Source organism: Rhinolophus sinicus, linkage group LG02 (genome assembly GCF_036562045.2).
Source record: "Rhinolophus sinicus isolate RSC01 linkage group LG02, ASM3656204v1, whole genome shotgun sequence".
NCBI lineage: Eukaryota > Metazoa > Chordata > Mammalia > Chiroptera > Rhinolophidae > Rhinolophus > Rhinolophus sinicus.
This window is the reverse complement of record NC_133752.1, coordinates 44021944-44166122: the sequence shown is the minus strand read 5'-3', so window position 1 is coordinate 44166122 and position 144179 is coordinate 44021944. Positions and strand designations below refer to the sequence as shown.

Below are 144179 nucleotides of genomic sequence, written 5' to 3'. Positions count from 1 at the left end.
GTAAACTTTTCTAATGATGTAATACTCAACCTTAGATGGAGTTAAAGCTTAAAAGAGACTGTCATGTTTTGCTCTTTCTCTGTAATGTTAAAGTTTTATTCCTTTTATGATTAAAAAAAAATAGAGTTCAAAGAAGTCAGGTATAGGTGAAAGCAATGCCCTAAGTGATTTTTCCACCATTGCATAGATTTTGTACATATCAGGGAAGTGGTGTTTGTAAACATTGCCACATATGCTAAATAATTATGTGTATTTATCCCTTATCCTAAACATTGTTGCATTTAGAAATTCTCAATATTAATATAAGGAATTGCACATACTTGAGAAAAAAACATAAAAGGATGCTATAATATTTTCCAATGTAATGCTAAATACAGTGAATTCAAATATAATTCAATTAATGGCTTGATTGTGTCTATACCAACACAGCAGCAGAATGAACTATTAAGCAGTTCTTCATCTCTAATTCTTGTGTATGCTATTCTCTTTAAGCCTGATTCATACCATGAAGGTTCATGGTGACATACCCACTCATGCAGAGAGCTATTCTAGTGTGCAGCCAAGAGAAAGGAAAAGAAATTTGAGTAATTGTTTTTGTAGAAGTGAGTAGTATACATATATTATTCGAGTGGCAACCTTAAGTCAGCTAGTGGAAAAAGAGGTTTCATTGTAACATCAGTGCTTATAGTTGCAGCATTAAAAATAAATGTCGTATATCCTGTTCTCCTTAAATAAATGCAAATGACTTCTGGTGGGGAAAACATTCATATCCTGTACCTCCGCATCACTTTGCATGCTAATTTTAATTTTAGCATGGTTCGGATGAGTCACACCTAACATTTATAAAGACTTTTAGTTTACAATATGCATGACCATTTTTATGTTTTCTCAACTAAATTCCCTTGGTATATTATCTAGAAAAATACTATCTGTATTTTCATATCATTATGTTGATTATAAATACTTCCATTGAATAAAACAGTAAAATAGTAGGATGTATTTCTAGGATGTTCTTTGCCAACCTTTTCAATATTTCTCTTCCCACTTTGCTATACTGCTTCCCCCTTCTCTACCTTTAACTCAGGTTTGCTACTGCATTAAGGTTCCCATCACAATGCTCCATGAAAACCAGCCCTTCCTTATCATGGCTTAATGTTTCTTCCAACAAAATTGAATTTTCCCATGTCTTATACCTTTACAATGTTGGTTTCAGCTAGTTTTCTATTGGGAAGTAATGGGGTAAAACATTGGTGGTAACAAAAAGTCTTTTTTTGAGATGTTTATATCTAGATGTAACCATAGGAAAGAAAAACGAAGGCAAAGTTATAGAAAGAGAAGCCAGCTAAAGACGGAAAGCCTTTTGAGGGGGGATCCCCAGGGCCCTTTAAGACACATTACCCAAAAGCCCATTTTGGCCCTAATTTATGTTTCAAATTAAGTATTAAAATTAGTACATCCAAGGTGTTTTATTTGTAAATGTTGAATTTGCCCATTCATTATATTCCAACAAATGGGGGGCGTATGCTATTAGCTACAGAATTATTATTGTCCTATAGTGGCTAAGACTCGACATACACCTCTCAAACACATTTGTGTCACAGAGCAGCAACAGAAAATTGACACCAGACGTCCTAAGTTCAGTTGTGCTCAAGCTTGTTTCCAGGATTTCAGGGTATTTTTGCCAAAAGATGATTTCTTAAAGTACAGCATGAGGGATTTTGTGATATTATTAGTACTAAGACTCACAAGGATTGTTCATAAAAAAGCCATCTCTATAACAGGCTATAGATAGAAATGTAGCAACCCCAGAGTTAGAAGAGAAAAGAATAGACATCCAGGAGACTTAGATATCAAGGAGTTCTCTTCCAGACTATACACAGATTTGTGTGATAAAACCAGTCTGGGTCTGGGACGCTGAGTGATTTTTACAGGCTCTGTCAATAACTAGCTGTATGTTGCCCCAGTCACTTAACTGCGTTGGGCTTCCTTATACCATTTGTGGAATTATGGAGAATTAATAGTTAAATTTATAATGTTTCCCCCAGCTGCACTGCTGTATGAATTGAGGTTCTCCTCCTCACCACTGACTTTTTAAAATTAAACTTTTTGTTTGAGGTAGTTGTGGATCATATGCAGTCCTAAGAAGTAACACAGAGACATCTCATGTCCTCTTTACCCAGTTTCCTCCAAAGGTAACATTTTATAAAAAATATAGTACAATATTACAACCAGAATATTTACAATGATTCAATCATGATACAGAACAGGTCACTATAGATTTGATTCCCTAAATTAGTTAAAGGGAGTAAACATTTTTGAGGGCTTATTGTGTGGTATGCTTTATCTGCTTTGTTTCATTTAAATTTAATTATAGTCTATTTTAGAAATGAGGCCCAGCTAAAAGAGGAAAAGTCAGGTTCAAGGTCTGTCTGATGTCACAGCCATCATTCCTCCTCTCACAGCATGCAGCCCCTGGAAAAAAAAAAAAATCTCAGAGGTCTTTATTGTTGCTTCATGTGGCACTAAGTTGCACCATGAGTATAGCTGGGAATGTATGTGCATTAGTTTCCATCAGGAAACTTGCTTACGCAGCTTTACAGAGCCACAGACCTAGGAAGATTTAAAACATACCCAGGTCTAGGTCACCCTACCCATCAGCCAGGATTTGCAGTGGCTGTCTTCTGGACTCCTTCCTTTCTTTTTCACCTTTTGTACCGTAGTTTCATTCTGTGAATGATAAACGACGGCAGAGCACAGCAGAGAATGAAAAGGGCATTTTGAAAGGAGTCATTTGTATGTTCCAAGGGAAGAAAAGTAATTCCACTGTAAAATTTACCCAGATGAGTTACTTAGTGATGTAAAAAAAAAACAAAAAAAAAACAACAACAAAAAAAAACCCATATACTTTATTATGAAAATATAAATGCAAAACTTGGACAGTCTTCTACCATCACCCTTCCAATCTCCCAGGGCAGGAAAAACCAAAGTCTTTCTGAGCCTGGAGTCAGACCACTGATGCCTGAGGCCCTTAGAAGTACAATACTGGAGTAACAATTTATGTACACAACTATGTATTGAAAGCCTACAAAGTGTAGGAATTAGAACACTAGGGACATATAAGTGGACCAGAGAGAAATCTCCTGTCCCCTTTGGTTGGGTATAATTGTAATTATATGAAGAGATACATACTCATATTCCATATGCATTATGGAGGGAATTCACAAGGCATTACGACAATTTATAAAACGGCAATTTAATCGAGTCTGGGGGTTCAGAGAAAAGCTTCTTGAGGAGGTAACATTTAATTTGAGAACTAAAGGATGAAAGGATCGGTTTCCTGCTCAGAAAGAAGCCTTGTGACCTGGGGACTAGTGTCATCTGATGCCCATTCACTGACCAGTCACTCCTGTCTTCTGCATCCTTAACTGGGGTTATCAGCTGGAACACTTACAAGTGGTTTTTCCTTGTGGCCTGGGCTTCCTCGCAACATGGTGACTGGGTTTCAGGGAGGAAAAAAGAGAGGGGGAGGGAGTTAACATGTGATAAAATCTACTTGCAAATCTGCCCCTTATTCACTTAATTCCTAGAGATCTAAATACCAGGGGTGCCAAAAAAATGTATTCATCTTTTGTTATCAGTATATATTGAGTATTACAATTTCAATACAGTTTTTTTTCCCTTTCTTATAATGTGTATACATTTTTTGGCACCCTCCATATAATTGATATTTGACATATAGTTAAGTAAGTAAATGGAAATCAATATGTGAAAGAATACATGCTAAATGTTTTATTTTTTTACTAAATATAAAATCTAGAATTATACATTTAGATTTATATCTGTGGTACCAAAATGGAATTGTAGCTTTTTACAACTTGGCTAAAAGCATTCAAGGTGACAGCTGAAGTGTGCTTTATTTTATAGGTTTGAACCATGAGAATTAATTCTTCCAGTTTCTGCCCCTCAGGAAAAAAAAAATATATATCTATGTATCTATATCTATATATCTCTATCTCTATCTATCTATCTATCTATCTATCTATCTATCTATCTATCTATCTATCTATCTTCTATCTATTTATATATTTGCCTTCTAAATGAATTGACTTCATTCACAGTAACCAGTGTTACCTTCTTTCTATTTTGGTTACCTCTATCTTGCATGTTTCTTATTCCTGGGTGAGCAAACATAATATTATGACTGTAACAAATAATATTCAGCTGTCCTCTATAGAGAGATTCTCAAGGGAAGATGGAAATACACAAACTGAAAGAACAATGTAGTTAGAGATTGAGCACACAGGCTCTGAAGTCAACCACCTGGGTTTGCAATCAAGTTCCACAATTTTCCCTTTGTATGACTTATTTACTTAACGTCTTTGTACCTTGATTTCCTTTCTGTGACATAAGGTTAACAACAGGACCAAACAAATCATGTCATCTAAGTATAGAACGAGATAAAGTTTATAAAATACAGCCCGGTGCTTGGTATATTTTAAGTCCTCAGGAAATGTTAGCTCTTAAGCCATAATTATTTTTATTAAAAAGAAAAATAACATCCAGTTCGTCTTTTCAATGAGGGTCAGCACAAAGGGAAATGGGGCCTGTGAGTGTTACCATGTGCTGTATCCTAAGGCATGTAGGTTTCTAGTACAATAGGCTTTCCGTAGACGCGGGAGAAGAGCTTAGTATCATTGGGAATATAGCATGCGCACGAGTGACATGGCCTCTCTTTGTACCTAGACCTCTCCTAGTTCCCCAAGAATCTGACTGGGTTAGCCAAATTATTACCCACCGGGGCCTCTTCATTTTCACCTCAGCACAGATCCTTTGGCTCAGTGTCCAGTCAGTTGAGGTTTGTTAATTTTCGTCACACTGGTTCAAGACAATCACTTGTGCTTAAAAGGGAACTGTGGGCCGGGCAGGCTTCCAGAGTCTCATAAATTCTCTCTGAAAATTGGCATATTTAGGCAAAAAGAATACACAGCTGATTTCCTCCATCTTAGAGAGATGAAGGATCAATCTCTCCTTCCACTGCCTTTGTCACCATTATGTCATTGGGCACTTAAAAATCACTCTATTGTGTGCAGCATTCCATTCTGGTGATAACAAAGTCCTGAGTTGACTGAATTAGATAGGATTCTCCAGAGAAACAGAACCTCCTATAGGATACACACACACACACACACACACACACACACACACATATGTGTCATGTCCTGCACTACGAGGGTTGTGGGGAGAGAGGAGGGCAGCGCAGGGTTAAGAAAAGAGAGTAGCCATGAATAGAGTGAAGCAGGGCCAAGGGACCTCCAGCCTCAAGGACTGAATGAGCTGAGTGAATCGGCCCTATGCATTAGCTTTGATTAGTTAGGTGGGGAAGTAAAAGAGATAAAGCTTGTCAGTCTCAAGATCTATGAGTTCCACACATCATAATAGGAAGCTGATTCAAGCCAATCACCCTTGCCTGCAGGTAGCTGAACCATAAGTTTCAGGATGTCTGTACTTCCCCAAGGGATAAAACCTATATGCATATGAATAGATGGAGAGCACACCATGGAATCTCTTCCCCTGCAAGTTGTGGGAAGGAATGCAGCCACAGAGGCACAGGCTCTCCTTAGCCAGGGTACTGTGGGGGGCTGTATGAACCTTGTGGATTCTCCTGTTGGCCCCACTTGACTGCGCCTGGCTTGAATTGTCTGCCCCCCCCCCCCATTGTCGTCATTGGTAGACCAGCCATCTTTCTGGGCCCAAACAGGGAGACATAAGGTGCAAGCACAAAGGTGAAGCAAAGTCCCTGAAAGGATCCATCTCACAAACTTTCCTTTCTTTAGGGGCAGGTGTGAGGAGACAGACGGGTAGGCTGCTGCGTGGCAATATATATATATATATATATATATATATATATATATATATATATATATATATATATGGGAGAGAGAGAATAATAGGAGATTTGTCATAGTAATTTGGCTTGGGTGGTTATGGAGGCTGAGAAGTCCCACCGTCTGCTATCTGCACACTGGAGGAAAGCCAGTGCTGTCATTCAGTCTGAGCCCACTGAGCCCATGCACATGAGAACCAGGGTCTCCAGTGGTGTATTTCCCTGTTCCATCTGAGGCTGGAGACCCGAGAACCAGGAGGCCGCTGGTGTAAGTCCTGGGGTCTAAAGGCCGGAGAACACGGAAGTTTGATATCTGAGGACAGGAGAAAATGGACATCCCATCTCAAGAAGAGGGAGCAAGAATTTGCCCTTTCTTTGCCTTTTTGTATTTTATTCAGGCCCTCAAGGATGAATGATATTCTCCACTTTGGTGAGGACATACTTTCTTTACTCTATCTACTGATTCAAATGTTAACCTCTTCCAGAAACACCCTCATAGACACCCCCAAATAGTGTTTTACCAGTTACCTGGGCATCTCGCAGCCTAGTCAAGTTGACACATGAAATTCACCATCACATTGACCAAATGCCTATCGTTCACCATCGTGGGCTTTTCTTTGGGACCTAAGGTCAGTCTGCCTCAGATCCTTATTTTTACCAGCCATCACTCAAACGTAGACTCTTGGACTAAGTGGTGTTTTGTCTTATTCTCATATCAATACCACTTTATGGTTCTGTTTCCTGTGCTATCTTCTCTCTCTTCTATTCTTCCTAAACTTCTTTCCAGTTCCACCATTCCATTATTAATGGATTCCATTATTAATGGATTTTGAAACTCTTTACAGAATATTTTCTACATGTAGGATTTAAATGAAATCTTGTTTTTCCCTAGAGTACCTTGATGAATCTTTTCTTTTTTCAAGTACAGCTGCATATCCTCTTTTTTCTTCTCTCTCAGGGTTGAGAGTCACTTTCAGACTGTTATTACTCTTCTGCCTTCTTACAAAAGTTTCATGCCCCTTAATAGCTCATGCCAATCTGCTATAAAAATCTTCATCTATGTTAGGGCTCAGGAACAACCCAGAAGTAGGTTTTAAAATGGTGTTTATTCTTTGCCGTGGATTACATGGTCTTGCTCCAGAACCCTCAGGATTTATGCTGTGAAATTCCTACTGGGGATTGCCAAAAATCCCATATATATCTTTCCACCCCAAATGACAAGCCACATTTTTAAGTTTGAATCACTGAAGGATCTGTGATGTTACTCTACTGCAAGTTAACAAGTTAGTTGTCTTTTTTTTACATCTATCATCTATGTATGTATGTATGTATGTATGTATGTATGTATGTATGTATGTATGTATCTATCTATCTATCTATCTATCTATCTATCTATCTATCAATCATCTATCTTATTAACAGAAACGGCAGACCTCTGGATGAGAACAGACTGTTTATTCACAGAGCATCTTAGCAGTGCCCTAAGTCCCTTTGGGGAAATGCAGTGAGGGCCAGATGTCACTTGTGCATGCAAAGGTTACGCTATAAATGAGGAACCCTGAAGTAATAACAGCTAAAGCTTATAGAGTGGCTGACACATCTGATCTCTCCAGAGAGAGGCTTTTGCTCTGGAATATAAACACATTTTTCTCCAGGGAGGAGAAGAAAAAGTCTCTAGTTTGTTTTTTTGTGTTTGTTTTTCCCCTCCAGTGTTTTGGAATATAAACCCATGACTCCAGGGGAGATTTATCTTTGGGTTGCTGTTCAATCATCTTTTACTCAGAAAGGCTGGATCATGCAGAAATGTGAGAATGTTAGTAGTTTCCTAAGACTGTGGCCCGAGTGGTAGAACTGCTTTCATAGCAGCCTGGAGCTGCTGCAGGACATTTTCCTGTCCTGGATCGCACTCAAGTTTGGCAGCCTTTCTGGCCATTCACTAAAGGTCAGACCACTATTCCCACCAGCAGCATATGCTGCCACAGACCCAAAGATGCTTTCTTCTTGGATTTCCTCACACCTAAGTCCTTTTTTGTGTAAGATGTAATAATTTTGTAGGAGACATTTCAACAGGGCCTAGACCATTGGGACCTTCAAAACTTTATCAATGTAGGGGTCCCTGATTCTTCATCGAGTTCATCTCCCATCCTCTGAAGTTCATGCATTTAACCAAACCCTCTAACATAGTTGTGACTTCTTGCTCATTGGGTTTTCTTTACATGATTTTATCCACAGAGTGTATTAATGTGGTGTTCTGTAAATGTTCAGACAGTCCATATCTCTTCCAAATAAATTATGAAGGATGGCAGGAGATTTAACATAGCCCTTGGGTAAGACCATAAATGTATACTGCTGTCTGTGCCAAATGACTACAACTTTTAAAAATTCTCCTTCTTAATAGGGATAGAAATAAAAGCATTTTTTAGATCATTGACCACACACCATGTATCTGAGCTCATGATAATTATCCTCATCTCACACAGCAAAGAGACTAAACTATTTTTTTTTCATTTTTATATCCTTTGCTTTATTGAATCTATAACATACCCAAGAATTGAAACCATTACACCAAGAAAGACAAAAAAATAATCACTTAAAGATAATGCAGGCTCTTGAAGCCAAATATAGTATTTAGATTAGGATTATGGAGATCGGGTCTATAATATGCTGCCTACAACAAACTGGAAAAACAATTAACGGTGACACCTGAGCAATCCATAGGTCTTAACTAGTTAATTAATTTGGGATATAATGGGAATCATCACTCCTGCACCCTTTAAGTCTTCGTAGGTGGGACTAATCTCAGCCATTCCCTCCAACATGCAATATTGTTTTTGATTTACTAACTTGTCCAGTGGGGGTGAGGTGCGATGGTGACAGTTTCAGAGGCTTCCATTTGGCCTTCTCCACTATAATATCTACTCAAGAGAAGAAACTTATGTGGGGATTCTAAGACTAGCCAAGTATATCCGTACCAATTATATGTTCCGCATCGGGTACCAGAGACATGATCATTGGGTGGTTCTGGGAACCCAGTGAACAGACTGTGAGCCAACCCAGGACAGCATTACTTTTATTATATGCTTCACATTCCTGAGCATCAAGTTAACTCGGAACCAGTGTCCAACATTCTTTGAAATAGTTTTGTATTCCCCCCTTCTTAGTATATAGTTACTTGAGTAAACGGCTTGTAAGACGCTTTGCTGAGGGACTGAGGGGATCATTTTTCTACATACTTTCCCATTGTCACGGTCTTGCAGGAACCTTTCTGCTGAGGACTTCAGTCAGTGTGTTTCAGATCTGCAAAATGGCTCAGGTCTGGAAACTGAGCAAGAGTTTGAGATACTTTTTTTCAATCTGGCTCCCTCAGCCTCCTTTCTTGATTTAAGTATAGGCATTGAGTAATAATCTTGCTGGTTACCTATCTCAGGGGAACTATGTTTTATTAACCATTTCCATGGTGTCCGATGGTTTAAGTCCCCCACCTGCCATCCCAATCTTGCAGCTCATAGAGTTCATTGTAACAGCTTGACATTGAATTTATTGTAACTTCTGACAGGTAAGTGCTACCACTTGGCCTCTGTTATTTTGGGATTCTGCCCTTCCCGATTTTATTATTGAGCCCAGTTGTACAGAATATCCTGCGGTTTTCTATCACTTACAGTAGAAGCAAACTCACCACTGAGCTTTTTAACGATACTGGTGCCCCTCTCACATTCCTCAGCATGTCACTTTGGTAGAAAAAGTGCCTTCCAATTCCATCTATGGAACATGGTCAGCTGGTAGATTTTCTAACTTATATAGATACCCATTCCAGCATGCCTATTTCCATTATCTGCTACTGTAGCTATTCCACTTCTATTTTGCTTACTATGAGCCAATGCCCTCTCCAAACTTCTAAGTGCCATCCAAATTAGAATTAGAACCATCAATTAGTATATTAAGAACTAGCATGTTAGCACCATCTTCTGATGTCCTTCCCAAATTATTAGATCCTCTATTATGGGAGAATACTACCATGTCAATAAAACTCTTCATTATCCAGCCTTCTGTCCCATTCACGCACCCACCCAACTCCACAGTCTAGCACCCTCAGGATTCTGTCCCATACCACCTTTCTAGGTGGGAACATGTTGGCTAAATCATGCAGCTTTGCGGGGGCAGATATAGTCCAATTCTTCTCTTCCAGCCTCAACACTTCACTGACCATGCTCTATTATGGTTTGATGCTACTTCTTGTTCTGGTAACTAGGAGGGGAAGTGGGGTTAGAGTCTATGGTGGGGTGGGTGTTCAACCTAGGGGCTGCTGCATTGTCTTTAAGCAAGGGAAACGTGGGAACTTTTGATCCCTCCTCTAACAGGGAGGTGTGGAACCTTCCTGTATAGCGGGTTCAACGGGATCCGAAGCTTCAATATTTCCTATCCATGTGGCCCCATCCCATGTATCAGAGGGTCACTGCTATCCAACCAGAGCTTTGACCTGATGTAGTTGAGACATCAACCTTCTTTGGAGATCCACTACTGGCCAAGATCATTTGTCTTTTTTTGTTCTAGGCTGTAAAAGGTAAGAGTTGCTTTATATGCTGCCAGGGAGGGTCTCTAGCTTTCATGTTTTTCTTTGGATTTGTGATTACCCTCAGCCTTTCAGTGTCTTTCTCCAGTGCATCAATTACAGTCAGCAAAGCCGTCTGATTCCGTTGTCCTTATAATTAGCCCTTCCACTGAACCTTCCAAAAGCCTGAGGTCTTGTACCAGCTTGTGCAGTTTCTTTTTTTGGTGTTTCATCCATTTCAGCTGGGGAAAGTTTAATAATGATCACTTACATCAAACTTCATTCTATCTTCTTGTTTGATACTTTTCTTTTGTACTAAGCAAAATTCAGACTGAGTTGTAAGCCCCTTTCTTCAGTGTCTGGCATGCACAATTATATGATTTATTAAATATGTAAGTATTAGATTTCTTTTAGGGCTTGTGCAATGACTTTCACTAAGTCCAATAACTTATTCCTTTTTACTATAGTGCAAATAGAATAAGGGTCATTTTAATAGTTTATATTTTGGAATTGAATTCTGTCTACTAGAATGTATCTGATTCACAATAAGATATTGTTTGTAGCTAAACCAGTGGTTATAATTGATCTAAAACTGACCTGGTCAGGCCAACCTGGTGTGTTGGGGTCTGATATAGACAGCTACATATCATAGATTTCGCTCAGGCTTGTTGGAAGTAGACACTAGGACTCTTGACAGAGGCCTTTCTACATATAATTAAACAAGCTCCAGTCATACATACAAGGGGTGCCAAAAAACTGCACACATCTTAAGACATGTTGTCTATGTATTACTCTTTGAAGTTGAATTGAATTGTGGCAGCAATGTGTAGTATGATGTTCACTCAAAAGATGGAGTTAATCGAATGAATGCTAGCATCATTCATTGTATTACAATTTTCATACATTTTTTTCCTTTCTTAAAATGTGTATAGGTTTTATTTGGCACCCTCTGTAGTTCCAGGTTAATTTTAGAATCTACTGTGTTGACATTAGTTGAATCAATCATATTACTTACATGGAGAAGTTATCAACACACACATGCACACACACACACACACACACACACACACACACACACACACACTTCCTATTAAAATTGAATAGATATCACTTACAATGGATACCAGGAAAATTCTGGTAATGCTACCTTAACCCATGGAATATAATGGAATTAATTTTTGCAGCCTTCCTTATCTATACACAAAAAATCTCTGCCTTTCATTCCCAGTGCAATTCCTTTCAAGGCAGCATGGCATGCTATCACAGAAGGAATGCCATTCTAGCTAGTTTGCATCCTTGAGGGTGAAGGTCAAGAGCTCCAAGATTAATTGATTTTCTTCTTACAAAGAAAGAAAGGACAAGAAAGATGAAGCCTTGTGGAAAATCCCACACATGTCATTTGCCAGTGTGCAAAACAGCAAGGCTTTCATCTTCTCACAGACATCCATGCTTGGTTCCTGTCTTCCGTGCACTGCTGGTATCTGGCCCCACATCTAACATGTTGCTGAATATACAATGGAATCCATTGTATTTTTTGTCATTTCTGTTCTTGCTTGAGCCCCACTGATGCTGCTCCAGCTCAGCAGTCAGCTGCTCAGACAATGAGAGCCTGTCTCTTCATCTTGCAATTTCCTGCTTTCCATTCTCCACTCCCATGATCCAATGCAAAGAATTCATTAAAGGAGTTAAGTGCTTGGTTATTATCCAAGGGAGAAAAACAAATTTAGCTATTTTTGACCACAGAGAGCTTTCACTATGGCTACTGAAGTCAGTTCTTTCTTCACAGTATCATAAAGAATCACCCACAATTTCTTCTGGTCACTTCATTATGCCACCATAGAATGGGCGGAGAAGTAACTATAGTTTGTCTTGTTTAAGATTCAAGGGCAGATTATGGAATTATTTGAAGAACTCAGTTTTTCCTTTTGTTGTTTGCTTATTTATATGCTATTGTATAGTCACTGAATTCCTTGGTATATTCTGAATGTTAAAGCAAGTAAGGCTGAGACAGGATTATTAACTTTCCTGGACAACAAGTTAAAAAAACAAAACTTTACTAACTCCATGAAGCATAGTTGGCAACAGAGTAAAATCCTTTAAAAGTAGTCAGAAGCCCTAATATTATATAATACACAAAAGAAAACCCTAGCTTATTTTTAAAAAGGCATCAGATTCATATCTTTTTGATGTATGTATTAGTAAATAGAAAAGTTACTTTATTCTTTTATCATACCATTAAGTTTTCAACTTTCTATAAAATTTAACAGAGTTGAATGATTGATTGCATTTCAAATCCAAGACTTTGCAAAAGCACAAGCAAAGGGAGAAAAGAAACATTAAAGCCGGTTGAGATGAGTCTTGTTTTTTTAACTCAGGTGTTTACTTATATAAATAAAATTGCATTTTGTAATACTTCTTTCTGTGTACTGCAAAGGAAGACTGAGCACATATTTTAGTTGTATCACTGAGCTGAGAAATAACCTGCCCATACTGGTAAGCAAATATTCTTGAAGTTAGAATCTTCAACTTTGATAATCACTGACATTTACTTTGGGAAACTATCATGCTCTTCTTTTTGGCTGCAGGAAATAGTTCTTGGGTTAATGTCTAGGTGACAACCATTCTCCCTCTCTGGAAACTGCCCTTGATACAGAAAAGGGGTCTTCATCAGACATGGTTGTGCTATAGGCACCACCTTGTCTGCCGCAGTTGATTGGGTCAGAGGTAGACACTTCATTTAAGCGTAGCCATCACATAATCCCAGGAATTTAGGAAATTGACCTGAGAGACACACAGGCTGGGAGCTTTCAGTAGTTGAATTTTATTAATGGCAGTGTCCCCGAGGCCTGTGAACTCCAGTAGCTGAAACCTGTTGTGATACCTACTTCACCTGAAAGTCAGTTGTTCTGCTCTAGCTAAGTAAGCTTCTGTGAGATGGGCCAGTTTCTTGCTCAAAGCATGCTTATTTGTTTAATCCAGTGCCAGTTGGTGTCTGTTACTTGCAACCCAATGAAACTCAATTGACATATGAAGTCTATTTCTATTATGCATATACATTGGTTTTCACATTGTAAACATTAGTATCATTTTACATTTCTCCTGCCTATTAACAAATAAACGTATGGCAAATATTTTTCTCTGGAAACTTGTACTCAAATTAGAATGTTCGCATTAACCACAATTAAACAAAATTTCAAGGATATCCATTCTGAAAAAAAAAAATCTACATTTAATATTGTAGTGTACTGAAATAATTTGTTGCCAGAGTATGCCCTTAATCTAACTATATAGAAGGTATTCATTTCAGTCAAAATCCAAATAATTTAAATAAATTTAGTTATTATATATTTGGGAAAACTGTATTCTTAGAAAGCTCATTTTTACTCTTCAATGCACCACATTAATTTTTGGTAATTCAATGTTCTAATGACAACAGTGTAAAAGAGTTGTTAAAAGACACAGTGTAATAAAAATCAGCTCAGCATTTTAAATATTGTGATATGTATAACAAAGAGCTTTTTAACAACATAGATTCTTTAATATTCATAATGTTTATTTAAATGTACACCCTCTTGCTATTTTACACATAAGGAGTAATAGCAGCTTCCAAAGCAAACCTCGTAATATCAAAATAGCATTTCCCGGGGGTGGCTGGTTAGCTCAGTTGATTAGAGCATGGTGTTAATAACACCAAGGTTGCTGGTTCATTTCCCGCATGGGCCACTGTGAGCTGCACCCTCCTCAAAAAAAAGCGTTTTCCAAATGAGGAATCAAGTAAGTGATCCCCTATCTCATTTACTACACACACAAAAAGCCACTTATCAAAAAATTCATTTTGTTTTTGGTGGATAAAGTAGCAGCTGCTTTTGGTTTTTCTGTCCTTTGCTCCCTTAAGAGATTGTCAGCTTTTCCCCATCTTGAAACAGATCTTCCCAAATGCATATATTCAGTCTCATGCTCATCATGGGTAGGTACTCCATAAATATTGTTGAATGAAAACTTACCTCTCTGGGAGGCTAATGAAGAACAGATGCAGGCAAAAACAAGACAGTGTGGCAAGGGGAGAGCACAGAAGCTAAAAAAAGCATTAGTGTGAGCAGAGGGAATAAAAGAGAAATACCAGTTGTCATCTTAAATGGAGTCTTTGGGTATAAGTGAACAGCTGATAAAGTAGGTAGGAAGAAAAAGGATGACCTGCCGTCTATTTTCTCTCTTTCGGTTACAGCTGTGCTTGTTGTAGAACTAAAATGTGTTTCTGATTCATTCATAAAGAAGATAAATCCTATAGGCCTCTGTAACATAAGAAGCAGTTACTCAGAATATTTGAGCCTTAGGAAGTATAACAATATAGATCCACTATTGCTCAAGTTTAATTAGTACAGTGATTTTCTTTGGTTTTGTTTGTTTTGATATTGATTTAGAATGGATTAAACTTCAAGTCCTGGTAATCCTACAGATAAAAATATAGCTCTTGGCTATACTTAACACACTTTACACAATTTCACTAATGACTATTTCCTGGACCTTACTGGTAAAACGTTCTTTTGTTTTTTTCCCTGTCTTTTACTATTCTGATCTCTATTTTTTTTTTTTTTTTTTTTCAGTATAGCTGGTGACTAGCTAGGGAGGAAGTAATAAGTATCCTGAAACAACAGAGACAGGCATTTGTTTTTTCAAAGGTAATTTGCCCAGATGATTAAAGAATATGTGGCGATAGGGCTTGACTCAAAGGAAACACCAAGATAAAGCCATTTGAAACAACGTGGATGGATCTTGAGATTATCATGCTAAGCTAAATAAGTCAGACAAAAGTGAAGAACCATATGACTTCACTCATATGTGAGATATAAAACAAAGCAACAGCAAGACAAACAAACAAAAACTCATAGACACAGACAACAGTTTAGTAGTTACTGGAGGATAAGAGGTGAGGGCAGTGGTACAAGATGGTAAAGAGGGTCATGTATATGTTGATGCAAGGTGGATTGACTTTGGGTGGTGAACACAATGCAATATATAGACGATGTATTATAGAATGTTACACCTGAAACCCATATAATTTTATTAACAAATGTCACCCCAATAAATTTAATAAAAAAATAAGAAGACTATGTGGAGAATTACTCATCTAATTGGGATCCCCCAATCACCTTCCCTAGTTGTGCAAAACTATAGTAATTGCTCTGGAGAATAGTATGACTTAAAGGCACAGTCACTGTTTTACTCACTAAAAATTAATGATTCGAATTGAATTATAAAATTTTCACTTATTATGTATCACTGAATGTCTGGTCAGGAAGTGCAGTCTTAAATCACCATATCCCCAAGTAGTTTTTCTTAAAATATTAGAGCTGGAGCTAAGCAGTGCTGCTAAAATGTTTCCCTTCATAGGTGACTTTTTGAAGCTGTATCACACACTCTTGGAGATGAACAATGTTCATTAAAATGTTAATGGCTCTGAAAAATACGGTAGTAGACAAGTTTAATTTATCCATTAAATACTTTTATATTTATTTAACTCCCTAGGAACTACTGTTTTATGGAATAAATTTCACAAAAATAAGGTTTTAATTAGTAATTCTGAGACGCATCTAGAAATTACACGTTATTCTTTAATTAACCTCTTCTGAGTCACATCCATTTTAAAAGTGGTGAAAACAATAAATATTGTTAGCCAGAAAAAGTCATATAGACATATGGATATTAAATTTTCCATAAAGTTCAAAAATTTGCATGTTATTTAAGAGCAATACTTAAAATCCACCACCAGCACTATGTCAAAGAAACATGAACCTTTTGGTTCACTCACAAATTAAGCTTCCTTTTTGGTGCTGCTACCATGGAGCACATTCACCTGTGGTAACTTAAGTTTTGTAAAGTTTTACTCTTGTCTTTGACTTAATGTAATGTGTGCTTATGCCTTTACTGTGACCCTTTAGAACCACCTGCAAGTGGAAAGATAAATAGCCATTATCAGAGAACCAAGAACAAGAAAGCAAAGGTTGATTTTCCCTTCTTGTATGTATTCTAAAATACAGAATTTAGAATACAAAATTTTAAATGCATTTCGTTAGTGAATAAAGCTCAAAGACGTATTAGAATTTCCTTACTGTATATTACTGATATTCAGAAGCATAATATTGAGTCAGTTCAACAGTCTGCAAAACATTTCTGTGCTCTGCTATAGCCAAAAGCACAAAATAGATACTGTATTTGGTTGAAGTTCAGTTTATTTCAAATATATGTCTAAGGATGGAGTATGTATAGTTTTTCTATTTTCCTTTTTTCTCCATGTAAGATGGGATGGCGTAAGTAAACAAATAGATTTTGCTTTCCAATTCAATTTAAATTACTCTGTGTATTCACTAAATCAAAAGGCTTTTTAGAAATTATCAAATTCTCTCCAACATAATGTATAGGAAGGTATTTCTTCACTTGCAATAAAGTTGGAATCTTTATTTGAAACATTTTCCTCTGGTTTCTTTTTGCCTTTTTCTTTTCTAATATTCACCATCGTAATGGAAGAAGAATTACTAACTTTTCAGCCCAAATGGATATGTTTATTTGGACTGCATATTTACTTGAATAGTATCTATATCATTTTAATTTTGTTACACCTTACTCTTAAATGTTTGACTTTTTTTGTAACAATGAAGATGAGGAAATGGAAATGAAAAGCTACTCAATACTAAGAGTAATTTAATGATAGTGGAGTTAACTTAATCTTTACCACTAAGTATATATAAATGTCATTATTTCCAATTTACATCTAATTTTCAGAGAGACTAAGATATTTACTAGGGTCACATTGCTGGGATGTGGTAGAGGGAATGTTTGAACCCAGGCCTTCTGATTTTAAAACTACTTAATGGTTTTATTTTTTAAAAACAAATTTCAAATAGCTAGCAGGACAAGTTTGGGCATGAGTTTGCTGAAATAAGAATTTGTCTTTAGAGAAATGTATTCCTGAAATTAATAGCATAGGAACTGTTGAATTGGTTTGCACAGTGATGGGGATATGTTTCGTTATTTTTTTTCTTGTGGTGTCTAACTCTTACATTTTTCCCCATGCCTGTTGTCTCTCCTCTAGGATCCAGGTTTATGACATGTCATGTATAAAAACACTCATATCTTTTAGTGCATTACACACACACACAACTGTGTATCTTTTCTAAAGTATGTTCATTTCCTAACCTCAATTGTGAAAGGCCTTAAGTGGCTGCCCTAGTTTAAAATCTTGTCTCTTGTATATTTTCTGAGTTCACACCCACTGCTTCCCCATCTGTTACAATTTCAGATTAGTAAAACCTTCTTAAAATATGTGGGAAATGGCAACTATACTCCCAAAAAAGTGCTGTCTTTTTTCAAACTGATGTTATCCTGAAATGACTGAGGTTTTTGCTTTTCCTAAAGAACAGCACTCACCTCTCCTTTTTCAATGATCTAGAGCAGGGGTGTCCAAACTTTTATCAACGTTTTTTACCAAGGGCCATATGTGGTAAAACACACAAACAGCCGGGCCACTCAATTGAGGTGAAGTATGTATTGCCTCACCTGGTTTATTTAAGTAAACTAAATATATTTTTGGAATTTGCTGCTGGCCAATAAAAAATGGATTGCTGGCCGCAGTTGGCCAGTGGGCCACAGTTTGGACACCCCTGATCTAGAGTCTCTCTCTTCTCTCTCTTTTTTTATCATTATTAGTTTCAAATGATCAATGATCTAGAGTCTCTATTTAAAGGAGTAAGACAACATGGTCATGGTTTAAGACCAGCTAAATGACGTTTCAAAAGTAAATGTCATTCTACTTGACAGTAGGCACTTGAAAGATTATCTATACTATATTTATAAGACATTAGTTGTACACTTGAATGATGTAAGTTTTAGTCATGTTTTCATATATGGCTAGTATACAAAGGGGTTTGTTTCCATCTCAATCTTAATATAATATAGCTGGTAGAAGACATTTTATGTTTAGGGATAACACATCTAATAGCTTGCTTTAATCATTCAGATATTTACTCTGAAGAAGATTCTACCTGAAACTGTACTCTGAGGGCCCAAAATGTGTTCAATAAGGAAATTGCTGAAATCATATTTGTGTGGGTATATGGGTCATTTTTTAACTTAAATATTCTTTTTTTTTTTTTTTTTTTTTTGTGCTTAGAATTTAGACATGGAATTTTATGTCTATTTTCTGGTATACTCATATATAAATTTGTTGTACTTTTTTTTGGAGTACTTAAAAAATGATAAATTTTTCCTCACAAGGAATGAGGAAGATGTGGGAGTTAAGAGCGAGTACAGTGGTTCAAAGAAGCAGGCATCAGTGAATCCCGAATCTTGTATAGAATTAAGACTAGGGAGCATTATGTGCTTCCAGTATATATTGGATTTTAGTGTCAATATTTTTTATCCCTTCTAGAGACATATACTAGAATATTGCCATGAGCCAGGGTGGAATTCACCTAATAGTTTTTGCAGTATTCAAGTATTATTGGTTGAAAGTTTGTTTCAATTCTATCCAAAATGTCAACACTGTGCAATCTTGGGTTTTTGCTTTTTATAAATTGAAGGCATCGGACAGTTATAAAGATAGGTCGTTTTCTGACCCTTAGCCAATCTACAGCTTATGGTCACACGGGGGCAGGTTTGCTTTTCCACTGGGAAGGGCTGATGGAGGAGGAAAGGTAGAGTCAGTCTTCTGGGAGAGCCCTCAGCATTGTTTGCTAGACACTGAGGTAGAGAACTGCCGAGACTGATTTTTTCCCTCCATCTGTGTTAGATCCTAAATCTTGACCTGGTCTCACTACTACATTTTTTTGTACCTTTTAACAATTTAGACTCTTTTGAACTCTTCTCGCTTTGCTGTCTCTTGGGGAATCTCACTATAGCAATCTCACTCACAACTCCTATCTGAACTTAACAAGATGAAGGCATACACCAAAAAGAAAACTAACTAGATAACCACAAGTTACAAAAATTCAGTCAAGATTCTACTGAGGAATTTGAGCTTTTCCAAATATGCGCTTTGAGGATTTTCAGAAAACAACACAATGCCGATCTGTCTGCTTCCTGGAATTCATTTGTTAGTGGGCATTGATTTTTCCCTGAAAGAAAACACAGCGAAGAGGGAATAAAGCATGCATTGTATCTAAGAGATTGTGAGGCCCAAATACATAGTAAAATAACATTTTTCATATTTCTCCTCACCTTGGCATATATGAATCTTTTGGTTCTTAAATTCTCAACACAGTCCTTAAAAATTTTAAAGTACTCACAGTTTCAAGAGCATGGTAAGATTATTTTGCCAAATGCAAAATAATCAAGTCAGGGCTAGCCTTGAGTCAAGTTAACCTTGAGTCTTGGCTAACATTTTGGGTTATCTAGTTGAAATGGTGATAAGGCATTTTAAGTAGAGCTTATTGTTAATCTCTTCAGAACCCTGGTCTTTTTGTATGTGGCCTGACCTTATTCTTGCCAATTCACCACAGGTTCCAGAATCCTGCTTACTGAAGCCCTGGCTAGGGTGTGGTTGTGCTGCTGCTGGCTGTCAGACTTTCCTGATAAAGCCTGGAGGAATAATACCTCCTGCTGGTTCCTATATCCTTACAGCTGCATTTCACCCACAGGCTTCTGGCTACTTCTTGATAGACCTTTAGTGTGCCATCATTTGCTGGATGCTTTTTCCTCTGTTGCCTATGTATCTAAACATTTTCCCAGTATTTTCTTCTTCCCAGGGATGGATACATTTCAAAATGTGTTTGCTCTCAACATTTCCTATACTGCAGGTATGTCAGCCTTCTGTACCTGAATGCTGTGAGATACCTTCACAATTTGTACAGATCTTTTCACTTGGCCTTTTCCTTAAGGAAAATTATTATTATTATTATTTTTAAACTCTGTCACTGGGTAGGCAGCAATTGGGACTTGGGCTCATTGTTTCTAGAAGCCTAGGAAAAAAGGACAAACTCAAACATCTGTCCCTGTCTAGTCTGGCTCTAATGTAGGCTTGCATTAACGGGAAAGACTGTGTAGTTTGTCTGGTCATTCATACAGGATGGCCTGGGACTTTCGTTATTTCTTCTTCTGGAAAAATCCTGGTTATGAATATGTCTTGATTATATAGGGAGTTATGATTTAGAAGGGTTCCACTTGACTGCGTTGCTTTTTTTTAAGTTTCAGGTGTACGAAGCAATGTAATAGACATTTACACCCCTTACAAATTGATAACCCCGGGCCCCAGTCTATTACCCCTTTGACATTATATATAGCTGTTACAATTCCATTGACTCTATTTCCTATTCTGGTTTTAAAAGAGCTGGTTGATGATAAGTTTCTACCAGACATAAAAATAGGAAAAATTAGAATGGCTCTTCTGCCCCTCAGCAAAATGATAATAATAATAATAATAACAATAATAGTAATAATAACAATGAAAAATCAAAAACATGAACAGTAGCAAAATATTCTTGCAGACATTGAAAACTATATAATCTTTGGGTTTCCCATTCAGATTTGGCTACCAAAAAACTTAGATATAAATGCAGGGTTTAAATGTATTATACACACATATTCTCAGTAGACTTATTTCATCACTCTCTATAAATCACTTCACACACACACACACACACACAATCCACTTTATTTTACAATCCAGTGTGATTTTGGTTTGTTTATTTGTTTGGTGGTTTGCTTGTTTGTTTTATCATAAATCAGGTCTGAATTTTTTGGATGTAAGTTGGATATAAATAAAAAATGCATTTGGAAGTCAGAAGCATTATACAGACGTTTAGTGTTAAAGGTTAAAACATCAGCACCCTCGTATTGAATGATTCCACAATTAAGCATGCAAGATTGCAAGACTGGTCTGTCTGAAGCTTTTGATGAGTGTATGGGGGACTAGAGATGAAGAGGATTGTCAGTAAAGAAACTGCTCGATGAATTCAAGTCAGTTACAAACTGTCAAGATGAGTTACCATCTATAAAAAGGTGCTATTATGTGGAAATCACTGTTATTCTAGAAAGAACTACTTTTAACAAACTGTTTCTAGTACATCCAGGAATTGTTGGCATGAAAACGATGACTAAAAGCTATGTCAAATGGCCTGGAACGAGGTCTGATAGGGAAAAACTGACAGAGTGTACTATTTGAATGTCTGTTCTCACTATGGACAGTGACAAAATAACCAGATCACTACTCCTTAATATTAATTAGCGTAGCTGCTCCTAGCTATGCCTTCGAGTTGTGCTAGGTTCCTTTTCAGAATGGCACCATGTATACACCAGTATTTCGTCTCCAAAGATTGCTGTGATAATCGACGCTCAGTATCAGTTACTAACAATATATTGATTTACAGTTGCTTTACATCAGGTGTCATTTTTGGTTTAAACGAGATTAAGAAAATTGTGGAAAGGGTCTGTCTCTTAGCTTCACTCTTTTCCCTATCATTCTCAAGCAAACAGCCTAGCTAAAAGCTTGGTACAAGTTGCTAAGGGTGCCCATAGCGGATTGTCAGGGAAATTTGCCAAGAAGACTTGCCAGGTTTCTCATCTTCAACAGCAGGACTCAGTCCTGCTGAATTACAAATGCTTGGCAGCCTCTCACGATTTGCCCTGACTATTTCTATAGAGCTTTAGGCAAGGCGTTGTATGACAGATAATATGGTTTAGATGCTCATCTCTCTGGATTTAGGCTTTGGTTACTTTTAACACAGAGTTGATCTTTGTTAGGAAATAAAGTACTGAATAATACTTTTCTGCTACTCTAGGCTGTTTCAAACAGACCAGAAGGTAAAAGGACAAATGTGCACTGTCCTGCTGATTGGTTTTCAGTGCACACTGCACAGGATGATCTGACAGAGCAGAACCATGGCAAGTGTTTTACCAGCTCATTGCTCTTTTGGGGGGTGGGCGGGGGCAATGATTCCTAGGGATGCACCAAAGACATAAAGGGAAAAGAAACAGAACTTTTCCTGGAACTATTGTAATTGTCAGTATTTCTGTTGCTTTGAATGTAAACCAGAAGTTGTCATGCAAAATATTTCCTTCTTTTCAGTCAAAATGAGATTTTCCAAATGGCAGGAGTATGGGTGAAGACAGTGGAAAATGGATGAGATTTGGGAAATGGATGAAATTTGGGAAATGAATGGAGATTCAAGTGGCTTTTTTCCCCCCTTGTGGTTGATAATAATCTGTTTTAGATCAGTGAATTTTACGTATATATGCTTGTCCTTTTTTTCCCCTACTGACCAGAACCAGATTCAGTGAATATATGAATATAGAAATAGAAATATCAAAGATATCTCCTTGGATGTGAAGATCGGTGACTTGATGAGTATAGCTGAGTCTAATGATAGATGTGTTCCATAAAGATAGTGTTCATGGAATTGTGCATATTTACCTCTTAGTAAATTATGCTTTTACAATACTTTTTGGTGTTAGGTGATATTATACTAATATCCATACTGGTTATTAAACCATTAAAATGTTCCCATAGCTATTAATAAATAGCCTTTTCTCAAGTCTCCAAAGTGTCTCTACCATCATCCTGATCTTGATTACAATTCTCTCTCTCTCTCTCTCTCTCCCCCTGCATACGTGCGTGCGCGCGCACACACACACACACACACACACACATATAATTTTTGATATATAATTGATGTATAACATATGTATAACATATTAGTTTCAGGTGTGTGACATAACAAATTGATATTTGTATATGTAGCAAAATAATTACCATAATAATTCTGGTTAACATCCATTATGACACATAGTTAAAAATTGTTTTTTCTTATAAGAACATTTGAGATCTACTCTTTAGCAACTTTCGAATATATAATACAGTATTGTTAACTATAATCACCATGCTGTACATTATATCCCCATGACTTATTCATTTTATAAATGGAAGTTTGTACATTTTGATCCCCTTCACCCATTTCTAGCACCCCGACTCCCTGCCTCTGGCAACCACCTATCTATGTTATGTATCTCTGAGTTTCATTGTTTTTCTTGATTCCACATATAAGTGATAATTTGTCTTTCTCTGTCTGACTTATTTCACTTAGTATAATGCTCTCAAGGTCTATCCAGGTGGTATGGCAATATATTCCTCTTTCTTATGGCTGAATAATATTCCTGTGTGTGAGTGTGTGTGTGTGTGTGTGTGTGTGTGTGTGTGTGTGTGTGTCTGTGTGTGTGTGTATCACATTTTCTTTTTCAATTTATCCATCAATGGACATTTAGGTTGTTTCCATGTCTTTGTTATTGTAAATAACACGGCAGTGAACTTGGGGGTGCACCTATCTTTTTGAGTTAGTGATTTCATTTCCTTTGATAAATACTCAGAAGTGAAATTGCTGGATCATATGGTAGTTATTTTTAATTTTTTGAGGGACCTCCATACTGTTTTCCATAGCGTGTATAATTTACATTCCTATCAACAGTGCACAAGGGTTCCTTTTTCACCACATCCTCGCCAACAGTTTTAATTTGTCTTTTTTAAAATTAAATTTATTGGGGTTAATTGGTTAATAAAATTATGTAGGTTTCAAGTATACAATTCTATGATACATGATCTATATATTGCATTGTATTTCTTGTCTTTTTGATAATAGTTATTCTAACAGGTGTGAGGTGTTATCTCATTGTGGTTTTGGTTTGCATTTCCCTGATGATTAGTGATGTTGAGCACCTTTTCATGTGCCTGTTGGCCATTTGTATGTCTTCTTTGGAAAAAATTAATATATTCAGATCAAATATATTTATTCAGATCCTTTCCACTTTTTAATCAGATTTGTTTTCTTATTGAATTATATGAGTTTTTTATATATTTTGCAAATATATAAAAATATGAGATTTGCAAATATTTTCTCCCATTTTTGTAGGTTGCTTTTTCATTTTGTTGATAGTTTCCTTTGCTCTAAAGACGTTTTTTACTTTACTGTACAAGTCTTTCTTGTTTATTTTTTCTTTTGCTGTTACCTTTGCTTTTGGTATTGGATAGCAAAAAAAGAAAAAGAAAATCATTACTAAGACCATTGCCAAGGAGTTTAATGCTTATGTTGTCTTCTAGGAATTTTATTGTTTCAGGTCTTACATTCAAGTCTTTAACCTATAATATTTTGAGTCAGTTTTTGTATATAGTTTAAGGTAGTGGTCCAGTTCCATTCTTCTGAATGTGGCTATCCAGTTTTCCCAACACCGTTTGTTTAAGAGACTATTCTTTCGCTATTGTATATTCTTGGCTCCTTTGTCATAAATTAATTGACCATATATGTGTGAGTTTATTTCTGGGCTCTTTATTCTGTTTTATTGATCTATGTCTTTTTTAAAATGCTAATACCATGCTGTTTTGATTACTATAGTTTTGTAGTACAGTTTGAAATCAGGGAGTATGATGCTCCAGCTTTGCTCTTCTTTTTCAAGGGTGTTTTGGATATTATTACTATTTTATATTGAGAAAATATAAAGGAATATTTTGAAACATTTTAGTATTTGTTATTTCTTATTTATTTTTACAAATACAGTATGCTCTATGACTACTATTACTACTACTATTGTTGCGGAAGAGTGACGAGGACCGAGAGACCCAAGCGGCTTACAGAGATCAGGGAGAACCCAGCTTTATTACGCCAGCGGGCTCAGTGGGATTGTTCCCAGAGAACTGAGCACTAACTGGGGTCAGGCGCTTTGTTTTATATGTTTAGGCCTCCGGGTTGTGGGGGAAATCTGGATGGGAGATCCGTCTCTAGCAGCTATGATCTATCAACTTTGTTTTGACAGGGAGGCCTCTAACTATGGTGCCCGAGGGAGACATTTCTGATAAGGTATGGGAGGAGGAGGGAGACAGAGCTCTGAGCCAGAGGGCCTGCAGGAGACAGCTCCCATAAGGAGGGAGGAGGAGGGGGATTGAACTCTTAGGGGGACCTGCAGGAAAAACCATCCCAACACTATCATTACTAGTACTACTACTACTAACATCATTGATCCTTTCCTATGGGCCAGGCATAGTCCTAAGTATTCTATTTATGTTAACTCATTTAATATATACAAAATTGCTGTGAGGTATTTTACAGACAAGGAAACAGACACACTGTGAAACAGGTCAACTTGCTCAAAGTGAAAAAGGTAGTAAGTGACTTGCTGGGAGTCAAACTTAGATAGTGAGTTTTAGAATCCTGGATCCTCACTGCTACTGCTGCCAGCCTGATTAAGCAAGCATCTCTGACTATTGTAGGTAAAGAGTATTGTATTCTCTTTTAAGATAAACATATAGACTTGTTACTTTATTTGTTTAGATTTGACTTACTGGAGCCTAGCTTAGCTTTGACATTTGCAGATCCCAGTTAGCTTGCATCTCACTGCAAGTTATAAAGCAACCTGGCATTTAGTTTACCTACAAACGGCAGTTATGAAGCCCTAGAGGAACCTAATTAAAATACAGCACATTTCCAAGGCACCGTATCTTGCTGTGTTGCCATAGAAACAGTGGGAATTTCTGGTCACTGACCTTTAAGGGACTCTGGGATGTATTTTCATAAGGTTCATAAGAGAAGCTATTCCAGTACATTAACCTGTGGCTGCAGGATGAACTTTGGAATGTCCTTTGCAATCCTACCTGACTTTAGAAGTATGTTATATCAGAAAAACTTACTAGAGACTCTTTGAAGGAATTTTTAAAAACTGCTTCCAATATACCATCTGTGCTATTGGATTTTTACAAAATCAAAGATACTAGTGTAGCAGAAAAAACATTAAAGGAAATCTCAGATAAATAACAGATATAAAAACTAAAATCATATTTTGAAGTACTTTGTCTTGTATGTATTCTATTGCATTTGGATTCTTCAATTCTAGGTTTACTCAAAGGATAAAATAGAGCATTACTACATCCAAAAATATACCTAGAAAAATCCAAGCTTATTATAAAATGTTAAAGTATTAATATTATTTAAAAATACAAATTCTTCATTCGTGGCCTTTCTGGTTTATGATTTATAAATTTGGTAATTACATTACTAAGTATAAGTGAAAATCATAAACTTTATATATATGTAAATTTATTGTATATATACACATATACATATATATATATATATATATATATATATATATATATATATATATCACTTATACCAGACATAGACATCTGTAGAAAAATAGAAACATACTAATAAATATATGTAGAAAACTGAGGCTACTACCTCATTCCATAGACTTCTAAAGGGTTCTTTTACATAGTTGTGTCCTCACTCTGCAAGACAATGTCACCTAGGTGCTGAGAGTACATACTGTGCCCCTATATTGATTGGGATTCCACACTGGCAGGAAGATTTTGAGAAAGATCCAACTTGGAATGCCAGACCACACAACGGATTCTTGTGCTGCCAGCTGTATACCAGAGCCCACCCTGGCCTGCTTTTCTAAAGCCCTCATAGAGTCATATGAGACTGAGTAACTCAGACTTGGGTGAATGATGTCTGCAAAAGAAACCTATGATCAGACTAACCCTCAGGCCACTTCTCAGGTGACATCTGAGCCGTAGATGTGAGACAAGCTTCCTAAAAAGCCTTGTGTGACTTACACAACTTTTTGCTTACTTGCTTGGCACAAAATAACCACTACTGGTGTATATCTTCCCATGGTGTTTTCTGTGCCCATATTAGTACCAGAATGCTTTTTGTACAAAGATTTTAAAAATTTCCATGTTGTTTTCCTAATTAGGAGAACACATAAATGGAACAATGGAACAAGAGACATACCAGTTCTGTCCATGTTGAGACTACACAGGCAGCTAGCTTAACATTGGTAGTAGTTTCTTTCCAATTATGTTAAAAAGAGGTTTCTATGGTGACCATGATTACTTATTATCATTACACGCATTCCTCTTTCATTCCTCACCAATGTCTAATGTACATTAAATAACTCACCATTACATATAATCTACCTAGTACTTCTAGAATATTCTTTCATAAAATTATACTTTCTACTAGTGATTTTTTTTCTCCATTTCCCAACCCCTCCCCTTTGGCAACCATCAGGTTGTTCTCTATATCTGTGGGTCTATTTCTGTTTTATTTATCCATTATTTTTTTTTTTTATTTTAGATTCCACGTATAAGTGAGATCATATGATATTTGTTTTTCTCTGTCTCACTTATTTCACTTAGCCTAACACTCTCTAGGTCCATCCATGTTGTTGCAAATGACAGGATTTAATTCTTTTTTATGTTTGAGTAATATTTCATTGTATATATGTACCCTATCTTCTTTATTAAGATACTTAATAAATGGATGGACACTTAGCTTGCTTCTGTATCTTGGCTGTTACTAGTAATGCTGCAATGAACATAGGGGTGCAGATATCTTTTCAAGCTGGTGCTTTTTTTTTCTGCGGATACCCAGAAGTGGAGTTACCATATTGTATGGCAACTCTATTTTAAATTTTTTGAGAAATCTCCATGTTTTCCATAGTGGCTACACCTATTTACAATCACAACAGTGTATGAGGATTCCCTTTTCTCCACATTCTCACTAACACTTGTTATTTGTTAATTTATTGATGATAGCCATTCTGACGGGTGTGAGATAGTATGTCATTGTCATTTTGATTTGCATTTCCCTGCTGATTAGTGATATTGAGCATCTTTCCATATGTCTATTGGCCATCTGTATGTCCTCTTTGGAGAAATGTCTATTCAGGTCATCTGCCCATTTTTCAATTGGATGTTTGTTTTTGGTGTTAAGTTGTATGAGTGTTTTATATATTTTGGATATTAACCCTTTATCGGATGTATTATTTGCAAATATCTTCTCCCATTCAGGTTGTGTTTTCACTTTTTCAGTAGTTTCTTTTGCTGTGCAAAATCTTTTTAGTTTGATGTAGTCTTCATTTGTTTATTTTGTTTCTCTTGCTCAGAGATATATCCAAAAATATATTGCTAAGTGTGATGTTAAAGTTTACTGCCTATGTTTTCTTCTAGAAGGCTTATTGTTTCATATCTTAAATTTAAGTTTATAATTCATTTTGAGATTATTTTCGTATGGGGTTTAAGAAAATGGTCTATTTTTTTTTTCTTTCTTTTTTTGCATATATCTGTCCAGTTTTGTCAACACCACTTATTGAAGAATCTGCCTTTACCTCATTGCATATATCCTTGCCTCCATTGTTGTAGACTATTGACCATATAAGCGAGGATTTATTTCTGGGCTCTCTATTCTATTCCATTGATCTAACTACTTTTAAAAGTGTCTGTGCCATTTTTCTCCTGAATAAGTAAAATGATAAACCAAAAAAGAAAAAAAAAATCAGTTTATTTATATGGGGTTTTCACTGTCACGTTTACTGTCAGCACCCAGGAGTTAATGGATCTTTTTAAACAGAAAAATCTTTCCTAAAGAAGCATACTGGATTTCATCAATTTAACAGAATTTAAAGGAGTCTGTGAGATTTTTATAACTCTAGAGAATTGACACTTCTTAAGGTGATTTTCTGATAGTTCCGAGAGATGCTTGAAGTTATTTCCTGGGGGTAGGGTGGGGAAGAATTTCTGATTATTGAACAACAACAACAAAAAAGAAATGCTGGGTTAGACAGAGTTAGGTTCTTTCCCTCAGAGCCTTGAGTGCGTCTCAAAACTATCTAAAGGGGATGTGGTAAAGATCACATTTTACACTCATTATACCAAGAAGTCTACATCTTTAGTATAGCCTCTTAAGGCACCAGTGCACATCAGAACATACTTTGGGTAGTGTTGCTTCAGGTAATTCCCAGAGTAAAGGGTTAATATTCCATTGTGTCTGTTTAACTTCTTTAAAATTTCTCTTCCTTTAAAGTTTCCCCTCCTTCAAACAGCTGTCAACAACTTTATATTTAATTGTGTCAGTTCTTATTTCATGTTGTTTATAAGCATGATTTTATTAAAGTGAGATGGATAAAAAAGATTTTTGTAATGAGATAACATTTTAATTTTCACCATTTATATACAAACACAAGTTAATAAAACACATCACAGGACAGTAAAATTTCATAGTTAATATGTATAGGTGCATAGTTTCATGCTCACATATTTTTAAGTATTGTATATATTAACAAATTTCACAATACATCACTATTCTTAGAATCATTAAAAGACACCTAAAAATCTTATAATATACGATAGTAAATCACACCTTTTCAACAAGAGCAACAAAAAAATAGTGAAGATTTAGAAATAAGTGATAGTCACTTAGGTGTTTTTAATTTGTTTTAATATTTTATATTTGAAGCCACAATATCCACACAGCACACAAGGACCCTGCTACCATATATTCACTTCAGTGAGACGGAAGCACTGAAATGCTGAGTGGGGCAGGTACAGATACTTCAATCACTGCTGATGGAAGACTTCAAAATACACTATTAAAAACTTTGGGAGAATGTCATGACTGGGCATGTTGGATCTGAGCATTTGTACAGGTTGGAACATCTGTTAACAGATCTCGAGAAACTTGGAGCAAAGATATTTCTTAGGCTTCAGGTTCGTAGTCTTGATATCCTTCCTAATATTAGAAAAATCAGAAAGACAACATGCAGAGTTAGTATAGGTGATCAGTAATTAAGGATTTAGGGTGAATGAGCTAGGACATGGCTCACCACCTGTAATAAAGCTTATACACATAACAGTTCTGAAACTATTCTGCTACATACAATATAATTTTATTTTTAAGTTTTGTCTTCCTGTCAAATACAAACGCGAATTATGCCGGTAGTCAGAGTTAGGGTATCTGTATTCTACTTCCAGATGTTCCATTTAACAGTCATATGACCTACTCCTGTAGGATAAATTAGCCTATCTGGCTCTCAGCTTCCTCACCTGTAAAATGTGAGAAGCAAACCAAGAGGGCTAAAATGCCTCTTCCAAAGTTACTTTCCTTAGATGGAAAGTAAGACATTTAACGGTAAGTTACATATTTTTTTCTCCTTTCATTCTCCCAATGAAAATTCCATCTTCATCCATGGCTTCAATTAGTACCTCTATTCAACTCTCCACCCGCCATACAATATATGGAATAATCCACAATAAAAATATTAATGGCTTTAACAAAAATGGTCAGATTAGTACTCTGAAAGAATGACTTTAATAATATCAGGATCTTGCTTAAAATCAAGCAAATATACCTTTAATAACATGTTGCTTTCTGAATAACATACAAATTAAAATGAAAAGGTTGTTTTAGTACTCTACAATTTGTCTTTGACCCATTGCTGCAGCTGTAACCTGTCACTATTCTCTCTGTTCCCAAAGCTTGAAGCATATTTAATTACGGTTCCTCAGATAAATCTTTATGCATCCTCAGATATACATGCTTCACTTCTGACATTCCCTTGTGCTAGAATGTCCTTTCATTTTGGCCTATGCTATTTCCCACCCCGCCTACCCAGATCAACACTGTTTCCTCTATAAAATTTCTCCTAAGTCATCTAAACAGATAATTTAAAATGTTATATTTTCTTAGCTTGTATAGTTTTGCTTCTGTGATAACTGGCATAGAAGATGGTCAATAATGTTTGTTAAAGGAATCATGACAAATAAATGAAGGAATGAATTTGTATTTGATTTTAGCAAACCTACTGGAGTATACACTCCTGTGTCCTGGTCTTATCAGTTACTCTTATTTGTATTTTATGTAGTGTTTAGCATTGTGCCATGCATAAAAATACTCTAAAATATTGGTAAAATCTAATTAGGCAAAGAAATAATTGAATCTCAATTTCTGTAAATGGGATTATTATCAGTATGCCTTTTAATGATGCAGGGAAGAATAATATATAACCTAACTACAACACACTTTAACAATTTTTAGTGAAGCGATAATACATTTTCTTTTTCTATGACAGCTTGTTTTGGTATCAGGGTAATATTGTCCTCAAAGAATCAGCTGGGGAGTGTGCCATCTTTTATTTCTGGAAGGTGATTTAATTAGTATTAATTGTATTTAATTGGTATTACTGTAATTATTCTTTAAATGCTTAGCAGAAATCACCAGTGAAGCCATCTGGTCCTGGGACTTTTTTTGTGGGTAGGTTTTAACAATAATTCATTCTCTTTGCTATAGATCTTTTCAGATCTCCTATTTTCTCTTGAGTCAGTTTCATTCATCTAAAAGTATTTTTTAATTGCCCTTGTGATATATTTTAAACTAAAGAAACTTCATTTTCAAATAAAATTCATCAAATTATACTGTTTAAAATGCTGTACTGAATTATGTCAGTTGTTGCAAACCATTTATTTATCATCTTTCTACTATATAAATTTGTGGTTACTTTTTTTACTAGGCAAACATTCCACTGGTAATGTATGGCAAATAATAATTACTTTTTTTTGGGCATTCAGTCAATTTTCTAACTTTCCATTTCAGAATGTAAGATTTCTAATAAAATAATTCCTTAATGCAAGTTGGCAGACTTTTTTTTATAAGGGGCCAGTTAGTAGATATTTTAGGGTGTGGGCCACATATGATCTCTGTTGCTACTGCTTTTTTTTTTTTTTTACAACCTTCACAAATGTAAAAACCATTTTTAGTTTGCAAGTTGTCCACATAAAACATATACTGGATTTTGCCAACTGGTTCATCTAGAGAGTAAAAAAAATATATATATATATATATATATATATATATATATATATATATATATATATATATATAAGCTTTTACCTCAGAAGGCATTTCGTAAGTCTCATTGTCAGGATCCACAGGCATATCTTCCAGAATTCCTTCCTGTGGAGCTCCTTCTTCACCCTAATATTTAAATGGAAGCAAAAAAGAATATGATGAGGTACCATTTTTCACTTTTGAACATCACAAACATTTTGAAAAAATCTTATATACATTACTGGCAGGGATCTTGTAAAAATGGCACTCCTTAATGTTACTGCTGGCATTGTAAACTATACAGGGCCTTTGAACAAACATCGTGGCAACATGTGTTGTTTATCAGCACAAGTTTTCTGCCCAAGTAATTCACTATCCAGGAAATAGTCCAAAGGTGGTTTTCACAGGGTCAGTGACAACAGTAAAACATTGTTAAATGTTCAAAAGATGAAGAAGAGTTAAAAGAAATTATCATTCAACGACTCGATATTATGAAGACATGTATTAATATGATGTGAGAATTATACAAATATATATCAAAATGAGAATGTATTCATAATAGAATGTTTAGCAGGATATAAAGTATCATATACATTGTGGACAAAACCTGTGTAGAATTGAGATGCAAAGGTAAAAAGATTGAAAGAAAACACAGCAAAATATTAAAAATGCCTTTTTTTGAGTAGTTGTGTATGTTACTTTTACTTTTTAAATAAATGTTTATGTTAGAGCCATTTATAATGTCAAAGCATACATTTAAATATATTTTTAAATGATGGCAAATAAATTTTTTCCTGAAATTTCAAGATTTAAACTATATATATATATATATATATATATACACACACACATATATATGTATATATGTATATACATATATATGTGTGTGTGTGTGTATATATATATATATATATATATATATATATATATATATTTGGAGGAGAAAAATCAAATACATGGTCAGACAATTTTCCAGGTACCTAGCCTTAGAAATAGGATACTACAATGCTCAACTAGAAGTAATCATGGTTTTATTACTATTTTTCAATAAATGCTTTGCATTTATTCCAGCAAAGTAATTATAAAAAGATAAAGTTCATTGAAAAGTTAAAGAGCAGAGAAGCACTGTGAGCCTAAATGGACTTACGTAAAGAGATCAAGTAGCCCTTCAGCCAATATACTTGTAGCTTATGTTTAAAAATATGCCTCATACAAATAATATCTCCTCATGTCTTCATCACGGAAGTGACTGACAGGAAGAAGAATGAGGAAATGGCTGACCATGAGAAAAGGTCAAACCAATGCTCGTGCTTATGTTAGCTGGGCAGAGAAGTTTAGTGATCCCCCCTCCTCTGCCCAACTCTTTTTATAAACCAAAAAATCCAACTTATATATATAAAAAATTAAATATAAACCATCCCCTAACTGTCTTACGTCTAAAGGTGGAGTAAAGATACTGTTTCCATAATGCTTCACCTAATACAAGTCAAGAATATAGGTTCTGTTGTGTGTGGTTAGACAGGAAGGCTGTAGCATCAATGAGACTTGAGTTCAAGTCCTAGCTTCCTCAGCTTCCAGATCTCTTGTGATGTTGGGCAAGCAACATATTTTCTCTAAGCATCAAACAACCATAATGATAAATCGGGGCAGCAATGCCTCTTTTAACTAGGAGGAGCCAATAATATCATTAACCCTCTATTAGTATTTAGGTAACTTTTAGTGGCTAAAAATAGGTAAATTTTGTTTCCATGCATTTTTAAACTGAGAAATAGAGATTTACTTTTCTAACCTGTTAGAAGATTTTATATAGACTGGACCAATAAATATGGTAGAACGGGCTTGTTTGTTGTTTCACTATCACTAATGAGGTACAACTAGACTGGTGAATGTTACTGGTGTGTGTGTATTTTGGTGTGTTGGTGTACAGCCTTCAAAGTTCAGCCAAGTAATGTTGGATGTTACTTGTGAATTTGTTTGGTAGATTGGTTATATATTGGGATCAAGTGAAATCCATGTTAATTTCAACTACTGATTCAGTCAGTTTGCAAGTACATAATAACTGCTTATTTTTAAAAGTATGTGCATTTCTAAGCATGCATTTACCCACTCCTTTTAAAATTGAACTTTGAATGTCAACAGTTTACAAAGTAAATATTTACCCCTTATTCTGATCTAAATACAGGTCATAAAATTGCACTCATTTATATAACCACTGTAGTTTATACTGAGAAATTATCTTAATCAAAAGTTTAAAAGAATTGTAGAACTGACTTAATTGTGGGGCCAGAGTTTGAGAAACCATAGAGGAAATTCTAATACAATACCGGGGGTGCCAAAATAATGTATGCACATGACTTGTATTCACCTTTTCTTACTGGTATATATATATCAAGTATTACAATTGCAGTACAGTTTTTTCCTTTCTTAAAATGTGTGTACATTTTTTGGCACCCTCTGTATTAAAAGAGAGATCAAATAAATGATGAGACAAAGCCACAAGAATAAAGATACATAGATAAATGGAAGGAAGAGGGGCGAAATGAAATAAGAAGGATGAACAATCCAAGACAAATTCTAAGATGTTCAGTAACTATCAACATGTCACAAGAACAGGCTAATACTTTGAGAAAACTTTACGTGCTAAAGGTATAAAACATATGTTGCTTTTACAAGTCTGACTCTGGAAAATGAGATTATTGACTTCATTAAAATAAAAATACAGTGACAAGAAAAGAATAGCCAACATCGAGGTAGACTGCTTCCTTCCAACACATCAGATCAAGAACATTTCTTTCTATGCCTTCTTCCCTCTCTTATCATGCTTTTTCTAATTCTTATACCATGAAGGCCTTTATGATTCTTTTGTTTGCCTTTTGTCTTGCTCTGGCCTGAAAGATAATGCCACTGTTCCCATATCTCAGGCTATTACAAGGGAGGGTAATCCAACCTCCAAATGACTGTTGAATTTGCCACAATTCTGGTGTTCCTACAGTTCTGTCTGTCACAGACTTCTCCCTGACTTCCAGTGCCTCAGTTTCTCTGAAACAATCTCAGCCTCCTCTCTATCGTATAAGGTTCTCTAACCCTACAGGTGCATTTCCCTGCCTCTGGTTAACAATCTCAAACTCAGGGTACTTTGCATTCAGGCTCTGTACAAAGAAAGTGGCACAAGGTAAGGATAATTAAAATAAAACCACCTGTGCAGTCTCCAGACCCTTACAATTTGCTCGCCCCCACGCCTGTCACCTTTCTAGTCCCAAGCCACAGACTCAGAAGGGAATTACAGGAGGAGTTCAGGATTCACAATTTGTCTTATGTCACAGACCCCTACTCCCCTGCCTTGAAGTGAGTGCAATCGAGGCTCTGATCAGGAACCTCCCCTTAACTCGAAGATAGTGCAGAATCTGCTGCTAAAGCAATAGCTGCTCAACAAAAATCCCTACACTCTCTGGCAGAGGTTGCTCTTAATAATAGGATCACCCTTGATCCTGTTAGCTGAAAAAGAGATGTTTGTGTTCTGCCTGACACCACTGGCTGCCTTTAAATGAACACTTCGCAGGAAGTTGAGATTCAGCTCCGTGAGGTCACAGAACAGGTCCCTTGGCTTAAGAAAGGGACTCCTTCAACAGGGTCTTTCTCAGACTTTTTGGATTCTGACTGATTTTGGTTTTGTTTTTGGGGGCAATGACTCCAAAGTGCACTCCAGACATTGGGAATGATCCTGTTTATAATAACCATAGTAGTTTCCCTCGTGTGCTCTATTTTCTCAAAGGCTTTAAATGCATGTTTGCAGCTGCTACCCACGAAGCAAATGATCTCCCTAAGAACGGCACATAGGAAAAGGTGCAAAGAGAATGACCAGGTTAAAGAACGTGAAACTGAAGTTGTGACCTGTGAATACTACACAGATTTAGCAAAAACTGCAAGAACTCCAAAATGGTAACTGGGAGTAGCACGAATACTTTAAATCTTTGATCAAATCTTTCATTTAGGCTGACAGTCTGAGCAAAAGGGGGAAGTTGTTAAAAGCAAACAAACGAAGAAACAAACAGACAAACAAACAAAAAAACCCACAAGTCACGATGCTCAAAATAAAATCAATTACACTAAGCCCCATGTCACCAAACCCAGATTTAACTTAATTACAGTTTCAGCTCTCCCAGATATGGGATCTTAAATCAGTCACACAAGAATCTCCTGATCAGCACTAGTGAGGTAATTAACTTGATAGACTCCTGCCCTCCCCTAAAGGAAAGTAACCTTTCAATAACTAACATGCTTTATTTTTTTATTTAAGTATAACTTCCTAGTTTCCACTCCCTTCTGCCCATAAAAGTCTCTTATTTTGTACAGCTCCTTAGAGCCCCTTTCTGTCTGCTATATTGATTTGATGCTGCTTGCTTCAAATTGGTTTTTGCTCAAATAAACTCTTAAAAAATTTAACATGCCACAGTTTATCTTTTAGCAAATACAGATTCATACCTTGTGCTACAAAATTAGTTTTGTTCAACTGCATGACTTATATTTCACATTATATATTTAATGTAACTCACAATGGAGACTAAAAAAAATTGCTTCCCTAAATTGCTTATCCAAAAGCTACAGTAATCTGTGGTCCTTGTTAAAAAATGCATACTGGGGTCCTGTAAATGTGTGATATGTTCCTTGGAAATTATTACACAATATTAACATATATTTATAAACTCTGTGACATCATTGGGTACAGAATATAGCAATGTACTTGCTGTAAGTATGAGTAGATCAAAAGCAATTTTTAAAAACTCTCCCATTTTGAAGTCTGTGAAAGATTGTTGGCAAATGGTCAGGCTTTCCAAAGACTCTGATACACAATACATGATGATATTTATAATAACAGGGCTTGGCCCACTACCTGGCATCTATGCGTTAAACATTCAAAGGAGCAGAAGCACTCTTTTTTCCACTGCTTTTCCACTGCAAGATATTTTGGTAGAACCATTCTTTTGCTGCACTGTGGGACAATGATAATCAATGCCAAATAACTAAACAGCTCAAATAATGGGAATGGGGAAGAGGGATATCAACCTTAAAAATAAAGGAAGAAACTAAACAAAGAACTCTACTAAAAAGGGAAATAAAACTTCAACATTAGCACTCATCTTAAAGAATCCAACATTTCTGATACGTCATCAAACTTAGAACTCCTGTTCAAGTGAAAATAGCTTAGACTTTTCAAAAATGGAAAGTATATTATGTGTGTAGGTATTGTATTTCACTAAGAGCAGTGCCATTTATTTTATTGAAAAACTAAAAAATGAAGTAGGTGGATATGAGAATCTGTTTAAAAGAAAGGTTAAGATATAGTCAATTTTTTGTTGTCAATTCTTAGAGTTCTAATAATATCATTTGGTGAGGAGCAAAGGGCATCTGATTCAAAATCAGATTAAGTTTTTTAAAAGAGCTAAGTAATTTTATAAAGAAAAGACCTTAAATTAAAAAAATAAAGAAAACCTTGGGACAATTAGTTTTTAAAACCAAAACAACAAACACAGTTCAGAAATACCTCTGTATTTTAAATCATAATGTTATGTACAGAGAATATAAAAATAGTAATGTAACGATCACATTTATTGTTAACAAATTATAAAGAGTGCTTAAATTCATTCTACTAATTAACTGTTATGACATGAGAAATGATGAAAATTGTCATGTTGTGGTATAACACCCAAAGAATAATAATCATACTAAAGAGACACTGAATGAATCCTCACCTCTTTTTTCAGGTATGTATAGTTTAATAAAAAATTAATTTTTATTGTTGGTGAAATACAGTTATGGTTTAGATCTAGGGCAGGATTAAAGTGAGCAGTGCAATGCATCCAACATGGCAGAACCAGCATTAATGGCTATCTGCCACTAGGGGCCTTGTGGTTGAAGCCCATTGGACTAATCTGTGCCTTTTGAGGCAATTATGTAGACAAAGGGCTAACAGTTGCAACATTTACTTGTATAGTGAGATAGATGTAAAACAGAATGGATAAGTGGAGGGCAAGGCATTGGCAGGAATTAAAGACTAATAAACCTGGCACAGTCATAGAGACAAGTCTATAATTATGGTATTTTGAATGTTTTTGCACTGGTATTTCAATGTAGCAGTACTTTAGATTCTGTTGGCTTATCTTTCAACAAGATGAAACATTTCAAGTTTTGATAATGTAGTGAGTGTCCTGTTGTATTTTAGATGTCCTGGCTCATAATTTTTCTACCAACAATTGCTGCTTACACAAGACATGCTCTAGGATGAGAGAAAACACATGCACACACACAGCACACACACATTACACTAGACCACTGATTATCTCTGGGGCTATACCCAGAGACCATCTTGAGTCTCCTAATTAAAAAGTTCAACCACAGCGTATGATTTTCACCATAAATTGCATATGCCACAACAAACAAAACCTAGCAACAAGGCTGAGTGAAGATGTGGCACCTGGTTATCTGCTAGGCTTTCTGATTGCTAAAATGACCTGCTCTCCTCATCAGCTGTCTTATACACCTCCTCAGATGGTGTCTCAGAAAATTTATCCATTACTACATCATCAACCATCTGGATCACGAGAATAGTCAAATTGATAAACACTGTAAGTCATTTAGTAAACACATCATACTACACACAGCTCATACCTACAAGGGAACTGTCTCAGATTAAAAATGAAAATCTATTTTAATTAACTGATACTTTTAGAGAAACCAGTCTTCAGTCTTACATTGCCATTCGTGCTCTATTTAGGATAACCTACTAGCATATTGCTTATTTCCTTTATTTTTGCCTTTCTAACTACTTCTTTGGTTTTGGCAATCCTGAAAAAGAGAGAGAGAGAGAGAGAGAGAGAGAGAGCGCACAGATGAAATGAAAACAAGTTTAACTGTTTTTAAAAGGTTTGGGAGTGGAAAAGAGAGTAAACCTAATGCATTAAATCTATTTTGGAGTTATTTTTGGATACTGTTTATCAGTATTATCCCTGAACCCAGTTTAAAATATATTCAAGCACACATGACAAAATAATTGGTCTATAATTCAAGAATCAATGTGAAATCATTTTTTAGAGGAAATTTTCATTATAGAGGAAAGAGGTAGTATTCTATCTTAACTCTTCCTTCTCCTTTGTAAGCCTAACCAGTAGCTTGGTGATTGTTGTATTGATGACAGTGCCATGCAATTAGCTGACTCATCTAATAAGGCTTCACAGCAGAGAAACATTGCCAGCTTTCTTCCCCCATTACTTGGACAGAGACTGAGTTGCAAACACTGATACACTATGGGACATCTGAGAATAAACTGTTGTCAGATTCACATCTAAAGATTAATCCCCCTCCTTCATTAATAAAAAATACTATTATATATGTTTAAATAGATATCTAAATTTGATAATTATTTTAAGTTTGCATAGATAGGATTCTTGTTTATCAGCCTATTGGCTAGTTATAGAATAAGACATCAAAGTGAAAATGGGTCAACCTGAGAAAGATCTTCTTGTGCATTGAGCTCAGAAGCAGCCAGTCATTTCATCTTTGCAAATACATTGATACATGGAGGCGAGTCTTAAAACAACCAACTGAGTGAAGAATCCGTGGGGAGTGTAAGTTTTGACAAAGAAAGAAATGAGTCTATGTTTTAGGGAAACTAGGGACTGATGAAAGCCTCCTGGAAAGAAATCTGCTGTAGGGCTCTTAGTGATTCAAGGCCCAGGTGTTTGCTTTAAAAAATAGTTGGGAAATGGATCTTAATATCTAACGAGGAGAGAATACTTCAGGCAAAACAAACTGTTCATACACAAAAGGGTAAATAGGACTTCTAGGGCTGTGAAGCAGAGTGAATAGCTTCAAGATCAGTGGATATAAAATCCAGGAGAAAAGCCTTAACAGCAAAACAAAGATGTGTCTTCATCTCAGAAAGTAAAGACTAAGAAAGGCTTTGAGAAAGCCAGAGCAGGAGCACAGTAGAGTCAGGTGCATGTGACAACTTGAGGTTCCAGGAGTCTCCTCATTACTGGGAAACGATGCCAGTCAAGTGTGAAGGGCTGTCAAGATGTGGAAGGAAAACTCTTCAAGTGGATCTCAGCCTTCAGTTGGAATATCTTTGCTTAGCATCTCTGACAGACAGGAGGCACTGAGGGAATGATCCCAGACCACAGTAGTCAATTTCAGTATATATTGCAATCATTCTACCCTGTAAATTCTTTCATCTTTAAGCTTTGTCACACAAGTTGTGTTGTTTCTTTTGGTCATGTAGAAAAAGTTTCCTCTGAAATCCTCTATACATGCCTCAACAGATCTGAGATAAAAGGCAATCAACTTACAAAATTATCAAGACAGATAATAGACTGGGTATATCCTTAGAAGGTCATTCAAATGAAATGTTATTAATATGCTTAATTTTTCATCTTACATGGAATAATGATACTAGCTAAGGTTGATTTAGGGCTTACTCTATATTGGGTACTGTCCTAAGAGTTTCACATACATTATTGATCTAAGAAAGAAAGAAGGAAGGGAGGGAGGGAGGGAGGGAGGAAAGAAGGAAGGAAGGAAGGAAGGAAGGAAGGAAGGAAGGAAGGAAGGAAGGAAGGAAGGAAGGAAGGAAGGAAGGGAGAAAGAAAAAAACAACCCTATGCAACAGTTACTACTATGATCTCTATTTTATCAATGAATGAACAGAGATAGGCAGTCTGGCTCTAGGGACAGCACTCTTAGCAATATTATTGGTCAAGCTTCTGAAAACAAAACAAAACAAAACAAAACAACTTTTACTTACTAAAAACAGTAAGTTGAGCTGCTTACACAGGTAAAATTAAATTTCAAAAAATTAATCTCAATGTAAAATATTTTATGATTTAATATCTGAGCTATCTCTATTATTACTTAGAAGATTGTCATGATTTTTATCAGAAAAAAATAAGAGGCTAAAATTATATATATACTGGGGGTGCCAAAAAATGTGTACATATTTTAAGGGATGTTATCAATGTATTACTTTTCGAAGTTGAATTGAATTGCGGAAGCAATGTGTAGTATAGCATTCGCTCAAAAGATGGCATTAATCAAATGAATGCTAGCGTCACCATGCGACAGGCAGGAATATCAAAGAAAATGGTGGAAGCATGGTTGTTGTTTGAGCAGTGAGGAGCACAAGACCATTTTGAAGTGGTATTTGAAATTGTGAAAGTACAACAACAATGGAGGCGTGAATATGCAAGAGAACCTCCAACAATCCTAACAATTGCACGCATTCTTGGTAAGTCTGAGACACATGGTGCTGTGTGTGATGTGCACAAGGGAAGATCCAGGAGGCCTCGCACAGCAACAAATACTGCTTCTTCTGCTGTGGTGTTGGAACCATTTACACGCTCACCACAGAAGTCTAACAAACAGTGTTTGCTGTAATCAGAAGTGTCTGGATGCTGAAGGTAACTACTTTGAGCATCTCTTGTAATTACAGAAGTCAAATGTGACTTGTATTCATCTTTTGTTATCGGTATATTTTGAGTATTACAATTTTAATTAATACACTTTTTTTCCTTTTTTTAAATGTGTATACATTTTTTGGCACCGTGTGTGTATCACACATACACACAAGTGATATGTTTACAAGGGCAAAAACAGACAGAATATATTTTTACTACATGGCTACTAAATCTGAAAACACTAAAATGAGTAAGTTTTTTTAAATTAAAAGTATTGGGGTGACAATGGCTAATAAAATTACATAGGTTTCAAGTGTACAATTCTGTAATACATCATCTATATATCACATTGTGTGTTCACCACCCAGGGTCAGTTATCCTTCCATCAACATACATTGGATCTCCTTTACCCTCATCTACTACATCCCTTCCACCTTACTCTCTGGTAACCACTAATCTATTGTCTGTGTTTATGAGTTCTTGTTTCTTTGTCTTGTTCTTTTGTTGCTCTCAGTTTTATATCCCACATATGGTATCAGTCAAATCATATGGTTCTTGACTTTTTTGTCTGACTTATTTTGCTTAGCATAATAATCTCAAGATCCATCCATGTTGTTGCAAATGGCACTATTTCATCTCATGGCAGAGTAGTATTCCATTGTGTATATATACCACATCTTCTTTATCCAATCATCTATTGAAGGACACTGGTTGTTTCCATGGTTTGGCCAACATAAATAAAGCTGCAATGAACATTGGAGCACATATCTTTATGGATAAATGTTTTCCAGTTTTTGGGGTATATATCCAGGAAAGGGATTGCTGGGTCATATGATAATTCTGTTCTTAATTTTCTTGAGGAACATCCATACTGTCTTCCATAGTGGCTACACCAATCTGCATTCCTACCAACAGTGTATGAGGATTCCTTTTTCTCCACGGCCTCTCCATTTATTGTGTTGTTGATGATAGTCATTCTAACTGGTGTGAGGTGAGAGCTCACTGTGGTTTTTATTTGCATTTCTCTGATGATTAGTGATGTTGAGCATCTTTTCATGTGTCTATGGTCATCTGTATGTCCTCTTTGGAGAAATGTCTATTCAGGTGCTCTGCACTTTTTAAAATTGTATTGTTTGTTTTTTTTGTTGTTGTTGAGTTATAGGAGTTCCATATATATATATATATATATATATTGGATATTAGCCAATTGGATATTATATATATATTGGATTTTAGCCCCTAAAAGTGATTAACTTTTTGTTACAGGGGGAAAATAGCTTATTATGAATTCAATGCACAGCATTTTTTTCTGGTTTATATCTTTTCATTAGAGTGTGTTCAAACAGAATAAAGATGATAAAGTTGTCAGAAATAAATTGTTCATTCCCCCCCCCCCAAATATGTGATACAGAAACTACAGTTTTCAGATTGGTTTGAAATACAATCACTTGAGTTTATTTCTTCATTCCTTTTGACCAACTACTGAAGTCCTTGCTTGGGTCACAGGTGTTACCTTCACACTGTAAATATTAATCTCTATGAAGCCCCCACACCAAGTTCATTTTGATTATTACAATAAAACATAATGGTCCATTAAGTCCGTGGGGCAGATGTTACACTTAGTCATGATGTTTGTTCATTTACCTTGTCTTATTCCACAGAGAATTTGAAAACGAGTAAAAGATTATTTCTTCATCACAACAAATGAACACACTTTGCTTTGTCTAATGTTGTCTTTTTCTTTCTTTAAGCACAAAATGCTTGTATTTCTTGAATTACTTTTAAAGCAGCCATTATTTCTGGATTACGTTATTGAACTCTCAATCAATACAGAACGCTGTATTTAATTTTTTCAACCATTCTTCCTTCTTTAATTTGGTTCATTTATATCACCCTTTGGTTTTTATTATGTGGGAATTCCTGATTTCTGTATCAGAGGGAGAAAAACAAAGAACAAACAGGATATTCTGTATTTAAGATGGTGCAACTGTCTCTATGTTGCAAGAAGATGGGGTGGGTGGATGTGTGTGTGTGTGCGTGTGTGTGTGTGTTGGAAAACTATATATTGAGTTTAATTCCTAATTCTGTCACTGGCGAGGAACTCAAACTGTGGTTATACAATCACTCTACTTTGTATCATAGTACCCTCCCTCCAACAATTTGTTGTGTGGAGACCCAAAAGAAAATATGCTTGTAAGAGCATGGGATTTGGTGCCCAATTGACTTGGGGCAGATGATATCTGTGATATCTGTGAGCAATTTAGATGACTCAACTGGAAAACGGTAATAAAACCTTTCTCAGATTGTTGTATTAAATGAGATGATATATACAAAATAGCATATATTAACCAGGGCACAGTCATAATAATACCAAATATTTACTGAGAATCCTCTAGGTGCTAGGCTGTCTTAAGCATTTTACTTTTGTTACCTGAGTATCCCAGTAAATGTATATTATACATATTACTGATTGTTGTTATATTTTCATCCTATTGCTAGTTTTATTTTTATAAAGCTTTTCTTGGAAAAGATTGAAATAAACAAACAAAAAAAACTTAATGGAAGCCTTATTTCATTGACTAGCTACATTTGACTCGCTAATGCACCTCAGTATTTTGCCTTTCTCAAACTGGTGCTTAGGTTCTCCTCTCTGTTCCCTTCCTCTCAGCTGCCAAGGAATACAGCTGAAAAGCATAGTGCTAAATAATAGATAGACCTTGCTGTATCCTGAGTACACCCTAGTGACATAGATAAGAAGCAAATGCTACAAAGATATTAGTGCAAATACTACAAGTACAGTGTTCTAACTGTTTTTTACTGAAGACTTTTAAGCAGAAGCAGAGTTATATTTAGAGAATACCAAGGGTGAGAAATATTCACAGCACCAGTACTTGAGGATGAATATAGTTTTCTTGATATTTATAAAGCTGGTAAAGAAGCACCTCTTATTCTTGAAATAACTAGCTTCACATAATTGAAGCAAACCAAGATATGTATTAACAGCCATGACTTTTCCTTTGTAGACTCTTGGGATCAGCTTCATAAAATGGTCACTACTATAGTATGCCCTAGAATGCTATATCAGTAAATTATAACCTTTACATAAGAAACACAACATTGGGGAAAATGTAGAGTACTGAGATCTTAGAAATAACAAATACCAATAGTGCAACATTAGTATATATAACAACATGTCACAATAACTGGTAGGACTCTGACTTGCTTCCAAAAGTGTGCAATACATTTGTGTTTGAGGAACTGTAAGATTTTGGGAGGTGACTATAGAATTGACATTGTTTTGTATTAACAAATGATCTAAAATGATAATTTTGGTGATATTATTTATCAATAAGCACCTCCAAATTATATATATATATATATATATGAAATCTATGAAATAGAAGATGTTGTGTCTCTGTAGTCTCAACCAGATAGAGTTTTCATATATTGTGTAATGTTATGAAATATGCAATCTTATTGCCAATACAAACCTACTCAATGAATCAAAAGAAAGTAATTAGCAGTATAAATTTAATTAACATTCTTATTATGTAGAGTGCATTATAATAGGAATTGTTGGCTGTACAATGCTGTATAGGCATGGTACCTTCACATCAAGCAACTTCAAGTCTAGATAGAGAAATAAGAGATACGTAAAAACTGGTAAAACATAGGTAGTAAATGTGATACAGGGCAAAGGGGAGGTAAAAGTAAAATGTTCAGAATGGGGTGTGATGACTTCTGTGTTGAGGAAACATCATTAGAATTGGATCTGAATGTTTTAATGATGACTGGCAACTTTAGAGAAAGGACACATCGTGGACAAAAAAAGAAGTGATTTTGTCTGCCAGAGAACAAGGTGTGGAGATAGATAAGTGCCCTGATAGCTATTCAATGTGGAGTTTGAACATTGAAGAATTGTTTTGTGTTATGTGAAAAAGTTAACATGGTACAAATTTTGTTTTAGGAAGAATGTTCTGGCAATGATGTGTAGAAGAGTTGAGTGGAAGGGAAGCAGAAATGGATGGATCATGTGATTGATTAATTCCAGCAGTGATCCAGACAGAACTGGTAAAGTGACAAGAGGAATGGGAGTGGAAATGGAGGCAAGGGATTGGAGTGACATGTTGTAGAAGAGTGGACAGAATGCAGCAACTGTTGTTTAAGACCTGTGATAAGTCTGAGATTTTATGTTACTTGCAAAGTAACAAGTTAGTCTGCCAGTTTCATGGATGCAGACCAAAGACACAGGCTTCCTGGGTCAGAGACAAATGACTTGATTACTCATGGTAATAGCAGTAGCCAGAGTATTATCATTTTCTTGAGCTGATTCCCCAAGACCCAATTCCTATAGGGAAGTTCTGGTGACACATATACAGCTAGTGAGTTGCATTATAGAAGAGGAATCTAGAGCTTAGGGAGCATGAATATTTTATCGTAGGCAGTAAACATATCTTTCCTTTGCTCTAGAAAGAGACATTTCTAACAAAGGGTATAAGCACACCTGCCCTTTGCTTTTGAAGAAGACAGTATTTCTATCCTCCAAGGCTGTTCATTGTACAAAAATAATTGAAATACAGCCTCAAACAAAAAGCAGTTAGTGTCTTGCTTGCAAAATGTGCAGAAATGTGAGACCCTTGGGTTTCCCAACACTGCTTGAACATGGGCAGGTAACACAGGACAAGGGGTAAAAACAATTAGGTTTTGAGTTTGACTGGGAAGATGGAGACTGTTATTATTAGCAATTGAGAAAAACAGAACCAAGTAAATGTTAGGGGTAAGTCATGTTTTGTTAGGCTGGGTACCCCATAAATATACATTGAAAATACGAGATGAGAGTCGAGACTTCAGAAATATCAATGTGTTTTGAATAACTACTCCACAGAAGTATTTGAGGAAGTGATCAGAATTCACAAAAGTGGAAGACAGACAGTGAAGGAAAGCAATATGGCATCACATGAAGAACCTTCTCAGTTAGGAAACAAGGCAAGAAAAAGAGGGAAAGCAAAGGCAAAGTAAAAGATGGAAGATGAAAAACAAAAAGCAACAATGTTTCAGAAGCTAAATGAGAAAGGCCTTTTATTAATGGATTGGTACTGTCAGTTTGAAGCACTGAAAAAAAAATGAAGAAGAGAACCACATATGTGCACTTACTTTCACTACTAAGCATTTTATGCATGGGGGATACATACATGTCTAATAAATGTTTAAGTTTGTTGAGTAGTCCAGAAGATGGAAGAAGTCAGATTTCAGGAAATAAAAGCAAGACCATTGTAGGCGATGATGGTGACAAAATTTTGAGTTATGAGTAGAGAAAATTGTTGGGATAATTAATTTTGAGGGTGACAGGATTTGTGATGAATAGGCTTGTCATTTTGGTGTTTCTTATTTATTTTGTTTTTCTTTTTAAAGAAATGGAGAAATTTGTTAATGATTTCAGTACAAGTAAAGTTTCGTGATACAATGCAGAGAGGGATTGACAAAGCATGATCACAACTAATGGGGAAAGGGACGAGTCAAGAACAAAGGTGATATTTACTTTGGAAGAGGCGGGACCCAGATGAAGGTTTTAGGAGTGGGAAAGGCAGGGGAAGAAACATATTTATTGAATAATCTTGTAGGTAGTAAATCATCCCATTATGTTGATGAGAAACATGAATGTTAGGCATTTTGCCTAAAGTCACAAAGATGATTAATAGTCAAACTCAGTTCAAAACAATATCAGTCTTATGCTAAAGATAAATTTTTAATTTCTGTGGTGGGGTTGTGGTCTTACGGGAAGTGGACAAGTTTTATAATGTATTCTCTGAAAAATAAGATAAAATATCAATTAGAAAGAAACAAAACAACTGCTGAGAAGCAAGGAGGGCTGAGTGGAATCTGGATATCATTGATTTTTAATTGAACCAATTAGCCCAAAATCTTGACTTTTCTTTAGCAGACAAAGGATTTAGCCTGTTTTCAATCTTTCACTCGCATCGAGTTTATTGTGAACTGTGTTACAGCAATAATGTAATAGTATTCAACAATAGATAAAGAAGGAAAAACAAACAAACAAAAAAAAACACTACTGCCTCAGAGAGCCCAACTGCCAGAGTTTTTCCTCTAGAGTGACTTTCCAGACCTTATAACTAGTTTGTAAACAAATAATCTGAGTGACTCAGTTATGTTAAAAGCCAACTCCAAAATGTATATATAATACCATATTTGTATAGAAAACCATCTTCTATTCAAATTCCTAAGACATACAATAAAAAGTTTTTAATAATTCTAAGTATTTGGAAGGAAGAAAAAAGTCACTTTGACATTTACAAAGGAGAATATGCATAATGTGTTTTAAAATGAAATAAAAATTGAAATATCTTTAATATTAAAAACAATTTGATATAAATCTATTTAGTTATTCTGAATGAATATGTTTGTTTTGTACCCTCCTTCCATACAAACTTTTACTGTTTGCTTACCCTCATCTTAGATTCCTCTTACGTTTGTTTAATTTTGATATCTCTGAATTTTAAGTCTGGGGACCTAGTCAATCTTCTGTAGCTCTAACTTTTCCATTTCTAGTATTCTTTTTTCAAGTTGTGGTTTTTCTATCCCATTTTTCACACCTCAAACCACATTTTGGTGTGGAGTACCCATGCATCCCATCTCTATGGAAACCAAGATGTGGGCAGCACAAAAATAATTTTATTAGAAAGTCCACTAGAGCAGAAGAGCCAATGCACGCAATTTACTTTCCTAGCAGACTCAGCAAATTTACCCCAGGAAAGAATGTCTGCCTCTGCTGAGTTTTTCTAGGCAAATGGAATATTTGAAAGCCACTGAATGTTCCAAACAAAACAAAACAAATGTCAGGCGGTAGAACTGTATTGGTGTTCTCATGGGCTTAGGCCTGAAAATAGCAAATTAGAGGTTCTCTGTGATTAATTGTGATTACAACATAACAATTCCTGCCCAGATCTGACAATCCAATCATTTAAACCTATGTTTTAGCATAACTATTGTCATAGCATAACTATTATCAAGTATAAACCAACTATTGCTTTAAAAGAAATTAAAAACAAATCTTTGTGTAAATGGATAAATGGTTCCTGCCCATCATTCCCTTTTCCCCTGGGATAGGGGACTTAGACACATTAAAGGTATTCATAGAGTCCTTGGAGCAGGTGTGCAAACCACAATGATCAATTAAATACATGTTTCCATCAAAAGAAAAATATAAACATGTTAATTCATGAAAAAGGTGGTATGCTATAATAGAGTATCACTGGTTGCAGAACTTGAAGCCACTTCCAATGTACTGATAAATTATAATTTGATAGATTATCTATATTTCATCTGAATACATATTAAATGAGACGTTCAGAACACCTATTCCCACACGTCACACACAAGTGTTGTAAACAAGTATCCAGTGAGGACCTAAATTTAAAAGCTCAGACCTTTAGTTTTATTTTCTTCACAGCCTAGCAGAGTATGTATTGAATGACTTAATACATTCATGAACAAGATTGACATGGGTTAGTTTTAATCACATGCAGACTAGAAATCATTTCCATACACTGTTTAAAGATGAACCTGCACATCCATTAACCCTAAATCTCTTTCTTAACTGATGTCCGGATTAGCTATGCAGCCTTGGCTGTTAAACTCTGCTCTCTCCTCTGGTCCTCTCTTTAAATGTCACAGCTATTTCTGGCAGGTGAGACAACTGTCGTGGTTAGTGCGAACACACACCACCATGGAGCACAAGGCACCTGAGAGAAAAGGCTGCCAAAATAGGGAAATAACTCAGGAAGAAAGGACAGGGAGTGGAAAATAGAACATTTAAGCATTTTTTTCTATTTATACTCTAATTTATAGGTCAGGCATTTAAAAAAAAAAATATGTATAGGGTGTTTAGAAACTAGAGTGTTGCCTCTGGCTGTAGTTAACACTGTGACCACTTAGTACAAAGCAGTGTCCTCCCGTGGTCTCGCAATTTAAAATTGAAAGCTCAGCTCTAAGGACTAAGGATGGTTTGTACATTCTTGAGACACACCAAGGAGATAAGAGTTTACCATTTTCAGAAAACACTGACATTATCCAAATGAGAGAGAGAGAGCTAAAGGGAAGATTTTTTTTTTTAAAAGATATAGAAAGATCATGATGGCAAGTTGGTTTTTAACAAAAACAAAATACTTGTATGCCGTTTCTGACACTGAATTTATGAAGGCCAGAAACTCACCCAAAGACTTAAACTTTTATTTATTTATTTATTTACTTACTTATCTGTTGCAGTGGGAAAAAAACGAGTATTACGTGCACTATTAATTGGGAAATTAAGCAAAAGAGAAGTTTTGCTTATGGGTGGTTTTAATGTTCATGAATATGATGCTTCAGCATTTTCTCCAATGTTTCCCCTGCAAGGCCACTAATTAATGATCATTTTCACAAACGGAACATATCATTGTCTGATCCGATTTTTTTCTTTGCCAACAGTTAATACTTCTTATTTTGAATGTTTTATTATTCCACTCCATTTTCTTTATTTCTACCCAAGAATTTGTTGATTGTTTTTTCATTCAGTCCTCTTATTCTCAGTAAGGGACTTTGAATAGTCTGGTTTACGGTATTGAAATCCTCCAACTGTGAATCAATAATGTCTTCATTTCCAGGGATCCATGTGACATTAAGCTGACTTTGTGAAGCACAAACATCAACATGAAAGAAAAGATTTTCAAAATAATGTGCCCTAATCAAACTGAGAGGTCAAATTTTGCAGGGTATTTTGTGTCTTGAAAATTTTCCTGCTGTAATTATCTGAAGCTCTTGGCTAGATAATTATTAAGAGACTCTTGCAATTGTCCCTTTTCCCTACATAGATTGCCACGTTAATTAAGAGAAGATCATTGGAGATGGGTTGCTGTTCCGCATCTTTAAGTAGTTTCAGTTCTTCATTTTCAAAAGAGAAAAAGTGCATGGAGAAAACGGTTGCTTTTTAGCCAAATTTCCTGAAATACAAATATTCTCCAAAAGGTCTCTGGCATGTGCCTTAATCTTATTTCTGCACATTTTTTAAAAGGAGTTCATAATGAATTTTGCATATATTTTATAACCAGTAATGTACTTATCTGATTTCAGTTGATCTAGTAAACAAATATAAAGCAGGTGCTTGCTGTCACCAAGACGCTAGAAATAAAGTTATATTTACACTATATTTCACTCACAGCTTAGTGAGACAAGAAGCAAACTGATAACTGATTAGTCTGAGAGCATTACAAACCTACTTAGAAGTGCCTTCCCAGGTTAATGAGGTGAGGGGACAAGTAGGTTCCTGGCTATAGGAGTGCCAACTAATATATCGACTCCTAGACTTTGGAGTACGTCTTATTACATTGTGCTGTGTTAAAATAAAAACACAAACAAAAGCAAGCAAACGAAGCAACAGGAACTGCTTCAGTTTCCTCCTCTGTTTCCTTAAGTACATTTTTCTAAGATCAACCTACATGCCCACTGGGAAAGAAGGGATATGAGAGGACCCTAAAGTTATAGTCAAAGGGTGACCGAAAGGTTTTCATCATAACCCTATCCTTAGATCCTAGAACAGTGCACACACCTAGTCCTTGCTTTGTACATATTCATCAAATGACTACAACTCTTTTATAAATTCTTCCATGATACTCTTCATCGCAGCTAATCTCTCTCCTATGTGCTCCCCTAAACATTCACCCCCATGAGTCTACTTCAGTATAAAGTACTGTGTTTTGAGATTACTGGTGTCGGTGAATGTCCTCTACTGGGTTGTGAGTTCCTACAATACTAATTTTCTACAGTTCTTTGTCTAGTGTCTAGCAAATAATGCCGAGTCAAACAAACAAACAAACAAACAAACAAACAAACAAGAACAAATAAATGTATACGAGACACCAGTGGAGAAAACAGAAAATCAAGAGTTACCAAAAAATTAATTCAATTGAATTGTTTTTAAATAGGAATCCCCCAGTGATTTATAGCAGAAACTAGGATTCAGTTCTAAGTAAAAAAAAGGTACGATTGCCCCATGAAGATATCACAATTTGTTATATAGAAGGTAAAAATGCTTGATTTTAAATTTTTATATCACATTAAAAAAAAATCGTTTGCCTTTTCTGTATAGCTATAGAGCATTAAGACCAATATACATGGGCATCACCTGGGATACTCATTATAAATGTAGATTTCCAGGCTTTGTCCCTTAACTACTTAATCAGAATCCTGGGCCAAACCAACAGGAATTTTAATTTTAAAAATAAGCTCTTCATGTGATTTGTAGAGATTAAAAGTGACTATTTTTTTGTATCTGTTGTTGCAAAATTATACATATGCAATGGCTCGTAAATCTCCTTTTTCTGAGAAAAGAACCTTTTCTCTGGAGGAAATAAAAAAGTAACCAGCTTTCCTGAGAGCATACACTTTTAGAAAAGCCCTGATCCCTATATAACACTATCATCCAAGGCAGTGAGACTGACCTCCACCCCTAAACCTTACTCCATTGCAAAAGAAAGTCTCAAATCCCAAATACAGTCAATCCATTTCCTGTTCTAGGTGTTATCTAGAGAACTCTAACAGCAGCTTAGAAACCTGGATAAAAAAGGGATGCACAGAACTTAAAGTACTTCATTAAAAAAGAGTGGTCTTTCAGAATTACAAAAAGTGAATGAGTATAAACGATGTTTAAATCTAAAGTGTCTTGACTATAAAGTGAAACTACAGGCTAGATAATAATAGTAGCTAATCATTTTTGAAGATTTACTACTTTTTAGATACTCATTAGGGAGCTTTACCATAACCTTAAGCGGTAGGTACTAGGATGATATCCGCTCTTATAAGCATAATTTATTTACCCCAATTTTCTCAGCTTGTCGCAAATGGAACCAAGAAGCTTGGCTCCAGAAGCTATACTCTGAACTACCAGGCCATGTCACCTCTTAAAGCACATGTAGATGTGTGTGGGTGTCTTTTTAGGCACATATGAATACCGTAGTGCTATTTATGTTGAAAATGTCTGCCAATGTTTATCTTCATGGTTGGGATTTCAAGCAAATGAAAAAAAATATTTTATCTTCTAAACCATTAAAATTTTAGTGGAATTCATTAAAGGTCTGCATCCCTGTGTATTTCAGTAGTACATTTAAAGTGTAACAGTTAGGTGAGTATTTTTAACAAGTGTTTGATTTGAATACAAACATAAGATATACTGAAGAAAAAACACTTTCTCCATTTAATATCTATTCATAAGTCTCTAGTTCCCTTTGGATTTGACTTTAAATCTTGCCACATTTTCCAGAAATTAATATCTTCTGACTTCTATTAAAGGGTTTAGAAAAAGGATTGACTACAATGCAAGTGATTGTTATAATACTGTTTCATTCTCCCATTCTCTCCCTTTAGAGCATACCATTTGCTCTAAAATCAGTAAATAACAGTCTCTCAGTATGTTTCGTTTGGTTAATATACATATATACATATGTAAATACTTTGTATACACACACATCATGGAATAGAATGCTTCCTTGGAGGTGGTTTTGGGGACCTGTGATGTCTCTATTGTTATTTAAAATTTTCATAACACAATCACGAGAATATTTTTTAAAAATTGGGATAAAGAGGATTACTACTTGTTCTATAAGTGTTATTTTTAACAGGCTTATCCAATGATTATTACATTATCTAAGAGAGAACATCTGAATTAGACTTTGCTATTAATTACTTGATTAAAGCTCAAATACCTTGAAGCAGTATGTTAAATGGTAGATTTTTCACCAGGAGAAAGTGTAATTCCAAAGGTTACTTACAGTCATTGAACAGTAAAATGTTAGCCAGTTTTGTATCTATTAGCCATTTTATTAGAATTTCTTTGACTCACTGTTTCTATAAATCTTTATTCCTCAAATTCTTCTTTGAAGTTTACCGGTTTCCACATTAATTAATTGAATAAAATCTTTGATATATATTCATTTTATTTCTGTGTGGAAGTCATAAGTGTTTACTTTTTGAAAGCTATACTTTAACACTGTAGAAATCTTTTACTTATTTTGTAGGTTGAACTAAAACATTGTTAAATCATATTTTCTAAATTTAGTTTTAACATTCCATACAATTTTAGATTGTTTAAAATCTCAGAAAATGTTTTAGGCTCATATTTATAGTCTTCCTAAGTAGTATACTCTGTTACCTAAATTAGGAAAGTAAACTTCTCTGGAAGCTTTCATACTTAAAGGTAAATACATAAAACAGTAAGAACTATTTTGCAGATCTCTAAGCCACACTCAATATAATGACTCCTGAATAGGAAACTCAACAAGAAGATGAGGTGCATTTTTTTAAAAACATATCTCCCATGGGATGTTTCTGTTAATTATTTGTGTAAATTATATTGTCTCTGCATTCCCCTTATTATTTGAAGTGCACTATACTTTGGCGTTTCAGACAAAGCATGTATCTTAATCCAAGCATCTTTTCTGAAGAGCACAGGATAGTATGCCAAAACATGAACAAGAACAATGGCTACCCATCTAATCAAGTGCCCTTGGAAAGAGAAAAGTCAGAGGATCTAAAGCAGGGGAGTCTGACCATTGAGCAATCCCTTGAGAAATGGTTGCCCCATTTGCTTTTTCAAAATCTCTCCACACAGAGCATCTGTCCACTCTCCTATAGAGATGAAGTTAACTCCCCCAGATAATTACTCTCTCCCTTCACTCCCCAGTCTACATACAAACCCAGAGAGATTAATTAACACTTGTTCCAGGAAAAAGCACAGACAATAGCATCCGACACTAGAATAGTCCTTTGTGAATAAATACAAAACTTATGGAGGGGGAGGGAGGTATTCTGAGAGAGGGAGAAAAGCATTGAAATTTTACCACTTAAAGCCAAAAGAAATTGGTATATGTGGTAACAGTATGAACAAAACAATGACATTTTGTATTCAGTGTCTACTGTATTCGTGGCAATGGTCTGTTATCTTAAGAAGCTTACATAAATTGAAAAATTATGCCTAAAACATCTAATATATATATCATGCTCTGGGAATCTGAGGACCATTAACAAATGGATGTTTGTGATGCTACAGGCAGACACATAAAGGCACAAATAGAAAGGGATTCCTTTTGTATATAGTATGAATCAGTTTATATAACTTATAAATATTTGTTTTTTCAAAAGAAAATACAGTCAGATTTCAAATCTCTCTACTCTGGGATGGACAATTGACAATATAAATCAAAGTTTCCTTTTTTTTCTTCCTTGCTTTCTATGAAAGAAAATACTTCTGAGAACTTGGCTGAATCTGATCCCATTTCAATAAGTAAATTCTACATTCACTTTTGAGTGATGACTTTGGAAGCTGTTCAGACCTACCAGTTACAATCTTTATAGAGTTACTTTCTTCAAATAAACTAAATATTTCATGGACTTTTTCTAGCAATTTCTTTTCACAGCATTTCGGGAGGATTAAAAATAGGCATGCATCATTTCAATAGGTATTGAGATATTTCCCGTTAGTGAGCTGCATTCATGCAATAAATCCTGAGGTTAGCAATAGTCCCCAATAAACCCTGATATTCATAAACTCATGCACACTCACATTTATATTAAAATTTAAAATAATGTTTTTACATTGTGAAAATGGATATAGAAGCATTTTGTGACCAAAATCATCGCCACAGTACCATTGTTGACTTTTTTGGGGATTTGTTTCTTACACATTTTTGGTTACAAATCGTAATACAAATAGGACAACGTTAATCCCCATCACATAAAATTTCAATGCCTTCCCAGAAGCCTATACATAAATGCCAACTTCTTAATAATTTATAATCTGGAATAGTTTCTCAGCATCTACAGCCTCTGTCTCTGCCTCTCTCTGTGTCACTCACCATATTCTAGCTACTCTGGCCTTTTTCATGCCATCAAAAACACCAAGCTCTCCCATCCTCAGGGCCTTCCCATGTGAGCTTGTTCCACCTGGGATACTTCTGCTCTACATCCTAATCACCCTGTCCCCCACATTCTCTCTCATCACATGGTTGGCCCCTCAGGCTCTCAATTTAAATGTCACTTTCCTGTATAAACGTTCCATAAATTGGATTGTCTGACTGGATCTAAATGGCTAACGGGTTTTTGTTCTCATTATATGCTCTCTGTGTTTCTATTTTATGATGCATTATTTGGAAATAAAATGACAGGGAAGTGGTCTTAGAAGAGTATAGTACTGGTGTAGAGGTATGAGAGGGGAAATAAAGTCTGTTCCCCAGCCTGGCTCCAGACATCTTAAGAGGGGGTGAAGAGCAGGTGAGGGGAGGGAAAGAGAGAACTGCAGCAAATGCTGAAGGCACTGTTTTGATTGAAGTAATTGGAATACTCAGGGCACAAGAAGCAAGGTCACTGGCAAGGGTGGCATTGACATGATTCCTCCCTTAGTAACTCGAGGGCAGCAAATTTCAAAAAGGAAGCAGAGGAAAGTGAACAGACTTGTTCTTGAGAACATGTGAGATACCCGTGGAGATTGTAATACATCGCTGGGAGACTGAGGGGAGGCTTAGACCCTGCAGATGGAGTTCTGCAATGGAAAGGAATCGTGTCTATCCTCAGGCTGGCAGGTGTGAAGATAGTTGGGTTAAGTAATGATCCCTGGGATGTCACGGTCAGTGATTATCAGCAGTTATAGATCTGTCTCTATATTAAACCGGATAACAGCATCCAGGGATTATCAAAAGCCATGAATCCATCCCAGTGTCTTGTCAAATACACAGGTAACACTTTTCCCTTTCTTTGTAGCTTCTTAATGGATACTGGCAAGCTGTCAAATAGACAAACAAGGAAGTGGAGATAAATGATGCTCCCCATATTTAAGGTGAGTCATCAGTTAGATTTAGTATCGTCAGGTAATTTTATCTATTGTCTGACTAGCTTTATTTTTGCACGGCCATAAATCTAGCTGTAATGGGTCTCTAATTCCAATGATTTAATACATTTAAGCATTTCATTTGATTCTCAACCGTGAAAAACTGCAACTGATTTGACAATACTAATATGTTCTCACTTGCATGCATATGATGTTGTCAGTACAACATGTGCTTTCAGTATCTGGTTTTTAACTTGTGATATTGATGGAATATCACAAACTATCTTATCTCTCTCCTAATCCTCTAGGGGTTTTAGGATACATTTTAGAGGCAAGTGAATATGGTAGAGTCTGTAGCCAGCGATTAGATTTGCCCCAATATGAAACAAATTAGCTGTGTGGAAATTGAACAGAGCATAGGAACAATTATTTTTAAATAAATCTAACTACTTCAAACATGACCTCAGTCAATGAAGAAATTATATATATTCTTAACTGATAATACAGATTATTTTTAACTGGGATGTAACAGGCAAATTACTATTTTAATCACTACGATCACCATTTAAAACAGATTGGTAAACATTTACTTTTTAATCTGGAAACAAGTTAAAGCAAATTATGTTCTATATTTAAATCGCATTTAACATGTTTTAAAATAAATAATTTTTTTAAATTAAAAAACGTATTTGATATTCGTGGGCATTCCTGCATATGATCAAGATTTTCACTTTTCCAGGGATTTTTATTCCCTCACAGATCAAAATATCAAGGTTTTGTAAGGTTTTATCAAGTACTAATTTAACATCTAAGTTCTTATTAATTAACTTGTAAAGGTTATAATAATGAGATTCAAAGGAAGAGGCATCATCTGTGGACAGCTCCATTTCCAGATTCCAAGAAAACTATGAAAACATTTATAGCACTGAGAATGAATCAGACCAGTACGTGAAGTCACTTTGGTGGCCATATTGTGTAGCAGTGGGGGGCTTAGAGTAATTAGGTTCAGTCATCCATTTCATCTCCAATTGGAGCTCCAGCAACTGCAATTTATGGGTATTATGATACATTTCAAAAACTATGCAGTATTTGTGGACCCATATTAAAAATTATTCACTGGAACTAAAAAGTCACCCATTCTGAAAATAAAAAGACGCAGACATACAAATGAAAAAGAAATTAATTTGGAAGATTCTGAATGCCTGCTTGCAATATAGTTATTATAAAATGCAAATAGAAAATGAACTCAGCATATATTTGTGAGCATCATATTTTCATTTCATCAGTTCTTCCAAGACAAATGTATGAATTAACCTCCACAATGTACACTCTATATGACTTCAGGGTAAAATTTTTATAATTCTCAGCATGTGAAAAGTATGAACTTACTTTTCATAAGTTTAAATTATTAAATATATTTAATAGAAAAGGAAATATTACTTTACCAATAGTTTGAAATCTTAAATACATCTATGACTTCAAAATATACAATGTGAATCTGTCCTGAAAAATTATTTAAGTGTAAATTTCCTCCTAAATGCTTTGTGAGACTTAAGATAAAATATAGTCCTTCAGGGATCCTGACAAAAGGGGATAGAAAAGAAGCAAAGATGTTTATACAGTTCAGAGAACATTGAAAGAAGGCATTTGTCATATATTCCTTATATTTTTAAAGAGCAAATGATAGATAGGTTTCTAAGGAGCCTGAAAAATTGCTAAAATAAATGTTTGAATATAAATGTGGGATGTAGGATTCACTACCCTATTTTTAATTTAATATTTTCAAAGGCAAATTAAAAGCAATTATAGTTGTTTTAAAAGTGCTCAACTATAAATGAATATTATAGGAAACCTAGATGTATAAGAATAATTCATGTTAAACACTCTAGATGACATGCAATATAAAAATAAGTATGTTTACCAGTTATGCATTTGTTTTTGTTTTAAGTGGGTTTGTCTGGAATTTTTAATACCTTTACCCCTTTTGACTGTTTTATCTGAACATTCAGCAAACGGGTAAGCAAAAACTTAAGTGGAATAACTGGAAAGAACCATTAAATAAATCAGTATCCTTTAACCCAAACAACAGTAACGTGAGATAGGAATTTTCAGCATTATTTGGACTTATAAACTGTCTCATATTCTAATAATAAACATAATGGTTTATTCAAATAATTGGGGCTGTCATCCTTAGAGGCTATTAGCAACTCAAAATAGTGAATTACACCCAAATAAAGAGTGCTTTTGTATAGACATTTGTTCTTTTTGCTAGTCACTTATTCTCCAAATTCTTTTAGGCACCAGTTATAAAGATGGCCATATAATAAAGAGAGACAGGTAGTCATTCATTAAAATCAGGTGTCTAATGCCACAAAAATACTTTTTTGTTGAGGCTAAGTTACTCTGGACTAGACAAATATATAGTTGGCTCTCTGTATCCAAGAGTCTGCATGCACAGCATCAACCAACCACAAATCAATAATATTCAGAAAAATTGCAATTAGAAAGTGGTTATGCTTTCTAACATTTTGTGTTGAAAATCATGTGTTGGTTATCTTTGAGAAAATGTGCATATGTGAAAAATCTCATTCCTCAGTAGTGTCAGGTAAATCATCCTAACTTCTATTACTTGCTGTATCAGTTATTCAAGATCGGCCAAGTCAAAAATTCAGTGAAATAGTATCTATTATACATTGCAAAATAATTTGACAGTGTGTAGCAAGATCTATGGTAAGACCCATTGAACCTCTATATTAAGAAAATAAAATTAAATATGGGGGGAAACATTGTGAGTAATTCACTGCTGCAACAAGACGACATACAGATGGCCAACAGACATATGCAAAGATGCTCAGCATCGCTAATCATCAGAGAAATGCAAATCAAAACCACAGTGAGATATCACCTCACACCTGTCAGAATGGCTATCAGTAAATCAACAAGTGTTGTTGAGGATTCAGAGAAAAGGGAACACTTGAGCACTGTTGGTGGGACTGCAAACTGGCGTGGCCCCTATGGAAAAACAGAATGGAATTCCTCAAAAAATTTAAAATAGATCTAGCATACAGCCTAGCAATTCCACTTCTGGGTATTTATCCAGAGGAAGCAAAAACACTAATTTGCAATGATATATGCACCCCTTTGTTCATTGCAACATTGTTTACAAAAGCCAAGCTATGGAATCAACCTAGGTGTCGAGTAAATGAATGGATAATGAAGATGTAGTATATACAGAGGGTGCCAAAAAACTGTATACACATTTTAAGAAAGGAAAAAACTGTATTAAAATTGTAATACTTAATATATACCGATAAAAAAAGACGAATGCAAGTCACTTTTGACTTCTGCAATTACAAGAGGTGCTCAAAGTGGTTACCATCAGTATAATTTTAATACATTTTTTTCCTTTCTTAAAATGTGTATGCATTTGTTTTTTTTTTGTTTGTTTGTTTTTTTGAACCCTCTGTATATACAATGGAGTATTATGAAGCAATAAAAAACATAAAACCTTGCCATTTGTGACAACAAGGATGGATCTAGAGCATATTGCTAAGTGAAATAAGTCAGGCAGAGAAAGATAAATACTATATGGTTTCTCTTATAGGTGAAATCTAAAAAGAAAACAAAAAAACACCAAACAGATTGAGAAACAGAGACCAAAGGGATGGTTACCAGAAGGGAGGGCATGGGGGGAATGGCTGAAAAGGGGAAGAGGAATACAGTCAATAATATGGTGACAAGTTTGTGCAGTCACAGGTGGTTACTAGAATTAGTGGGGTGCTCGCATTGTAAGGTATAAAAATGTAGAATCACCATATTATATACTTGAAATTCATATAACCAATAGAAGATTATATACCAACTATACTTAAATAAAAAATGCAAAGAATCCAAATAACAATAAAAAAACAATTAAATATTTAAATATTTAAAAAATATTCAGAAAGACAAAAGTTACATTGTTGCTCATGTGCGCTATGTAGTTAGGCCTGTGGTGGTTGCATCTGCACTGAACACGTATAGACATTTTTCTTTTTGTCATTACTCCCTAAATAACAAAGCATAACAATTTACATAGGACTTACATTGTATTAGGTATTGTAAGTAATCTAGTGATGATTTAAAGTGTACAGGAGGACGTGCATAGGTTATATACTCATACGCAAACACTAAAACATTTTATATAAGGGACTTGAGTGAGCATCTGCGAATTTTGGTATCTGCTGGGGTCCTGGAACCAATCCCTGATGAGGGACAACTGTCTTTCTTCTGGGAACCTTTTCAGTCTATAGTCCTTAAATATTTCATACACATTTATACTAGGGGTTTGGTTTATTACTTCTTTGCACCCCCAGTCTCTTAAACACAAGTATACACACTTGCAGCAATAGCTGTACATAGGACATTTCTGATGGAATGAGAAAGATTAAAATATTAAAAAATAGGTGTTTATTTCAGAGATGTTGAAATGGTTTATAAAAATCCTATGATTATAAGGAATACATATATAACGCAATATATCAGCAAAGAACTGTTACCTTAAGCAAAAATGTGTGTGTTTTGAGAGGTTGGAATTTACTGTTCTGTGTAATTTTTTAAGGTGTGCTTAACTCACAACTGACAGCTTGGGTTGAAATAGCCTTTAAAACAATGTCAGTTTTAATGCAATGAATCCTGACATGGAAATTCTTGGAGCTGCCCAGGGTACCTTTTATAGTAAAAAATGTTTATGGGAGGAAAGGAAGATTTGAAATTTAGGTATTAGAATAACCACCATAGCAAACACTTAAACAGTGGAGTTCAAAATTGAATTTGTCAATTCTATTAGTATCAAGCATTATAAAACATAAAGTGAAATAAATGTTACATAATTTTAAAACTGCAATCAATCTTATTTCAGAAAACTGCTAATTTCCTAACATATGCATAGTTTTCAGTGTCTTTGAAACTGTAAACCCTGCCAGTGTGACTAGCAGATGATGAACAGATGGCCTGTGTGATATTATCAATTTTATAGTCAGAAATCAAAGTCTTTTTTTCACTTTATAAGCTGTTTGGGAAGAAGGTGGATGGGAAGGCGAGTGTGTGCACGTGCGTGTGTGCGCGAGCAACGGAGAGTAAGAGATTAACTCGTAAACCATTATCTGGTGCAAAAACAGACATTTACTGTCATCTATGAGGAGATGGTTCAATAATAGCTAAGCATTCATATAAATCTTCAGGGACCCAGATTCTCTCAAGTGTGACAGAACATTCCTCTTCACTGCCAGCACTCCCATTTAAAAATACCTCATTTGGCAAATGGCTGTGGTGTTTTGAGTTCTTTTCAGTGACAGGTTTGTTTTCAATCTGATTAACATTATCTGAGAACTAAAAAATGACCTTCGATTAAAACCCCTTCTAAATTTTGTCTGTGTGAGCCCCACCATGGTTGGTGTTTAGCTATACTTTAAGAATGATCTTTAAAACGTTCAAAAAGGATGATGAAAGAGATGTCTGGGAAGCCATGGAAAATAACCAGTGTGCAGTGCTGTTCTGTGCACCACCAGTAATACTATATAAGAGGGCAAAATATTATCCCTGAAAAAGAATATTATCTAACCACCAGAATCCAAGTGGCTTCAGCTAAATGGACAATGCATGAAACAGATTTGTGGTGAAAAAGTGTGATGCTCCAGTGCATAAATCTAAGGTTCTCACTCCCTGTCCACCATCTAATCTATTTGACACCTGGCCTTTTTATAACACAGTATGTGAACAATGTTTCCGTTACAGAACTTGGAGGCATACATTACACATTTCTCTAATTGTGTTTGTGTAATCACAAACCAACGGACAAACGCTTCACTGGGCTACGCTAACTTCTGCCTACACATCCACATTGGTTTTGTGAGTTTTGGAGTAATTTACATTGGGCATGGCTCCCTCATTTAAGGCCCCTGGGAATAAATAATGCTGAATTAATGGGGGCTTTTTACACTTCACATAGAGTAAGGAAATCTAATCAATAATCCTTCATTTGAGGAATCCATTTAGAATTGATTATAGAAAAAAGGCAGGTTATTTCTCTACCTTTTTTTTTTTTATGACAGGGAACAGACAAAGGTAATATTCACACAGAGAGAACAATCTAAATTGTAGACACATTTATTTATGTTTCCAGACCTGTGGCCAAAATCATTCTTTTAAAAAATGCTTTCATTTATGATACTGTACCTCTTTGCTATACATAGCAGGATATTTCTGTACACGTATAATATCATTTTCATTATTTATAGTTCCATATATCTCCCATTTAATTTATCCTTTTAACACTATTTTATTTATTTGCTAATGTTTTGAGATGGTTATTTTATTGTTCTAAACAAAAGGTGTACGTAAAAATCTATTAGCATTAGGCAGGAAATAGTTAAGAGATTTTATGTGAAGAAAGCTAGAGGTTTACAACAAATTACAAGCTCTTTAAACTTGACTTTGATCTGAGCCAGCTTTAGGAGGCTAAGGAGAAGGCTGTTTGAAGTGAAGAGAGAACAAATATATGGGTCAGTAGGTTGCCTGGTGGGTTATTCTTTCTCATGGCACTTTACCTAGAATTTTTGCCTTTCCTCATAAAGCCATAATAACTGACAAACACCATGAAGCTAGGTAGGCATAGCCAATAACTATCTTAAGAGCCAGTTGGTATGAGTTACATGAAAAGAGGACTAGAAGTGTTATCTGAACAGTGTGATCAGAGTGGCTAGGAATGAGAGTGGAAAGTAGACTAGATGTGTGTCTAGATATGGTTTGGAACAAAAGAACAAGTATTAGAGGCATTCCTAAAATGACATCTACTATTTAGAAACTGGGTCAAGAAGCCTATAATTACATATCTGCTATATTTACATAGTGCTCATTCATCAGCGAGCACTTCCAAGAAAAGAGATGACAGTGCATAAAAAATAAATTCCATTTTTTTCTCAACCCCAAAGTACCTAAAACTTGGCATGAGATATTTTCTAGTTAAAAGCAATTATATATTCTAACATCAGCTTTAATTTCTCAAAAATCCATTTTCTCCTACAATAAAGTAACAAAGCCATTTGTATTTCATGCACATTTGTTACATCTTATTCTTTGATTTTCATTTAGATAAATAGGCCTTTATACCCCAGGTGCTGCAGGAAATCCCAAAGCTAAGAAAATCACTAATGAGACTAGAAGGAATTACCCATCATGAAAGCTGAAGCATGAATCTACTATGCAACATTGCTCAGAGTTCATGTAACAGTGTTATCAGTGTAGTAAGCAGCTGTTGCATGAGCTTTATTAGAGCTTGAGTTTCACATCCTAAATCTGAAATATCTATTTTTAATCAAGGCGATAACTTTATGTTTTGCAAAAAAAGGTCCTCAAATGTCATTTTTTAAAATGAATTAACCCTCGGTCTTTCTTCAGACCTTTTCTCTTCTTTCTGTTCTTATTATTTCCAATAATATTTCAAGCATAAGCCTACAGAACAGTATAAACTCTAAGTACAATGCCTCATTCATCTTAGACACTCAACAAATATTTGTTCAATAAATAAGTTTGAATGGGAAATCATACTGAATTTAAAATGGGTTTAGTAAATTAATCTCTAAATTAGCTAAATTATGGAGGGTTAAGCATGTTGATATATTTTCACTAAATTTCTCATTATTCATTAGGAAAGGTGATGGTGGAGAGTCATATAGTTGATAGATGTATTATCTCTAGCTTTCAGTATACCAGAGAACATGAATTCTTGTAACATGTAACTTACAATATAAGTTCTGTGATTTTTAAAGCTGTAACACTTTTGACTAGTCTTTTAAGGAATTTCAGATCAATATTTGCTTTCCATAAGGAAAAGCCTATTAATGTACAAAATAATGAAATTTAATACAACATAAATCAGATGTACTACTCTTGCAAGAAACCTGTAAGAATGAAGTCATGAATATAGATAGCAGCAGACCCAAACAAATGACTACATCTTTCAATAAAGCTTATAGGTACCCAAAGACTTCAAAATTCCACTATGTAAAATCAAATGAAAAATGACAAAAGAACCAAAGATATGGCTAGTAATTACATTGCTGCCTAACTACAAACTATTTATTTTAAAAGTTGTGCTGAAACCAGTATGTTATCTCTTTTAACCTTAGCTAAAGATTATTTATATACACACCTTACTATGGAGAGTTATCTTAAACAAGATCTTATCCTTGAGGAAAAAGGAAATGGAAAGATATGAAAGTTCTCACTTATTTCTAATCCCAACAGATATTATTTCATTGATATTCAATTTCTGTATAAATTCAAGCAGAATGTGAACATTTATCATAGCTCAGTTTTACTGAAAATCAAATTGCGCAGATCATTTTCGGGCTATGCAGTTCCCAGCTATATTGTACTGTTAATTGACTGACATCATCAAGTATCATTTTAAAATGACGAGGTTAAACGTACTAGTTGAAGGCTTGCTTGGACATTAATAAATCATGTACTTGATCTCTAAAGAGGTGTAATTCGTCTCTTAATAAGCTTTATTCTTATGTTATCTGTACAAATTTGGAACCTATTATTTTTTAATTTGCAAACTTTTATTTCCTATTGGAAACTTAAGCTACAATTGCAATAATTAAATGATGATTTGAAATGCAATACTACCTATGGTTGCCTCTTACCTTTTGGGTTTTTTCCAGACTTTTTTTTAGGGATGATACTTATTTGGAAACCAGATGTTACAATTGTCCTAATTTTTTTAAGCCCTAAATTTCTCATTTCCATTTTAGCAAAAGAGGCCAAAAAACAAAAACAAAACAAAACATGAATAACCTTTTGGTCTTTCCCCCATACCAATTCCCAGACTGGCCTCAGTCTTCCTGCCATTGAAGGTTTACATTTTGCCGTCATCCTTTATTCTTCCATTACTATCTTTTTCAAGATTATTCTATAACCTCATTTTATCGTTATATTTCTGTCAGAATATGTGGATATTCTGGATATCATGGATATAAAGTCAATAATCTTCCATTTATAATAAATAACCACCACTGAATTTGCAGTTGTTATGCTAAACCCCTATTTAGCCCTTAGCAAGTGTACTATGCTAAACACTTCATTTAAATCATATGAAGTAGGGGTAACTTTTATTCTCATCTCACACAAGAAGAATTGAGGCACATAACGATTAAGACATCTTGCCCAAGGTCTCATAGTTGGCAAATGGGTTGACAGCAAAGATCTAGCTCTCAGTCACTATATTATAAGGCTTCCTGTGTTATCACTGAAGCCTTTCATTGCATAGTCTTTACATTTGGGATCTTCAGCTTCAAATTTATTTATCATGCAATCATGGCATTGGGTTTTCACTTGCATTGGGAGTCAATTTCTAGAAAATTAGTCTGCAGAAGAAAATAAAGCTAGGACATAGAGTACCTGAATGTGTTAGTAAGAGGTTTGGAGTTTATTTTGCATGCGGTGGGATGTCACTGAAGGGTGAGGATATGCTGGGATGCTTTGTGGAGAGCTCTAATTTCAGGCTAGAGGAGAGATAAGGAGGACCTGAACTACGTTAATGTTGATAAGCTTGGGAGGAGAAACAGAATCAGAAAAATATTTGGAAAGTGAAATTTCTAAGCCCCTGTATTGATTGGAGGGAGGGATGGGGGGCGGAGCTGTTGACTGGTATATATTAGACACTTAGGATTATTACTGTAACTATACTAGAAAGGTGGTTTGCTTCTGGCCCTGCTCTGAGTCCCACTCTCAGCATGGACTAAGCCCTCTCACTCTCAGTGACTGCTTCCCAAGTAATAGAACTCCTATTTCCCAGTCACCCAACTGGATCATAGAAATAGGAGAGAAAACGACGTCTGAGGTTGCTGGGCTGTGACTGAACAGGTGGGCTGTGTTTGCCCGTATATTGGTGTATATATATCAATCATTGACGAACTTAATTCAAATAATGTTCTTTACAAGAAAAATCTGGTCAAAAATACGATTTAAATGGTTCCTTATATTTCTAAGTAAAACTCTTTGCTTCAAAGCAGCATTCAGAGCACCATGGATGCTTACCAAATTTAGATGATATATTATCATGGCCATGCTTCTGTAACTTAGGGGGAATCTATAACTCTCTCTCTCTCTCTCTCTCTAAATGTAATTAAAATCATGTGATTTGCAAAACAGCTATTTGCTAAAGTAAAATAGTTGCCATAGCTCTTTACCTCTACTACTTCAGCAGAAAAGCTAATTTCAAAATTCATCTTCCTGAAATTTACTTATGAAATCCTGTGACAATCCATGCTTCATACCAGACAGGTTAGCCCAGGTTAGGAGGACTCTGGAAACACACAGTGCTCACCTAAGCTTATGCTCAAGTAGATCAAGACAATATCAAAGAACCAGGTAAGAAGGAAAATGAACTAAATCAAGGTACAAAACAATATATTACTATAAGAAAAATATTGTGTACATGAATATAATTGTCTATGTGTAAATACAGAAAAACTTCTAGAATAGTACACCCAAAACTTTTAATAGTAGTTTTATTAGGATGAAATATGTATTTTGGATGAAAATATAGTTTGCTTAAAAAACGGTTTTGAGAAGACAGAGATTTTCTTTTTTTTTCTTTTTTTACTTCTTATGTTTATGATTTGAGGAGTGGGGGGAGCAGAAGAAGACAATATAAGAAAAGGCAGATCAAGCAGGGACTAGCACAAAGAGAGGCACATAGTAGGCACTTCATGAATAACTGGTGAATGAAGACTGACAGGGTAGCAGCAGTTAGGGCTTTTATGCAGGTGATACACAAATTGACTTGGCAAGGCGCTGATCTAAGATGCGGTTTTGACTTTGGTTCCTGACTGAATATTTTATTCCAAGGAAGTGCAGGTGTATGTAGTAAAAACCCCCTATCCACAGAATTCCCTGGACTTAAAAATATATGTACAAACTATAAGAATTGTGACTACTTAGAGGGGACAATTGCTTTCACTTAGGTAGGCTCCTGGGCTGGATTAGACTCTGGGGCTAGGGGTAGAAGGTGTCTACCTCCTTCAGGAAACTTTTTGCAGCCAAATGAAAGCCTGTACCTCTTCCCCACCAAAGCTTCTTTATCTTAAGATGGAAGCAAGAAGCCAGCGATCCAGAGGTAGGAACTCAGATATGCTCCTTCGTTTGTAGTTGAACTGTCTTAAACGCACATGGCAAGACTCCAGAAACACTCCCTTAAAAACAGCTGTGTAATTTTTCCATTTCTGTCACCTAGGGGGATTTTAGGGACATAACTTTGATAGTTCCACTCTCCATTTCCAGAGGTAATAAAATCCAACACGCATTGAGTGTTAGCTATGTACGGGCAGGTTTCTAAACACATTGTAGCTTGTTTCATGTGAGTATTCCTATTTTCCACCATTTGAAAGATTTAGGAGAGAGGCAAAGTGACTTGCCCAAGATGGCAGGTTGGTAAATGGGAATGCATAACTCTAACACCAGTAATCCAACCTGGAAACGATTGTTTTAATATGTTTACTATATTCCTCCTAAGAAATCAGAGCAAATTAAAAGTACATCATGTCCTGTTAATCTGAAGAAATCTCAAAAACAAAAATCCAATTATTTGGCAAAGTGTTTATTAGTTATAGAACATAGTTTCTTTAAGCAAAGCAATCTTTTTATGAACTTTGCATGAGGAATTTTAAGTGTCTTGATAATTGTTTCCCTGAGTCTGTGACTAAATGCCTTTGTTCACGGGCATATTTCACATGCTTTCTCCCTCTGTTGTAGGCATTTGTTTCTATTCAGATACCACAGACCTGTGAGTATCTGCATATTGTTTCTTTTTTTGTTATGTTCCACCATTGCAAGGGAGCACAGGAAATAGATGTATTTGTAACCATGTCCTTGCATATCTATAAATAAGTCATCATATAATGTGAAAATATGAAATGCTCATTAATCTATGAACTAAGATAAAACAACCATTTGAAGATAAAGCTTAGTAAGTGGATACATTGGTGATACTAAGGTTATGACTTGTCTTTTAGCATTCAGATTGCATATAAATTTGGGAGCTAATGTAGGTAGTACAGTGGTTAAAAGCATGAGCTTTGGAGCCGGACATGTCTATGAATTCTAATTACTAGGTCTCTGATCAAAAGCAAGTTATCTAATTTATTAAAATAGCTAATATCTAATTTATTAAATTGTGAAGATTAAATGAGATAATGCATGCAAAGTCCATAACCCAGTACCTGGAACATATTAAATACTCAGTGTATGTCAGTGATTACAATAATTTGCTACCAAGTCATAGTAAACTCAGTAATTTAAAATACTGTGTTTATTTGATTTAATGACCCACAATTTTCCATATTTTTTAGCTTTCTGATATTGAGATATAGTTTAAAAGTTAATATTTATATCCCCTTTTCCTGTCTCCCCAAGCTCTTTCAAACAATGTTAATAAATCCACAGTGTATCTTATTATTAGGTGTTAGATTCAAGAACATATGGAAGTAATATTATGCTGTTTTGTTCAACAGTGGAAATCTAAGGGCAACTAATCAAGAGAGGAGATATTATTGGTTGCTCTGAAGATTTACCCTCCAAAGCTGCTCTTTATGTTGTTAATTTTCTCCAACAAAGCTAATTCTGTCCCATGTACATATTTTTATTTAACTCTTCAGCAAACATCTTTCCTGTCACTAGCATAGTGTGAAGCGTTGGAGTTTCCAGGAAGAATAAGATGCTATCTTTGACTTCCTAGGATCTCAAATCCTACTGGGGTAACACATACATGAAGACACACTTACAGCATAGCTGTTGTCTGTAGCAATAGATAGGGACCCAAGGGATGAAAATATATGCAGGGGAGAGGGATTTGCTTGAGGAATTCTTGTTGTATGTTTGAGTATAATTAAGTGCTCAGCCACTGGTAGAAAACAAATCTGTGATTTTGCAAGCCATGTGATCCCTTTCGTCTTGAGGACACTGAAGGTCTTTCTCACTCAAATGTAATATTGTTCATTCCTTACATGAAAGGGGTACAACTCCCAATCACAAAGTCCCTGACTAATGGAGAATATCCATTAGTCACAGATGAGTATGTGGAGGGAAAATCTGCTGATCTACGAGTATCGCAGTGTTAGAGATGGAGATGGCCAGGGCCAGGCCGTGGTTGTACTCAGGAGCCATGTTACCCCTTCCGCTGGCGAGCACAGAGCCAAGATGCAAAAATGTTATTTAGATTCTTGCCCACGTGGGTAAAAATTTTGACATTTGAACTGTGCACTGAACAAAATTTCTGCTAGATATTCCTCTCACAAAATCTGAGGAAAAGAAAAATGAGCGTGGAGCTATTTTTGAAAGTGATGAGAATTTGTTGTAATTCATTTAATTATTTGCAGATATCCTCTTTTAAGTTATTACAACTTCTATATTAGCTCCTTTTAGGTAAATACATTATAGTCAAGATGCTTACAATTGATTAAGCAAGAGCAGATTTAAAAATACAGAACAAAATTAATTATTTTAGGTATAGAAGCAGATTTTGTTCCTCAGTAAACGACTGGCATTCTATTTTATCTTAGTCTGAGATGTATTTTTGTCATTACTAGTATTTCCATAGGACAAGATTAGTGTCATGAGCATCTAAATGTTAGTTGAAAGATTTAAATATTGGGTGGTGAGATTAAGAAAGAAATAAGGTAAATAAATAGCTGGCTACAAAATTGACCTTATAAAGTCTCTCACTCTACTGAAAATATACTTGATATTTATATGGAGAAGCGATTGTTTTACAGAATTATTTATCTAAAAGAATAAAATATATAGCAATAAATAGATCTATACACTGGTAAAATCAAGAGTTCAGCTATCTTTATCCCTTCCCTTCTGCATTTCATTCATATATATACATATATATATATATATATACATATATATGTATATATATATGTATATATATATATATATAATTCATTTATTTATTTCAAATCTGCTCTTGCTTAATCAATTGTAAGCATTCTGAATCTTAGCTTAGAGGCACAGAAATTCATCTTCAAGATTAAAGATTTGTTTTTATTGGGGTGGAGTTACAGAATTGCCATGGTAACAGCTACTATCCCCAAATTGAGTTAGCAACAGAAAATTTTAAAAATGCAGAAACCAAAGTAGGGCAGTGTAGAGAAAGAATGTTTTCAGTTCCTTTTTACCCCACATCTATTTTAGAAGATTTGTAGTACTTTCAAAAAATTTTCAGTTCATATATATATATATATATATATATATATGTATAGTGAGAGAGAGACAGCAGAAGTAATCTTAAAAACTATGAAATGTAAAGAAAACCAGAATGGCAAATGACTATAAAAGTAAAGGACCCTTATTCTGAAAAATGAGAGCGGTCTCATATAATCCTGCCTCTTGCTGCCTCTTGCTTCCTATTATTTATGAATAGAATTCTGTAGCCAGAACCAGAGCATTTCTGGTGTTTGTTCTGGAATCATTTTTAAGGTTAAGCCTGGTGTGTGATACTAAGCACAGAAAATTTGGCATTTGGCTCTAAAAATATGTTTGGGATTAGTTAGACTCAGCAACAGGCTCCCAGCCAAATAATTTTTAATCGAATATCAGAGCCCAATTTTGCTTTAGCTACTGAGATTCTATTTCAATTTCCGATCGAGATAGGGGGAGAGTTAAATACAGACACTTGTGAGATTCGAAGACAAACTAAATCCATACAATTTTTGTATCTACATTAAAAATAAAAAGATATATAAGAAAAAAGTGTGATATTTTCTACACACTTGATTGGTTTCTTCCACCTTAAAGTCTGAGTGAATAGTTCCTTCCTTCCTTCCTTCCTTCCTTCCTTCCTTCCTTCCTTCCTTCCTTCCTTCCTTCCTTCTTTAACCTACACTTGGCGGAAGACAGAGCATAAACATTTTAAGCCAAATATTAAACTTCTAGAATAGTCAATCTCTTAAAATCAAAACCTTAGATATTCCTTATACTGAGTCTTCAATTTATGTTTTACAAAAGTACAAGGAAGCTTAATTTTATTTCTAAAAGATTCAGGAAAAAAGAATAAAAACCATTTTGCCTCTTTCATGTACTTAATATTGATATTCAGTTCTTTAAACTCTATGTAAAAATTCTGTTTTTTCTTTCCAAACAACAATGAAATGAAACATTTTCCTTTAATGTATAATTAGTGAAATTTAAATAAGAATTATGGATTATTTTCCATCTAATGTTGTACCTAAGTAGGTGAATTTCTTTTTTATTTTAACATTTTTTAAATTAGTTTCAGGTGCACAAAACAATGTAATAGTTAGACATTTATCATTTATATCCCTCACACAGTGACAACCCACTCCCCCCATCCACTACCCCTCTGACATCACACACAGCCATTACATTTCCACTGTCTCTATTCCTAATGCTGCACTCTGCTTCCTTAACCTTTGTTTTTTAGTTCCCTTAACTTTGAAACAATGGTTCCACATCTTAGTTATGTCTTAAATTAGAAGTTAGGACCTAGTACTATAATATCTTTATTTTAATCTCTACCAAAATTCCAAGTAACCAATATTCTACATGAAGTGGTCAGGGCTTCATTTATCTCCCAAATTGTAAAACAGTTCCAAGATTTCACCAAGACTAACATTTGTAGATTAAAAGTCTGCCTGCTTTTCTTTTTCTCACATTTTGCTATGACAAATGTGCACACTCACTAGGTTCTGCTAATTATTGCTTCTTTAGTTCTAAATCATCCCTCCCACCCCAAACTACCCATGTCCACACCAATCTTCTCCTTTGGTTACTTGTAAGATTACCTCCATCAATAAGTATCTCCATTTATGCTGCCCTGCTTTCCTAATACATAGTAACAGCTGAGCTGTTGAGACTAAAAAGACAAAGAGGGCATTACTCCCATCTGCCTAGAAAGGAAACAATCAGCAAAGTGTCCCTTTCTTAAGGGGAAGTGGCTTTACCCCAATATACTTTCAAGATATTTCAAAATTGGCACAGATCGTTTTCAGTTATTTTACTTTCATGTATTACAGAAAAGGCCAACTTTTAGATTGAGGCAATGGAAGCTGAGACATTTTTACTGCAATGACTTCTGTGCAAGAGCCCTGTTTGCTGCTTCAGCTGTACAGCCTACCTCATTTTATTGTGCATCACTTTATTGCACTTCACAGATGTATTTTTTGCAAATTTACCAGCAAAAACATTACCACTCACTTTATTGTGATATTTGCTTTATTGCGGTGGTCTGGAACCGAACCCACAGTATCTCTGAGGTATGCCTATCAATCGATAGCTATAACTCTTCCTCTGTATAGGTTTAGGGAAGTTTAGGGAAGTTTGACTCTGAAACACGTAAATAACTGCCTTTCTCTTGAGTTTGGAGTACAAATTACAAGTGAATAAATGATATATTTTTAAATCAAATTTGATAGCATTTTCTTCTTCGTGCCACTACACTCTATGGCCATAGAGATTGCATGTTTAAATTTTTTTTTTTTAATTGTCAGGGAGAATTATGTAGATTGATCATAATAAATAATAAAGTATATAACAAAGATATCTCTAATTAGAAAGAGAAACACTTTCCAGCTAGCAAAATGAGTCTAGATATAGATATAATGTACAAAACCACAAAGCATATTGCCAGCAAAGAACCAGGTCTTTTTTCTCTCCTGGAGCTGGAAATTTGTTTTATGCTTTAACATTTTTTCCCTAATATTTTAATTTGTTCACACATTTATAAATACATAAAGGTTTGTTTGTTTCTTCAAAGAGACAAATATGAATGCTCAGAGTCTTCTGGTATAAATCTTTATATATGTCATCCACATTCAGAAGGAGGGATGAGTAGAAAAGAGGATAACAAACAAAGACAAATTATTATTTTTCTTCTTCTCCTTTCATATCCAATCTGTTAAATCCTCTTGATTATACATAAGTAGCTTCATGCTTTGGTTCAAGATGACATTTCTCTTGTATCTGAATTATTAATCTTCAAAATGATTTTCTTGTTATTAGTTTTGATGCTCCTAAGTCAGACCTCAGTACTGGTGAGAAGGTGCCACTCTAAAGTACAAATTTAAGATCGTTCGGGAGCTTCTCATCCCTTGTGCAATAAATTTGACTCTCTCTAGCATGAGCTCTAGCCCTGCCTAAATTTCTTATTTTAACTCCTTCCTTTCTTTCACAAGCATGCCTTTTAGTCAGAAAAGGCACAGCACATCTTGCCTCCTCCTGACGTTAGTTTGTGCTCTTTGCTGCCATGTTTTTTACACATATTAGTCCATTTGTCCAGCATGCCTTAGCTCAACTGTACACAGGAATGACTACACATCAGATCAAAGTGCCACTCCTCACAGTCCCTTCCCAATTCCTCAGATTCCAGCCAGTGCTGGAGGCACAGTTTCTTGTATGGGCTTTGATTCATTTTGTGCCAGCAACTTGCCTTTTTGCTTTTAGCCTAGTGGTTTTTCCAGTGCCAAAGATAAGATGGTAGCCCTGCAGAATTGTGGGGAGTTAATATTCTAGTGGCAGCTCTTAAAAAATGGAAGACAGGAACTGATGGCTAATATTTCTTCCTCTTTTCCTTCAATCAGATAATTCAGGGAAGCTGTCTATATGATTCTTCAGAGGTTGCCCTCAATAACACCCCTTTACATTGGCTTTTTCTCCTTCCATGTTGCACTCTCTCCTGTTCCTTGGGATTACCGCCCAAATAAATACCTGCCTTTTCCACCATATTTCAGACTCTGTTTTCACGAGGAAGCCATCAAGGCTAAGACAAGGCCCAACTCCTGTTTAAACACACCCTGCTTCTGTGCAACCAGGTCCTATAACCCACTTCTGTTACAGAGCTTACCATAGAAGTTTCTTTATGTATGAAGTTTCTCTTGTTCATCTTTGAATCGCTAGTGTTAATAAAGTCCCTGACAAACCACAGAAGTTGAGTAAATGTTTGGTGGTTAAATAAATCAACTCATAATTTCCATTTATGGACTTTTTGTTAAACTGTGAGATTTAGGAAATAGACCTATAAAACACTTGTAAGTGCTATAGCACCTAGTATTGAGTGACAGCCCAAAAATACTTGTGGAATAAAAGAAAATGAAGGAAGATTTTCTTTTAAAGGGAACAGACATGGCCAAATTCTGAAAAAGCAATATTCCCCCAGTGTAACTTCTGATAGTTTGTGAGGGAGAAAGAACAACAAGGTGGGCACATTTTCTTAGGCTTCACATCTAGCAATATTAACCTGGGGAGGGGGAAAAAGTGTTGCCTGAAGTAAAAAAGAGACTAAAAGCAAGTGTCGCCTCCTTTCACCTCTCAGCCCTGCTGCAAAGCAGCCCCAAGACAGCCATTCCTGACAAGGTGTTGGAACTGTGACCATCTCCATTTTCATTTTAAGACCCAGAGCTGTAAATATCTAGTGCTTCCCAAATTTTCTTCTTTGTCATTTAAAGTTTTAGGAAAACACTACAGAAGAGCACAGATACTGACGTTTTGCTGGATCGTGCATAATTTCACATCCCTTTGACCTTCTGATGGCGACAGTCAGCCTTAATTGTTGTTATTCACAGTCTCACTATGCAACATTCACTAATCCACCAATGAAGTTTGAGATTTGTAATAATCAACCCAGAGGCTTCTGACCATTTCCTTCGTTGCCAGTCTATAAGTTTGAAAGTGAAATTTATATTGGTGTGATTATACATAAAATACAATAAAATCTTTCAATTGAAGGTAAAATCCATGCATCTTCTTACAATTATATTAGCAATAGCCTTAAACAAATAGTGTTCAGATGTAAATGTGGATTCCAGTATGATGGTTAGGGGTGCAGAGGTATGCCTTCTAAGGTTTGGAGAAAAGATCAGTCCTAGTAGTATAAAACTGTGAAACTATATAAAAAGCATCACTAGAAAAAGATAGCAGACAAAGTTGAAGTATTTTTATCATCATGTCACTTTTTCAGTCATCTGAAATATTTTACATAATAGTTATTTCAAAAATGATTTAATTAGTTAATTCTAAAAATGTTTTTATAACATTTCTGGTGTTTTTTGTTTGTTTGTTTGTTTGTTTTTTAATGGGGAAAATACTTTTACCCAGTTGTAAATTTTTCAGGTTAGGGAAATATTTTGCTTACTTGAAATATTACAAAGATCAATGGTTACAGTAAAAATTTATGCAAGTATACATAAAATTTCTACCCATACTTAAGATACCTGGTTAGAAAAAAAAAGGTTACAAACTTTTCACATAAGATTCTGAGGGATAAGTAGAAGTCATTTGTTTTGCTGGCCTGGGATTACAGTCGTGTTTGGAGGTAATGGGGATGGCTGGACTCCTTTGTCAAATCAGGTATATGAAAGAGGTTGTGAAATGAAGATTTATATATTTTCACTCTGCAGTTGAAATGAGAAGTTGCAAGCATTTTGCTTTGTTCAAAAGATTAGGCCTAATTAGCTCACATACTCAATTTTTTATTCACTCCTTAAAAACAGTTGCACACTTAGTCATGCTTCACATCTCTCTCTCTCTCACCTCTCTCACATCCAAATTGTTAACCTTTTTTCTCCATTCTCACATTAGCAATCTGCTTCAGACATTGAGTGATCTCTCACGTATACTTATACTTAAATTTCTTAATTGGACTTTCTGTCTCTAATTTCCTCTCTTAATTCTAAGTATACCATCAGAGTTTTATTTCTAAAATCCAAATGTGATTTCACCACTTCCCTGTTGAAAAACTGTCAATGTGTCCATATTGCTACTGGCTAGAATTCAAATTCAAGTGGCATAAAGAGTCACTCACTACATGGCCCAGCATGGCGCTGAGGATATAAAAGTGAGTACAACAGCCATTGCTTTCAATGAGCTAGCTGAGGAGACAGACAGACAGATCATTGTACAACAACTGGGCGAGTGCAATGACAGACCTGCCTGGGTGGCATGTGAGCAAAGAGGACGGATATATAATAAGCCAGGCTGGGAGGAAGACAGGGGTAAGGGAGGCTTCTTGGAGGATGCAGTGCCAGTGGAAAGTCCTTAAGTGTAGGGAAGAGTTGGCAGAAAGAAGGCAAAGGAGAGAGCAGCACAAGAGCACCAAGGTAAGAATAGCCTGGTGAGAAGCTGCTGATATTCAAATGACACCCTGGGAAGCTTTCTACAGTCTTCTGTCCAGAGTTCAAGTCTTCATTCTCAGTGTTCTCATATCACTTTACACCTACTTCCATTACTGTACCCATCACATTGACTGAGATGTCAGGACCCCTATTCATATCTCCTGTCTATACTGTGACCCACACAAACGTTCTGTGAATGTATGGGTTGCATAAGATTAGATTGTTAATTTAATTTAGATTAGATGGGTCTGGAAACTTTATAACCTTCTGTTGTAGAATCACATAGAAACTGGGAGACAAAAATTCTGTTGTTAAGACGCATGTGCTCAGAAACTATTCTTGTAAACTCTATTAAATCTTATAAACTGTGTTAAAAAAGTAGAGGCAAAAAAACTAGAATCAAAAAACATATTCCCAACAATTTAATATTTGGTATCTCAAACTACTGTGAAATTAGTTATAATCAAAAACAAAATACCCCACACCATTTCTCTGAAATTTCTGTACTTGCTGGACCCACCAATTTCCCACAGGGCTTAGCCAGGTCTCACGTTCTAGAAGCCTGACTCAGTGCTTCAGATAATTAAGCAGCTTAAAATGCCTGTCTAAGATACCACTCTAATGGATCTCTTTCCTATTTCTCTGTCCATAATATGTCCTTAATTCACTTCTCTTTGGTACTCAGACCTGGGACCCAATAAACATCAAGTCACCTTCCTAATTAGGTTAATCATGAAAGAGCCTGGGAACTTATCACTGGGTATCTACCTTTTTATCTAAATCTTCCTTAATATTTCTCTGTTTACAGGCTAATGGTAGCAACTGCTCCCTGCTTTCTGTGTCACACAATATACATACAAACCCCTGTGTGACATACAAGGCACTATCCAGAGAGGAGTGTTTCAAGTCTATGTTACAGAGATATAGTTCCCCTGCCTGAGGTGCCTCAATTTGTACAGCTAGGATCCTACTTTGAATCCTGCTCCTTAATGCCAAGTACCTGTACGTGCTTAGGCTGGGTCCACGCCATGTTCCTGTGGAAACAAACCCAGTCCTTGATGGCCATGCAGGATGCTTGTCTATATTGTCATGGCCCTCCCTTCCTGCATCATAAATGCTTACTGAGGTATGTATGTGTGTGTGTGTGTGTGTGTGTGTGTGTGTGTGTATGTTTGCACATGCGTGTGTGTGGTGTTCACTGGAATCCTGAGGGAGACCTTCCATGGATCCCTTTCCACATACTCTGCTACCTTTTGGCAAACCCTCAGTGTAGACATTTGGTACCACTGGGTTTTCTGACCTATGCTATGTATCTTGGATGCTGGTTCTTTTTGCTGCCTGTTGAGATGTACATCTCTAGTTCAAACCCAAACACAAAGATAACAAATGTTAAAGGTTGATTATTATAAATCTCAAACCTTCCATCAGTGGATTAGTGAATATTATATAGGGAGACTGTGAATGACAACAATTAAGGCTATAGCCATCAGAGGGTCAAAGGTAGATGGGATTATGCATGAGCCAGCAAAACATCAATATCTGTGCTCTTCTATAGTGTTTTCCTAAAACTTTAAACATGGTGAAATTATTTAAATAATATGAGAATGAGTATGATATAGAAAACAATAGAATCTTTAGGCTTGAGAACAGGTTGTTAATAATTATAACAGCAAAAATCATATCCAAGGTTGATGACCTACATGCTGACTTGTTTTCCTTTTTAAAAGCTATTACCAATTGAAAATATCCTGCCTTAGTTAAATCAACACTTACAAACCTTTTAAAAACTTTTCTTTGTACCTTTAGAAGAGTATTCTTGCCACTGATGTCTCTGGAGCAACACTGAGATCCCATCTGGTTACTCCTTTTTGAATACAACATCCGTATGGAATGGGTAGTTCCTTCAGGCATGGGCAAACATGTTAGAGTATACCAACACCTTAAATACTAATTTTACTGGAATAATTTTATTAGAATTCCAAGGCTAATTCTAAGACTGACTTCTATCAGCGGTTACATTATTATTTATCTTCTAAGTAGCAGCTACTATAAAAGTCCAATAATTACAATGTTGGAAGAATCAGGTGAGACAAAAAATTATGCTTATTCTAGTTAGCAACAGAATGTTAAGAAAGAGCTGTGAGAATAAGAATGGTGTTCTAGGTTGCAGTTATTTGATACATTCCACCAGAGCACAGGAAAGACAAACAGATTAGGTCTACAATAAATTTTCAAGGTCAAGGTCTACTATTTAAAGTTGTTTTTTAAAAGAGGCGACTTTAGAAAAAATATATATATTTTCCTAATCTTTGTATGTATTTTTGATGGATCATACACTCCTATGTGAGCTAGGTGATCTCATATGATTACCTGCAACTATTTTTCTTGTCATCAAGTTAAAGGGCAATCAAGACAAACTTAAATTTGGACTAAAAAAAAAAAACAAAAAACAAAACTTCTATTTTTTTTTTTTTAGTCTAAATTTAAGTATACCTAAGGTTACATTATGGGGAAAACTTTTCATTATTTTTCATTCACATATGGGATAAATCTAAGATTTAAATATTTCATTATCTCCAGCATCAATATATGCCTTTACTAAAATTTTATTTTATTTTTTTTAAGAAAAAGAAGTATTTGTCATTAAATCTTAAAAATGTAACATGTAAATGGATGCTTAGAAAACCATATTCTTAACTGTGGATTTATGAATTGAATGGAGAGCCTGGTATTTATAATGATAAGCCTTTTTCCAGAGTGAATGTCTTAAGACAACTTTTTTCTTTTTTTAATACTGGCCTGCAGAATGGGGATGAGAGTAGTAAAAACTACTTATATTATTTATATGAAACCTATATCTATTTTCAATATCTGTATTTGAAACACTTTAAACTATAATTTGACATGGTATTAGAATTTATATTCTGTGGTGTACAGTAATCTTTGGATCATTCTTCTGAGTTAATTTGATAAGTGAATAAGCAAACAATGTCAGCAAGAGAATAATGTATGTTACAGAAATTAAACTATAACAAACTTAAAGCACAACAAACAGGCTAGGGTCAGGGCTAGACAAGATGGAAGTAAATCTACTGAAAAAGAAGAGAGTATGCTGTGGCTTCTCTCCATATTCCTCCATGACTGATGACAGAAACTGAACCCAAGGGCAACCTGATAGTAGCTAGTGATTACCAGCTGAAGGAGTGGTTGGATTGGTGGGTAGACAAATGGGTGAGTGGGTGCTTGTCACTGAGGACCCTTTGCCAACTTGCATCAACAGTCCAAATCTCTTAGACAAATGCTATGTGATGTGCTTCCTTCATCTGTGAATATACTAGGAAAATATGGGACTGTGACACTCAGATTGTTAAAATAAGAGAAGGAAAAAAAGTTTGGAAGTTTCTTGTTGAAGAAAATTTTTGCACTTGATAATTGTGTAATATTTCTACTAATAATAAACAGAGAAACCGTGCCTCAGAGAGAAACATTTTTATTGAATGTCCTTTCTATTAGTCATCTTGCAGATAAGGAGGGAGGAAAACTATATATTTTTTAACAAGTGCCTTCTAAGATAGGCTAGGAAGGGGGCTAGAAGGATTGTATTTTTATTGCTTAGAACTATGAAACATATCAAGGAAAGGACATCAACAACAGAGAATCTTCAATATTTTCAAAATATGAAAGGCTTAGTAATAAGAAAACTATAGCACTAGGGAAAAAATATCTATCCTAGTGCTCATAAGATTTAAACATTCATTATCTCTAGCTTCAACATATACCTTTACCAAAAGTTGTAATTTTTTTTTTTAAGAAAAACAGTATTTGTAAATCTTAAAAGTCTAACATGTAAATGGATGCTCAGGAAACCATATTCTTAACTGTGAGTTTATGAACTGTATGGAGAGACCTTCTAGTTTTGTGACCTTGGGCTAGTCAGTTAATTACTCTGAGTCTAAAGATAAATCCGAAGATGAAGGTCCATGATATTCCCACCCAATGCTAAAACTGGTGATTCTGCAGCCACAGTTATATCTGGAAAAATCTCTGACATTTTTTACCCTTCCCAAGAATATTGGGAATTTAGTATGCATTTATAAAATACCTATGGTAGCATTTTCTTAACAACACTGCCATGTGTGTGAAGAGATAGCTTTATTAAAATTTTTTTTGTTCCTTCCCAAGGTACAAAAGCTGAACAAATCATAGAAACTCATATAGAATTAGTGATCATTCTATTTGATTATAAAACTTAAAAATCCAACCATTTTCCTTTTTTTTTTTTCATTTTCCTTTTTTAATAACAATATATTTCATTTGAAATATCTGAATAATCAGTTTAATCTTTATGCATAAATTTACCTTAAAGTAACTTTTTTTCAGAAATATGGAATGGGACTACCAACCAATATTTATCAAGCAATGTTAACCCGTTTAAGATAGTGTGGGAAGAGAATGTGAAAGTTTAGCAACATAAAAGAGATTAATCCCACAAATCATTCGGAGGATGGGTTGGGAAAAATGTATTGTTGTTAAAGAAACAAGCTGTTCTTAAGGAACAAGAACACTGACTTTTCCTGTTTTCTGCTTCTATTCCCACTATGCCCCTGGCATCAGATAACCGCTGCCAATCAATCACATCCAGAAGGTGGGATAAAATGCCAAATTATACTTTTGGCAGGATTCCACAGATTCTGCTGCTTTTTTTTTTTTTTTTTTACTTTCTCTTCTTTAAAACTTACCATATGAGCTAGGTTTATTTTGAAATGTCCATGAAAAACAAGTCAGCTTTTTCTTGAAATTGGCCTTCTTAGAGATGAAATGTTTCTGGATAGGCTTCATATAAATCCATTTGTTTATTTTATTGTTTTTAATCTTTCTTGTTCATAATCTGGCCCCTATAAAGAACTTCAAAATTTCACCATGTTCTGACATTACTGTAAAAATATATCCAATATGTTCATAGAAAGACAGTGATTAATATTATTTATTAAGAGAAATGTCTTATTCATTAATCTTAAGAAATGTTAGAGGGAAACCAATATAACCTGAAATTGAAATCAAAGGTCATTCAATGAAGTTGACCATTTTATTTATCAAAAATTAATGATAGTAATTAAACTATGCAGATGCTCTTTGACTCACAATGGGTATACATCCTGGCAAACCCATTATGAGTGGAAAATATTGTAAGTTGAAAATACATTTAATACCCTTATCCTACCAAATATCATAGCTTAGCCTAACCTTAAGTGTGCACAGAACACTTACATTAGCCTATAGTTGGGCAATATCATTTAACATAAAGCCTATTTTATAATAAAGTGTTGAATAGCTCATGTAATTTGTTATGCATATTGCTTTTGCACCATCGTGAAGTCAAAAAATCATAACTATCATAAGTCAAGTACCATCTGTATAGCACTTTGACTTACATTTCTGTTTGCTTGTCATAGTAACCCTGCTAGACAAATAATATTATCTTCTTATTACAAATAAGATTCAGAAGGGTAAATGACATAAAGTCACAGAGCTCTTAAATTATGTGATATGGATTATAACTCCTAAATTATTTCTATATGTGCTCGCTTCAGCAGCACATATACTAAATTATTTCTATAGCTAGCTCCATTGATATCAGCAGATATATACAGTTATGGCTTTGTAAAATTCTTCTCTTCTTAGTGACCTTGTATGGGTTTGTTCAGGAAACTACTTCAAAAACAAGGTGAATTAATTAAAAAATAAAAAAGATATTTACATAAATAAATGTGTTTTTTGTACGTCAAGAGTCATTAATAGTTTGCATCTTCAATATTTACTTCTCCAATCTTTCCTAAGGAATTTATGAAGATATAAACAAAAATTTAAATGTAAGGATGTTCATCAAAACATTATTTATTATACATCAAATTACAAATAAACAGTGGCACTTTATATATGCTGAGTATTGAGTAAACTGAACTAGTCAATTGACATCCATAGAGGTCACAGGATTTGATCTTAAGGCACAGCAGTAGTTACAGACATATTTGGGATTCCAACCTATGTTATCTATTTCTACATATAGAACTCTCTCTACCAGGACACTCTTTCTATCATACTCTAACTTCAGGATTGATGGTTTGCCCAGAAGTTTGTTGGATATGAGTATGGGTTTATGTATAATTGTGATTTAAATTATCATTCTTTTAAATTAAAAGGGGAGGACAAATATAGCACAGCCCAAGTAGTACATTAGTGTTCTGCTACGTGTACCAAATGCTAGATAATACACTTCATATTAAATACATTTTCAAGGTATATAAGGAGTGTACCTCAACATAATCAAGGACATGTATGACAAGCCCACAACTAACATCACACTCAACGGTGAAAAGCTGAGGTTTTCCCACTAAAATCAGGAAAAAGACAAGTGTGCCCAATCTCACCACTTCTATTCAACATAGTACTAGAAGGTCTATCCAGAGCAGTTGGCAAATAAATAGATAGATAGATAGATAGATAGATAGATAGATAGATAGATAGATAGATAGATAGATAAGGCATCCAAATTGGAGAGAAGATTAATTATCTCTGTTTGCAGATGATATGGTATTATATATAGAAAACCCTAGACTCCACCAGGAAACTGTTAGAACTAATAAATAAATTCACCGAAGTTAAAGGATACAAAATTAACATATAAAAATCAGTGGTGTTTCTATACGCTAACAACAAACTATGCAAAAATGAAATTAAGAGAATGATTCCATTTACAATAGCATCAAAATGAATAAAATACTTAGGGATATATTTAACCCAGGAGGTGAAAAATATGTATGTACACTGAAAACTACAAGACCTTGATTAGAGAAATTGAAGAAGATACAAATAAAGGAAAGATATCACATATTCATGGGTTGAAAGAATTAATATTGTCAAAATGTCCATATTACCCAAAGTAATCTACAATCCCTATTAAAAATCTAATGGCATTTTTCACAGAAATAGAAAAAAACAATTCGAAAATTCTTATGGAACCACAAAAGACCCTGACTAGCCAAAGCAATCTTGAGAAAAAAACAAAGCTGGAAGTATCACATTTCCTGATTTCAAACTGTCTTACAAAGCTATAGTAATCAAAATAGCATGATACTGAGATTTTAAAAAAAAAGGCAATGGAACAGTACAAACAGCTCAGAAATGTATGATCAAATAATCTTTGACAAAGACTCCAAAACACACAATGGGCAAAGGATTGTCTTTTCAAATATGATGTTGGGAAAACTGTATATTCACATGCAAAAAGAGTGAAACTGAATCTCAATTTTATATCATTCACACACACACAAAATAACTTGAAGTGGATTAAAGACTTAAATATAAAACTTGAAACTAAAATTCCTACAAGAAAATATAACAAAAATCTCCTTGATATTGGTCTTGGCAATGATCTTTGTTTTCAGATATGACACCAAAAGCACAGACAACAAAAGCAAAATTAACAAGTGGGACTATATCAAACTAAAAAGCTTCTATGCAGCAAAGAAAATAATCAACAAATTGAAAAGGCAAACTGAGGATTGGCAGACAATATTTGCGAACAATATATCCATCAAAGAGTTAATATCCAACATATATAAGGAACTCATAGAACTCTATAGCAAAATAAAATAAAATAAAATATAACCCAATTGAAAACTGGGCAAAGGACTCTCCCTGAATAGATATTTTTTTCCCCAAAGATATACACATGGCCAACAGATACATGAAAAAATGCTCAACTTCACTAGCTATTAGGGAAATGCAAATCAAAACCACAAGGACATATCACCTTATACCTGCTAGGATATCTATTATCAAAAAGACAAGAAATAACAAGGTTGATGAGGGTGTGGAGAAAAGGGAACCGTTGTGCACTGCTGAAGGCAATATAAATTGGTACAGCCACTATGGAAAACAGTATGGTGGTTTGTCAAAAAATTAAAAATAAGACTACCATATGATGCAGCAATCTCGCTTCTAGATATAATCTCATGCATAATAAGAGATAATATTATCTATCTAGAAGGGTTATTGTGAGAATCCAATGGGAACATATGTGAAAGTGCTTTATAAGCAGTAAACCACTATACAGGTGGTCCCCAACTTATGATATTTCAATTTACAATTTTGACTTTACCATTGTATAGTGATATGCATAATAAATTACATGAGATACCTGAAGGAAATAAAATCAGTATCTCAAAGACATACCTGCACCCCCCATGTTCATTGCCCCATTATTCATAATAGCCAAGGTATGGATAAAACCTGTCTGTTGATAGATGACTAAATAAAGAAAATGCATATGTATACGTGAGTGTGTGGGTGCACAAACCTTGGAATATTATTCAGTCAGAAGGAAGAAGGAAATTCTGTTATGTGTGACAACAACATGAATGAATCTGAGGCTATTATGCTAGGTGAATTAAGCCAGACAGAGAAAGACAAACAGCATATGATATCACTTATATGTGAGATTTGTGTCCAGAAAAGTTGAACTCATAGAACTAAAGAGTAGAATGCTGGTTGCCAAGGGTTGGAGGGTGGAGAAATAGGGAAATGTTGGTTAAAGGGTGAAAAATTTAAGTTATAAGATGAACAAGTTCTGGAGATCTGGCATACAGCATGATGAGTACAGTTAATAATACTGTGTTATTACTATTGTGTTCATATAGTATTGTATACTTGTATTCTCACCATAAGTATATCCAAAAATAAAATGGTAACAGTGAGGTGATAGATGTGTTAATTAATTTGATTGTATTAATCATTTCACAATATATATGTGTATATTAAATCATCACCTTAAAAATCATGTTGAACAATCTAAATACATACAATTTTTATTTCTCATTCATATCTCAATAAAGCTAGAAAAAGGATATTTTCAAGGTCTTTACTCCATCAGCAGTCACAATGTAGTATGATAGTCTGGTAAGAACTAGAAAGTAAATATAGAACTTCTCATTTTTATCACAGCTAAATGACTGAATTAGAAGGGTCTTAAAATGAACTTTATTAAAAGGTTAGGAATAAGCCAAAGTCAATACTTCACCTGAGTTTTCTTCATAAATAAACTTTACTTACCAAAAAATGTACTTTGGATTCTTTTAGGAAAATCAAAGAGGAATGACAGACAAAAGATAACTTGGAGATAGTAAATGAAATTCTGAGCTAACATCCACAGAAGCTTCCAATGCTCATCTGGCATCAGATGCTGCTAAGAATGAATTATTTCCAAGAAGCCAAGTTCAAGCTGGTATGAAACCTGTATGTTGATTACTTGAAAAAATGCCCAGTAGGGCAACATCTATATATATTGCAGTGAAAATAGTATATAAAGTTGTTATAAAGATGATGATCTAGCCAAGAAGGTGTCTGACCTCCAAAATAAACCCACTGACCAAAACCTAAGGAGCATTCGGATAAGAGTGGATAAGGAAACCTACAATACACATGGGTCTCCACATTTTGGCTTTGTCTGCACATGTAGCCAGAAAAATCTTAATAGTTCAGTTCAAAGCAATAAACATGATTAGTTGGTTATAAAAAATGGAGCTCTTGGGTTAAAAACATTTTCTATTCTTGTCATGGTTATAAAAACACAGTCTCTTCCTCCTGAATGTTAGCAGCTATAAATATGTTTAAACATAGAAAAGTAAACCTAAAAAAAAATAGGAACTGTTTTTAACCAAAATTATTAACTCCTAAACCCAGAGCATCTTCTTCTTCTCCCTGACATAACATTCAAAGATGACTTTTAACCATCCCACAGAAATTGATTGCTAAAATTGTACTCATGGATATTCATTTTTCTTAAGTGACACAAGCCCTATGTAGGTATGATTATATTATACATCCTTTCTGAGCTCCTTGACATAAGTAACTATATCTGCTTGTAAAATCACCTAGCTCAGTTCCAACCAGTGAAAAGGTGTTCAATATATGTTTGCTGAAAGGAAGAATGTCTCATTCTAGTTAGCATCTATCCACAAACAATGCTTAATAACAGTTTGCCAGCTGTCCCCAAAATCTATTTTCCCTTCTTTGTCAGGGCATGTGTCTATATACCACATAGTCTAGTCTACCTTGAATTAATTGTGGCCAGTATCCAATGGAAGGAGAGAGGAAACAATGTATGTACTTCAAATTGGGGATGGATATGTCCATCCCCCTAGAGCAGGGGTGTCCAAACTGCGGCCCGCGGGCCAACTGCGGTCCGCAATCCATTGTTAACTGGCCCGCAGCAAATTCCAAAAATTTATTTACTTAAATAAACCAGGTGAGGCAACACGTACTTCACCTCGAGTGAGTGGCCTGGCTGTTTGTGTATTTTACCGCATATGGCCCTTGGTAAAAAACGTTGAAAAAAGTTTGGACACCCCTGCCCTAGAGGATGTGAGGCTGCAAAATGGGAGGAGTTGGGTTCTTCAGTCACCCCATGGAGGAAACACCCAACAGCCCAAGACAACTATCATAGATTTACATGAATGAGAAATAAACTGTTACCGTGTTTAAGTATTTTTGTAGAAATTCATCCTATTAAATTCATTTAATATACAAATGTTTAGTAGATATTCACTGAATGAATTCATTCTTTTTTGTGTGGTTTGATTTTTTAAAAATTCAAATTACTTTTAAACCTACAGAAAAGTGTCAATAAAAATACAAAGAATCCCAGTATCCCCTTCATCCAGAATCCTTAATTATGAGTATTTGATTCTCATTTGCTCTCCCTGCCCACCACATATATACACGTGTATGTAAATACACATATATATGGCATCCACCATATGTATATATAGATTTTTTTTTTCTGGCATGATGATGCATTAACCTAAACATCTAATATGTACTTGCCCAAAAGATTCTTGTATACCCATACACTTGTGTAGTGTATGGGGCACTATACAACTCCCATAACCAGGAAGTCAGCACTGATACAACACTACCATCTAAGCCAGAGGATGTTGAAATTATTATATACTTATTATATATTTAATTATTTGTTCAGTGTGACAAATATTATAACCACTCTGGCGGCCTCTTTCACCCACCATTCCTGTGTCCCTCCTTTTCCCCTCCCACTTCTTTGGCTGCTAGGCACATTGCAGCTTGGCAACCGCTTCCCTCAGGCTTGTTCAGATGTCAGGCACCCATGTTAACATGTCTCCATACTAATAAGAGAGGGAAATGAGAAAAGGAAGGGAAAATGGGAAGAGCAGGAGAGATGGAGGTATTAATTCATTTTTAATATAATGCTACAGGAAAGGAAATGTCAGCAAGTAACGTTTTTGAAAGTCAGTAGTAAAAACATCCCGCAGAGACTACCTGATGTGGACATTTATATTTCACTTAAATTCTGTCTGAATGGAAAAGAATAGCTGAGAGGGTTGAGAAATCAGAGTTGGCTGCCTAGACTTGTAAGTCTATTTGATGGCCAACATCTTGGATCAAGCAGTCAAAGCTGAATTCTTCACTCAGATTGAAATCTAAATCTCCTCTCACTGTCTTCATTGTAAAATATCTTCCTAGGCTTGTTACAATCTAAAGATTGTCTGAACACTGAAAATTCTTTTCAATTGTCCAGTAGCATAACTCATTACTCACAAGCCCCTGTTAATGCATGGTTAATGTTTTTTTTATATTTTTATTTCCTTTATCACAAACTAAAACACTGATAACATAAAATGTATGTGTAAGCCAACTAGACTTCTTTTTATCAAAGCAAAGCTTTTCTCTGAAACCTAGCTATGAAAGAAAATAGGTTTATAGGAAATGTATAGTACACATTCAGAAACATTTTGTCTCATAGATGTTTCAGTAAATCTTTCATGTCTATGTAGGAGGTAGAAGATTCCTGCTAAAAATATATTTCTTGCCTTGAATGTTCACAATGGATGCCAAAAATTCTCACAAATGAAGAAAGACAGGTCTGATTAGCAATATCTTATGTAATGTAATAACAATTTAGATTTTATACAATAATTTCAACATCTACTCATTATGTTAATCTTATAAAAATCTCTTGATTAATGTACTACATATAAAATGTTATCTAGTACTTTGACAAATTAACAGAAAAATAAAAGTTTTCGTCAACATCTGTAATACTAATGCCAAATTGGGCTAAAAGGGACCAATACATGTGAGAACATATAAGAAAACAAATTATGGCTTACAATTACAACAGGAAGAGAACATTGTTACCTAGGGTACTGTCTTCTCAATTATAAATGTGTTTCCTCCAAATGTGTTTGTAAGTCATTTGCTGAAACAAAGACCTTATTTCTACCACAAAAATTACATTAAGGAGGCATTTTAATTCCTGAGACAAAACAGACACTCTCACTCATTATGTCATGAAACCGCAATGTGGTATTATCAGTACTACATATCTAACAAAGAAATGCTAAGTCTACTTTCAAGACCCAGGTTTCTCTACTAGTTCTAGTTGTACTGGCAACTGTAGTTCTCAGCAGTAAAATTTCCTAGTTCTGAATAGTACGCTGAGAAGTCCTGAGATTCTAAGCAGGAGAGGGGATCCTGGGTAACAGTAGGGAGGCTGCAGAAAGGAATGAACAACCTTGGGCAGCATGCATAGTCCAGTTCTTGGTAGGACTATAGTGAATGTTTTCTGGACTATAGTGAATGTTTTCTAAATCTCTGTGTCCTAGGCCTCTAGCACCAATTGGCAGAAAGGGGACCAAATATTTGGTGACAGTGATGGTGAAAGAAGCGTGATGAGAGGTACAAATAATGGCTAAGGACAATGGAAGGGTGAAAGGACAATTCCAGCAGCAGCCCATGTGAGTAACGGGAAAAGGGAAATTACCATTGATATGTATATGTGTACATACACACATGTCAGGTATTAACTTAATAATATTAATTGGAACATTGCAAGGTAGTTCAGAATAATAGTTACTTTTCAAAATTTTAACTGATCTAATACCCTAATGCAATATTTTATAGCATGCTTTCTGACATTAGTGAGAATTACGTATACTTATACATATTTAAGTAATGTTTTGGTATATAACTGTTACTAAAGATTTTGTGCTATGTGATATTTGTGGTCTCATCTTACCTATCTCCCGGGACACACTGACATAATTGAGATAGCTCAGCATGTCAAGTGGAAAAATCTCTCATACGATAAAGGTCAAAGATTAAGCAGGATAGCCATTGAATTAATTTGCTTTTCTTACGAGGAGTTACTCCACAGGTCAAAACTAAAGTCACTGATAGACATGTTTCCCATCCTGTTTTGCGTGTATGAGGAGAACAAGTCATTGATTTCCTTTGGTGGCTTTTTGTTTGTCTCAGAAGAATACATTAATAAATTCTACACAGCTGTGATTTAGTAGTGTGACAAAAATGAAGAATGTGTTCTCTGTCCAGAGAGAAAACACAATACAAATCCCCTCCTCTTGCCACCCTCCCCCATCATCACCACTTAGCCATCTGAAGTGTTTTTAACCCCAACCACTTCAAAGTTAATGATACACTGTCGCCTCAAAATCATGCTGATTAAAAGTTTCCAGCTTTTTGTAAATATACCTCCTACTGAATTGACTGTTTTTATGCTATATGGCTGTGGTTCCTACAGGTAAAAATGTCTTGCAGACAAGTAATTTTTGACATAGCTACCCTCAAACTTGGGTTCTGACCCTTCCAAATTACTTCGTTTAGAAAAATGAAATGTACTCCAAAACGAAAGAGGCTCTCCACCTTCAGGAAATCAAATCCTTCCAACTTGTACTAATACTATCACATTTTCTCTCCTCTGGATGATTAGTATTATGGACACTTTTGAAGAAAAATAGTCAAAGCAATCTAAACATTTTCGATGTTTACTTCTAGAATGCTTTAAAAAAAAAAAAAAAAGATTTTATCGGGGAAGGGGAATAGGACTTTATTGGGAAACAGTGTGTACTTCCAGCACTTTTTTCCAAGTCAAGTTGTTGTCCCTTCAATCTTAGTTGTGGAGGGTGCCATTCAGCTTCAAGTTGTTGTCCTTTCAGTCTTAGGTGTGGAGGGCGCAGCTCAGCTCCAGGTCCAGTTGCCATTGCTAGTTGCAGGGGTCACAGCCCACCATCCCTTGAGGAAGTCCAACCGGCAACCTTGTGGTTCAGAGGACACACTCCAACCAACTGAGCCATCTGGGAGCTCAGCGGCAGCTCAGCTCAAGGTACCGTGTTCAATCTTAGTTGCAGGGGGCGGAGCCCATCATCCCTTGCGGGACTCAAGGAGTTGAACCGGCAACCTTATAGTTGAGAGCCCAGTGGCCCATTTGGGAATTGAACCGGCAGCCTTCGGAGTTAGGAGTAGGGAGCTCCAACAGCCTGAGCCACTGGGCCAGCCCCAGAATGCTTATTTTTTATATTTTGTTTTTTAAATGAGTGTTCCTGATATCCCATAGATTTAGAATATTTGTAATATAAAAGTAAATGTCCACTTTGGAGACAAGAGAGATCTATACAATTTTACAGTTGGGAAGAACCTTCGAGATCCTGAAACACACACCCTCATGTTTACAAATGGAAGCCTGAGTGATTTACCTAAGCCTAAGCTAATGGGAGAACTGGGTTACTAGGCCCATTCTGTTCAATTTCTCCTTGGTAAAACCTAGTGATGCAATAGGAACCAAATTCCTTCACAATAGCCCAACTTCTGACCGTTCTGGGGACATGCTCTCATATTAACACAGTCTCTTTCGTTTACTTCTGCTATGGTTCATTATTCATAATTAATTCACTGGTCATGACTGTCACTAGTATATAAAGTGTGTCAATCTAGTCTCTTGATGTTTCTATCATCTCATTATTCTTAACACATACAGTAGTCAGAATCTAATGTATCCTTTAGCTTGCATTTCCCTTTTACAACCTTTTCATGGATCTCTTATTGCCTTTTAAGTTAGATCTAATTCAATAAAACATTTAGTTTTTCCTTATTTGATAGCTGTCATCTACCAGTATACTCTCTATTTAACCTCTACTTCAGCAGGAAATCTTATATCTCATTACATGTATGTCACTTATTATAGACCTTAAAATTTGATAATGATGATAATATTACAGCATGCATTACTTTATGTCAAATATTGTCATTAATGCTTTAAATCCATTGTCTTCTTTAGCATTTGCAATTTGGATTATTTGTCACATTTACGTTTTATTGTTTTATGATATAAATATTTTGATATAGTATTATTCAATTGCTGCTATAATGAATTATCACAAATTTAGTGGCTTAAAAGCACATGAGTTTATCAGATTAGCATCCTGTAGGTTAGAAGTCCAACAGGATTTCCTCTGGGTTAAAATCAAGGCATCAGAAAAACTGTTTACTTCTGGAGGCTGTAGGGAAGAATCTGTTTTCTTGCCTTTTCTAGTTTAAGGCTATTAATAGCTCTTATTGTGACCCAGAAACCTATATATTATACTTTTTTGTTTGATGATTGTTTGCCTAACCTCTGTGAGAATGTTAATTCCTTGAGAGCCGGAATTTTTATTTGTTCTGTTTGTAGCTATAGCCTAGTGTCTTAGAACAATGCCTGACACATAATAGGCACTGAGTCAACATGGATTAATCAATAAATGCTACTTAATAACTCTGCTACTTAATAATTATTTTATCTCTGTGAAGATAGACATTTTAAGCCTCAATTTTCACATTTATGAATTGGGGGTATTAACAACCAAGATATTTTGAGGATTAACTGAAGTTGTATTTGTGAATACCTAGTAGCATAGTGCCTGAAACATAGTATGAACAAATTATATTATTGCTATTAATAAAAATGTACTTTGTTGTATTTTCTTGGTAGCACCTACAGCAATCCAAATTAACTTGTTTATTTCTTTACTCATTTATTACTTATTCCATAAAAGCAGAATCTTTATATTTCCCCTCTGTATCTCTAGTACCCAGACTAGTGACTGGTTTATTGTAAGAGCTGAAGAAATGTTTGTTGAACTAAGTTGTGTATAGGAAAAGAAGCTTTGGAGCCTTTTATCCTAACACTTCAGGCTGTACTCACTGTTATGAGAGCTCTGCTGTTGTGTTCTTAAGGATTCAGTTTGGGATACGGGATGTAGCATTATGGTTACGTTGATGTTTGGGATGGAAGAAGCCTGGTAGTCTCCCTACTGCAAAATGTCTTAATTGTTGTGTCTTAGTTAACACTATTAGAACCTGATGAAAGCCATGAACACTTCCTCCCAAATTGCACATCCTTACCTATTCAGAGCATTTTGCATAAATGTCCAATGACCCGCCGAGGATCTGAAGACTATTAATTGATCTAACAGATGTTCCCAAGTCTCAGATTAAGAACTGCAGGACAGGCTCTTTCCTAGAGGTTATAGTGTGTGATTAATACAGTGCAGTATGTTGATGTAGTAGGAATATACTATTGTGAGATACAGCACATCGAAAGTTATTATTACAGGCCAGGTGCAAAGCCAAATCAGTAGTCTGCATGTTTTGGAGAGTGAGGGAGAAATAATCATCCTTAACTTCAATATCTGTATCCTCTGTAGATCCATATTTTGTGTGTATATATATATATATATATATATATATATATATATATATATATATATATATATATATATTTACTTAAAATGAAGAGTAGGAACAACATTGCCTATGAGAAGACCTTGTGACAAAAGAAATAAAAGTTCCAGAATACTTTAATTTACTTTTCCTTCATTTGTGTCCCACATAATAAACATTGAGCTATTTTAGTTCTCATCAGATGATAATCTATAACTCATTCACCACATGATTATTATTCGGGGATTCCCTGACCTATAAAGGGCGGATTTAACAACTGTTAAAAAGTCCATACTACAAGCTTCCATGGAACTACTTCAATTACCACCGCACTAGAGTATTATAACTAGAAATATCACTGATTCATGCAATGGGCATAATAGTCCTTCTATGTCCAGGTGCCAGAAAGAACCCTGAGCTAACTGATCTTCAGACAGAGATAAAAAAACAACTGTTCACTTCACAGGAAGTAGCCACCATTGCTTGCAGGTGACAGTAAATTTTATTCTCTTTGGGTGGAGGATTGACACCTAGAATTGGTTCAAATTCACATAGAGAAATAGACTGAAAAATATTAAGTCGTCTTCTTCGATATTCCAAAAGAAGAAAAACAAAAACAAAAACCCCCCCCGGGGAGGCTGGGAAGTCCAATTTGGAAGCCTTTTTGTGGTATTCCAAGGAAACTAATTTATATTAGAACAGAAAAATCTAGATTGAGATTTGCCCCTATTATAGGTAGAGAGAACTCAAATAGATCCTGAGCCTTATCTGTTATAATATCATTTCATGGGAGGATAATGAAAGTCTTAATTTTTTTCCATTATCTTGCACCTTATGGAAAAATACTTAGGAAGATGATAGGAAAAAAATTTAGGAAGCAATATCTCCAGTTTTTCTAAAATGTATGTCAAACTCAGCACTATTTATTTTATGTAATAAAAAGATTACAACTTTTACTTTTTATTAAAAATATATATAAAGAAAAAGAGAAGTAGCCCACCAAACAACAACTACTTTATTTCATTTTGGGCTCTTCTGTGTTCAAGGACTTTGTAAAATTCTGAGGACTTTTTAAAAATGAGAAGGACACAATCCTTGCCTTCAGGATGTTCAATGTCAAATTTTGGAAATAAATTATTAAACAAAGTTCCTATGCATCAAACACCATAATATTCATGAAAATATATGCTAAGAGAGCACCAACTAACCAGAGTCCAAAATATGGGGCAACAGAGGCAAGAGATGGAGTGGGAGTGCACCTGAGCTGGCACACGGAGGGGCTTGTACAGCCAGGGCCATACCCTGGAGTGTCCTGAAATTCAAGGAGAGCTGCCAATGGGTGTTAAGCAGGAGGCAGCGCTGACAATTATGAGACATGGATTCGGATGGCGTCAGGGAGAGGGAAAAAACAGATATAACTGCAGTTGTCCACCTAGGAGATTCTGAAATTCAGAGATAAATTCCAGAAATATGGCGTATAGTAAGTGAAATCGCAGAACCTGGTGATTGACTATAAGTGAGGGAGGTGGGTGAGGCAGAGGAAGAGCTGAAGATGACTGAAGGAAACATTACAGGAGGAGGAACAATTTTAGGGTGGAGAAGGTCAATATGTTATATGCCAAGGATGGAAAATCACTCCTGTATAGCCAACAGCTTCATTCCACATGTTCTGAAAGTTAAATATCTCATCAAGCAAAGAGATCCTTCATATTTTATTTCTCTGTCCCCTTCAGCATTTTATTCCCCTGAACAAATAGTCTAACCCCTTTGTAGATCCAAAATTTTATACTCTATTAAAATATATGTTATAAAGAGCCCTTTTTTGTACCATTTTTGAAATTTGTTCACTTAGGACAATGCCTATCTTCCCCTCCCTTGCTAAATGTCACACGTTTCATATTCCACAAGGTACCTTCTGCTTTACTGATCACGAGGCAATTAAATTTTGGAGGGGAGGTGGTCCTAAGTTTGTTCTCATATATCAAGGAAAACCTGTAAGTTTTTTTAAAAAGTCAACTATGAGGAGGTATAATTTGCCTACAATACTGTGCACTCATTTTAATGAATATTTCTAGAGTTTTGATGCATTAGGAAGCCCATTTAATCAAGAAATTACATATTTTCATTATCTCCCCAAAATGTCCTTTGTGCCTCCCCCCAACCTCTGCTCTGACCCAGCATGGTAACCATGAAGGTACAGCTCTTGGATCTCTATTCAAAAGCCAATTAGCTGCAAGAGGTGCTGTCAGTCTCCTGCAGCTGTAGGATCCACTGCAGGATATGGAGCAAGGCCAACCTCCAGCAAGTGACTGAGAACAGCAGTGTAACCCGGGCCTGGACATGTCTGCTTGGTGCATGACTCCTCAACAAGCAATCTTTGTATCAGAACTTCCTGTTGGAAGCCAAGACTTCCTCAAAGCGGCACTGCAGCCCGAGACCCTCCTGACCTTATTTTACACTACATATCAATTAAGGCTAGCTACATTTCAGGTGCTTATAGTAACATGAATCTTGTGCCTACCATATGGGACAATACAGATATAGAGATCAACAGGAAACATTTATTGAGTACCTATCATATGCAAGAAATTGTACTAGCTACTAGGGAAACCAAGAGGAAAAATATCACCATCCAATACTAAGGTAATTACAATGAATTGTAGAAAAAGATTTTGTAGTGGAAAGATAATGAACAGGAGCAGCCATCTCTGACAAGTTCAACAGCAGTAGTATAGGCAATAGGTGCGATGATAATTTTTTTTTAAATTTATTGGGGTGATAATTGTTAGTAAAATTACACAGATTTCAGGTGTACAATTCTGTATTACATCATCTATAAATCCCAAGAATTTAAGGTAAGGATTTTGAAATCTTGAGCAAAAGTGTGTGCCTTAGCTGAGATATAAGACAGGGTTTTAGGCACAAAGTATGTGCACATACACAAACGTAGGAAAAGCCCAATTTGTTCTGATGACAATAGATGAGCAGTTTTAGAAACTTTATATGATGGATATGGAATGTCCTTGGTATTCAAAGATTAGCCAATTCTTAAATGTATGAATAAACAAATGACAAAAGATATGTTATTGGAAAAAATGTAAACACTAAAATATCAATTTAATGACATGAACTTTGGCTTCTAATGAATGAGGAGCCTCTTAAATATGTTTGAATGGGAAATGCTGTGGGAAGTGGTACTTGTGGTAGTTAAGTTTACTGGGAGGAAAAGAAAACATAAGCCACGCATAGATGAGCTGACAGCCTGTTGCACCAATGTAGGCAAGAGCTGATGAGAGTTCCTTCCAAACCTAATGGGAGAGATGGGAGAGAGCTAGAAGGGAGAACGGAAAAATAACATCCTAGAATTATGTATGGCTAAATGTGGGAATGAGGGAACTATGAATACACCATAGGTTTATATTGTGGGTCATATGGTGGGTCACCAAGGTTTATATTGTGGGAAAATTCTGGTGTCAATGGTGATACTTGATATGGAGGGACTCCTGATAATTGATATGTTTGAGGGAAAGATTAAGCTCAACTTTAGACCTATTGAAATCAAAGTGACAGTGTGATATCTTAGTGAAAATGTACAGTGGACAAAGAGACATATGAGAATATATATTAGGAAAGAGATCCCACTAGAAATGTACAAAGGGATAAATAACCATGAGAATATATGATAACGCTGAGGGAAAAAAGACAAGCCTCAGAGATGAGTCAGGAATCTATACAGCAGATTAAAGGCTTAAATTGTAAAACTGTGAGAAACAATTTTGGTAGCGAATGCTCTTGGGAATAAACTAGAGATGAATAAAAGAATCAAATATCAACTAGATAGAAAGGCCATGCATATTGGTGTGTGCAAACATATAAAGCTGAATGTCAAGTTTACTATCTTACATAGCTATGTTACTATGTACACAATAGCCTTTAACAGTACAGAAACGAAAGCAACAGAGGATTGCCTGTAGTCATGAAATCCTTCATTCTATTATATTGTCCATGTTTTGCATAACATGACTGACTATCATCTGAGTAGTCTGCCCTTTATTAATAAATCCTTGAGTAAATATCATAAGGATTTCTCTGAAAACAAACTTGGCCTGCTAAATATTATGCACTGCAGGTTGAATTTTAATAAATTCCATAAAACACTACCAGATATATTTTTGAGACATCTGTTTTTTTCAGTGCTATTTCTTCTCATGTCTGCTATTTCATTGGTTTACTTGTGGAGTGTGCTGGTTTCTTTCCTTTTGCCCCTTCAGAAAATCTCTCTACTCTCTTGCTCTGTGCCCTGGGAAGATAACTTGTATGGACTACATCAGGGTTTCTCAACCTTGGCACTAGCGACATTCTGAACCAGATGTCATGGAAGGAGCATGTCATGAGAGGGTGTCCTGTGCACTGCAGGATATTTAGCAGAATCCCTGGCCCCTATCCACTAGATGCCAGTAGCACTCCTTTTCTGCCCCTAGAGCTGTGATTGCTAGAAATGTTCCCTGGGATCAAAATTGCTCCTGTTTGAGAACCACTGGGCTACTTCAATGTACTCCTCTGCCTTTCAGTTTCCATGTCCATGTGTGTTTGGCCAACGGGAGCACCAGAAGGGTAAAATAGGGAGGTAGGAAAGTAAGATCAGGTCACTTCTCCCCCCCGCCCCAGTTATTCACTCCCAGCCAGGTAAGCGCAGGCAGGCTATTACTCCAAAGATCACAGATCCTGTCAGGTAGCCATCTTCACACAGCCCTTCAGCCCTTGCTTTTTCACTGATAGACTCGTTTTCACTTCCCCTCACCTCCAACACCCTGCCCTAAGAATCTGTCCCTACTCAATTCAGCCTAGAGGTTGTAATAGTGCCCACTGTTACTATCCTGAAGTACTATGCTACTTCTGCTTTTCCTAACTCTATCCAAACCTTCATAATTACTCACTTTATAAAAAAGTCTCTGTAAATTACCTAATTTGTGAGCACTATCTGTATCCTGCAGGAATTATAATTGATACAGGGTAAGTAAATATAAAAATATTTACAGAAAAGCAAAATACCAAATAGTTTTCTCCATATCAGCCCCAATCATTGCAATGTTTTGTGCACACAGCCTTATAATAATCACTGATTCACATCCATATTGCTGTTTATCCTGTGATTTGATAGATGAAAGATAGCTATCAATAAAAAGATCATTATAAACATTTTTTTGCCCATGTTACTTTCATGTAAAATGAGGATATAAATTTATAACAAAGAGTGGCAAGTCAGTGGAGCTGTAAATTAGCAGTATCTCATGGGAGAAGCATTGGGATTATACAGAAATGAGACTTTCACTATCTCATAGTTGCACCTTATAAATAAGCAGGGAACTACGTATAAATAGATGTTTGTTCATTAATTTAATCATGCAGTCACTCACTGAGTCAACAAATTATTGGGGCCTATTGTTTTTGAAGACAACGTGCTAAATTCTGTGGAGGCTACAAGGTGGTAAGATGCAGTTTTCATCCCAAGGATAATTTATAATCTGAAGTGAAGAAAAACAAGCAAGACTGTAGGTGAAAATGATATTTGTATATTAAATCACCATGATGACAAAGAGTATCAGTGTCTAGCGAGGGCTACTTCATAGCGAGACCCATAACAAGTGTTAGTTGAATGTGTGGTTAAATAAAATTTGAAGGAAGAAGAAAAACATACACACACAAACACACACACACACTCACAATGCCCCACATGCTACATGAGAACTATTAGTGTAACACGGTTCTCCCACATTCTCATTTCATTCCTGGCATATCTTATGTACATCAATCTTCTGTTGATTAAATGAACATTGACTGCTCTGTTCTCGCTTACTTTAGAAGCAGCCCATTAATTAAAGATTATTTTGAAATTGAAATAATTCCCCCATAAATATTAAATTCAGATATTTGCATACTAAGTCTTATTGAAGTGAAGCACAACTATATATGCAGGATAGGTGAAATAATGAGAAATAAGGTTTCCACTATACTGGTACTGTGTCTAATCTGGACTTTACAATGTTTTAAATGGACTTTATTTTTTAGAGAATTTTTAGGTTTACAGAAAATACGGAGAGTTCCCATACACAATGCCCTCTACAATTTCCACAAGATGTTAGTAACATCTTTCATGAGTGGTACATTTGTAAAATTGAACCAATACTGATCTGCTATAGTTTACCTTAGAGTTCACTGTTTGTGTTATATAGTTGTATGAATTCCAATAAATGTATGTCATGTGTCTACCATGACTGTATCATAAACTAGTTTCACAGCCTTAAACATGCTCTGGGTTCCCTTCATTCCTCTGTCCTTTCCCCGAACCTCTTGCAACCACTAGTCTTTTTACTGTTATAGTTTTGTCTTTTCCAGAACATCATATAGTATGCAGCCTTTTCAAACTAGCTTATTTCACTTAGAAACATGCATTTAAGTTTCCTCCATGTGTTTTGTGGCTTGATGGCTCATTTCTTTTTATTACCAAAGTATTTTCTATTGTCTGGATGTACCGCAATTTATTTATCTGTTTGCCTATTTAAGGGCATCTTGGTTTCTCCCAAGTTTGGGAAATTGTGTATGAAGTTTCAATAAACATTCATGTGCAGGTTTTGTGTGGATGTAAACTTTCAGCTCCTGTGGGTAAATATCAAGGAATGAGATTGCTGGATCATATGGTAAAAATATGTTGAGTTTTGTAAGAAGCTGCCAAAGTTCCTGTACCATTTGCATTCCCACGAGCAACAAATGACAGTTCCTATTGCTCCACATTTGGCCAGTTTTTGGTGCTGTCTGTGTCTTGGATTTTAGTCCTTCTAACAGTGTGCAGTGGGCTTTATGGTTTGATAGCTATTTTATGGCCAGGCAAATGGGCAAGAAAAGAGCAGAGGACCAAAGATTCTGCTTTTCTGTTGAAGTGATAAGGAAATGTATTGAAATTAGAAAAGGTATGAAGAATTTTCTAACAAACTGTTTAACGAGTAGTTGAAAAATGTTGATTTGTGACATGCACATAAATCTTTTGTTGTCCATTCTTGCATTGATATCAATGTTTCATTTGGTAAAGATTTAAGCACTGATGACTGTTAGTACCTGTTAATTGTTATTTTGAGTAGCAAGATACTTTTTCTGATTCATACAAATGTATAATGAGAATCGTATGATACAACATTTCAAACTGTCTGGAACATGTAATAGTCTCTATGATGTTGTAAGGCAAGCACTGAGCTTAGAGTCAGTGGATTTCAGTTTATTCCATCTGAGCCACTCACTAGTCATGTGATCTTAATTTACTGAATTTCTTTGTGCCTTGAAAATGCATTTGTAAAATGGAATATATATATATATATATATATATATATATATATATATATATATATACTTTTTCTGATTCTGTGTATATATATACACATATATATGTATATTGTTTTTTTCTACCCATTTTACTGTGAGGCTGGGGTAACAACGGCAACAAGCATTGAACTGTGCTATATATCTGACACTATACTGACAACTTGAAAATCAGAAAGCGCTATGTAATATAGGGTCATATCAGTGACGGCCTTACCCCAGAGAGTTCAGAATTTGGCAGGGAAGCACACACTATCCATAGTACAATTTGATCAGTGTTGTAGGTGTAATGTAACTAATGTCCTTTGAAGTACTAAGAAAGAACAGGAAAGGACTATAAATATTAAGCTCTTTGTGCCAGGCTCTGGGCCCACATTTGTCCCACGTAATCTCCATCACACCTCTGAGATTTGAATTTTTTAATTCTCTTTTCATACAGGTGATATAAATGAATAATGAAACAATTTGTTCATGGTCACACAGCTAATGAATTCAGTGTAGTTCCATTTTTCATGGAAAGTTGGAGAAGGGTATATTATACATCCTTAATTGCAGGGGCCATTTCTAGAACTCAAATATCTACAATTCAAAATATATCACATACAACAGATTATTCCACAGCTCATTGATGGTGGGAAAATGTGGGGTCTCTTTAAATACGTGGAGCTCAGTAAGGGTAGGATTCCTGTTTACTCAAGAATCAGTTTTAGACATTGGCCCAGTGCTCATATTCCTGTTTTATTTTTCTCTTCTATTAACCAAAAAGAAAACAGAAAAAAATCAGACACACAACAACCTCATTGTATTTGTGACCTTCAGTACCAAGCAAGACTGAATAGAATATCACATTTGTGGCAGATTTAGTATCTTCTCTGTCTGATTTTCATGGTTGCCCAGAGGTTAAGAGTCTTGGAATGATTCCAGTCTGATAAGGAGAAAAAGACATTGAACTAAGTGTCTAGTCTAAAATAGCGCTGGGAAAACGATTCCTTTAGCTTTACTGAGATTTGTCAGAATAACTGTTATACAGAAATGCTATGTTCCTTTTCCCCTGTGATCTAAGAACTTTTCTTATCAATTCATATATCCTGGAATTTATCACAGAATGTGACACTGTCCATAAATTTATGAAATATTCATTGACTGTTAGATATGAAAGGAGGTAGTGACGTAAATAGGACCTCATATAATTTTTGTGGGTCACTTATGTTCTGTATTTGCCTTTATGGTTGCTTTTTAAATAGTGTCACTGTTAAGACTCATTACTGGTTGCTATCTAGTGGATCACCTTCAACCTTTGTTCAAAATGTAATGTTTAAAAAGAATGACCATTTAAAATGTAAATGTGTGTCTAACTTCGATCACATAAAGGATCTGAACTGGGCAAATAAAAGATGACAAGTTTTAATACCTATGTGCTAACAGGTCCTGAAATAAGTACCTGAAATAATATGTACTGACTCTATCAACTTGTGTGAAGTGTGCCTGAATGAAGCAAAACAATAATATTCTCAGAAGCAATGCATTAAAGAAAAGTTAATATCATATCTACCAAGTACGTTATTAACAGTATCATGCCAACTTCTCTCCCAGTGCGATTTATAGAAAAGCATGAATCTCTAACAGGGAAATCTCCAATACTGTGTTAACTGGTGATTACATTTAAAATATTTTACAACACATTCCTTAAAGTATAATTCTAAACAAATATAATTCTAAAATAACTAATGAATCTTCTTCCATAATGTGAAAAGGAACATGTAGAAAGCGAATTAAGAAAGGATATTTAGAAATTAGAGAAGTTCTTAAGAACTAACATTAAAAGCAGACTGAAAATCAATTTGAACAATGAAGAATACAGACATATAATTAAAGGAAAAATGGGGAAAGTTTATAAAAACACTACATGAGTAAAATTTTTCAAAAACATATTTTACCAAATTTTAAAAATTAGCTTTAAAATAAGAATTAACCTGCATCTTAGTAAAAGCCATCTCTATGTATATTTAGCTGATTTGGGGTCAGTCACAAGTTTGGGTAAAGAACAACTAAATGAAAATTTGGGGCTGAAATAATTCCATACAACACAATGAATAAATCAAACAAAATCTGGCATGCCGATTCATATAACCAATTTTCAATATTTTTAATGTAGTGGAAAGTATTAATTCCAAGCAAATATGCAAATTTGGGCATGAACACATGAGGATGACCACCATCACTGTAGTTGCCATTACTTCTTCCTTTGAGAGGCAAAAGAACTAGGGCCACGATGGCCTGCTTGAGGGCTCTTCAAATTTTATTCCATCAATTAGAAGATGTCGAGGACAGGAAGTAAAGAGCTGTGGCCCTCAAGCCATCTTACTCACACAATCACTGGCATTAAGCTCTGAGAGATATGTCTTGGACTAAGAAAGAACAAATATATGCACAATTTGCAGGGATGTGAAGCTAGTAGCCATTACACATAATTTTGCTGTGGGTTATCAGTTGATTCCTACAGAGGAGGAATTCTTAAACTAAAGTGGTTTCAACCAGATCAAACATTACAAGAGGCAGATTTTATCTGCTGTTTAGAATAGGAGTCTTCATTTATTGTTAAGAAGATCTGTCACAACCAAAAATACTCCTGAGATTAGAATTTTCTAGATCGATGAACAGATAAAAGAAATTACAAAGCCTTCCCCTTGAATCTTGATCAATATTTAGAGATGACTGCTCCACATCACAAAAGGTAACTAGTTTTTAAAGTTTTTCTCTGCTTATAATGGAATCTTTATTGCTGAAGTATTAGAAGAAATAACAAATCCTGGTGTCTCATCCATTGCCTTTCAGAGGTCCACATGGCTGATGAGCCACAACAGTGACAAATGGCACACTGTGCCTCAGTATGCAGCCTTTTTCTCCCTCTCATCTTGCAACTGAACGCTGTCACATCCCTTGCAGAGGAAACATACATTTCACAGCTGTCATCTGTGCATAAAAGGCAGAGGGAGGGAGAAATTTCTTTTTCAATCTGCCTAAACTTTTCATTGTATTACATAAGGAAACACTGAGTATGTGTTTGGATATAAAACATGGAAAGTTATTTTGGGAGTAATTACTTTCAAAGGAAAACACATAGTGGAGAGTCAGGAGCAAAGGATCATCTTTTTCAAGAGCAATCAGAGACTTCCTGCCTCCACATTCCTAATCTTCTTTCTGGTATCATACATATTCTCACCAACTGCCTAGTGTTGGATGCATGTGGTTCTGCCCATCTGTGCAGCAGTCAATCTCATTTGTGTGATTTACTAAGACAATATTTAATGGAATATGAATAATGTATAATGATCAGCAGCTTTTAAATCCCCAACATTTTTCTCATGAGTAAAACGATTGCTTTGTTCTTAAGGAGAACGCTAATTTCATGTATACATGTAAAATTAATTAGATTGTTATAAAAGTGTGGAAAAGCAAGAACTATGGTGTATGAAAGATACAAGTAATTTCATTATAATGGGTTCATATTCTATAATATACTAAATTGCTACTATGCACATGGCAATCTGAAGTAGAGAATGATATCATTGTCATTTTATAGTCCATTCCATGTAGTTTGTCCTTCAAAATTTAGATCATAAATTTTGGGCAGTCAGTTTTTTTCAAGAAGACTATGCTGTTTATCGTTGCCTCCAGAAGAAGGAAACAGTCTACAACTAAATGAATAAAACTCATTTTACATGAACTTATTGAGTATTGGAAATGTGCTTGGCAGCTCTGAAGAATAGCAGGGAGGCCAGCATAGCTGGAGGGCAGTGTACAAAAAGAAAAAACATGGGAAATAAGAACTTAATGAGCTCCAGATAATGTAGGGCCTTTAAACCAAAAAAAAAGGATTTGTGTTTCATTGTTTGTGTGATAGGATGCCATTGGATGATTGAGAGCAGGGGCAGAATGATTCGGTTTTTATCTTAAAAGAATTACTCTGACTGGCTTGGAACAGACTAACCAGAATATATGAGTGGGAGCAGGGAGATTAGTTAGGTGGCCAGGAAAGAAGGCCTGGTGAGAAATGCAAGCCTGGTCTAGGGTGGTAGCAGTGAAGAAAGAGATGAGAAGATCGGAGCTGTATTTTGACATACAGGTAAACTGGTCAGCTAAAGGTTTTGGATGGAGGATATGAAAGGAAAGGAATCAAGGATACTTTCATGGCTTTGGCCTGAGCAACCCAATATGTGTGGTACATCTGCAAATGCTGTGAGAGCTAAGTAAAGTGAAATCGCTATGTATTTGAACAGTTATGAAAAGCTTTTTGGAGTTCTGGAGACTTGAGCCGGACTTTTTAGCCTGAATGAAATTCAGACAGGAGGCATAAAAACCTTCCCAAAAGTAAGGCAAAGTTAGAAGTTGCACATTGTATTAAGTCACTGGGAGGTATTTTCGAAGACACTTGTCTGCCTGGACTAAAGAGTTTTGCTGAGTAATTGTGAGACATATGGTTGAAGAGGAAGGAAGGCTGGATAAACAGAGACTTAAATAACAGGATTAGGACTTGGGGTTTGCTGCTACAGATAGTGTACAGCCAGTGGCAAATTTTCTAGAATTAATCTGGATAGTAACATCCAAATTTCCAGTGTACTATATTAAAGGCAGTACTGCCAAAGGCCATTTCATGGATTCCAAGATAAAGATCTGTGTAGATGCATTTATAAAATGCTCAAACTCTGAGAAGGTCAAACGTATTTCAGAGAAAATGCTACCATAAATTCCATTTTACACTAAACCACCAGCCATAACATAAGCCAGTACATCTCTCCACTGAAGTCAGTTTCTTGTAGTGTCTTTTTATAAAGGTACCTGTTAGTTTCTAATACAAAAGAGGAATATGTGAAAGAGGGATGACATTTCAGTTTCCTGATCAAGGATAAAGCACAAATATTTGTGGGATATAAGTAATATACTTTTTTTCTAATAGTTACTCTGGCGAATTTTCCCCCCTAAAGCCTTCAGTTTTTTTATACATTGTTGACTATATTCTTTAAATCTGAAAAACTGCTTTCTATTTGCAACTGCATTCTACTTCCAAATACATACATCAATGGTTCAATCCTTGTTATGCTTTAATAGACCGAGGTCTTAGGTCCAAAAATACAACTTATTTAAAAATGTGACCCTAAACATTTGATATGATCAGACTTGTTAGTTACAGAAAACAAAAAGTAGTATCTGTTTACAAGATGATATTCAGAGGTTATATGGAAACCTTAAAGAATATAAAGGCCATCCCAGTACTGGTACAAAGTCTTTGTTCATATGCAAAATAAACCATATCCTGTGAATGGGGTTATCTAACTCCAGTAGAATTAAAATTACTACAATTAAAAAGTTTACCAAGAAAGTGTACTTTTACAACTTCCTATACATTATCAGATACGTTAACAAAAAAGCATTGGAAGGTTATTTAGGAGCTTAGGGGTATTGACATGCTGTAGATAAAGGATATTACAATGAGAAAGGCACATTTTTGAGGGTACATGAATATAAGAGGATGACATACTTCTCAGAGCCCAAAAGGTTTGTAACACTTTGCAAAATCAAATTGTGAGTCCCTGAATGATCAGACATACTTGCCAAAATTAAGACAGCAAATCAATTATTCAATTCATTTGGGCAGTACAACCCATTACTCCTGAAAAATCTTGTTAACATTTCTCTTAAAATTTGGATGTGGTACACGGTATAGCAAAACAGAGAATTGTTGAAATGATATTTTAATTTGGTTTGATAATTGGAATCATGAAGTGTATTGTAACCACATTTTTTGGAGAAATAATAAGAGACTATGAGGGCTATGATACCTTACTCAGAGATGGCCTTACTTCAAACTTGAAGGGAAGAGAAGGGGTTTGGGGAGGAACTCTTCAAACAAGGTCCATAATATTCATAGACTGACAGACTCCTACATATACCCATTATGATTAACAGCCAGATGTCAATGTCTAGAGCATAAGAAATTGGTCTTATATGTCACTATAATTCTGATGATGCCTGCACAGTATTTTACATATAGCATGACTTTAACAGATATGGCCCATATGAATGAATCAATACATAGTTAGATGAATGGATGAAAAGCAAATACTATAACTATACCTGTAATATACTATAACTATACTATAACTATACCAGTACCTGTGAAGCTAAGATAACATTTTGAATCAGTCAAATAAATATAAGTGGGAACTGGAACACTAAGAAGGAAAATTCGCAACTTTAGTTTCTAATTGTGCTTAAAGCAGCAGGATGCTTAATCATATAAATGTTGAACAGTGTGAAATATAAATATCATTTATTATGGTTTTGCTAGGAATCTAATACATAGTTATTAAAGGAAATTGAGGAAATATAAATAAGCAAAGGAAGACCATAAAATGACTGCTATCCATGACCCAGAAATAGTCACTTGGTTGCAGTGGTTCATCAAGGAAAATGTTGAAGGTTTTTTGTGTTTTGTTTCGGTGGTTGCTACAATGCCCAGGGAGGATTACTGGCATTTAGCAAGTAAGACCTGGGGCTGGGAAACATCCTACAATGAGAGAGACAGTTCCCCAAAGAAAATAATTATCCAGTTAGAAATGCAAACAGAGCTTTATTAAGGAGAACCGAGAGCCTGATGGTACATTTGCTTCAGCTTTTTATACATACATACACTGCGCACAGAATTTTTAAAAACAAAAATAGGTTATACTATACAAACTATTCATACCGTTTTATAATCTGTTCTTTTACTTAGTGCAGCAAGAGCATCCTTCCACTCCATTAATTATTCTTCAATGCCCACATTTTAATGGTTGCTTAGCCTTTTAATGGCTACTGACCACTGCATGGGTCAACCATAGTGCATTTAAAACAGTCCCTATTGTCAAATTTCTACCATTTTCCCCTCCAATTTTCTAATAGAATCAATGCTGAGATGAATATCCTTATATTTAAATTTATGATCATTTAAATTCTTAGAAGTGAAATTGTTGCATCGAAGAGTATGCATAATTTCAATGCCCTTAATATAGATTTTCACTATGTCCTCCTGAATGATGTGCATCGATTTATTGTCCAACCATATTATTGGTGATTGAATGGACATCTGTAATATAAAGTTGCTGGAAAAGTGAAACACCAACTGAGGGCATTATGACCCTGAGTGATAGCTGGTCCCTTCCCAATCCCACATCTAAGTAGAAGGTGCAAGGATTGCTACGAAATAAGCTCACAGCTGAGACAACAAAACTAAATTCTTAAAGTCTAAGTGCCAGACCCTTTCATTATTTGTCCACCAGTAAAATAAGAAGGAAGGAGAAGTTTTCATAAACAAATTTAAAGGGAGATATTGGTGGAACATTTCCTCTGTGGAGGCAAATGTTAACTCATGAGGTTTGGAGATGTCTGTGAGCAGTATGGATTCATGTCTCATTCCTTGGTGTGATGCTGCCTGAAGAGCAGGACCTGCTGATCTTTCCCAGTACCATCAGAGTGTGAACAAACAACCATACAGGCACAGGGGCTGGCATACCTAGTTGGAGAATTTAAGCTTTCTTTTCCCCCACACACCCTGATTCCTCAGAGTTGAGGCTGGTGTGGTAGAGATTCCTAGGTTTCCTATGGGCCCAGGTCAGGCCTTGGAAAGAAGAGTAGTCAGGGGCTGGCCAAAAGAAATGTGGAGGATAGACGCAATGAGTGACAGGAAAGTGTGGTTGTCCTAGACCTCTGAGGTTACGAGGGTACCAGCCAAGCACATGTAGACCATATAATATACCACATCAGAGAGTCACCCCCAGGATATTAGCAGTTGTGTAGGATGAAAACCTAGACCCCACCAAGAACATAGATAGTCCTATTCTTATCCCTCCTCCTTTACCCTTTGCAGGCATACTACTTTCACTATCAAGTGAACTTGGGGAGAGGGAACTTTGAGTACCTATTGAGCTCTGGCAACAAATAAATCTTGAATTTGATTGAATATTAATATAATGAGTCTGTTACAGTAGAAATAACTAAAATAAGATTAAATACAAGGTCTTAAACTAGGCGTTCGTGCTTATCATGAAGGTGTCAAATTCAGATGAACTTGGGGTTGTTCCTTCTCTGGAACTGTTCACATTCTAGAAAGTTCTAGCACCGCAAATTAGCTTGAGGAGAAACTCTCTGACCTCCTTCTCATTAACGGGCATTCCTGTCTTTGGGCATATGATAAAGGAGCCAAGAAGATGCCTCAGTCAATTTTCACAATTTCAAACTACTGCCCCGTTTAGGTCAGGGAGCTTCATCATGATTTGGCACAAAAGCCTCATGTGAATGAAGGAGGTCACTTCTTCTGCCTTGTCCCAAGGGATCTTACAGAAAATAGCTGTATGTCTTCAATTTCTTTTTGACTCTGAGTGGTGAACTCACAATGTGATATATAGATGATGCATTACAGAATTGTACACCTGAAACCTATGTAACTTTACTAACCATTGTCACCCCAATAAACTTTAATTAAAAAATAATAAAATAATAAAAAAATTAAAAGGTCATAGCAAAAAAGAAAAAAAAGAAAGACAAGAAAGAAAAAAATAGCAATAGAAGAATAGGATCCAGATATGGGATGCTGAGTCCTGATAATCTCTTTAAATATCTCTAATTCAGAACCTAAAAATCAGCCATTATTTAGAAAAGGAGGAAAAGTGTGAGTGGGACAGTGTCAGTTAGCCGAGAGGATCTCAATCCTGTTTCATTGAACACCCAGAACTGTTCTCCCTGGGTTTGGCATCAAAAAGGCATTAGGAAAGACAGTACCTGTACCCCTAACATAGGATATTACTGCTTTGAGATTTTCTTCAGTTTCAAAGAAAACCTTTCTAACTTTGTGAATCCAGTGTTTCCCCAAACCATTTCTTCCTAATTACAACATGTGTGTAATAGTCAATGGAATCACATTACTTTCAGAAAATCTCAGGACAAATAGTAGTGTGACTTCATTTTATTTAACTAAATAAAGTGGAATGTTCAGGGAATAGCTTTTCCCTGTTTGTGTTACACAATTTACTTACTGACTATCATCAAACTATCAACAAATATGGAAAAAAACCTTCTACAATCATTTAACAGAACTCTAAGAGAAAATGCAGGCTTGTCTTAGAAAAATGTGTTAACTGTATAATGCAGTATAGTTGATTGTTTATCTTTTGCCCACATTATTTCATCTCATTCACACTTTGTGCAGTGGCTGGCCAGTTACAGACGAGCAGCTTTCATTTAGAAAGAGTAAATGAGTTGCTAGAGGTCTGGCAATGTGTAATTGAACATATTGACCTAACATTCAAGCTATTAAACAGACTGAAAGCATTTCAGACTCGTTTAATTCAACACTTTTCTTTTACAGATGAGAAAAATCCATGCTCAGAGAGGTGAAATGATATCATCCCGCACAGGGAGAGTGACAAGACCAACTCCATGTTCCCTGACTTGAAATCCATGACCTCTACACCAAGCCATGTTTTCCCTATACCAGGGGTGCCAAAAAAACATATACAAGTGGACACTTTGGTCAGCGTTGCTCAAGCAATAGATCGCTGTAATCAGAAGTGTCTGGAGGCTGATGGTAACCACTTTGAGTACCTCTTGTAATTGCAGAAGTCAAATGTGACTTGTATACATCTTTTGTTATCTGTATATATTGAATATTACAATCTTAGTACAGTTTTCCTTTCTTAAAATGTGTATACATTTTTTTGGCACCCTCGGTATATGACCAAAGCAAATGATGCAGGTAAACAAGGGACCCGATATGAAGACAAATGCCAGCTGGCTATCATTGCGGATCAAAGCACAGATATAGAGCAGCATTAGTCAGAACACGTATGAACTGACTGCCTTTGTTTCAAAGTCATAAATGTTAGTTTCCCTTTGCAGGAAGAATACCGTGGAAGAAGGATTGTTACTACAAGCAGTTGTTAGTATTTGGTAGAGATTAATTTTTACATATATTATAGTATTAGAAATTAAAGATAGAGCATTTTTAAATGTCATTATATGCTGTGCTTAGCAAGTATATTAATCCTCATAATCAGTGACATACCTTCTGTCCAGTTTTCCTAGAGATGGAAAATAATACACAATCCTCTGAAAAAAAATTGGAGTCTCAGGTAAAGCTATATAGACATGCTCAGAAAACCTGTGTGGCATGAAATATTATAGTGTATATTGAAAGATCAATTTTCCTTTGTTTTGAGAATTTCCAACATGAAATAAAGTGTATATACATATATGTATATAGAAAATTATTTCCTATTATGGAATTTCACTTATACCATTCCCATGTAAGCATAGATAGTTAAAATCTATTTGATTTCCTTAAATTAAAAATTCATATTATCCTTCACAATCCATAAAGTCACACCTGAATTCAATCTTATGAATTAAATTCCAAATAGATTTATCATACTGTGTTAGTATGAAGAACACAAAAGAAATGTGAGACAGTTTCCACCTCTAATCAGGAAGATAAAATATATACTCTTGGCTTCATTTTTTTTTCACTCATTCATTTAATTACTTGTTCAACAAACATAATTCCTGGCTCAACGTTCTTTGTATTAACATACAGTATAGCCTTAATAAGAATTAAATACTACTTTTGGAATGTTCATAAACATTTGTTAGCGATTCCAGAATTACCTGGCAGAGAGGTATGTAAAATGAAACTTAAGTATTCAAATGTTTGGTGAACTTTTAATAAAGTTCATTATAAAAGAATTACCTCACATATGAATTGACAAACTATTCATTTTCCCCTCCTACCGTAGAAGAACAGTTAGGTTGTTGAGCTGTATCATTCAACTCTAGTTCCCATAATTATGTAATTGCATGCAAAACACAATTGGCATCTCATTTACCTTTTTTCTACTTACTTGAATTCAAGTAAACATATTTTGTCCTCGATTTTTGTGTATTTCGAATATTTGAGAACCATAAGCTCTCTTTTTCTATTTTCTCTTTGTAAAACAAACATACCATCAAATGTTTCCCTAAAAATTAGAAAACTAAAAGCTTATATTTAAAGGGGGAAAATCAAGGTATTTCTTTCTTTTTAGGGACAAACAAGCTGATTATCATTGAAATTTGGAATAAGACGCTTGTATATCATAATATATATAAACAAATCTTAGCTCCTTTATACCTATCACCTAAACACATTGATGCTAGTTTTCCATTGAATCACAAGGTGAAAATATGGCTCAGATACTAATAGAAGTTAAAAAAAAACACACCTAAGTTTGAAATCATCCTACATAACATAGTATCTGATTAATAAAACACTATCAAAAGTATGTCATCTTTACATGTAAAGGAACGTTAGCAATACATGTTACTACGTGCACAATGAAGGCGGGTTCATAAAAGGATGATCATTGTTCTCACATTGCATTCAGCAGAATTTTAATCCACATTAAGCATATATGAAGTAATAATCCAATTGCACAAATATGATTTAAAGCTGTTTGTTGGTGTGCCTTGAAGCCATTCTGTCACAGTCTTGCTGCATTCCTCTAACAAACAAAACTATCATCACCGTCAGTTCTTTGAAGACTGAAATTGGATTTGCAGCCATGTATATGCAAATATTGTGTGATTGTAATGCTTACAGATTATTAACCACTGGTCCTACGACTCTGGTGGAAGCATTTGTAGTTTTCTATGTCCAAACAGCTAAGATATCATGGCTCTTATCTCTACATGTATGAGGTAATTTAACAGTACATTAATGAAAACAAAATTTAAAGTACAATCAATATTGAAAACTAGGTCTCTGTCATTTCTAACAAAAACCATTTTTTTTCCGGTGATGGATATATACTTGTTACAAATGCATACATGTTCTCAAAGACTAGAGATGTTCCTCTTCCCCAGGAGTAAATATGTCAGTCGTCCTCCGTGGACTACACATTTCTTTAGAGCAATACACAGACAGGAGCCATCCGTGTGATTCACTTCTGTCTATTCCCCACAGTGCCCAGCTGACTGTCCAGCATGTATAAAGTACCCATTAAATGACTGAATGCTATTGAATTTTAATAATAACATAACCATAAGCTTATGTTCATTACCTCTTTATATATAATTATAGTGTGCTTTCCCATTTACAACCTTATAAGATTAAGGGTCATTAGGAATCGTGATTCATCCATCTCGAGCCCAATGAAATATTATCAGATACAAAGAAAGCCCATCATAATGGATGTATTTCTAAGTGGAGACAGTGTGTGCAGCATTAGTAGACACTCATATGATTGTAAAATATTGATTTTTACATACCACGTGGCAAAATGTTACTGATTATATATATTTTGAACCAAATCAATTAGGTCAGTTAGGGTTTTTTCTTTAATTACTACATTGTGCTTTAATCTAAGATTACAATGCTATTAATAATATATGGCTCTCTCACCACAAACACAAATCAGGCAATTCATGGTGCCACAAAGATTTTAGTTTAGGTGTTGGTTATCTTCTGAGGTCAAGCACAAAGGCAAGAATCAAACTTCTAACCATTTGGGACAAAAATGTTATTAAACATTTAAGGAGAAAGTTTACTATAAATTAAAATATGTTACTAATCTTGACATCTGTTATTATTACCTTCTTATAAATAATAAGATTACGCCTATGACCTGTGTATGCTTCTTCAAAGAAATCTGAAAGTTTGTCTGTGACCTTTGACTTATTTGTGAAATCAACATAAAATGAGTTAGGTGATGGCAATATCCATCATCTGTAATCATTTAATCAGAAGGTCCATAACACTCAAGTGCTTAAAAATAAATTTGTGTTAAGCTAAATATGATAGCTCTGGTAAGTCAAAGGAAGTAAGTAGAAGGATTCTTAAATGTTAGGGATCATAATGTCAAACATGACATTTTACTTTCCCTGCTTTGTTTTATTCATCTAGCACACACTTGGTTGGCTACCCTCTTGTGAATTATGGTGGGATTACATAGTATGCCTGCATCTATCCATTTGAAATCAACATTTCCTGTGCTGGGGAAAGTAAAAATTCTTTATAATCTGATCTAATTTTTTCAAAATGGCACTTTTAGGAATTTTTTTCTGATTCTAAACAAAAACAAACAAGCATAAACCTGAATATTTCAAGTAGCTGAGGCAATAAATATTTCAAGCTTAATTCTTGCACGAAAACTATCAACCTCTGTGTAAATTGGTCAGTGCCTAAATGGGATGTGATAATTAAGCTGACTGCGTACTATTTGTCAGGTAGTGGCTTTGTAGTTTACTCAAGACTTTCACTCTCTGTAAACCCAGAAAATTATAAAAATATAAACTTCAGGGACACTGAGAATCCAACTCTACTAGGGCAGTACAGATAGCATGAGAGAAACACTCATTTGTTCAGCAAGTGTTTGCGCTGAGCCACATGCAAAACACTGTTGAGGGATTGAGATTGAGCAAATGTTCTAGTGACTAGCTGTATATTGTAAACATAGTGGCACCACAGAGCAACTTTTATTCAAATTAACTTTCTTTATGTAATATTCTTGGTACAAGAATTCATTTGTTCCCTGTAGAAGTGGGAAACAAATTTTATCGCTGGTTATTTGAACTTAAAACTTGAATATTTCTGTCAATACATTTGTGATCTGTGTCTACTATGCCCATCAAATGAATGAGCTTCAGGAAATGAATTGGGTGGCTGATAACCGCTTGTGTGCATGCAGATAAAAATGTAGATCAGAAGATGTATTTACTATTTGGAAGTATTAAATAGATCTAATAACATTTGAATAACAAATTCTTAAAATTCAAGATATCTTATTTGTTCTTTAATCTCCAATAATTAGAAAGTATTATTAAGGGCGGCTTCATTCATATGATCAAAGTCACAAAAATACTTAGGTATCTCATATCTCTATGTTAACATCAAAAGGAGACAGAGTACACCAAACCTAGCATGTCCCAAAGGAATAGATTTACCAAATAAAAAGAGAAAAATAAAAATGAGCTACTAGAGCTCTTGTTTTAAAAACCAAAACAAGGAAATACAAAATGGAAGAGAGAAGGAAAAGAATGATAGAAGGATGGAAGGAAAGAAGGAAGGAAGGAAGAAAACTTTGTCCCCTCAATCAGAGAGTGATGGGCTAAATATCCTTAAAAGTCATGAGGTCTGAACCCTCTCACAGCCACTCCTCTGCAGTATTCCTGGTCTTCAAGAGAAGCACCAACTACCAAGAGACTAGCACAGACTTTTATCCACTCTGCAAGTTAACACCTAGTAGCCCTGCTTGTCATATCCCTCTTCTCCCAAACGTCATGAAATGCATGAACAAATTTTGTTGATATTACCTCCCACATAGTCTTTAATCCATTTCTTTCCTCTTCCCACCAATACCTTGGTATATGCCATCATCTCCTCTTGCCATCACAACCCACTAATTGTTCCCCGGTAACCCCCCTGACCTCCCTTCAATCTGTTTCCTCACAGTCAGGCAGAGACATTTTTTTTTAACATGCAAACCTATAACCTGACATCCTTGCATAAAAGGTTTGAATAGGTTCCTTTATTCACAGAATGAAGACTAACATTTTTAACACGGCCAGCTATGATGTGGTCCCAGCGTACCTCTCCAGCCTCTTCCTCCTTGTTTCCTCTGGTGCCAGCCACATTCCTCTTTGATTTCCACATGGTGCCCCTTACCACATGAGGTTTGCTCCTGTTTTTGCTTTTGCCTGGAATGCTTTTCTTTCAACTTCTGCTTGTGTATTAATTGCCTATATATACATATATATATATATATATATATATATATATATATATATTTAAAGATATCAGCTCCAATGTTAATTCCTCAGGGAAACCATTGTGATGCGCTCCCTTACCCTTATCCCACACTAGCTGGGTTAAGTCATCTTTTTGATAATTGTTGGCATTATGTACACCATAGCATTTATCACAGTTAATAATCACACACTTATTGTGTGATGATTATTATTGATCTTTATTACTACACTATAAGCTAAATGAAGAGAAAACCAGTGTATGGTTTTCTCATTATTTTAACCTTAATATCTAGCAAACTTTCTGGCACATGGTTAGTAAAAGCATTATTTTTTGAAGGAAGACTGGGTTTCTCAATAGGGTCATTAACAAATGGTTAAAACAATAATAAATTGCTTATTTCAAGTCACAAGAATAACTTTGATCAGTTTGAATGATAAAATTATTTCAGATTTTCTAATGAACGAATTCAATTATTTTATTTGAACTCCCTAGATTTTTTGGCATCCCATAGATGTGGCCACAGTGAAAGAAGTTTATTGGTGTCTTCCTTAAGTTATAGAAACTCAGAATTTTATTGTTCAGTTGGGCTTTAACACAATTTTCTAGTATAGTTTCCTCATTATATGAGAAAGAGTCTTAGGAGATCTGCAAAAGGTCATCCAGCCTCATAGTGACAGAGCAGGGATGGAAATCAGCCATTTTAACTCCCAGTTCAATGTTTTTCTTCTATAGCTATACTGCCATTTCTAGGTTTTATGGCTTTATTTTCATATTAGAAATTTGTAAGCACCTATAAGTACCCATAGGAGAAATATCTCCAAATGGTTGATTTTGTCACATCGTTTAGATTTCTGCTTTAAAAATTAAAATAAATAGCACTGTTTTAGAAGGATAAAAAAACAAGCCAATTTTTGTAAGAAAGAAAGCACTTTTATGCCTGATTTGCAATTTACGTTACATGTTTTAAATGGGATGGGAGGGGTGTGTGGTACATATTTTCCTGGTTTCTTAATATTTTAAAGCAAAGAATTTTTCCAGTTAAATCTGGTGGTCCACAATTTAGTTTATAAAAACCCCAAAGGAAGCTATGTTTTGATGGATGGAAAAGCATTACTGGTATCTAGTCTGTTAGAAGTGGCAATGTTACCTTGGACTGCTTACTTCCCCTCTGTAGATTTCCCTTTCCTAATCTGTACAGTCAGGGAATTGGTCTACATCATGGGCCCTGTCTGTCAGTGGGTTTCTGAGATCCCGCTACGCCTTCTGGTGTGTGTATGAGAGTGCACATTTTTAATGGGAAGAGGGTCTATCGCTTCTATTAGATTGGCAAAAGGGTCTGGGACACAAAACAGGTTAATTATCTTTGTACTAACATTTGAAATTTCTCCTAGCTTTTGCAATGTAATAAGGTTAAAAATGTAATTACAATTTCAGATAGAATATAGGAATCAGTATAATTATTGGCACAAGTAATAAGATTATTTGAAAAGCAGAGTCTGCACCAAGGAGTACCACCATCATCAACCATACACTCAAGTGTTAGCTTCACTAAAAGTCCAGTCTAGATTTTCCATAATGAGCATCAATTGCCCCAGACAATGTAATTCCATGAAATCTAAATATGTCACAGGTTTTTGGTCCTGCTTTTTCATTATCTATGTTTTCACAATCCATCATGGTAGGCCTGCTAGATAGGATTAAATAGAATGGAGGCAGCCTGGCACAGTTTGCCAGCAAATAAAGCTACTTTCTTATCATTTTCAGTATATCTAGTCCAAAATCATTTTGATTATAATTTTTGGATGGTTGAATAGCCACGTTTACTATACAATCTGTATAATTATTAAAGACACAGATTAAAGATCACTCTGGTTATTTACTTATCTCTTTCCTTCCTTTCCTCCTTCATTTAATAAATATTCCTTAATTGTCTACTGTGTCAGGCACTGTTCTAGACATGTGAAATATCAGTGGACAAAGTAAATATGTTCTACCCTCATGGCACGTATATTGTAGAAAGGGAGACATAAAATAAACAACATACATAAAAAATAAATAAGTGATTTTTTTACTTTTAAAGGTGATAAATGATTTGGCAAAAAAAGAAAAAAAAATACAGAATAAGGAGATTAGGAATACAAGAGGTGAGGAGTATGGTTCCAATTTTAACCAGGTTAGGGTAGGCCTCATTGAGAAGGTGTTATTTAACGAAGACCTGAGGAGATGAGGGAGTAAGCCAAGTATATAAGACCTTGGGGAAGAACTTTCCAGACAGAGGGAGGAGCCAGGGCAAGGGTATGCTTGATTTGTTTCAAGGAATAGCAATGAGACCATTGTGGCAGGGAAAAAGCAAAAATCATTCTGCTGCTACGGTCATGAAATTTATAAAATTTCATCTAGTCAACACCTTATTTTCTATTATTTACCTGTTTAAAATGAAAGTCATAATATATTGTATATAATCATACAAGAGTCACATTTGCATCCAGAAATGAAAAGTAAAATTTTTTCTGAGAATTCTCGAATCACCCCAAAACCATGATTTCTGGTTGTTATGCATTTTAAGTCTCTCAGTTCCCACAAACATATATTTGGTAATAAACTCTTATATGATAAGCAAATATGCCACTTAGTAGGTGATGTCATCATAAAGAAATCAAGTAAAAGATCTTAATTTTGAAAATTTGGAGATTGGGTACAATGTGATTTGCTATATTCCAACAAAGAGAAATTCCAAGATTCATAGCTAATATGAAAGCACCCATTCTTTCCGAAATGTCACTGTTTCTTTGGCATTTATTACATTCATTTCATTAACTTTCTTCCAGAATATGAAACAATCATGATTATTGTATATTTTTCATGGCATTTGTCTGGGTTACCACCTCAAGAAAGAATACCCATATAAAGGCAGTTAATTTTAATGAGGGGAGGGTCAGTCAGCCCTCCCCAAGTAAGCATTTTAATTCTGTCAAGTGCCTTGCATGAAAATGCACTGTGATCTTGCAGGCTTGCAAGTGTAACATAAAATGCATGCAACCATACCTTGCCCAGCTGGTCCTTTCTGCCAAAGCCAGTAGCGGCTGCAATGCTCCCTGCTCCCTCCACTGTCTTCTGTGCAACTGCTGTCACCCCTGTCACCACTGCCTCTCCAACATTTGTCACTTGCTCTTTGGTTTTCTCAGCCACTGGGATAAATCAAGAGCAACAACAGATTAAGGGATGATGGAAAGACAGAAACTTAAAATAATTTTATTTCCACTAGCTGTCAAGTTCTAAACAGCTCTATTTACATACACATACCATAGAGAGCTGAAAAGTCAGAAGAAATAAAAGCTACAGAGCTTTCTACATAAGTGTGGTTCAGCCAAATACTGAATCTTTGTTAAAATATTTTGTTTTAATTATTAAAAGTTGCTTCAAATTTAATGATCATGAATTTAGATCCATGAGTGATTTGGGTTTGGTTTCCATTTTGTTAAGGAAAGTTTGCAGAAAGCTACACATGCAGGTACAGTTACAGTTGTATCAGACTCGGGCATGAAATGTTTCCTTATTTCAATTTCAGTGTCAATTCTTTTACCTCACTAAAGAGGTTCATTTTCACCATACCTTCTGAGTCACGTGACATATCCATGTTCATATACGTCACTATCAGATATAAACAGTAGAGTAAGAGATGGTTATGAGGGAGCTTTGATCTTCCATAAAACTTCAGGTAGTTGAAACAGGAGAGTTTTTAATAATAAGATTGGTTTTCAATAATTTTAATGGAAACAAAGGAGCCAGACATTAAGTAAAGTAGGAAAATGAAGAGGTTTGTTGAACACACTTAAAATTTCTTTTCGTAAAACAAAATAGAATACGGTTCTCCAGTAGATTTTTTGAAATAAGTTAAAAACTGAGAAAGACATTATAAATAATTTGGGATTGGATTTAGGAGAAATTTAATCTTATATCAAAAATTATCCAAGACACTAGCCAATATAATTGTTGAATTGATCTTTCTGTATTACCTCCATGCAATTACCAAGTAAAGGAAGCACCAATAAAACAGTTTATTTCTATTAAATGAGGAGTTCTGTGAAGAAGCGGCAAAAGATAAGAGAATCTGCTCTTTTAATAATTTCAAGGTCAATACAGAAATGAAACAACCCCTCTTCATCTAAACCTTGTAACACTTGTGCTGATAAAGCCTAGGTCTTGCATCTCTTATCTCTATTTATGCAATGATTGCCTTCTTTTCTTTTGGCTCCCAAAACCCATTTTTTGTCTGCTTTTCCCCCACATTTCAGAAATTTGGGGTTTTGAATGATACTCTTCCTCAGGGTCTCTCTTAAGCAAACAGAAACACGATTTCTTGTTATGCCTTATGCTTCTATACATCCTCTTTAGATAAATCGCGGTCTGAGGAACCCTAGGAATCACACTATGTCAGCTGTGAAATGTTATGTTCTAGTCACCTGATTATTATACAGATTTCATGTCACCAGTCGGGAGAGGCCAGTGATTAAACAGTGCGGACAAAGCAATGTGGTTTTGAATAGACTATGTAGGCCATGCAAGCTAAAGTGGTCTGTGAGAATGGATAGGCTTATGCCGTGGTCTTAGGCAGTGCGGGAAGCTAAAGAGGCCCTAGAGTCTAAAACCAGGAAGAGTGCACCTCAAGTATTGTGTGATAGTTGCCTTTTACCACTTCCGGTCTATGGCTGTTGCCTCCTAATGAGTAATGGCTATTTACAAGGCAACATTCAATTTAAATGCCAGTGAAAAGCTGCACTGGAAATTTCATATTTTAAAACATTTCAAGAATATTTATCCTTTAAAAATAGTGAATTATGTGCAAGCTGCCATTTTATCCCAAGAACATGAGTAGAAAATTTTGTTTGCTAATGAACATTTTTGTTATAAAATCACAAAGACAAAAGTAAATTTTGACCTTTTTACAGACTCACAATTTTTTTTGCCAGCCACAAAAATTTATTTTTACAATATCTAGATAATTCTTTATATATGAATAAAACTTAATCTAATGTAGGAGTATATGTACTCCTGTGCAGAAAATTGTACAGTAAACTGTGCTTTGCACTTTATTATAATTTCATTAGATTTTATCATTGTAAAAATAAATAAATTAGTTACATTACAAAATGACAAAGGGTACAGGTAGCAATAATGGATACATTTTAAAAGATTTCTGTAGGACTTGATTTATCAAGTGGTTTATCCATTAATCTTGGCTCCTTTTTCCCCCTATTAAGGCCTTTTGTACTGTTTCTCTGTTTATTGACCTTCCAAACAAAAGGGTGAAAAACAAAAGAAAAATAGACACTTAAATTAGTATGTTTTGCATCTAATAAAACTTTTTTTTTTCTTAAAGGAAAAGATCTTATAACCAGGATCAAAAAGAATAACTTTCCTCCCAACCAATTGCTAGTATATTTCAACTTGCTTATGTTTTCCTCCAAATGAACCAGTTTTTCCCGTTTTGGTTCATATAGCTCCATCTGGCCAGAAGCCTTCATCCCTCTTAGCTATCTGTCTCTTTACTCAGCAAATTTAAGCTGGTGTTAAAACCTACCACTAATGTCAGATTCCATTTTAAAAACCTTGTTTCTCCTCCTATGGTCCCATGAAATTTTAGATATATCTCTACTATTGAATTTTGTACATTGTATCATAATTATCCATTTCTCAGTATGTCTGTCTACTTCCACCAGAGTATTTTAAGTAAATTAAAATCATATTCTGTTTTATTTTTCTTTATATTATTTCATAGTAGGTATTCAATAAATAATTTTGAATGCATTAAAAGGAATTTTGTATATATCTGTAATTTATACATTAACTTCAACAATTAGATTTATATTTAACTTTAACTTAACAATAAAAATCTGGAAAGAAATGTGTCACCAACTTTTAGGATATAGCAAATCTAACCTTTGACATTAAAAATATATATAAAACTAAGAAGGCCTAGTTTTGAATTGGTATACAAATTAAAGATTTGAGAAAAATAAATTAATATTATAAAATGATTTAGCAAGGAAATTTAAATAACTTGTTAAAAGTTAACCGTGTTCATTATCATGTAATAAATTTCTATGATCACAGCCTTCAGTAAATCTCCAAGAGAAATCTCTTTACACCATACATTTATGAGGGGAAAAAAATGAATAAGCTGACACCATAATTTATTTTTTAAAGCACCTTCAAAGACATGCCATTCAATAAATCCAGATTAAGTACACGCTCATATTTTCTAAAATGTGATACATTAAGTTCACAAGTGAAATGATGTCCTGAAATAAAAAAACAGGGTTTAAGATAGAGTTTTCTGGATTTTATCTTGAGATTATCTAACTGGGAAAATTTATTTCCCTTGGTTTTACAAGTAGAAAACTCATGACCTAAATTTACTGAAGTCTATATTTCTGCAAAAATAGCTAATGGGATGAATATTGGGCAAGTTTTCTTTTAACATGAGCTGATAATGTATGCTATATAATTGTTTCTCATTTCCATACTTTTAATAACTAAAAATAACATTTATTTAGCATTTATTATATACCTATAATAACAACTTTAGACCAAGTATAATGATGAGCAACCAGTTCTCCCTCTCCTTAACCACTGGAGTAATTATCTTAAACTTAGTTGTCCTCATAATTGGAATTTGGAATTTTATAACCCTACTCAACATATTAAGTAATTCATTTATTTGATATGGAAGAGGGATGGTACTATAGCAGCTGATTTATACTAATACATTTCTCTTGCCAGACTGTTTATGACAACATTTTTCATTTATACTAGTACTAGGGTGCTTGATTGGTACAATGGCTGTAAAGATTTTAGCAGCATTTTCCATAGTGTTCTGGGCAACACTCGTTTAATTCAACCCTAGTAACTACTGAAAAAGGTCAAATAAGTTTGAGAAACCATGGCTTAAACTAAATTATGCAAATTCTTTACTGTAGGAAATCTGTTTCTTTAATATGCTATAGAAAGACACAATATGCAAAGTTTCCCAACATTATAGAGCCATGAAAACATAAGCTGGTGGGCTACCGTTCTTCAGACAATGTTTTGTAAAATATTGCCTTATTGTTCAAACTTCAGTTGCTGTGCATACACGCACACACACACGCGCACACACACGCACACACACAAATACATACCCAAACCCAACTTTACATACTATCATTCAGAAGGCTCAAAAATTCTAACTGTTTCAGTAGTTATCCTTGCAGCCCATCTCCATAGTCTCCGTTAGATGATAGTGTTAGTTGTATTCTTTGAGTTTTACCCAGGCTCTTAACCTTGTAACATGCATATCTACTTTCCCAACATAGATTCTCCTTCAACTATCAGAATGGAATACTGTTAATTTAGGTAGGCCCTCTTCAAATAGTAGTCTCCAACTGTACGCTATTTAATTCTTATTAAAATCATGCTTAATAACATCACATTTATGGAAGTTTCCCTAAAAGGCAATTTACTTGTCTTGTCCAATACTGGATTGCAATAGAGCAAATGTAAGCTGCATACTTTAACTTAGCTTCTAGCAAAATCAGTTTCAATGGGTTCTGATTTAGTTTTACACCCTCTTTTTTCATCAAAAATATGTATAAAATAGTCATTGAAATACTTTTCTCCACTAGCTGTAGAAATGCTGCTCAAGATAGGTCCGCTATAAAGTAACAAACAACACCTATATAATACATATTATTTGCCTTCAGTATTCTAGATGCTTTGTATACGTTAATTCACTTACTTCTTTTAGAAAAATCCCCAGCTAGTGAGAAGTAAGCAGAAATTTGAACCAAGGAGGTCTGGCTCCAGTGATTACAGTCTCAGCCACAATACTATTGTATTGTATAGTACTGTTAATACTATACGATACTCCCCTCTGTTAATACTCCCCTCTGATTTTTCCCCATTTCTATTTTACAATTCAGTGATAGAAATATGTTGTTTTTGTGAGGCACTATTATGTTTATTGCTTTCTGATCATATGAATTACATTTCTGATCATATCTCTTGTTTTATCACATTTCTCTGGAAGGTTGAAGTACACACAACATGAAACTCGGTTATAGCAGGTATGGGCTCTTAATGTAGTCAAATTTTGGTCCTCCTTTGTTTTTTCTATTCTGTGACTACCGTCCTCCTCCTCCTTATCATAACCAAGGCAATTTTCATCAGTTTTGCTGTTTCTTTCTTGTAATAGTCTTATAGATTTATTTAAATTCTTGTTGAAATTAGGCCAAATAGAGATAAATACAATAAATAATTTACTGATCATCTCAAGAGTATTTCTTAAAATGTCTTCTGAATCATCAAATAAATGTTATAATTAATATAGTTTAGTGTCATAATATTTTACTGTATATTACAAGAGATTTTACTTCGAAAAATCACAATCCTTGCATGTTATTTATGTTAGCAGTTTGCCAGAATATTAAGTTAGTCAGAATACTCACCTAAAATACTATACTATTTTATAAACTACACATAGCTGGTAAATTCAGAGTCATGATTCTTGACAGTTAACTATATTGTGTTTTATTTATTTATAGTAAATATTTACTTATTTAAAAATATTTACTAAAGAATTAACGTTACAAAGTTGATGTTCCTTTAGAATGCTCCTCTATGGACACAGTGATTGATTACAATTGCATTCTGAATGATCTATGTGATTATTAGATATTTTCAACATCATCTCTGGATATAATAAGCTGATGGAGCTTACCTGTTGTCACACCGTGAACCACTCCTTCCTTGGTTTTGGAGCCTATAAAAACAAACAAATTCAAAACATGAATTTCAAACTGGACTATATTGCTGATAGCTAATTTTAAATACAACTAATAATAATAAAAAAAAGAATCTCAATCTTTCGAAGCCCATATGCAAAGATATCCTCAGAACTAAAAAACCTAAACCAAGGAAATGCGATAATCACTATAACGAATAGAAGAAAGCAAAGCTAACAGGAGGTTCTCACCAATTAAGATTTTAGCACACATGTTGATTTTTTATCCTCTGGTGTCCCATTTCATATACCAACATACAGAGAAGAAGAAAAAAGTGAGATAACACTGGACTTGAATGGGAAGATGATTTTGGAATCAGAATGTAGAAGTTTTACTAAAGTTCAGTACAACAGAGATTACTTAACTCATGAAAAACAACTAGAAGGGGGAGAGAAAGAAGGAATCAACATTTCTTCGAACACCTATTATGTAAAAGGCATTTTACATCTCATTTTATTTGATCTTCGTAACACCCATTTCATATAGGTGTATTATGTTCATTATGTGTATGAAGAAATTACAAATCAAAGTTAAATGATTCATTGAAAGTTGCACAGTTAATAACTGACTACAAGTACATTCAAATTAAGATCTCTATGACTTTAATTGTATATATACTCTTTCCATTAAGCCAGGCAAACCTTTAGAAGGAATGCAGTATTTTATCATTCAAGTATTACTAATGCTAGTTTCAAGGAGGGGCAAGATAGGATCTTTCTCGAAATCTTGACCAACTTTTATACAAATAGTTTATTAACATCTGTCATTAAAACTAAGTTTGTTAAAAATTTTTTTCATAAGCTCTCTAATGTTAGATTTTTCAGTGTAATTCATACCAGTTTTTTAATAAAATATTTTTGAAGAAAATAACAATGGATTGGAAATTTATTTGAGAACTAACTAATAAGTCAAATAATGCAGTTCTATCAGATAAAAAGAATATAAAGAAGTGCGGACATAAAAAGTAGGAAATGATTGAAACCTGTACTTAAATATTAAGATAGTCACCAATCTTAAGTTTAAAAATGCAGTTTTGCAAACCCTTACTAAGTATGCTAGAAATAACTGTAAACACATTTGAAAACAAAAAGTGTGAGCCTCAGTTTCCTTATCAGTAAAATTAATACATAAGATGAATTAAATAATTTCTAAGAAGCTGGTTTTTCAACTGGCAAGTGCAGCAGAATTAACTGGGTGGGAGTGAAGTTAAAAATGCTGACTATTGAGTCAAAACCTCAAATATTCAGTAAATATTAGCCACAGGTATTTACATTTTTAATAACCCTCATGACCTAATGCAGGTAACTCATGGATTAAATTTGAGAAACAATGTTCCAAGGCATTTTCTAGTTCCAAATTTACTTAAAATTTACAAGCATGTATTTATGATTTAAATAATATCATGATCAAAAAGATGTTCTAAGTAAATATACAGGATCACATTGAAAATGTTCATAAACTATATTTATGAAAATATAAAAATATGGCATTAAGTGAAATTTGCCTGTATCATATTTCAATTTTCCATTTTACAAAACAGTCAAGGGAAGTTTCTACATTTAATAAAATAATTTATATTTATTTAAGAGCTTCCAATTTGAGTTTCTTTAAAGAAGTCAATTAAAATAAAACATAATCTATAGTTTTGTAAAATAGTTAAGAATGTGGGCTCTGGATTCAGAATTTCCAGATTTAAATCTTTATTTCGCCATATAATAAAATATACACGATTCGGTTAAAGTTCAAAGGAAATTATACAGAAAAAAGTCTTAAAACTGGTGTACAGTAATTACTTAGTAAGTGATACTGTTATCATTATTTAAATATAATATTTGTAAAGGGATTTGCAGTTTAAAACGGGAAAAAAATCACCAAATTATAAGTTCATATAAAGAAAATTGCAGTGTTAAATATGTTAAAGAATACAGGATAGTTATATATATATGTGTATATATATATATATTATATATATATATATAATATATATATATATATATTATATATATAATATGGTATATGTGTTTGTACTTTGCAGGCAATGCTCATTTTGCATAGTCCCATAGGATTATAAAATGACTGTACACCAGCTGAGTTGAAGTTGTGGAAAGTGATATTAATAATCAATGATTAAAATGAAGAATAATTAAGTGGTAAACAGTTGTTCCATGACCTTTAATATTTTTTATCTAAACTCTCTAAATCATTTATAAATGTACAGGGGAATAAAACATTAGAAAAATTAATATGTACTTAGTATACTATAATTTAAAACACTGAAAATTAAAGTGTTTTATTTCTTTGTAAAAAACATACTGAGTACTTTAAACACTGCTGTCTTCTCATTCTCATGTAACTTCCTATAGGGAGAGAGCATCTTTTCTAAGCCTTAGAAAATTTGTAAAAGTGGAGCACTTTCCACAATGTTATCCTTTATTCTTTTGATGTCATGACATGTCTTTGACTATTCTTTGAAATGGAGGTGTTTTTGTGGCACCACTTCCTCTGGGATATCTTCACCTTATTCATCACAACCACTTTTTCCATGTATGTTGAGACCTTCACCTTCAATAAGTTTCTCTGGCTGCACCTCAGGAATCTCTTGAACTGTAGCAGTACTAACATTCCCAGTCAACTATTTCTTCTATAAATAAATTTATGTTTGATACAAATTTTACTTCCAGCATTTTTCACTTCATTTCTTTGCTGCAGTTTCATCTTTTTGGGCCACATTTCCTTTTCAATTATGCATTTTTATAGAACACTGTGTGAATTTTTTACTGGGAGATAGGGCAGCAACACAAGTACAGGTTTTGCTCTCTGCATGAACTGACTAGCAGATGTGCAGTGATCAATCACCGACAGACTTTGAAAGAAGCAATGTGATTTGATCATGGATTACAGTGGGTTTTTGTTATTTATGCAGTGATTTGTGGCCTAAGAGCTAAGAGCTGTTTGTATTTTTTGCAATCACTCGCAGTTTATGTATTGTGGTCACAGAAATTTCAGCTGTGTTGTTAGGGACTGGTGTTATTTAATTATCTGTGGTGACTGAAATTCATGTATCCTGGAACTATGTCTAGTGAAAACAGCCTGTACTTGAGAGAATATTTCTTATCACTATCCACCTGCCACCCCTTCCTACCCATATGGTAAAAAAATGACTAGCAGAAAAAAACGTTTAACAACTGGTCTATGGTCTTTCCTCTCTGCCTCAGTAGTACCTAAGAATTTGACTGTTGGCTAAATCACAGACTGTATCCTGAATCAAGATAAATGAGAGTCTTGATAAGGTTGCTTCTTTTAATTGATGAATAATCTGTAATTGAAAACATGTAGGTGCCAAAATAGGTGCCAAGTGGCTATGTGACTATAAAAGCCAAAGGAACACCAGAATTGATGGCTTTCTTGAGCTAAAATGGCCCACATGTAGCCCATCTTTTCTCACATGGCTTCACAAAACTGTGAGTGGAAAATGTCAGAAGTAATGCCTAGGAGTTACAAGAACTCAACTATGCTGTCGTTGTGCAAGTTCTGTTGGCTTTCTAGTGCAGGTTAAGCATATCGTGAGTTGAGAGTTTGATTTTAATCCACATTTGGGACTACTAGTGCTTACTGGGAAAAGTGTCATTAGAAGACTTTTGAAGGCCATTTTCTTGCCTTTACTGTTGTAGTACTTAGCATTATACACAGAGAACAAATTTATTTCTGCTTTTGAATTTGACTTGCAATATATAATTTCTGAGGTATTTGATTGAGAACCTTTGTCTATTAAATTGAAGTATATTCATTGAAAATTTGCATATATCACAAAAGGAGAAAAGAAATCATAAAAATAACATTGATTCTTATGATAGTTCTTCAATTAGTTAAAATATAGCTTCCGAAAGTATGATACTATAAATGAATAACATCACTTTTTACATGATGTTTATGAAAACAGTGTGCCAAACTTCTTCAGCCACAGTGAAACTAGAAAATATTTTTTAGTCATTTCCAATCTTTCAAACTAGTATTGATAATAGGTTTTGTAATAAAGGATGAAAAGATAAAAGAAAATATGTTGACAAAGTAATTATTCCGTTGCAGAGTTTATTTGATAAAAATAGCCATGGCTCCTATACATAAAAGTGTGCATTACAAAAATCTTCAACAAAATATTAGTGAATTAAATCCAGAAATGTATAAGAAGAATTTTATATACCATGACCTAGTGGGATTGATTCCAGATATGGAAGTCTGGTTCAATGTTCAAAAAGTAAAGTAATCCATCACATCCACAGGCTAAAAAAAGACAAATCACATGATCTTATCAATAGATGCAGAAAAAGTATTTGATAAAATTTACGATAAAAACTCCCAGTAAACTACAAATAAAGGGTAATTCCATCAACTTAAAAGAATATTTACAAAAATCCTACAGCTAACATCGTATTTCATGGTGAGAAACTAGAAGCTTTCCTACTAAGACCAGGAACAAGGCAAGGATGCCCTTTTCATCACTCCTTTTCAACATCATACTGGAAGTCCAAGCTAATGCAATAGTACGAGAAAAGGAAATAAAAAGTATACAGACTGGGAAAGAAGAAATAAAACTGTCTTTATTTGCAGATGACATGATAGTCTACGTAGAAAATCCAAAAGAATCAAAACAAAACAACAAACAAAACAAAACAAAACAAACCCTCCTGAAACTAATAAGTGATTATAGCAAGGTTGCAGGATACAGAGTTAATAAATAAAAGTCAACTACTTTCCTATGTATTAACAATGAATAAGATGAATTTGAATTTAAAAACAAAATGCCACTTACATTAGTACCCCAAAAATGAAATTCTTAGGTATAAATTGAATAGAATATATACAAATCTATATAAGGTAAACTACAAAGGTCTGATGAACAAAATCAAAGAAGTAAATAAATATAGAGATATTCTGTGTTCATGACTAGGAAGACTCAACATTGTCAAGATGTCATTTCTTCCCAATTTGATCTATAGTTCAATGCAGTCTCAATCAAAATCCCACCAAGTTATTTTATGGATATACATAAAACAGATTCTAAAGTTTATGTGGAGAGGAAAAAGGCCCAGAATAGCCAATACAATATTGAAGAAGAACAAAGTTAGAGAACTGACACTATCTGACTTCAAGACTTAATATAAAGCTAGAGTGTAGTATTGACAAAAGAATAGACAAATGGATCAATGGAACAAGAGCCCCAATATAGAACCACATACTCATAAATATGGTCAACTGATTTTTGACAAAGTAGCAAAGGCAATACAAATGGAGCAAAGATAGTCCTTTCAACAAATGATGCTGAAACAACTGGACATCCATGTGACAAAGAAAAGAATCTACATACTGACTTTACACCCTACACACACACACACACACACACACACACACACACAAATAAATAAATAATAAACACCACACGCCTCGAAAGAAATCATAGCCATAAATATAAGATGTAAAACACCTAGAAGATAACAAAGGAGAAAACTTCCGTGACCATGGGAATGTCAATGGCTTTTTATATACAACACAAAGACATAACCCAGGAAAGAAAGAATCAATTAACTGGATTTCATTAATATGAAAAACTTCTTCTCTGGGAAAGACAATGCCAAAAGAATAATAATAAAGCAAGCTACAGGCTATGAGAAAATATTTGAAGAACCTACATCTGAAAAGGGATTGTTATCCAAATTATACAAAGAACTCTCAAAACTCAACAATAAGAAAATAAATAACCCAATTATAAAATAGGCAAAAGACCTGAACAGACACCTCACCAAAGAAGATTTACAGATGGCAAATGAGCATATGAAAAGATTCTCCACATGCTATTTCACCAGTGAAATGCAAATTAAAAGAGCAATGAGATACCAGTACACACTTGTTAAAAGGGCCAAAATCCAAACACTAAGTGCTGGTGAGGATGTGAAGCAACAGGAACTCTCATTCATTGCAGGTGGGAATGGAAAATGGTGCAGCCCCTTTGGAAGAGAGTTAGCAGTACCTTGCAAAACAAAGCATATTCTTACCATACAAGCTAGCAGTCGTATTTACGCAAAGGAGCTGGAAATTTATATCCACACAAAAACCTGCACATGGATGTTTATAGCACCTTTATTCATAATTGCCAAAACTTGGAAGAAAACAAGATGTCTTTCAGTAGGTGAATGGATAAACTGTGGCACATCCAGACAATAGATTATTCAGTGCTAGAAAGAAATGCGCTGATAAGCCATGCAAAGACATGGAGGAACCATAAATGCATATTACTAAGTGAAAGAAGTCAGTTTGAACAGGCAACATGCAATATGATTCCAACTATATTACATTCGGGAAAGGCAAAACTATGGAGAGAGTAAAAAGATTAGTGGTTGCCAGGGGCTAGGGGAGGGGGATGAATAGACAGAACAGAGAGGATTTCTAGGGCATTAAAACTACTCTGTATGATACCATCATGATGGATACATGTTATTATACATTTGCCCAAAACTATATAATGTATAACACCAAGAATGAACCCTAACATACACTATGGACTCTGGGTGATAACGATGTGTCAATGTAGGTTCATCAATTGTAACAAATATACTACTCTGGTGGGGGGTATTTATTAATAGGGGAGGCTGTGCAAGTTTGGGGACAGGGGGTACATGGGAAAACTCTGCACGTTCCTCTCAATTTTGCTGTGAATCTAAAACTGCTCTAAATAATGTGTTTAATCTTTTTACAGTATGCTTTATTACTCATATGTTGTGTAATTACGACATTCTCACAAAAACTCTGCAAGGTAGTTGCATTAATCAAAATTGTGTTTTTACAAACAAGGAAAGTGACATTCAGAGATGTTAAGTATCTTCCCCAGTATCCTAAAGGTAATAAGTAGTGTTGGTTGTACTAGAATTTAGGTTTGTCTGACATAAAGGAGAAAGTTTATGTTATTTCTACTTTACCAGGAGTCAGCAAATGATTGCCTATGGGCTAAATCAACTGACCACCTGTTTGGTAACATTAAGTCTTGTTGGAACACAGTCACACTAATTATTCTCTGTGGCTTCTTTCACACTACAGCAGCCGATGAAACAAAGATATCATGGCTTAAAATATTTATTATCTAGCCCTTTATAGAAAAAGGTTGCAACAACTGAACTATACCATTGTGTATTCCCATGGTCATTTCTCATCCTAAATCCTGTGTTTGAGTTCAACTTTTACTTAGACATCATAACATAACTAATAAATAATTTATACAGCATACTATATGTTAAATACCATGATAGATATTAAACATGATTTTTTAATGTGACATGTAAACAAATTACAATTTTATGTAATAACCTCAGAGTGAATGACAGAATAATTTTTGAAAATAAAATTTTATTTGTCCAAACTCATTCTTGACAATGAAAACAAATAAGTATTCCAGATGATAAAAATCTGTTTATTACCTGGAAAAGAACAATGCAGTAATTTGATATTTAGTAGTTTCTGGACTCACTACAAACCAACTGAGTGAATGTTATCATCATAAAAGAATCTTTACAGTTACTAAGTTATAAAGTAACTGGACTCAAAGAATAGTTGCAAGCATGTACTTGCACAACTTGGAAAACTGGAGACAAATATAAAGATACTAACTAGCTGCATGTCACTGATTCAGCATTCTAAATTCCATCTAAAAAGATATAATTCACACTTCACACACACACACACACACACACACACACAAACTTGAAATTAACTCATCAATTTTTTTTCTCTTGTAACATTTTAATTCAATGATTTTCTGAAAAATATGTTTTCAGATCTAGAAAGTAATTTAACTGAAGATTTGTGGTAAGACAACCAACATTGAAGAGTTTATGAACAGTGAGAAAAATAATAATATGAGAGGCATTCATAAAAATCATTCTAAGTATAACTTTTCTCCAGCCCATCTCTGTTAGAAAGACAGTGTAGGTTTCTATCACCCCACAGATAGGCATGGTACCTAATATGTTCATCCTTCACCTTTCTGCTCATCTTGTGGCTACTGCTGCTACCGGCCAGGGCCACCAGAGAATGTGGAAAAACTCAGGAGGGGAGAGGAGAGGCAGAATGGGCTGTGCTTGAGTGTGTGTATGTGTGTCCCTGTGGATAACTTTGTATATATGTGTATTCCTTCCCCCAAAGAATTTAAAGTTTGTAAAATAACATGCAACCTAAAAAAGTTCAAGATAAGAAAAAGAGAGTCAGGGTCCGCATGAATACTCCAAGGTGGGAATTTAGGAACAGGTAGAAATGATAAGCAACAACCTCATTATTTATTATATGTATTAGTGGATAAATGAACTATATAAATGTCTCTGAGATATTAGTAGCAGCCCTCAACCACTCCTTTGAACTTAGTTTCTAGCTTGCCAAATGGTCACAGGAATAACTCCCCCAAAGGTGGTTCTGTCCTTTTCTTTTCCGGGCCATAGCAGATCTCTTTTTAGGTATCCCGTGGCCATTTCAAGGTCTTATTTAAAAAAAAAAAGTACCCTAAAATTAGCAAATATTATTCCGGATAATAAAAGAAATCAAGGACCCACGAATGATTTTGGTTCTTAAAAATATTGATTATTTTTTAAAAGACTGGGTTTTTAAAAACATCCTCTGAAATATAGTCATTTATGCACAGAAACATTTTTAAAAAGAAACAAAAAAAGTCCTAAGTGTTATTGAGAAATTCAATAATCTGGAAAAACAAAAGATTAGACCCACTTTTTGCTATTAGCTCAAAAATACACAGTCACATATCTGACTCAGTCTATCCTTTTGACAAGTGATGAAGAAAAAATGAATCAAGTGAGAAATACCACCATTGAGACCGTCAATTATCCTAACCCACCAGTCATAAATAAATATCAAAATGGCATTTGGGGCTTACCTACCTACATAGAGAACACCCTCTTTTGTCTTTCCTGCTGCTTCTGCCACACCCTGTTTGGTTTTCTCAGCAGCAGCCACGACTCCCTCCTTGGCCTTCGAAAGTCCTTTCATGAATACATCCATGGCTAATGAATTCCTTTACACCACACTGGAGAACACAAAATGCACTTTGAATGAGAACTTTTGGGTAAAACAAAACAAAACTATAACCACCCAAAGTGAAATCCCCTGAAAGGTCAGTGAAACTCCCCAAAGCGTGAGACTCTTTTAAATGTATCCTTAGACAAAGAAAAGAAGTCTTTTTTTTTTTCTTCTTTTTTCTGTCAGCTTTTCCATTACAAATTTAGCACCCCAATCCATCTTGGCTAGTAAAAGTCTAGCCGCCTAAACATGGTTTAGGATGAATCATCTCAGCTGTTCTTACTGCATTTCCAAAGCGGAGGTGCATGAAAAGATGGACCCTTCTTTCAACTTCCTAGGGTCCAAACGGTGGCAGTATAAAGTTAGAAGTACGTTTAGAAGATAGATCACAGGGAAAGAAAGGGAGCTGGAGGCATGGGGTCAAGGACACTTAAAATGAATCCAAGAAGAGGGCTAATAGGTTGATCAGGGAGAGCGGGGAAGAGACCTACTCACCCTGGGTGTGGCTGAACCTCAGGCCCTCATTGAGCCCACCGCAGGCGCTCTAATCCCCGGGACCATCCACCCCCGCCCGCAGCTATCTACACGGAGCAGGCGCCTGTTCACACCCGCCGGCTGTCTAGAGACTCCCGCGACACTGGATGGGGTGTTCTCCGCGTGCGCGTAAACCTACTCCCTACCCCGCACCTGTTAACCCCTTACCACCTGTTGACTTGCCCTCTCTGCACTTCCATTTAATTATTTGCCAAACACAGGTAGTTGTTTACTGTACTGAGAGAACCGTGAGGGCGTCCTGGGGTATTTAAGATAAGAGAGACGTAAAGTTGGATGCTCACTCTCCATCCAGCATCCTTGCGTTTCCCAAAGGAAAAGCGATTCCCTGAGCAGCCTGACCTCTCAGCTTCTGAGGACGAGACGAGGGAAGTATGTAAAGCTGGAGGAAAGCCCGGTCACTTACTTTCTTCAAGCTACCAAAGGGACATACCCATCTCCTAAACTAGATAGAGAGGGTCCTCTCTGCCTGCAGCACCAACCCCCCTGCCAGGCGTCTACAATGACTCCTCTCCCACCAGGTGTTCTCCAGGCTTTCCAAAGCTGCCCATTCAGATCCACAGGTACTTACCCGAGTCCCTCTGTTCCTCAGAATTACGATACCACCCCCCTCCCGTAAAAAATTTAAACAATTCCCAAATATTATTTAAATGGGAAAAGGGAGCGTAAGGCGCGCACGGGAAGGGCCGCGGCGGCACCCGAAGAAGGATGGTCCCCAGAGGAGGCCGCTGTGAGCACAACCCAGCGATGAGAGGCCAGGGGCATGGGAGGCAACCCACGAACCTGTCGTCGAATAGCCACTCCCCGTCCCCCGCACAAGAGGACCCCAGAGAAAAAGATAGAGGGATGGAAGGGAAGGCGGGGAGAACGCGCGAAGGATGCTAAAGGCAAGACTGGGTCCCCAGGTCGGCTCTAAAACCAGCACACACCTCACCCGCGTCCCCGCGCTCGGTCACTCGCCCCCTTTCTCGGGTCCCTTCTCGTCGTCGCGGTCTTTCTCCTCTTTTTCCTCCTCCTCCTCTTCTGCTCAACGCCCCCGCAGCTGATTTGTCAGCGCCTCTCCCCTCCCCTCTCCTGCCTCTCGCTGCTTTCCGCGCCGCCTGCACTTCACTCCTCTTCTGGATGGGGATGGGGATGGGGATGGGGGTGGGGTGGGGGTGGGGGTGGGGGGAAAGCTGTACCTTCAATTCCAGCCGCCCTCCTGGTCCTGGGAGGCGGGAAGGTGGGGGTGTTCTGAGCTTCACCTCAAGTTCAGAGTCACAGGGACTCTTGGGGCGATCCGGAGCCGTTAAGCTTGGCTGACATCTCTCTACCTCTTTCCCTCCCCTGTCTCTGCCTTTCCTTCTGGATCCTCACGGGTACCCCCAGGTCAGAACCTACCTGGGGGCGTGGGGGTCTGAGGGATCAACCACCAAACATAGAGCCAAGCTCTTGGGGAGCTGCTGAAGGAGACAGCTCAAGAAGGTGCCACACCGGCACCGCCAAGAGCACGTTTCCCTCGGATCGCTGAAATTTGATTAATGATCGTAGGACCCAACGTTAAGGGTGCTTTTGCTTAAATATCCTCTATTTTCGTTTGCTCTGAACCTTGCCTGTGCCCGAAAGGGCCCTGCGGGTAGAGAGGAGACAAATAAGGAAGAGTTACAGGTTGAGGAGGCAGGAGAAAGCTTGTCAAATCCTCTTCCCACTCCACTATCACCATTTTCTTTTCCACCAATCAGGGGCTGCCAGACGCAGGTTTTCGCATCAGCTGAACAAGGAATAAAAATATTCCTTAGCCGTCGAAACCAAGCGGTCGTAAGGCTTTTAGATATCGAAATGGAATTTACTTTAAAGACTCAAGTGTCTGGTTCAGGAGCATAAACCTAGCGTGGTTTATGCTCCTGAACCATCATATCCAATTTCTTCTTCGATCCCTTCTGAAACCGCGATTTTACACACCACTCACCTTTCTGACACCTGATTCACGTTGTCCTCGGAGCTGACAACCCCCTCTCTCAACACACGCACACACACACCCGGAGACACACAAACACGCGACAAACACGCGCAGGCTTCAAGACAATTATTGCGTTGCTTAATACATTTTCACCTCTTTCAGAGCTGGAGGGAAAAAGCTGTTCCCGGATCACACCGAATGGAGATCCAAGCTCCTCCTAACAGAATGCCTTTGCTTTTTTCTTTTGCCTGGATTGGGAGGGTGATTTTTAGCACTGGAAGGGAAAAATAAGTCTTTGCGATGCGTTTTTATTTTTTATTTTTTATTTTTTATTGGTGGGGTGTTCTTTCACCCTTGCACTCACTTGTGTTTGAAATCTGAGTAAAATGAAATTTAAATCTACAAAACAACCATTTGAAACCGAAAGGGACAGGAAGCAAGTATACATTATTGATTAAACAACTCCTTGCATCACTGGTCTACCCTTTTTAATAGTAGCCTTTCCAAAACTCTCCTGTTGTTTCCTTGGGGTCAGAGAAAGAAGGTTAAACTTGAAAGCTGGTTTGTTGTCTGGCTTTGAGACTTTCTACAAGTTTTGTCCTCTTTCACTTTTGTAAATGAGGAGTTAACACAAATAACACCTCTTTTTTTGACCTTTTATTATGGAAAATGTTTAAACATATACAAAAGTAGAGAAAATAAAAGACTCTCTTGTGAATAGCACCCAACTTCCACCATTTTTCAATTTATGGCTAGTCATCTATATGCCTGTCCACTTCCCAATTTTTATCAGTTCTCCTGCATTTTTTACTAAATTCCAAGAATTACATATGTCTTTTTCATCTGTAAATATTTTAGCATGCATCCATGGCAGATAAGAATAATGGATAACAACAATAATGTTTAGATGGTCTTTTTTTTAACTGAAGTATAATTTATAGACAGTGAAATGCTCAAATCTTAAGATCTTCAAATTAGTTTTGTAAAACATATGCATTCATGTAGCTCACACCATTTTGAAGACAGAACAGTTTCACAACCCCAGAAAGTTCCTTCCTGCCCTTCTTAGTTGTGCATATTCAAGAATTTCAAAAATGGAATTGTACAGTATGAAGTTGTTTTTTTGTATCTGGCTCCTTTCACTCAGCATAATATGTGTGAAGTTCATTCATGTTGTCACATATATCAGTAGTTTGTTTATTTTTATTGCTCTTGATTATTATTTTTTTATTACTGACAATGATAAATGTTTTCCACTGTGACCCATCACAGCTAGGTCCCTTGATAGACTATTATGACAATTATTTAACATACTATTTCATATGACATATTTATAGTTTAACAGAAACTTCTGAAGGGGAGGAAATGACTGATATTTTAGATCCCACTGCAGACCAATGAGAGAATTGTTTTGAGCAGTCGTTACTTTTTTGTCTTTGCTATAGGACAGCATGATTCCAAACCTTTAAATTGTACTTGGCAAAGGACCAATGTACTATATTATTTAATCATAACAAGTGGGTAAGTTAAGTTTTATTATGTATGTTTTATGGACAGGGAATCTGAAGCTCAAAGATTTTCAGTAACAGAATTAGATTGTCTAGTTCTTGAGTAGCAGAGCTGAGATAATCTAGCAGGAACTGTTCCAGAAGGCACATTTGTCTCCAGAATTAGCATTTACTCTCTGGAACCTTACAGATGGGTTATGTTATCAAATGGGAGGGAAAAGCTGAGACCCAACTGTGTTAGAAATAACCTTTAAATTTGGATGTGACAATGGAAATCCAGGAGAATTTTTGTTATTATAAAACAGTGCATTCATATTTGACATTTTGCCTTTTCTATATTGGTAATTTTCAGCAGGGGGAAATGATTCCTCACAACCCACACACACACAAAAAGGCAAAACAATTTTTTTGTCATTTTAAATTACAAGTTTATGTTTTACTCCTCTTTTCGCCCATTAAAGTGCCTTGAACATAGTAAGCATTCAATAAACTTTTAATTACTAATAATATTAATAGTGACATTATGTTCTACCTGTAGTCTCTTAGCTCTGTATTTGTAAAGCGGCAGAACTACTCAAGAACAAAGAAGGGAACTAAATGCTACTAAAGATTTTTTTCATCATTGATTGATAGCATGGCCCTGAGTAAAATTTTAACTCTCTGAATATAACTTTGAAAATAATCTTATTGAACGGCCTGTACCTCATAAGGGATATAGAAGAATAATCTATTGGGAAATATTACTAATGTGTACATTTTGTTAGTGTACATCATACATGTTGGGCTTTCTCTTTGACAAATGAATTCTAAATATTTTGCTACTCTTATATAGGATTGTTGTATTTGAGTTTAATACAGTAAATTAGTTACAGATTAACATTCTATGAAATGCATAGTTAACCTAAACTCTCTTTGTCTTCTCATTAAACATGGATTTTTAGGTGTGCCATGTAGTAAGCTTGTGCTGCAATGAAATGACGTGAAAAATGAGGAATCTGCCCATGACCAAGTGATGAAAGAGATTTTAATCTGTTTCTTATCTTCTCTTTGCACCTTCCTCTCATGTTATGCAAATGTATGAAAAATATGAGGTAGTGAGATCTTGGTTGGCTCCCTTGTAATTTCCTAGTAGGCATAGAGGGGAAAGCCTAATGCATACAGTTGGGATGGCATTGTGTATGATTTTGGAAAGAGGCTGAGCTTGAAACAGGGCAATAGGGTTACTCGAAAGAGATATGAAGAGCAATGAAGAGGGAGTATAGCATTCAAGGAAGATTCTCCAGTTTGACCCCAGGGGCAACTTCATGTTGTTGTTACAGTACTGCTGGCAGCAAAAAATAATGGACATTTATTCCAGCATAATGTAGTTTATCATATTTATTAATATGATGATATTAGTATATCCTCAACAATGTAGAAATCGTGACCACAGGAAAGTGCCATGCAAAGTATGTAAAATTAAATTGTATATCATTTTAAATGTCCCTGTGTTTTTTGTGGTACTAAAGATATGAGGACATGCAAGAATCCAAGTTAAAGTCTTCAAAGTCAGACAGAAGAGATATTTAAATATTTTAGGATCGAAAAAGTTGAGATGAGTATTAGAAGGAGAAACATATTTATGAGTTCAAGAAATGCACTAAAACCTGGTGAACATGGTTGGCTTATAAGAGTGGAGAAACTGCATGCAAGTTAAACTTGGTATCACTAATCCAGAGCAAGTATCTAACCTCTCTAAATCTCTAATTTTTTTATTTACAAAATGAGGATGACATTTTACTTGTGTGATTGTTGCAAGGGATAAATAATATAGTTTTAGTAAAGAACAAAGCACAGTGGAATCTGTCAATACAAGTAATTATTATTATCTAGCCCCCATGTTTTAGGGTGCCTTAAGAAATACTTTTTCCATTGCAGTAGTTTTCAACATTTTCCCAGCACCCCCCCCCAACTTCCCATCTCACCCTAAACAAACTTATGTTATCTAATGCCTCTTCATCAATAACTTTGGCTAATTATGGTATGTAGGTAAAAAATTTCCCACCATGGATGGAAGTTGTGAGGAGATAGGATGGGAGGATTCAAGGAGCATTGATAGGAGTCATTAATTTAAAATCTGCCAAAAATCTCTTTTTTCACCCTAATGTGTGGATTATAGTAACATCATTCACAGATCACATCAGTAGCCCGAAGAAATATAGTGACAGTGGTAGAATTAATATTCTCTATCTTTATTGACAGTTTTATATTCTTGGAACCTGGTTTCTTTAAAGGCGCAGTGTAAGAGCTCTGTACAAGTTCTGTTGATTTGCCAAGGGAGAAAAATAAAATGATGTAACAAATGTTCCAAGTTTGCCAGACTTGTTGTGACAGCAGCTCTAAAAGGCTTCAGAATGAATATCCAATTCAGAGATAAACTCAGCCTCTAATGTTCCAGGTGAGTGAAGAATGGACAGACTGATAAGACAATGACAGATCTACTTCTGCTTCTCAACTGCATTTGTGTTCAGAAAGGCAGAAAATAAATGGATGAAAAAACATTTCAGGGGAATTTATAATGATTTATGCAGTGTTTTGGACTGAAATAATGCCTTTGCCAAGAGAGAAATCATAGCAAACTAATAAAATGAGCATGTTCCATATAATATCAAAATTATCCAGGCGTCTAATATAGTGTCTCTACAGATAATTTGCATATGCAGTGGCATTTAGATATTTTCTTCCACGCTATTTAAAAAGCATATCATTAATGTTTTGATAGCTTGTTACCCCACATTATTATTGAGCTTAAGAAAGGGAAATTATTCAGAGAAGAAATTGTTTCTTAATGGTTATTTGATAAATACTTTAACATCAAAAACTATCCATGTCAATGAATACAGATTTGTAATGTCATTTTTACTATAAAACATTACATTGTAACATATTTAATCAATTGTCTATTTTTAATTTTTATAAACATCACTTGAGTTAAATTTCTCTGATTATCTTCCCATAAGTGGGAAAAGAGCTTGTCTATATATTCAGTCTAACAATTCTTCATAAATATTTAAATATTATTCATGAGTTCCTGTGGGGACAGAGCCAGGAGTGCAGTTTCCAGGCTCTCAGCCTCACGTGGAAAGGTGCTGGCTCAGGTAGTAAATGACCATCAACTGTGATTGGATGGCCATCAACTGTGGCTAGTTGACCATCAGCTGTAACCAGTGAGCCACTGGCCACTAATATAACTGCTGTGACTACGCTAGGAGCAAATGGGGGCTAGCAAGAAGATGGTGGCTGAGCAAGCAAGTGGTGGAGTGAGGGTTGCGGATCGTGTGGCTCCTGTTTCCTGTGTCTCCAACCCAGCCACCAGTGAGAATATAGTGGTATGGCTCCCCTATCTATGGCTCCATGAGTGTTCCTTTTTGGCCTCACCCTATCCTGCGTTCTTATGTGGGGAGCGGGACAGGAGACCCTGCCTGCCGTGCTGCATGACAGTTCCTCTTAAATCAACTTCTCTGTGATAAACCATGATTTTTCTTTAAGTCTCTCTGACTCTTTTTTGAGTCCATTGCTATTTAAATTCCTGTTAACTTTCCCCATTAAAATGTTGGATTAAAAGCTGTTTTGTTTCAGGTTTTTTTTGGTCAGGATTAGGAGAAACTACAAGTAATCAGATTAACCACAAATGACTTTCTGATAGTAGTAGCTATTAAATAGTTATGAACAAATAGTTATGAATTTTTATTTTACCTTATCAATTTTTAAAGTGCAGAAATAGATCAGGTTAAATATGCAAATCTCCAGTTCCTACAGGAAATCTAACTTGATGTTTCACAGATATGTCTTTAAATACATGTATAACAAAGAAAGAATAACATTCAAACATCTTTACATAATGTAATCATCAAAAGGAAAAACTAATTCATACAAAATTCTCTCTTGTGTTACTCAAATTGTGCAGCTGATTTTCAAGTAAAGAACTAGCATACACCTACACGATCATTAAGCTATAGACAAATAATATGATAGACAAACACATATAAACATATAATGCAGATGAAAGAACAGTAGTGAAAGGATTTGCCAATTCTTTTTAAACGTGAGAGGGACCTGTATTTAATGGCTTAGATTATCTCTGTGAGTGCCTATAGCAGCTCAATCAATTAAACGTGAATTCAATCTCTTTAATCATCTTGGATTATGATCTTAACCTGTAGGGAACATTTTCAATTGTTAACACTCTCAAAGACATGTTAAAAATCAAATTAGATTTCTATGCCAGGATAGACTGAAATGACATTCAATAAATATTATTCTTCTTTATCTTTTGTTACACAAGTAGTACATGTTCATTAAAGAAAGGTAAGTAAATGCATACAAGGAAAGGGAAAAAACAAACACAGCCATACCTTGCACATATTGTGGTTCAGTTCCAGAGCACAGCAATAAAATGAGTACAGGCATACTTCAGAGATATTACAGTTTTGATTTCAAACCACTGTAATAAAGTGAGTATCACAATAAAGTGAATCATACTCTATTTGCTGCTGGAGGGACTTGTCCTCAATTTGTAAAAAATGCAACACCTGTGAAGCACAATAAAGCAAGCTATGCCTATAAATTATCAGTATGTCCAGGAACACGAGATAACCTGTTGACTCTCTGTCACACGGGGTGGCCTGCAGGGTCTCTGGTCCCTCTCCCCACATAAGAACGCAGGATGTGGCTAGGCCAAAAAGGAACACCCACGGAGCCATACCTAGGGGAGTCATACCACTATAGTCTCACTGGAGGCTGGAGTCACACGATGTGCGACCTGCTGTCTGCTTTTCTGCCTACTGACCGACTCCCCTCGCTAACTGCAATCCATGCTTGCCAGCCACCATCTTCTTGCTAGCCCCCATTTTCTCTGCTAGCTTAGCCACAGCAGTTATATTAGTGGCCAATGGCTCACTGGTTATAGCTGACGGCCAACTAGCCACAGCTGATGGCCATCCAATCACAGTTGATGGCCATTTACTACCAGAGCCAGCACCTTTCCTAGTGAGGCCGAGAGCCTGGAAACTGCACTCCTGGCTTTGTCCCCACACTCTCTTATTAAAAATTACCTTTTCTAAAAGATAATTTAAAAATATGTATCAAAATCATACACTATGTCCATACTTTTTGACTGAGCTAGTCCACTTCTAGAAATATACCCTAAGAAAATAATGTTACATACGCAAAGAAATGTATTTTATGCTGTTTTATACAATTTGAAGAATGCCCCTGCATTTTCCATAAAACGTTTTCACCAATGCAGTTGTCCAAGTTTCTGATTAAGTACTTACCTATTGCTACTTATACATGTGACACAACTAGTAAATGAATGAGGAGGCATTTGTTGTCCATATTCTTTCTCCTTAAGCAGCACACAATACAGCTGCAAATACTTGCAGTTGACCTTTTTCTCCACTTGCTCTTTGCTCTTCAAGAGATAGAGGTTAGCTCTATCCACCTCATAAATTTGTGACAATAGATTGGGCTAATGTGTGTAAATTATTATGATGGTATGTAAAAGACCTGCTTCTATTTAACTTATAAAACATACTTTAGGGAAAGAAAACCCGGAAGCATAATCATTTTACTGCTCTTCGCCTGCGACAGATGCTACATGTGACGAAATAATGCTTGCAGATGTGAAAGATGGATTTAGTTCTGGATACAGAAAAGCTACAAATTGGATGAAAAGAAAATGAGGTCGTAAAAACTTTTTCAGTTAGTCAGAAAAACACCAAAAAAAGTTACACATCAAAAAGATTCTACCGAAAATGAAAGAAGAATGACCTAAGTGTATAATGTATTTATTATTAATTTTTCAAAATAATCTGTTTAAAAACATTCAATTTCATTGTTAAAATGACAACTCCTTAAGAAGTGATTGGCATCAGGATGTGAGGCTGAAAGAACCAGAGTTCAACCATTTACAGCATGTAGTATACGTCATCGTACTTTCAGCTACAGATTTAAGCATGTGTACAAATTTAACACAAATTAGCAGAGATGAAAATCTTTGAAAACATTGAAAAGTTCTGTCTAAAACAATTCTCTTTCCTTCACTATCATTAAAGGTGGCTCTACTAGAAGAGCTTCAAAAAAAATCTGAGTATGTTGTATATCAGTACTGCCAGGTGCATTTTGGCTGTCACCAGTTGAAATAGTTGATGAGCTTTCAACTTTGTTTTCATGTATGCAATATTTAGTTAATAATCATATATATGTATGTAATTAAGAGTCATTTAGCATAAGTACATTTAAAATGCACTGTTTTTCTCCCGGAAATTTAGAAACTTGACTGAGAATATTGCAAGGGGTTCCCCTATTTTTACTACAAAGCTGCAAGGCATATCTTGCAATGGTACAGAGAGACTTATTTGAAGAGTAGAAGCTCACAGGCATCTTGTATTATCGTGGCCTAAAAACATCCTAGCAGAGGGGTGGAGGAGAGAAGTAGTGAAACAGCGTACATGTTTCTCTCCATTGTGGAAAGGGTCAACGTCTCAGAGACTGCTCTCCATGGAGAAACATCTATATGTGTTATTAGAAACATTATATGATAATTAGCTAGTCACTATCAGAGGAAGAAGCATGCTCTTTAATTACTACCTAAGTAAGAGAACATTGCAGAACATGTATTCTATTGATTCTTGCTTATAATAATTAGCTAGCAACATTCATGGAATAATTTTATGTATAATATTTTTCTCTGTTAAGGCATTGGTTATTTGGCCTACATGACTTATACCCCCATGATCACAATAGCCTTACTTCTCAAGATTTCTTCCACATCTTTCTTTTCTCCAAGGCGTGGGGGGAATGAATTTAACACTTTCCAAATAGAGCTTAATCGCATAGGAAAAAAATGTTATACCTTTTTGAGTGCTAATTAGAACCAGTAATGACAAGTCTCATCTAAAATC

General features: G+C 35.3%; 1 protein-coding gene across 9 annotated transcripts; it reads right to left on the bottom strand.

Annotated features, from left to right (window-relative positions):
* Positions 1-29383: 29383 nt before the first annotated feature.
* Positions 29384-135976, bottom strand: SNCA (synuclein alpha). 9 transcript variants are annotated; one of them, XM_019741167.2, is made up of 6 exons: positions 135881-135976; positions 133098-133243; positions 124101-124142; positions 118388-118530; positions 32138-32221; positions 29384-29980 (listed from the first exon to the last, which is right to left on the bottom strand). In XM_019741167.2, the coding sequence occupies exons 2-6, from the start codon at positions 133216-133218 to the stop codon at positions 29948-29950; spliced, it is 423 nt and encodes a 140-aa protein (XP_019596726.1). In that variant the 5' UTR covers positions 133219-133243; positions 135881-135976; the 3' UTR covers positions 29384-29947. The 9 variants fall into 9 exon arrangements, with proteins under 9 accessions (XP_019596726.1, XP_019596729.1, XP_019596727.1 ...); XM_019741170.2 differs by lacking the exon at positions 135881-135976 and adding an exon at positions 135737-135870; XM_019741168.2 differs by lacking the exon at positions 135881-135976 and adding an exon at positions 135169-135409.
* Positions 135977-144179: the final 8203 nt, after the last annotated feature.

Excerpts from the sequence above, each read along its gene's own strand:
- SNCA (XM_019741167.2), bottom strand. The coding sequence starts at position 133,218 with ATGGATGTATTCATGAAAGGACTTTCGAAGGCCAAGGAGGGAGTCGTG. Across the intron at positions 124,143-133,097 it reads AGAGGGTGTTCTCTATGTAG|GCTCCAAAACCAAGGAAGGA; the intron begins GTAGGTAAGCCC and ends TTGTTTTTATAG. Across the intron at positions 29,981-32,137 it reads CTTACGAAATGCCTTCTGAG|GAAGGATATCAAGACTACGA; the intron begins GTAAAAGCTTAT and ends TTCTAATATTAG.